Source organism: Bos taurus, chromosome 11 (genome assembly GCF_002263795.3).
Source record: "Bos taurus isolate L1 Dominette 01449 registration number 42190680 breed Hereford chromosome 11, ARS-UCD2.0, whole genome shotgun sequence".
Lineage (NCBI taxonomy): Eukaryota > Metazoa > Chordata > Mammalia > Artiodactyla > Bovidae > Bos > Bos taurus.
Window position 1 is genome coordinate 23,641,254 of NC_037338.1, and position 144,179 is coordinate 23,785,432.

The window sequence follows — 144,179 nt, forward strand, 5'->3', positions numbered from 1 at the left end:
CACAAACAGCTACATAACTTTACTATAAAAACCACTATATTCCTTTTGTGTATGCTTTGCAACTTCTGCCTCAGGCATTAGACTAAAGCCCATTGTACAGTTCTCTCCTTTTATTTCACAAGGACTACAGCTGTTTAAAAAATGAAATTAAGGTTACTATTTCTCACTCTTTAAAGACATTTTAAGATGTTTTTTCTTCCATTTCAGTTCCTGCTTTTTCTTTCTCTCCTCTTCACCTTCCTTCCATCTCTTTTTAAAACAGTATCATGCATTAAGAATTGTGCTAGGTAGTAAGGATGAAAATAAACAAAACAAAAATTTGAATCCCAAAGAATTTTAAGTCTGGCAAAGGGAGTAGGGAAGCAAAATCAATAGTTTAATGTAGGATATGTTACAAGGGGTAGACACACAGAGTTCTGGAAACAACAAAGAGAACAACCTTGTACGAGTTATCAGGTAATGGTGAGCTGAGAGGATGGCAGCAGACTCATAATCTAAAGGATAAGTAGGAAATAACAAGGGAGACAATAAAAATGTATACCCAAGGGAAAGGAAGGGGTACATTTTTTATTGGGGAAATGCAGTTGTTTGATACGGCTGTAGTTCCATTCATCCATGCATTTATACTTCACAGTTTTCACTCACACTGGCCACCAGGGAGTTTTCTAATTTCTTTGCATTGATTTGCATCTATTCATTATGATAATCTGAAAGAAACTATTTGAAATATTTTGGTCTACCAAATTGGTAGTTTATCACTTTTTTTCTAATTGAACTAAAATTGACTTAACAATGTTGTGTGAGTTTCAAGTGTACAGCATAGTGATTCAGATTTTTTTTTTCAGATTATAATCCATTACAGGTTATTACAACATATTGAATGTTATTCCCTGTACTATACAGTATATCCTGTTTTATCTGTTTTATGTATTGCAGCTTGTATCGCTTAATTCCATGGCATCTGGTTCCATCACTTCATGGGAAATAGATGGGGAAACAGTGGAAACAGTGTCAGACTTTATTTTTCTGGGCTCCAAAATCACTGCAGATGGTGACTGCAGCCATGAAATTAAAAGACACTTACTCCTTGGAAGGAAAGTTATGACCAACCTAGATAGCATATTAAAAAGAAGAGACATTACTTTGCCAGCAGAGGTCCGCCTAGTCAAGGCTATGGTTTTTCCAGTGGTCATGTATGGATGTGAGATTTGGACTGTGAAGAAAGCTGAGCGCCAAAGAATTGACGCTTTTGAACTGTGGTGTTAGAGAAGACTTTTGAGAGTCCCTTGGACTGTAAGGAGATCCAACCCATCCATTCTAAAGGAGATCAGCCCTGGGTGTTCTTTGGAAGGAATGATGATAAAGCTGAAACTCCAGTCCTTTGGCCACCTCATGCGAAGAGTTGACTCATTGGAAAAGACTGATGCTGGGAGGGATTGGGGGCAGGAGGAAAAGGGGGCGACAGGGGATGAGATGGATGGATGGCATCACCAACTCGATGAATGTGGGTTTGAGTGAACTCTGGGAGTTGGTGATGGACAGGGAGGCCTGGCATGCTTTGATTCATGGGGTCGCAAAGAGTCGTTCACAACTGAGGGATTGAATTGAACTGAACTGAATTTGTCCCTCCATCCCTCCTCCTTCAGTTTGATAACCATAAGTTTATTCTCTTGTACTGTGAATCTGTCTGTTTTGTATATACATTCATTTGTATTATTTATTACATTCCATATATATATGATACCAAATACTATTTGTCCTCTTGTCTGACTTTATGAAGTATAATATTCTCTAGATCCATCCATGTTAGTGCAGGTGGCAATATTTCATGTTATATGGCTGATTTATATTCTACTGTTCCTGTGTGTGTGTGTATGTATATCTTCAGATCTTGAGTCAGTTGTCTGTGGACAGACACTTGGACTGTTTCCATGTCTCTGATGTTGTAAATAGTGCTACTGTGAACATTGTGGTGCATATATCTTTTCAAATTAGAGTTTTCACTCTTTCCACATATATATATACACACACACAGGAGTGGGATTGTTAGATCATACATTAGCTCTGGTTTTACGTTTTTTAAGGCACGTTCATAGAGTTGTCCATAGTGGCTATGCTGATGTACATTTCCACAAATCATATAGGAGGGATCCCTTTTTTTTCACACCCTCTCCAGCATTTATTATTTGTAGAATTTTGATAATAGCCATTCTGACCAGCATGATATAATACCTCGTTGTGATTTTGATTTGCATTTTTCTAATAATTAATGAGGCTGCCATCTTTTCATGTGCTGTTTGGTCTTTGGAGAAGTGTCTGTTTGGGTCATTTTTTTGATTGAGTTGTTTGTTTTCTGAATATTGAGATATATGAGCTATTTGTATATGTTGGAGATTAAATCCCTTGTTGGTTGCTTCATCTGCAAATATTAACTCCCATTCTGTGGGTGTCTTTACATTTTGTTAATGATCTCCTTTGGGCAAAATGTTTTAAGTTGATTAGGTCCCATTTGTATATTTTTGCTTGTATTTCTTTTGCCTTGGGAAGTATTACTGATTTATGTGTGAGGACGTTATGCCTATATTCTCTTCTAGGAGTTTTACAGTGTCATGTCTTATATTGAGGTTTTTAAAACACATTGAGCTCACTTTTGTATATAGTGTGAGGGAATGTTCTGATTTCATTGATTTACATGTGGCTGTCCAGCATTCCCAACATGACCTGTGGTTTTCCATTGTAAATTCTTGCCACTTTGTAGAAGATTCATTGACCACAGATGTGTGGGTTTTCCCTGGGCCCTCCATTCTGTTCCCTTGCTCTATATGTCTGTTTTGGGGCCAGTACTATGCTGTTGTGATTACTGTAGCTTGCAGTAGAGTCTGAAGTCTGAACGGAGGACTCCTCCTGCTTTGTTTCTTTTCCTCAGGATTGCTTTGGCAATTCTGAGCCCTTTGTGGTATCATAAATTTTAGGATTATTCTTTCTAGTGCCGTGGAAAATGTCACAGATGTTCTGATAGGAATTGCATTAAATATGTAAGTTGCCTTGAGTACTATGACCATTTTAACAATAATTCTTCCAATCCAAGAGCATATGGTATCCCTCCATTTCTTGAATCATTTGCAATTTCCTTTGTCTGTATTTTAAGTTTTCACTGTGTAGGTCTTTCACCTTCTGGTTAAGTTTATTCCTAGGTATTTTATTTCTGTTGATGTGATTTTAAATAGGGTTTTTATAACATTCCCTTTCTGATATTTCATTAGTAGTATAAAGAAATGCAACAGGTTTCTGTATATTAATTTTATGTCCTGCAGGAATTGAAGTGGCTATACTGCTGCCTATGATATGGGCTGTCTCTGGCAGTCTTCTCTCGGGACTTGTCTCAGATCCAGTATTAAGCTGAGGTATGCAGTCGAGAGAGTGAAAGGAGCCAAACACTCACTGGGAGGTGAACTGCTGTTTATTCCTAAGGGGGCTGACAATGGCTATCATCACCCCACCCAGACCACACCCCAGCCCCCTCCAGGCTGTCTCTGTAAAGCTAGATGTGTCGTCTCCTAGGATCTGTTTGCCAGCTTCAGCACTTAGCTACTACGTCCTCTTTTGGTGCTGCCCCATGTGTGTGGAGCCTCCATGGCTCCACCTGGCTCATACCTCAGGCATTCTGGTCTTTCTCTGAATAGCCCAAACAAGTCTTGACTCAGATGGGAAGCCAGACTGTGGTGTGAAGTGAACGAGGCTGGGATGTTCACCTGTTTCTACTGGGAGGTGTGGCGAGGTGGCAATCACCAGTGAAAAGCTCTCTGCACCCTAAGTTAGCAAGCCAGCATGCTTGCACTCCTCTTGAGTAGAATTTAGGCTTCTTCTGCCCTCCTGTTGTCTCAGTGGATTTCCTAACAGGCAAGGAAGTCTGTCTCTTCTGTGTGGTATCCCACAACTGGGATGCCCAGATAATAGCTCAGCCTGCTTGCTACCCAAGGCAAGTGTCCACTCATGTGAACCTTCTCTTCTCTTTCTTATGGATCCCTCCCACGGGTGCAAGTCCTGACTCAATGCCTTTTATTTCTGTCCTACCTACCAGGTTATGTGGAGTTCTTTCTTGCAGCTTTGATTGTGTAGCATCTCTTCTGCCAGTTTCCAGTTAGTTTAACATGAGAATTGTTCCAAATATAGATGTATTTTATGTGTGTTTTGGGGGGTTAAGCTCCATGTCCTCCTACCCTGCCTTCTTGATCTCTTCCTATATATGTTTTATCATTTTTAACACTAAAAATATTTAAATATACAAAGACTTTGTGATTATTTTCATGAGTCATATATCCCCTCATTTTTCTCAAAGCACTTCTATTTTCCCACAGAAGAGAAACTAAGGTCAAATGATTTTCCATCTTTCCATGATGATTTAAGAGAGAAACTAGGATAAAATATATGATGGTTCCTTAGTTTGAAGGCTATTATATATCTTATTGAGTTTAATTTCCTGTTAGCTATCTACTTTTTACCATTTATTATTTATGTCTTGGTACACTTCATTAGTGATAAATTAACCTGCTCTGAAAACATTTATACCTTCAACCAAATCTTATACAGAAAACTACAGTTTTCTTAAATATTTTTACACTTAAAATTTAACTATTTGTATTTTAATCCTTACATCGGATTACATCAATCATAAATCATTCCTAAATTCAAGATGAGACGGTGTACTAAACTATTCCCTGGTATGTCTAAAAACAAGAAGAAGGTCAGAAGAAACTCTGTTGGGCCCTCAAAATGTCCTCATGTGCTTCAACATAAGAAAGTGCTCCATGAATCTGAGGTCATACAGAAATAGAGCTAATTCTGTAGTCAGATTAATTTCTATTCCAGTGTATTACTCTGACAACTGCACAGACTTGCACAGATATATTTCTCTAGGATAGACGTTGACCTATTTAGTTATTTTTTTCATTAGTTACCTAAATAAATAAAATAAAAAATAAAACTTTTTAGTTATTTCTAATAGAGATATTGAATAGGAAAAAAGTTAATTGTATTGCTTATGATCCACTTTTTTTTTTTTTTTTTATCTGCTCCCAGGATTGCAGACATTCTCAAGGAAAGAGGTTCAGAGTGACAGTCACCAGATTGAAACAGACTGCATTATGCTCTAAATGTGAGAAAAAACATGAAGTAATATATGTACACAAAGACATTTCCATTGCTGTAGAGAGTTAACAAGGTTCAATTTACATTTGCTCGACAGTTGAAAGACTAGGGTTTATTTCAATACATTCAGGAAGACCTTGTAAAGTTAGTAAATTCTGCCATAAGTTCTCCTTTATTTCTACAGAGGTGGACATATTCTTGGAGAAGGCAATGGCACCCCACTCCAGTACTCTTGCCTGGAAAATCCCATGGATGGAGGAGCCTGGTAGGCTGCAGTCCATGGGGTCGCTAGGAGTCGGACACGACTGAACGACTTCCCTTTCACTTTTCACTTTCATGCATTGGAGAAGGAAACGACAACCCACTACAGTGTTCTTCCCTGGAGAATCCCAGGGACGAGGGAGCCTGGTGGGCTGCCGTCTCTGGGGTCGCACAGAGTCGGACACGACTGAAGCGACTTAGCAGCAGCAGCAGCAGGACATATTCTGAGGACAGAATTTCATATTGAATGTAGCTGCTAACAAATTTTAATTTTATTTTATTGGAGTATAGTTGATTTACAATGTTGTGTTAGTTTCAGGAATACAGTAAAATGATTCAGTTATACATATACTCATTATTTTAGATTCTTTTCTCATATAGATTATTAAAGAATATTCAGTAGACTTCCCTGTGCTAACCAGTAGGTCTTTGTTGGTTATCTATCTTACATAGAGTAGTGTGTGTATATTCATCCCAATCTTCTGATTTATTTCCCCTGCCCTTGTCCATGTTTTTCCATTGGTCACCATAAGTTTGTTTTCAATATCTGTACGTCTATTTCTGTTTTGTAAATAAGGTCATTTGTGTTTTTAAAATTAGATCCTACATATGAGTGATATTATATATTTTTCCTTCTCTGTGTAACTTACTTCACTTAGTGTGATAATTTCTAGGTCCATCCATGTTGCTGCAAATGGCATTGCCTCATTCTGTTCATGGCTGAGCAATATTCCACTGTACACTTGTACCATATCTTCATCATCTATTTATCTGTTGATGGACATTTAACTGGCTTCCATGTCTTGGCTATTGTGACTAGTACTGCAAAGAACATTGAGGTGCATGTATCCTTTGGAACCATAATTTTCTCCAGATAAGTGCCTAGGAGTGAGATTGCTGGATCATACACTAGTTCAATTTTTAGTTTTTTGAGGAACCTCCATACTATTCTCCATAATAGCTGTATCAATTTACATTCCTACCAACTGTGTAGGAGGATTCCCTTTCCCCCACACCCTCTCCAGCATTTACTGTTTGTAGACTCTTTGATGATTACTGTTCTAACTGGTATGAAGTGATAACTCATTGTAGTTTTGGCCTGCATTTCTCTGATAATTAGTAATGTTGAGCATCTTATGTGCTTTTTGAACATCTGTTTGTCTTTTTTGGAGAAATGTTTATTTAGGTCTTCTGCCCATTGGTGGGGGGGGGGGCTTTTTTTTTTTTTTTTTGACAGAGCTGCATGAGCTATTTGTATAGTCTACAGGTCTTTGAATGAATAAATCTTGCTTCATTTGCAAGGGATTTTCATTTTCTTTCATTCTTTGGGCTATCTTTTCAATTAGCTTATGGTTTCCTTTCCTGTGCAGAGGCTTTTAAGTTTAATTAGGCCCTATTTGTTTGTTTTTATTTTCATTACTGTAGGAGGTGGTTCAAAAAAGATATTGCTATGATTTCTGTCAAAGAGAGTTCTGCCCATGTTTTCTTCTAAGAGTCTGGTCTTACATTTAGGTCTTTGATATATTTTGAGTTTGTGTGTATCATGTTAGAAAATGTTCTAGTTTCATTCTTTTATATGTAGCGGTCCAGTTTCCCCAGCACCACTTACTGAAAAGACTATCTTTGCTCCATTGTATAGTCTAGCCTCCTTTATTGTACATTGATTGACCACAGATATGTGGGCTTATTTCTGGGTTATCCATCCTGTTACATTGATCTATATTTCTGTTTTGATCTATATTTGTGTGATTTCTATTACTGTTTTGTTTACTGTAGCTTTGTAGTATAGTCTGAAGTCAGGGAGTCTGATTCTTCCAGTTCTGTTTCTCAGGATTGTTTTGGCTATTTGGGGCCTTTTGTGTTTCCATATAAAGTTTTAAAAGTTTTTGTTGTTGTTGTTTTGTTCTAGTTCTGTGAAACATGCCATTGGTGACTTGATAGGGATTGCATTGAATCTGTACATTGGTTTGGGAAGTATATTCATTTGGATAATATTGATTCTTCCAATCTAAGAACAGGTATATATTTCCATCTGTTTGTGTCAGCTTCAATTTCTTTGATCACCATCTTACAGTTTTTAGAGTACATGTCCTTTGTCTCCTTAGGTAGGTTTATTCCTATGTATTTTATTCTTTTTGTGGAAATGGTAAATGGGATTATTTCCTTGATTTCTCCTTCGGTCTTTCATAGTATATAGAAATGCAAGAGAGTTTCATGTATTAATTTTATATTCTGCAACTTCTGATGAGCTCTAGCAGTTTTTGGTAGCATCTTTAGGATTTTCTATGTATAGTAACGTGTCATCTGCAAACAGTGAGTTTTACTACTTCTTTTACAATTTGAATTTCTTTTATTTCTTTTTCTTCTCTATTTGTCACGACTAGGAGAAGGCAATGGCAACCCACTCCAGTACTCTTGCCTGGAAAATTCCATGGACAGAGGAGCCTGGTAGGCTGCAGTCCATGGGGTCACTAGGAGTCGGACACGACTGAGCAACTTCACTTTCACTTTTACTTTCATGCATTGGAGAAGGAAATGGCAACCCACTCCAGTGTTCTTGCCTGGAGAATCCCAGGGACGGGGGAGCCTGGTGGGCTGCTGTCTCTGGGGTTGCACAGAGTCGGACATGACTGAAGCAACTTAGCAGCAGCAGCAGCAGCAGTATTTCCAAAACTATGTTGAATAAAAGTGGCAACTGTGGACATTCCTTGCCTTGTTCCTGATCTTAGAGGGAATGCTTTCAGCTTTTTCACCAGTGAAGATAGTGTAAGCTGTGAGTTTGTCATATAAGATCTTTATTATGTTGAGGTAGGTTCCCTCTCTGTACACTTTCTGGACACTTTTTTTATCATAACTGGGTGTGAAATTTGTCAGAAGATTTTTCTGCATCTATTGAAATGACTATATGGTTTTTATTTTTTTAGTTTGTTAATGTGGTGCATCACACTGATTGATTTGCATATACTGAAGAATTCTTGCATCCATGGGATCAATTCCACTTGCTCAGAGTGCATGATCCTCTGAATGTATTGTTGGATATAGTTTGCTACTATTTTGTTGAGGATTTTTATGTCTATGTTTATCAGTGATAGAGGCTTATTACTTTCTTTCTTTGTGGTGTCTTTGGTTTTGGTATCATGGTAGGTAGGTAGCTTCATAGAATGAATTGGAAGTGTTCCTTCCTCTGTGATGTTTTGGGCAAGTTTCAAAAAGATAGGTATTAACTCTTCTCTAAATGATATAGTTGGCCTACGAATTCATCTGGTTCTGGACATTTGTTGGAGAGTTTAAATCACAGTTTCAATTGCAGTACTTGTGACAGGTCTGTTCATGTTTTCTATTTCTTCCTGGTTCATTCTGAGAAAGAAACAGCCTTCTAAAAATTTGTCCATTTATTCTAGATTGTCCACTTTATTTGCATATAGTTGTTAGTAGCAGAAATTTTAGAACTGGTCTTATGGGTAGCATTTCTGGCCATCCATCACACAATGCTCAATCTACAAATGATTTGGGTTGTAATTCTATCACATTGCCAGAAGTGCAACTGACTACTAGATTTTTGGAGAGTACAGTATTGTCTGTGCAGGGAAATTTAGAATTTCCTAAAATTGGGGAAAAAAATAAAATGAAATTTACTAGTTCAGTTCAGTTCAGTCACTCAGTCATGTCCAACTCTTTGCGATCCCATGAACCGCAGCACACCAGGCCTCCCTGTCCATCACCAACTCCCAGAGTTCACTCAGACTCACGTCCATCGAGTGAGTGATGCCATCCAGCCATCTCATCCTCTGTCGTCCCCTTCTCCTCCTGCCCCCAATCCCTCTCAGCATCAGGGTCTTTTCCAATGAGTCAACTCTTCGCATGAGGTGGCCAAAGTACTGGAGTTTCAGCTTTAGCATCATTCCTTCCAAAGAAATCCCAGGGCTGATCTCCTCCAGAATGGACTGGTTGGATCTCCTTGCAGTCCAAGGGACTCTCAAGAGTCTTTTCCAACACCACAGTTCAAAAGCATCAATTCTTTGGTGCTCAGCCTTCTTCACATTCCAACTCTCATATCCATACATGACCACAGGAAAAACCATAGCCTTGACTAGACGGATCTTTGTTGGCAAAGTAATGTCTCTGCTTTTGAATATGCTATCTAGGTTGGTCATAACTTTCCTTCCAAGGAGTAAGTGTCTTTTAATTTCATGGCTGCAGTCACCATCTGCAGTGATTTTGGTGCCCCAAAAAATAAAGTCTGACACTGTTTCCACTGTTTCCCCATCTATTTCCCATGAAGTGATGGGACCGGATGCCATGATCTTCATTTTCTGAATGTTGAGCTTTAAGCCAACTTTTCACTCTCCACTTTCACCTTCATCAAGAGGCTTTTGAGTTCCTCTTCACTTTCTGCCATAAGGGTGGCGTCATCTGCATATCTGAGGTTATTGATATTTCTCCTGGCAATCTTGATCCAACTTGTGTTTCTTCCAGCCCAGCATTTCTCATGATGTACTCTGCATAGAAGTTAAATAAGCAGGGTGACAATGTACAGCCTTGACGTACTCCTTTTCCTCTTTGGAACCAGTCTGTTGTTCCATGTCCAGTTCTAACTGTTGCTTCCTGACCTGCATACAGATTTCTCAAGAGGCAGGTCAGGTGGTCTGGTATTCCCATCTCTTTCATAATTTCCCACAGTTTATTGTGATCCACACAGTCAAAGGCTTTGGCATAGTCAATAAAGCAGAAATAGATGTTTTTCTGGAATTCTCTTGCTTTTTCCATGATCCAGCGGATGTTGGCAATTTGATCTCTTGTTCCTCTGCCTTTTCTAAAATCAGCTTGAACATCAGGAAGTTCACAGTTCACATATTGCTGAAGCCTGGCTTGGAGAATTTTGAGCATTACTTTACTAGCGTGTGAGATGAGTGCAATTGTGCAGTAGTTTGAGCATTCTTTGGCATTGCCTTTCTTTGGGATTGGAATGAAAACTGACCTTTTCCAGTCCTGTGGCCACTGCTGAGTTTTCCAAATTTGCTGGCATATTGAGTGTAGCACTTTCACAGCATCATCTTTCAGGATTTGGAATAGCTCAACTGGAATGCCATCACCTCCACTAGCTTTGTCTGTAGTGATGGTTTCTAAGGCCCACTTGATTTCACATTCCAGGATGTCTGGCTCTAGTTCAGTGATCACACCATCGTGATTATCTGGGATGTGAAGCTCTTTTTTGTACAGTTCTTCTGTGTATTCTTGCCACCTCTTCTTGATATCTTCTGCTTCTGTTAGGTCCATACCATTTCTGTCCTTTATCGAGCCCATTTTGCATGAAATATTCCCTTGGTATCTCTAATTTTCTTGAAGCGATCTCTAGTTTTTCCCATTCTGTTGTTTTCCTCTATTTCTTTGCACTGATTGCTGAGGAAGGCTTTCTTATCTCTCCTTGCTATTCTTTGGAACTCTGCATTCAGATGTTTATATCTTTCCTTTTCTCCTTTGCTTTTCACTTCTCTTCTTTTCACAGCTATTTGTAAGGCCTCCCCAGACAGCCATTTTGCTTTTTTGCATTTCTTTTCCATGGGTTTGGTCTTGATCCCTGTCTCCTGTACAGTGTCAGGAACCTCATTCCGTAGTTCATCAGGCACTCTATCTATCAGATCTAGGCCCTTAAATCTATTTCTCACTTCCACTGTATAATAATAAGGGATTTGATTTAGAGTTCTACACTATTGCCTTGATAGTAAATATTAGACTATTAGCTTATAATAAAAATGAAAGGGAGTTTGTCTCAACAACTACGTGGCCAGAGCAACTAGTTTCTAGCAGAAGACACATGAAAAATTAGGCATATCTCTTTCACCAGGAGTACCAGGGACTAGGCTTATGAAAAAACAAAAAGGAAACAGAGTCGTTGTAAGTAACCAGATCTGTGAATGAAACTCTTCAACTTGACTATAACTGTATAAAAGGCAAAAATTTTAAATTAAGTGGGTTTAGCAATATAGGACCTCATTTCTTTCTCACACAAAGTGAGTTTAAAGTATTCAAACCAGGACAGATATGTGGTTCTAGTGCTGGATATTTGGGAGCAATATAGATTCCATTATTAGGTAAGTAAAGTCAAATGTGAGATATACACACACACACACATATATACATACACTAAAGAATACAGTCTGGAAGTTAGAAGGAAATAACTAGATGTGTAAGACACACTGTAAGTAAACCCCAGAAACATACACACACAAATAGTCATGGATGAAAATAGGTGGAACAAGATCTATAGCATGTAAAAATAAACACACAAAAGTTAACACTACATATTTTCAAGTATACTTATGTATTTAAAGATTTGTTAAAATGGCAACCTATAAAGCAAGAGGAAATGGTGGTGAGTAAGGATAAAAGGAAAACGATTGTGGATGGATAGGTGATAAACACTTCTTAAGGAACCATATTAGTAATTTCTCTTGAGCAGAAATATATAAGTAACACTGTACCTGAGTTCCATGAGGAACTACAACAAAAATGTTCAAATAGAAAAAGAAATAAATCTAACTAAGATGCAACAACAGGGATAATAAAAAATATTTTTCCCCCTCTGATGTCATAAATGAGGGCTATGAGATAAATCTTCAATAGAAGTAGAATACTATCTTCAGGAGTTGTGGAGTAAACAGCTTGCCTTTCATGAATGATCTGTTGTGAGAATTGACACATCACATGAGATAGTGACAAATTCTTTAATACTCTGTTTATATTGGACAAGAAGGAAGTATATAAATAATAGATAGAGCCCCCATTATTAAATAAATTTATATAAGCCTGAGGGCTTCCCAGGTGGTGCTCATGGTAAAGAACCCACCTGCCAATTTAGGGGACATAAGAGACGCAGGTTCAATCCCTATCTTGGGAAGATCCCCTGGAGAAGGAAATGGCAACCCACTCCAGTATTCTTACTTGGAAGGTTCCATGGACAGAGGAGCCTATAGGGCTACAGTCCATAGGGTAGCAAAGAATCAGACATGACTGAAGTGATTACATGCAGATGAGCCTGAAAGACATTTACAGTAATCCAAATCTCTGCAAGGAAAACAATATATATGAGATTTAGGTTCTTGTAAATTATTACCTGAGAAAAAAGGGGACTTGAACTGGCCAGAACTATGATTCAATTTATGCTCTTCAAAAATAAAACAGATTTAGAAAATAGTGTGCCTTAGTTCAAACAACCAAAAAATATTTTCTGATTGCCTTGAGGACAGTGATCAACTTGGTTAAAATTTAACCTAGAAAATATAAATTTTAAATGTAATTCTGCCATTACAGAAAGGAAAACAATTTCCCAGAAGTGTTGTAAAGGAGCAGAGAATATTTACAACTGTATTAGGGAAATTGCCAATTCTCTCCCTAGATCCAACTGTTTTTGAGTGTAGCATCTTATTAGAAAGTATTTCAAAAGTAGAAGAAAAGGCCCTGGAAGTGTCTACTACAAAATGGAAAGTATTCCATGTTAATAGAAGAACAAGATATGTGGAAATGTCCTAATGATAAACCATAAGAAGGGGAAAGCACAGATTCTGATGTTAGAGCTGGAAAGTCAAGCAGGAATTTAGAATATGGGTAGCTATTGATGGTAATGGTCAAGATGATGTAATAGAGTAGAGTCCATTCAGCAGTACCATTTAATATTTGTCATTGTCTTGGGCACTTTCCTACTTACCTTAGAGAAAAAAATTATTATATGTAGTAGGGAGAATTCTAAAAGTGGACCCCCAAGATTTCCTCCCATAATATCCAGAACTATTAACATGTTGAGATATCATACCAGGAATATGTTATTTAACACAGCCAAAGAGACATTTCAGGTGTAATTAAGGTTAATAATCAGCTGCCCTTTATATACAGAGATTAGATTGGGGGGGTCCAATCTAATTATACGAGCCCTTTAAAATCAGAGACTTCTTTCTGGCTGATCAGAAAAGGAAGTCAGAGGGATTCAAAGTACAAGAAAGATTAATTTGCCTTGCTGGCTAGAAGGGGAGGACAGGTGGGCACGTGATGAGAAACAGCCTCAAGGAACTAAGAGTACAGTCTAGCTGTCAGCCAACAAGAAAATGAGAACATCTGTCTTATGACACCAAAGAAATTAATTCTGCAAACAAGGAGTATAAACTTAGAACAGGATTCTTTTCCAGAGCCTTGAGAAAAGAGTTTAGGCTGGTGTGTAGCTATTTCCACCTTGTGACTCCCTGAGCATATACCTGGTCAAGCCCATATGTACTTCTGAACACAAAAATATGAGCTCATAAATGAATGTTAGTCTAAGTCACTAAGTTTGTGGTGCTTTGTCATACAACAATAGAAAACTAATACACCATAATTACATCACTGCAGTTTTACTTTGAATTTCTTTTTTAGACAATGTTATAATATGCATCTGTGCCCTGAGTCAAAATTATATATCAAATAATTTTAACGATCATTGAGTACAAAGGCTATGGTGGCTCAAGTCTTTTCACTGAAAGATTCATTAACTAATGTCTTAATACAACATTCTTATGGAAAATAATGAACCAGTTATTTATGACTATGAATGTAAAAGTTCTCCAAATTGTCTAAATTAAGTACTTACTCCATTGGACTTTGCTAAAAATAGTTATTTTGAATTACAATTGATTTTTAAAATGAATTTCAAAGCAATTCAGACATTAATATAAATTATTAAAAATTCACATTCAGCACAGTGAATTATTCAAAGATAACAAGATATCAGCTATAGTGCTGATTATATGTGTACTGACATGATCTTGAAGAAGGCATCTAACACTCTGACCTCAATTTTCTGCTCTCTATATAGTTTAAATCTTCTTTGAAAGTTAATGGAGGTCGCTCAGTCCTGTCAGACTATTTGTGACCCCATGGATAGTCAATGGAATTCTCCAGGCCAGAATACTGGAGTGGGTAGTCTTTCCCTTCTCCAGGGGATCTTCCCAACCCAGGAATCGAACCCAGGTCTTCTGCATTGCAGGTGGATTCTTTACCAACTGAGCTATAAGGGAAGCCCCAAATCTTCTCTAGGTCCCTGTAATATAATAACATTTATAACAGAACTGGCTAAAGGTAAAATGCACTTTTGAAAGCAAACAACCAAATAAAAAGAAAAAGAGTAAATATTTTAATATAACAGATTTTAAATGTTTATTTGAGAAACTTTTTCAAACAAATGCTCTGTAATAATGGGAACAAATAAGATCATTATATTACTATGATAACTTTGTGAAAAATCTGTATATATACATATATGACTTCATGGGATTATTGAAATCCTTTGTGTATTTTCAATTTCAGATTGAAATATTTGAAGAATGGTATAAAATGTACGAACAAGAGATAAAGAGGAAAGAAGGAAAAAAATCAAAGGAGAAATGTGTGACCCTGCTTTGAGAATACCTAAAATCTCTAATTAGGAAAAACGAATTCAGCCAAGCACGTGAGAGGAAAAACCCAAGAAAGGAAGAAATCAGGAAGAAATGAGGATAAAACACTCACACTCCATGAACAGAAGGAGGTATTGGAGCATTTTTTAAGAAAGGATGAGAGACATCTGAGAAATAGGAAAGGCTTGTATATGTCCGTGCTCAGTAATGTCCAACTCTTTGAGACCCCATGGAATTTTCCAGGCAAGAATACCGTAGTGGGTTACATTCCTTCTCTAGGGGATCTCCCCCACCCAGGGATCAAACCCATGTTTCCTGTGTCTCTTGCATGGGCAGATAGACTCTTTACCCCTGTGCCACTTGGGAAGGCTTATTGAAATATTAATAATAGTCTGGATTATCATCTTCAGTAAAAAGATGTCCCAACTTCAATGTGTACCTTACCTGTTATAACTTTATCTATTTTAGCTCAATCTTCTGAAAAATTTTGACACCAACAGATTTCCTTGAGCAAATAATAACTACCAGAGATCTGTCAACTTGGTGAAAGCATCCACTCAGAAATAGTCAATATAAAAATGAAGTGCTTCTAGGCAGCTGCTTAGACAGAGTGAACTTTGCAGAAGCATAAACCTCAGTTACCCACTTATCAGCAGGGCCTGCTTATTTTGGAGCACACTCAAGCATCTGTCAAGAACTCTGACATTTACCACTATTATTTCAATGGGAGGAAACAATACCTGTTAACCTGCCACTCCTGAAAATTCTGCCTCAATGGCAGCAATACTGAGAATAGACAGTGAGGGATGGGTGGGGGGTTGTCCCTTCATGCAAATAGCATTTACCAACAAACCAAAAGACCAAAGAGGGGAAATGGTTGACAGAAGACATCCCCTGAACCTGCCTCATCCTTTTTAGGGGGAGAACAGAACAAAACATTTCTAGTAGATAGGATTTGCTATTTTCCACTTGCCCCATAACCTTCCAAGCATAACTGGTGAGCATGATAGAAGTAACAGCCTCCAGAAATGTAATATGCTGTGTGCATAAATGCTACATGGATTAGTCAACACAGAAGCCTGTAGAAAAGGCAAGAAAAAACATACATTGTTATTTCTACATTGGTAAAATAATTGTGAAAGCCTAGATAGATATTAAAGATAAAAGTTTTCTTTCAGAAAACCCAGCAATTTCTATCTCCTTTGGCTACAGTTATAAGGAATGCTGAGAAATGGCATTTTTCTTTTTTGCAAGAAAGATGGCAGGAGTCACCTGAACTAATCAAGGTGGTGAATTAAGGCAGGATTGGGAGTGATAGACAATTTGATGTAAAATGAGAAATACTTTCTTCAGGCTATCTCTTACTATCCAGCAGTCATACTTCCTCTCACCTCCCATGAACAGGCTCCCCTCTCCCCAGTGTAGTCTGTTATACTTACTCTCACTTACCAAGTCTAAGATTTCAGAAGTTTTCTCCATCAGGTTTGGAAGTAGCTCCTATGTGAAGGTCTGGAAGCTTAAAATTTTTAATCTTATCTGACACCAACATACCAATATGTAATAGTTTAGAAGAAACAGGAAACTAAATAATTTCCAATTAGGCATGGGAGGAATGGGAAATAACATTAGTAAGTTTCTAGACTTCCATTGGGGCTCATATGGTTAAAGAATCCACCTGCAATGCAGGAGACATGGGCTCGATCCTTGGGTCAGGAAGAAGGGAATGGCTACTGGCTCGAAATTTCTAGAACATACCAAATCCTGGGGGAAAAGACGAGGGAGAACGTCCTGGGATGGGAGTGAAGGAAGCTCCTTAGGAGCCGATCTAAGTCCTTGCTCTGCTGCGGGGAAAAATATATGGATACACTGGCATCATGGAAGGTGTCTACTTTCACAACCCACTTCCTCCTTGCATTTGTTTGGGTGTTTCAGAAATATTTTAAAAATTGAAGTCATTGGCTTTTGCAGGTCAAGTTAGGAGTTTCTTTTGGAAAATGGTAAGGTTCTCATCAGGCAGTGGTTCCGAAAATAGGCTCTTGATAACAAAACCACTGTGTATCAAATTGTGGTTCTGCCTTTTCCTAACTCTGTGACCTCAGCTTACTTCTATATAAAATGTGTGGCAATCGCAACCATCACAAGGGAGTATGGATAATATATGACAAGCAGTTAGAACAATGCCTACACTATAATGAGTGCTACATAAACTTTATATTCTATTTATTTTACAACCACCACCATCATCATCATTGTTAATAACATGGGTAAATAACCATAAACAATAATTATTTAGACATATTCTTTAGAGAGGTGCCTCTCACATGTTGATTTTTTTTTCTGCTCCTTCCATAATCTTTTCACACAATAGCTATAGCCTTACATAACCTTGAAATAGGCTTACTTAAAAACATCTGATGTTGGGTTCACAGCAACTGAATGACGAAGAATGCTTGGTCTAGATTATCCACACTGGAGATACAGCAGGACAAACCAAAAGAAATGCTTCTTTCATGCTACTTACATTATGAGAGGGGGAGACCCGATAATATTAAGCAATAATAAGTACACTGAATAAAGCAGGACAATGTCAAAATTGACAAAGGGAGGCATTATTTTAGGGAAGAGTCCTCAGGGAAGACATTTCTATTGGAAAGACATTTGAGAAGAGACCTGAAAGAAATGAGAGAAGAGCCCATCTTCTGGGGAAACAGCATTCCAAGCAGAAGGAGCAGCATGGGTAAGGGGCCAGAGATGGGACCACATTTCAGTGTTTCCATGAATGACCAGTGTGATTGGATCATGATATAAAATCAGAGAAAGAGGTAAGGTCTAATTCACCTTGTGAAGACGTTCAATTTCATTGCAAGAGCAATGGGAAGCCAAAAGTTTTAAACTATGAGACCGACAGGATGTTATTTAGGTTTTTCAGAGTTCATTCTGGATTTTCTGTGAATAATAACATTATTAGAAGGAAGAATTTGAAATACATAGCAGTCAACATTAAAAATGGAAAGCTGACCAATTTTGCATTTAATATTGACCAAAAGATAAAAACAGAACGAAAATTTAAGAGAAAAATGTTTCCTGAGGTTGCAAAAGGACAGACATATTCCAGGGGTCTTTACTATGTAAGGAACTACCTCTTTAAAACAGAGCCATACCACTGCTATCTAAATATCACTGCAGGCCCATTTTACCTAGGCCTTAAACTGTTAGAAGACACAATATTAAGTCATTTTATCCCCGCCTCCACTTTTTCCCTTTACCAATGGATTAAAGAGAGATGTGATTTTTAATTGATTTTTTTAGGAAAAACAGAAGATTTCAGATCACACACAACGTAACACTAAATATCATGAATTCACATTAACTAGTCGCTTTCCAAATCTTCACCAAGGTACCACCACTAAGAGAGCTCTCCTTCTATGCAGTTCAGTCGCTCAGTCATGTCCAACTCTTTGAACTCCAGGGACTGCAGCATGCCATGCTTCCCTGTCCCTCACTATCTCCCTGAATTTGCTCAAACTCATGTCCTTTGAGTCACTGGTGCCATCCAACCATCTCATCCTCTGTCACCCCCTTCTTCTCTTGCCCTCAATCTTTCTCAGAATCAAGGTCTTTTCCAATGAGTAGCTCTTTGCCTAGGGTGACCAAAGTATTGGAGCTTCAGCCTCCGTCCTTCCAGTGAATATTCAGGGTTGATTTCCTTTAAGATTGAGTGGTTTGATTTTGCTGTCCAAGGGTCTTCTCCAGCACCACAATTTGAAAGCATCAATTCTTAGGCACTCATATTCTTTATGGTCCAACTCTCCCATCCATACATGACTATTAGAAAAACCATAGCTTTTACTACATGGACCTTTGTCCGCAAAGTGATGTCTCTGCTTTTTAATACGCTCCTGCTATATTCTCTGAGAAAACTGAACATCATTGTCTCCTTATTACCCCATCTTCCGTATCAGTTACTTTACACCTTACATTTCTAACAGACTTTCTTAGGCATAACAATGGAACTTGTTCTAGTGTATTCAAATTGAACAGCCACTTATAGGAATATCACCAACAAAAGATCTTTCTGATATTGAGATGCACTCTTTAGAGCGTAGTCTAATGATTTAAAGCATGTATTCCTGATTCAGAGTTCATGGGTTCAAATGAAAAGTTTACTGTTTTTGTGTTATGTGTATTTAGACAAGTTATTTTCCCTCTCTATGTCTGAATGTATTCACCTTTAAAGTGAATATTGTGATCGATATAATCTTAGAAATGTTATGAGATAGAATTATGATGATACCTATAAAATTCTTGGCATAGCACCTGGCATATAATAATGTGATGAATAAATATTAGGCATATTCATTACTATTTTTAAAGATGATTTCTTTCAAGTAACTTTTGTTTCTTTATATGAATAGTGAAGTTTCTCTTGAAAGGATGTCAAAACAAAAACACTTAATATCCTAAAAAAGTTTTCTTTTGGATACTTTGTTAAGATTAGGTTGCATATTTACCCTAAGAACCAAAAGAAAACCCAAAGTTACTCTATTAATTTAATTTGCTCATAAGGCTCTCTTCTATGTAAGAAGGCTATTTGAACTAAAAACATGATACAGAATGCAGGGCTAAAGATAGTACGCTGTTTCATTCTGTAAAGTTTCTTTGGCAAAGGATTTCTAAGTAGACTTAGAGTCATAAAATTAAGTTCAAATCCCTGGTCTGTTATCTACTATGCAATTTTAGTCATGTTGCTTAATCTTTAAGGGCCCTCAGTTTCATCAATAAGACATGGTTAACAAGAGTATCAGTTCAGTTCAGTCTCTCAGTCGTGTCCGACTCTTTGCAACCCTGTGAACCACAGCACGCCAGGCCTCCCTGTCCATCACCAACTCCCAGAGTCCACCCAAACCCATGTCCATCAAGTTGATGATGCCATTCAACCATCTTATCCTGTCATCCCCTTCTCTTTCTGCCCTCAATCTTTCCCAGCATCATGGTCTTTTCCAATGTGTCAGGTCTTCGCATGAGGTGGCCAAAGTATTGGAGTTTGAGCCTCAACATCAGTCCTTCCAATGAACACACAGGACTGATCTCCTTTAGCATGGACTGGTTGGATCTCCTTGCAGTCCAAGGGACTCTCAAGAGTCTTCTCCAACACTACAGTTCAAAAGCATCAATTCTTCGGTGCTCAGCTTTCTTTATAGTCCAACTCTCACATTCATACAAGACCACTGGAAGAACCATATCTTTGACTAGATGGACTTTTGTTGGCAAAGTAATGTCTCTGCTTTTTAATATGCTGTCTAGGTTGGTCATAACTTTCCTTCCAAGGAGTAAGCGTCTTTTAATTTCATGGCTGCAATCACCATCTGCAGTGATTTTGGAGCCCAGAAAAATAAAGTCTGACACTGTTTCCACTGTTTCCCCATCTATTTCCCATAAAGTGATGGGACCGGATGCCATGATCTTAGTTTTCTGTATGTTGAGCTTTAAGCCAACTTTTTCACTCTCCACTTTCACTTTCATCAAGAGGCTGTTTAGGTCTTCACTTTCTGCCATAAGGGTGGTATAATCTGCATAGCTGAGGTTATTGATATTTCTCCCGGCAATTTTGATTCCAGCTTGTGCTTCTTCCAGCCCAGTGTTTCTCATGATATACTCTGCATATAAGTTAAATAATCAGGGTGACAATATACAGCCTTGACGTACTCCTTTTCCTATTTGGCACCAGTCTGTTGTTCCATGTCCAGTTCTAACTGTTGCTTCCTAACCTGCATACAGGTTTCTCAAGAGGCAGGTCAGGTCATCAGGTATTCCCATCTCTTTCAGAATTTCCTACAGTTTATTGTGATCCACACAGTCAAAGGCTTTGGCATAGTCAATAAAGCAGAAATAGATGTTTTTCTGGAACTCTCTTGCTTTTTCCATGATCCAACAGATGTTGGCAATTCGATCTCTGGTTCCTCTGCCTTTTCTAAAACCAGGTTGAACATATGAAAGTTCACGGTTCACGTATTGCTGAAGCCTGACTTGGAGAATTTTGAGCATCACTTTACTAGCATGTGAGACGAGTGCAATTGTGCAGTAGTTTGAGCATTCTTTATCATTACCTTTCTTTGGGATTGTAATGAAAACTGATCTTTTCCAGTCCTGTGGCCACTGCTGAGTTTTCCAAATTTGCTGGCATATTGAGTGCAGCACTTTCAGAGCATCATCTTTCAGGATTTGAAATAGCTCAATTGGAATTCCATCATCTCCACTAGCTTTGTCTGTAGTGATGGTTTCTAAGGCCCACTTGACTTCACATTCCGGGATGTCTGGCTCTAGGTCAGTGATCACACCATTGTGATTATCTGGGTCATATAGATCTTTTTTGTACAGTTCTTCTGTGTATTCTTGCCACCTCTTCTTAATATCTTCTGCTTCTGTTAGGTCCATACCATTTCTGTCCTTTATTGAGCCCATGTATACACCTTCCAAAAATATTCAAGAAATATTTTCTAAATTAAATTGATGTCATCTGTCAGCTTTTAACTATTGCAATGTAGAGTTTTACAGATTCTTGAAAAACAATTTAAGTTGTTACTTAAAATTATTTTCCTTTACATGTTGAAAATAGTTTCTGAAAGAAGGGCTTTAGTCAATTTGATTTGAAATCCTTGATGGCAAGAAGACATAAACTGAAACACTGTGGACTGGATTCACCTACAGAAGGAACTTCCACAGAGCCACAGTTACTCAGAGTTTTCAGAATCTCTTTCCTGAGAGATGTTTTAACCCTGAGATGACTTTGGTATTATCATCTTTGAAGTAGAATTATTTTTTTCAAGGTAAGCTTTCTTATTTTCTGTTCTCTCATTCTGTATCTTAGTGAAATTACTTTGAATGTACTCTATCATTAAATTTGTGTGTTATCTATTGCCGCAAAAGCACAGCATAACAAACACATAATGTCAACAAGCATCTATTTAGCTTGTTTATCTGCAGATAAGCTGAACTAGACTTAGCTGTGCTAGAAAGGCTCTATCCCCCAAAGTTTCTCATCCTCCATGAACCAACAGAGAAATATGTTCTCGTGGTCAGGGCAGAAGTGCAAGAGAGAGCACAAACCAGCAAGCTCTCTTAAGGTCTGGGCTAGAAACTCATAGCTTATTATTGCCACTTTATCCTCCTGTTCAAAGTAAGTCACTTGGCTCAACCTAAAGTCAAGGGTCATGAAAACATGTTCTGCATAATTTAGTAGGAGAATCATTACAAAGCCATGTAGTCAAGAGAGAACATAAAGGAAGGGTAGAGTTGCAATCACTCTTCCAAAGTAAGTATTCAACTATGATTCTAAGTGTAAGAGGAATTTTTCTGTCTTCTATTCATCACTTTCACCTTCCTCCCCAGGACTCTTCTCTGGCATAGTGGGAATGGAGAGGGCTGTTTTGTGAAAAGGTACAACTCTAAAGAAAATATAACTTTCACTATTATAATTTAATTATTTAATGAAGCTCTTGCCCATCTGTCACTATTAAATTTTTCAATATAAAAATAACAGTAGTTCCATCTAGAAAGACAAAAAGAAAGAAAAATCAAATAAGGACACAGATAGAGAAATTTTAAGCCAATTCTATTCTTCATTTCTTCCTTTAGACCTAAATAGGCCATTTCCAGATTTTGCAAACAGACCATATGCTCCCAATTCCTTAATATTAAAAGCTGTCTCATTTTGCTTTATTTAAGATGATATTTATAGTTCCCTCTATTCTATATATGAGTAGTTAAGCATTTATGCATGATCATTAGCATCTATTAAAATATTTCTACTAGATTTCATGTGGCAAATTCTCTTTGTGAGTTATTGCTCCAAGCTGCTGTGTGTCAAAGCTGTGAATTTGTGTGGAGGGTGGAAAGGACTAGAAGGGGGACTCTTCAGTAATATTGTTTCCTATTTAATGTAGTTATTCATTAAGTAACAATAAGATTATTGAGACTTTGGGAATGAGATCATGAACATGAGAGGAGGAGAGTATACAATAGGAATATTTTACTAGAGATCTAGGATATTAGAAGAGCCATGCACTTTGGATATAAATTTTCTGTTCCTGCCAACATTATCATCTTTGAGCTTATGGAATTCCTTATTCTTTGCGTATTCCACATAATGTTTCTCATTACTGAGGACCTCATTTTACTGCAAAAGAGGTGCAGCAATGTTCATATTCATAGAATCATTGGTCTTATCATAGAACCCATTGTCCTGAAGGAGCTAGACTAGCAGAACAGTTAAAAATAGCTTATTAGAGACTCAGTTATAAATAAATGAAATAAATGGCATGAATTATTGGAGTACTAGCTTACAGCATAAAGATTATAATTAAATTAGCAACCTATACATGTGCTATATTTCTTCCATTCTATAGTACATACGTACAGGGGTTCCCTGGTGGCTCAAACAGTAAAGAATCTACCTTCAATGCAGGAGACCTGGGTTCTATCCCTGGTTTGGGAAGATCCTTTTGAGAAGGGAATGGCTACCCACTCCAGTATTTTTTCCTGGGAAATCTCAAAGGCAGAGGAGCCTGGTGGGCTACAGTCTATGGGGTCACAAGGGGGTGGACATGACTGAGTGACTAACACTTTCACAGAAATCAAGAAGTGAGAGATTCTCATTGTTATTATACCTAATAACCCATTCAAAGATTTTTTTTCCTGACTGAGAAATCTTGAGTTTTTCTAGTTTGGGGTCTTAAATATCAGGAGAGAAAGGGTTTTATTGGTAGACATAATAGCTCTGTTGATTTCAAAGTTGAAACTGTCACCTGGACATTTGGGGCTCTATATCACTGGACCAATAGATGAAGAATGAGATAATAGGGATAATATTTCCTGATTACTGAGAGTAAAAATGGATTTTTGCTATACAACAGCTTTGTCTGAAATACTAGGAATTCTTTGAGATGCTTATTGCTTCCATATCAAATGATAAAAGCTAACAGAAAATCAATGGGAAGAAGGTCACTGAAGATTGCAAATCTTCCGTTAATCACTAGGTAAATGATTACAACAATGTATGGTTATGACTTGACAGAAAATGGAATGGCCAGTGGGTTAAGAAAGGTAGAAATGTCAACTACAACTTCATGGCCATTTACAGTAAAAAGGATTGTAGCAGCTACACAGGTCATCTTTGCTTGTTACATACAAAACTAATTTGTATGTATTATCTAATTTACTTTTGTATATATTAACTAATTCCCTTTTTACCTCCTCCTTTCTTATATTATCATGCATAAGGGTCATTGGGAGCTATTAATGTTACAATTTGTTATTTATCTTCTCATATATATATATATATACACACACACACACACGGACACACACACACACACACACACACACATATATGTATAGAACTGTGACTGAATAAGAAGTGCACTATCATTGCCCAGAGACAGAGAGAAAGAGACTATTAGAGTTTGTCTATTGGGGGGCTGAGAATGAGTGCATCTTTGTTTGTACTAAGGATAGTTGGTTCTTATTAGAGCATTAACATTGTTCAAAGGAATCACTAAGCTGAATAAGAGGTGAGCTGTAACACATACCAGAACACAAGAGCCAACTGTTAAATTTTTAGGAATTTTGACAGCCGGTTGTTAAACAGGCATTATTTAAAATTAAATTACATACACAAAATTAAATTACACTAAATAAAATGAATACTAAAAACGTATCACTTCTTAATTACTTTACTACATTTTACCATTATCTACTTTGAGATCATGTAGATCAATCATTATCAGTATTATAGCTGAATACCATTGTCATACTGTTTCATCATGTTCAATATTTGGAAGCAACTATGATGATAGAAATATTTTTACCATAATATAGACATACTCTACAAATTTGAACTTTCTCTTCTTTCCCAGAATCTAATTAAACATCTATCAAGTTGCCATTGGTTAGGACTTTATAAATTATACTTTTCTTTAGTCAATTAACCATCTTAATAGGCTCTGCCAATAGATGGCATAGCACTTGGAGATTAAAAGTCAGGAGGACAGAAAGAATTCTTTCCTGTTCAGTCAGTATTTTGTTGTCAGGACAGGGCCAATAAAAGCACCTCACCCTGGTTGCACTAGTTGACTCTAGTCTTCCAGTTCTTTCAACACCCCCATACCATACTGAATTCCAGAGAGTACAGTTTGAACTATTAGAGGTGGGATGAGAAAAATATGCCCAATTCTCATTCAGTTTTCATCCTTGATTCAACCTTTCAAGAAGAAACCTGGCCTAAGTTTGATAGCTCTTACCTTAATTGAATTCTATTTAATCATAAATTATGTATTCATTATCCATTATCACGGAGAAGGCAATGGCACCCCACTCCAGTACTCTTGCCTGGAAAATCCCATGGACGGAGGAGCCTGGTGGGCTGCAGTCCATGGGGTCGCTAAGAGTCGGACACGACTGAGCGACTTCACTTTCACTTTTCATTTTCATGCATTGGAGAAGGAAATGGCAACCCACTCCAGTGTTCTTGCCTGGAGAATCCCAAGGAAGGGGGAGCCTGGTGGGCTGCCATCTGTGGGGTCACACAGAGTCGGACACGACTGAAGTGACTTAGCAGCAGCGCATGCTAAATATACTCAGCCATAAATTTCTCAATTGTTGATCCTCTCCTCCTCCTCCTTCTTCTTCCTGAGACTCAAAATACATAGAATTATCCTATCTGGTGCTCATCACAAACAATGTTCTCTCTTGACCTGTTTATTATTGTCCTCATATTTCAAATAAAGCTTATGGATACCTCTCCTTTATTTACTTGAAATAGTATTTGAAAAAATAATTATAGCGGTTTATCAACATCAAGGGACTTATGTAAATGTTTATAACCATTTTTCCATTACTGGATATTTTAATTTACTGATAATTGGATCACACACCCACACAGTGACACAATCACATAACTTTTATTGTGAAGTACAATACTGAAAGTTGGACCAGATGGTCTTATTTTTTTTTTCAATTTTATTTTTAAATAAAATTTGCACCTAGTTAGGAAATACTTTTAAGAGTTTATACACTACGACCTCAGCTAATTGTTGAACAAGTATACAAAGCTAACAAAGAACTTTCATTTTTTGCCAGTCATATAACACTGATTTTGAATTTTTCCTACTATAATATTATACAGTAACAGCATGTTTGTGTGTTCACAGTCAATAAGTGTAAGTATTTTTCTTTTTCTTCATATTGTTAACATTTATTACATATATTGATTAGCTATTCAGTTAGAAGCACCAGTATTAGTTGCTAAGCTTCCATATTTTGAAAATGACTAATGTTAAATGTAATGTAGTTTCATGTTTTTAAATGCCACTGTTATATATAATATATATATTATATTATATATATATAATGCCACTGTTATATATAATATCAACATATTCTTTATAAATATAAAGGAATGCCAGCTTTCAACAATACCTTGGACTTGTAAACACACAATGTAATTCACCTTTGTTTTCCTCATACTCCATTTTGAAGTACTTTTTTTCACCTTCTCAAGTATAGAGCTTTATTAATATAATGGAAAGCTCATTAGCTCTGAAATTGCAGGAAACGTGTTTTTGTGAATCTTGGAATTGGGGACTGATGGCAAAAGACATATTTTCCCCCAGTGAAAGCTGGATAGTTACTGCCTTAAACTTGCCAGAAAAACACACTGGTTCATTTTTCTTTTCATTACAGCATCAGATTTGGGCATGATTTTGAGTTTTCTGAAATAAAAAGGGAGCTCCAACTTCCTGATGGGAAGTCATCTGACAGTACAGTTTTACCTAATCAGAGTAACAGAGTATCCTCATTAGCATTAGGATAATTTAGCATCCATTCCTCGAAGAAGGCAATGGCACCCCACTCCAGTACTCTTGCCTGGAAAATCCCATGGATGGAGGAGCCTGGTAGGCTGCAGTCCATGGGGTCGCTAAGAATTGGACACAACTGAACGACTTCACTTTCACTTTTCACTTTCGTGCATTGAAGAAGGAAATGGCAACCCACTCCAGTGTTCTTGCCTTGAGAATCCCAGGGACAGGGGAGCCTGGTGGGCTGCTGTCTATGGGGTCGCACAGAGTCGGACACAACTGAAGCGACTTAGCAGCAGCAGCAGCATACATTCCTATGCCTTCAAAATAACCTGAAATAGTCATTCCATATACAAAACATTAATGTAACAAGGCACTGAGATTCTAACTTTTAAAAAATTTTTTTCTAATTTTTTTTCCAGAGGAAAAAAACCAGCTTTTTACCTATAGTTCATGTAAATCAGGACAGAGCTGGTTAAGTGCCTAAAACTGATTTAAAAGGAGACTATTAAATCAAGAAGTTTTAATAATGTATTCTTAAATATTATTTTAAGAGTCATGTGGTGTGGCTGGAAAATAGAATGTAACTGAGTTAATTACATAATCTGATGATCAGTTCTATTATTTAGTCAAGATATCAAGAAACTCCCCAGGCATATCAAGTTAACTTGGTCATATTAAAATTCATCAGTCAAATTATTTATTCCTAGTAGTTCTTTCTTAAAGATAGAAAAAAAAATAGGTTATTGTAAAGTTATAGATCTTTGTTTTTTCCCTTGATGTTTTTAGTTGGAAAAACTATCCTAGAATTCATAAAATAGCTCACTTTATAATCACTGATACTTTTTGCTTATTACATGAATTTTTAAAGGGAAATTATATTGGATATTCTAAGGTAAGTTATATATTTTAAGATAAATTATATCTTCTATACTATGTAAATTACTATTTAGCAAAATCCCTTTTGTTTTCTGGATGGTTCTGTAAATTTCAACAAACGTGTGGCTGGGTTTTCAACCTTCAAGATGTCATGTCTCACCAACTGCTCAAAATTTCTCTCATATAGACAATCTGTACATACACATAACCCCCTACTTACCACCTATCTTCAGTCAATGTTTAATCATCAATCTGTCCCCACAGTTTTTATTACTGCAGAATGTCACATAAATGGGATGTTATACAAGCATTTGAGTCTGGCTTCTTTACTTAATGTATTTAAAATTAATTAATAGCATGTATCAATAGTTCATATCCTTAAATTGATGAACAATAGCTCAACACGTGGACATACCATAGTTTATTTACTCATTCAGCACTTGAAGGAAATTTGGATCCTTCCCAGTTTTTGGTGAGGATGCACCAAGTATCTCTAAATGTTTGTGTATAAAATGTTTTGTGTCAATTGAAGTATTCATTTCAGCTGGGATAGCATTTAGAAGCAAAATTGCTGGTTGTATGGTAATTGTAATGTTAACTTTATAAGAAATTATAAAGGTAGCTGTGGAATAGACAGTCACTGAAATATTGACTTATAGCTATTGACATGTCACTGAAATATTGACTTATAGCTATTGACATGAAGAGATGATCACTGAATGTTTTTTAATGCACATTTTTTGAGATAACTGTAGATCTGTATGTAGTTGTAGATATTATAGAGACAGTCCATATACCCTGTACCTAATTTTTCCCAGTGGTAATATCCTAGTAAACTAGGAATATAATCCTGTGTATTATAAATAGTAAACAGAATAGAATCCTGTATACTATCCAGAATATTGACATTATCAAAACACAGAACAGTTCCATCACCACAAGAATCCCTGCTGTTGATCTTCTATAGCCACGCTTACCTCCTCCTCCCACACCAATTCCTGGCAACTCTGATTTTGTTATTTCAAGAGTACTATATAAATGGAATCCCATAGCATGTAATATCGGAAATTTTATTATTTTTACTCAGGATAATTCTCTTGGATGCATCCAAGATGGTATGTATATTAAGTTTTTGAGTAAAATATCTAGTTATAAAATGCTATGCACAAGTTAGTTAATCCAGTTTTCTATAAACTATAGATTTTCTACCCAAAAATAGGTATTAGAGAGCAAAATGATAATAGTACATAGGAGTAATGACAGAAAAGTAGGAATTTTTGTGTCCCTTTTCATTGTACTTCTCATATTTATGATTACATGAATGACTTACTCCATGAGAAAATATATAAATATAAAAAGGCAGGCCATGGGAGTTTCAAGGGAGAGGTAGCTCCATGTGGGTACTGGAGGGTTAACACAGTAGGCTTTATGGTTTTTATTTTCAGATAAAAATAAAATATATTAGTTCTTTTGAAATAGAAAAATTTCCATGTGCTAAATTCTAAAAGGAATATGTCATATAAATTTTTACCTATGGGAAACTAAGCTACCAGTGCACAATGTATTTTGCAGAGATTTAGCAAACCCACTCCAGTGTTCTTGCCTGGAGAATCCCAGGGATGGGGGGCCTAGCAGGCTGCCGTCTATGGAGTCTCACAGAGTCAGACACGACTGAAGTGACTTAGCAGCAGCAGCAGCAGCAAAGGATACAAAATGTTCCTGACACTTTCTTTTTTCAATCCTCTAGGAGATTCAGGATTTGTCAGTGGCTCAGAGGGTAAAGAATCTTTCTGCAATGCAGGAGACCCAGGTTCATTCCCTGGATAGGGAAGACCCCTGGAGAATTCTACAGACAGAGGAGCCTGGTAGGCTATAGTCCATGGGGTCGCAAAGAGTTGGACATGACTAAGCAACTAACACTGACTGACACTAACTGATGAGATGCAAGAAACTCATGTTAAAGCATAAATTAATACAATTTTAGCTACATTCTGACATTTATTTTTTCCCAACTACTACTTGTCTTTTGGAAATTTTCCTACTCTTACCCTTATTAATAGGAAAAGTGAGTGGAATAATCCAAATTTGAAAAATAGACCAACAGACCTGATCAAAGGGTTTCTGTAACACTAACAGCATCAAATTTAAATGAGACTTATGATTTGTCCTCCTTCTAATTTGACCTGATAATTGAATGAATTAAAATGTGTTTAACATTATCTTTGGATTTCTTAAAATACTGGAAAATATTATTGAGATTGTATCCTCTTCTGGTTAGATTTTTTTCTTCCTTTTAGAAAAATTAAAATATTGGAATTTCTTCCTGGTAGTGATCACATTTTTCTGAAAAATTATAAAAATAATTTTATGACCACATATTCTTTTTTTTTTAGTAATAATTCACTACTAACACTAATGGTAGACATCATGACTGTGCCAGCGGCATTGTCAACAAGCAAGAAGGCTACCACATGCCCCTCATGGCATCTGAGTGTTGAAATTCTTAGCTCTTGGTAACTGTCTAAGGAATGAAGCAGTGTTTGGGCTGGATTTATAAAGACTAAACATCTAAAGTAACTGCCATTGTAATAACAGAGAGCTGTCTAATTATTAAGTTTCCAGATTAGTATTTCTAATAAGGGATTATAGGACAGTGTTAGGAAAATTAAGTTATATTTGAAAATGTCATGAAAGAGAATTAAAAACATTTTCAGCAAATAATTGCTAAGTACATTGCGAGCTATGCAGGCTCTGCAGCACTGTATAATTAGTTAACTTTATTAGCCACCAAACACCTAACTGCAAAAAGAATATATTAGCCACCAAAACAACAGGGTGGAATGTTGGTAAATGCCTCACATACACAATTATAAAATTGATTTTTATAAATGCCACACATAGAGGTAAAGTTATTGATCCCCAGCACATGCGTATACTGGATAACATTGTTTAGGAAGAAATCTAAGAACTAAAATCTAAGTGCAATATAAAAGAATATTTTCTCAAATTTAAAACCATGTCTTTCCCAGATACAGCATAAAACTACTACTCATCAAAAATTATAAAGCAAATCTTGTGTTTCAAAAGAGAACTTGTAGTTACAATAACTTCCATGCACAATATAAACAGATAGTTCAAGCATAACTCAGTATTACTGAGTTTGTACCCAGCCCTCTACAGCATGACATTTCCACATACTTTCTCCTCTCATTTGCAGAGGAAGCTGGATCTGTCTTATTCCAATTCTAAGGTTTATTCACAGAGCACCTTTGAGTTGCTCACGGTGGATGGTTCAACCTTCATCTTGACTTCCCCTCCCCATTCCAGATAAAAAAGAAAAACAGAGAGAAGGTGTAGTGGATTGAACAGTGTCCTCCCAAAATTCATGTCAATTGGTGCTTTGGAATATGATTCTATTTAGAAATAGAGTTTTTGCAAATATAATTAGTTACATTAAGATGAGGCCATGGTGATTAGAGTGACTCCTAAATCTAATGACTGGTGTCCTTAAAAGAAGTGGAGAATGGCAATGAAACATGTAAAATATGTAGGAAACGAGTTGCCAGTCCAGGTTCGATGCACGATGCTGGATGCTTGGGGCTGGTGCACTGGGACGACCCAGAGGGATGGTATGGGGAGGGAGGAGGGAGGAGGGTTCGGGATGGGGAACACATGTATACCTGTGGCGGATTCATTTTGATATTTGGCAAAACTAATACAATTATGTAAAGTTTAAAAATAAAATAAAATTAGAAAAAAAAAAAAAGAAGTGGACTCACAAAAAGATAAAAAGGGAAGAAGGCCAGGTGACCATGGAGGCAGAGATGAGAGGGGTGCATACAAGCTGGGAACACCAAGAATTGCTGGCAGCCACAAAAAGCCAGAAGAGAAAGCTGGAACAGATTATCCTTCAGTGCCTCCAGAAGGAACCAACCTTGCCCATACCTTGACTTGGGACTTTAGGTCTTCTGAAGTGTGAGTGAAAAAAATGTCAGTTGTCTCAAGCTACACAGGCAGTGGTAGTTTTTTAATGCCAGTCCTAGGAAATAATAGAGAAGGTAAAAGAATTGATTTGAGAATAAAATTAGTCAAATAGAGTCACAACTTCTTCTGTTCACCTAACTCCCGTCTTCTGACATCATCTGGCTTTATTTCTTAAGGGCGTTATACTGTCATTCCATCTTTTAATTATCCAAAGTCTCCCTCTGTATCTCAACAGTGGGTACTTCGAGTTCTTAAATTCATACTTTCTCTTTACCTCACTGATAATTTCTATTCCTTCAGTGCAGAACACACATACTTTTTTAAAATTATATCTATATTCTACCAATGACAAAACAAAAGAAAAAATAGTATGACCTCTAGGGGATACACATACCACTTTCTTTTTCTCTATAAAAAATGGAATAATACTACATATACAGTTTTATAATCAAGTTTTAAATTAAACCATATAAAATGACCACTTTCATTTGATAAATATTGTAAATATGATTTATAATGGCCACATGATATTTCATTTCACAGATGCACCACAGTTTAACTATTCAGTTTTCTGGGAATATTAGGTTAGGTATCATTTTGCCCATTGTAAATGAGGAAGTAATGATAAACTTCACACATTAATCTCTGACTGCATATCTCATGTTCTCCATGGTATGCAGTCCTAAAAGCTGCATTTCTGACTCAAAAGGCAAGAACAACTTTAAGGCACTTGATCTGTGCTGCCAAACTTTGAGAAACATTGCCTCAAGTAGACTCCCCACTGACAGCTATCTATGCCTACTCAGTGAATGTGATTCAATGATGATTTACATTAATATATGAATGATCAGAGAAGGCAATGGCAACCCACTCCAGTACTCTTGCCTGGAAAATCCCCTGGATGGAGGAGCCTGGTGGGCTGCAGTCCATGGGGTCACTAAGAGTCGGACACGACTGAGCGACTTCACTTTCATTATTCACTTTCATGCATTGGAGAAGGAAATGGCAACCCACTCCAGTGTTCTTGCCTGGAGAATCCCAGGGACGGGGGAGCCTGGTGGGCTGCCGTCTATGGGGTCACACAGAGTCGGACACGACTGAAGCGACTTAGCAGCAGCAGCATGAATGATATTTTCTTGGTGTTCATTTAGGCTATTTTTCTTTTACTGATCAATTTGTCTAGAAGCTTGTCCATTTTTTAAATCTGTTTAAAAATCTACTTTGACTTTGCTGATTTTCTTTTTCCATATTCTCTGTCATTGACTTCTACTCTAATTTGTATTATTCCCTTTATTTAGTTACTTGGTTTTAATATGCTCTTTATGTCTGAAGTATAAAAATCATCCCTAATATTACATTTAAAGTTTTATATATATATATATATATTTTTTTTTTTTTTTAAGCGTTGCTTTAACTGCATCCCACAAAATTTGGTATGTCTTATTTTCATTGTAATTTCAGATTAAAATATTTTCTATATCCCCTTTTAATTTCTTTCTGACCCAGGGATTATTTAGAAGTATATTGTCTAATTTACAAATATTTAAAGATTTTCTAGGCCTCTCATTTTTAGTCTAAATTTAAATCTGCTGTGGTTGGAGAATATACTCTTCATGACGCTGATCCTTTGAAAGTTCTTGAGACTTACTCTGCTGTTCAACAGATATTCTATCTTGATAAATGTCTTATCTGCAATAATCTCTATTCTTCACAGGTATGAAAAGGAAACCATTTATCTGTTGTAACTAGCATAGAACCTTCTAGTTGCCATCCATAGTTTTGCTTAATTTACAATTTACAGTGGAACTCAGAAAATCTATCCAGTGATCAGCTATAAATTAAACAGATTCAGAATATTTTGTTTTCTAAATTAATGTTTTACATAGTATGTAAAAAGGCTGAACATAATATGATGGATATTTATAGTAGGAGTCATTAAAAAAAAAAAAACTATAGTTTGGCTAATACACCTCATGGTAAGAACCTGTATCTTTTGAGTCTTTTTCAAGATACACTTGAATCTTTCTTATGACTGAGTAGTATTCCATGCTACTTGTGACTACATCGATAGATTCTGAGGATGTTATTCTAAGTAAAATAAATCCAGCAAAGAAAGAAAAATGCCATCTGGTTTTACTCACTTGTGAAACATAAATACAAACAAAATAGTACAAAACCAAACCCAAAAGACAAACACTGCTGCTACTGCTGCTAAGTCACTTCAGTCGTGTCCGACTCTGTGCGACCCCACAGACGGCAGCCCACCAGGCTCCCCCGTCCCTGGGATTCTCCAGGCAAGAACACTGGAGTGGGTTGCCATTTCCTTCTCCAATGCATGAAAGTGAAAAGTGAAAGTGAAGTCGCTCAGTCGTGTCCAACTCTTAGTGACCCCATGGACTGCAGCCTTCCAGGCTCCTCCATCCATGGGATTTTCCAGGCAAGAGTACTGGAGTGGGGTGCCACTGCCTTCTCCTAGATACTGGAAATAGAATAACACTGCTTACCAGAAGGGAAGGGGCAGTGGCAAAATGGGTAATGTGTATCAACTGTATGGTGTCAGATGGAAACTAAATATTTAGTACTAAGCACAGCTGTTGTGCATACAGAAATAGTAATATAATGTTGCACATACTAAACATGTTATATAAGCCACTGTTATCTCAATAAAAATTAAAAATACACATATATTTTTTATTGCAAGCTTCTATTAATAATTGGCTTAGTTGTCCAAAATAAAGTAGCTCGGAGTGATTAGGAATGGTAAATATGGTATAGTTCTTTGTTTACATCATCTTGTTTATATCAGGAAAAATTACATGAAAATTCTTTCCACACTACTCAATTTTTATTAATGCTACTATTTGATATTTGAACCTGATATGTTTTTAGTGAAATTGATGGATGTCAAATTAGCCTTTCTTTCCTTTTACACATTCTGCCAATATGTAAAAGACTTCTTGGTAGCCTGAGTCTTTTCATAGCCAGTCTTTTATAAGAACTAATATATATATTCCATATATTCTCTTTATATATGTGTGTGTATATATATATATATATATATATATATATATAATATATAGAGAGAGAGAACTGAGCTTATATTTTTCTCTGTGCCCTGAGCAAAGTTTAGACTCTGAAATTTTGAGAATTATATGGGGCTTCCCAGGTGGTTCTAATGGTAAGAATCCTCCTGCCAAATCAGGAGATGCCTGAGTCAAGAAGATCCCCTGGTGAAAGAAATGGCAACCCACTCCAGTATTCTTGCCTGGGAAATGCCATGGACAGAGGAACGTGGTAGGCTTCAGTCCATGTGGTTGCAAAGAGTCAGACTCAACTTAGTGACTAAACAACAACAATAAAATGTGTTATATATATTATATATAACTATTCTTAGATTATCAAATCATATAGATGTGGTTGGTGGGTAAGGCAACTAATTGCATATTGAATGGCAGACAGACTAGAAGTCTTTACAGCATGTTTGCCAGATGATTATATACCAGAATCTAAAAGATTATTTGTCAGTTTTATAGGCTCCATTCTGTCCAATTAAAAGGATTAAGAACTATAATTCTATCTAGGGATTCTGGTTATGTGAATACTACATCTGCAAGCCACTGAACAAAACTCTGAGGTAGCAACAAGTGTAAATTATTCACACAATATAGACGCTTTTCCTACATAAAATTTAAGGGAATGGCTCTATTCTATTTTCCAAAAAAAATCATTCTTGTAGGGAGTACGTGTGTGCATGCTAAGTCGCTTCAGTCATGTCCAACTCTTTGTGACCCTATGGACTATAGCTCTCTAGGCTCCCCTGATGATGGGATTCTCCAAGCAAGAATACTGGAGTGGGTTGCCATGTCCTCCTACAAGGAATCTTCAAGACCCAGGAATCAAACCCGAGTCTCTTATGTCTCCTGCATTGGCAGGCAGGTTCTTTACCACTAGTACTACCTATACACTTTGTTCTTAATTTCAAATTCTTTTCTCCTAATTAGTCTCAAAGGAAATCAATGTTACTGTTTTATTTTCATAGATAGTGGGAAAAGAATTGACCAGATAATCTTAAGAGTCCAGCAATAGTTCCAGTGAGAATGCTGAATGGGAGAAAAGAGGAGCAGTCATCCAAGTGCCAGCCTTTGAAAAGTGCTAAATGGGAAGCACAAGGGAGGAACAGAGTGAGAACTATGTGAAGGTTTTCAGTTCAGTCCCTGCATGAGTTGATTTCCTTTTCTCCCTTCTATGCCTATAGACGGTAACTTAACTTTGGATAGTGATTCCCAAATCCACACGGGAAGTCAGAGATGAGTGAGCAAAAAAATCTAGAAAAGTGACTCAATATATGTTCAGTACTTTGCCAGTAGCATGTCTTCATGTAGAAGAGAGAGAAAAATAATTAAGAAGTTACTTAAACCTTGCGATCAACTACTCTCCCAGCAGCTCAGATCTTACTTCTTCTATTTATAGGTGGATACTATAAACTGTATATATTTCTAAAATAATATATACCTACTTCAAAGGCTTTGAATGAAAAATTAATAATTTAAGGAATTTTTTAATGTAGTCCAGAAACAGAATTTAAAAAAATCTTTTCTATCATTTTGACTATTAAAGCTGCCAGTCATTGCCACATCCATATAAGAAGCCTCTTATCTGAAGCACCTCCTCCTGTCATTATCAGTACCAAACAGGGAAGACACAAACTTTTGCATACCACTCTATTTTTCAATCCTGCAGCATCTCCCAGGACTTAAGTGACAACAGGAGTAATACTCAAGGAAACCAAGCTGGCTCATCCAGCACTGCCACCAACCATTCGGAAACCTATCTGAGCCTCCTGTGTGCTCTGGACCACCTTTGACTTATAGAAAAGAGTAGATACAATGGACCAATTTGCAGAGAGTAATTCTGATAATCCATTTACTAGGTGATGTCACAAGTGTTCATTGCATTTCCATGACTGTTGTGTCCAAACTCCACAGTGTTTCTAGTTCCTGGGGAATGGCAGCTCTAAGTCAATCCAATGTATTCTCAATTGTACCCATATGATTCAGTTTGTCAATGATGCTGTCAAAAATAGTATAATTGCCACAGCACAATGTTAGGATTTTTTATTTGGGGAATATCATTGACAGTTTGGACAGCATCACCGACTCAATGGACATAAGTGTGAGTAAACTCCAGGAGTTGGTGATGGACAGGGAGGCCTGGCGTGCTGCAGTCCATACGGTCGCAAAGAGTCGGACACAACTGAGTGAATGAACTGAACTGAACTGAATGACAGTTTGGGCTTTTTATCCATTCCTACCTGCTCTCTGATTTCACCATGAATATTTGTGGTTAATGACAAGAATGAGAAAGTATTAGTTGCTCAGTCATGTCCAACTCTTTGTGACACCATGGGCTGTAGCCCACCAGGCTCCTCCATCCATGGGATTCCCCAGGCAAGGAAACTGGAGTCGGTTGCCATTTCCTTCACCACAAGAATGAGAAAGTGCCCATTTAATGTCCTCATAACTGCCTTTCATACACAGAATTGCACTACTAGAGAGTAAGTGGCATTCTTGACATACCAGTGTTTGTTTTTATTCCATACACAGAATGAGAAACAGATGACATACGATTTTTTAAAATCTGAGGCACGGGAACTGATGTCAGCAAATGGCTTCAGTACTGTGACTCCTAAACCAGTTTCTCATTCAAATTTTACCTTCTTTATAGATTTCACCATTTAGGAAAAGGACCTGCAAATGCCCAAGTCAGCACATTTCTCTCTGGGGAACCTCATTTACATCCTCTCAATTGCTCTTGGGTACATTTTACTACATGTGACAGTTTATTTCCTTGTTTTAATTATTTTTTACTAAAGCATTGTGATGTAATGTGCTTTGGGCTGTTTAGATGTTATAAGATGTTCATTTGCAATATAACTGAGCTCATAATTTTCTCTGTCCCCTGAGCCAAGGTTAGACTTGGAAATTTTGAAAATTATAGCACTTCTACTGATTGCCTCACAAATTGAATATACATATACAATTGTATATAATTCACAGGATGGCAATACAAATTGTATAAATATTTCACAGGGCACCATGTGAAGTGAAAGCTATAATTTCCTCCTAAACACACTCATATTGCATGTCTACTGTAGTGAATCTCTCCTATTCATAATGAAAGAGAAAAAATCACAAAGGAATTAATGGGAAAGATGGGCCCTGGAAAGCTAAGAATAAGTTCTGACTGTACAGTTCAGTATATTGTGCTTTGGAGCAAGTTCTTAGTCTCTTAAGCCTAAAATATATTATATGTATAATATGAATGATAACAAAGGATCATTGTGAGATGCAAAAGAATATATGAAATTCTTTTATATTTTAAAACATCATTCATGTATAATCATTTATTGGACATCTTCAAAGATGTACCCAAATGTGGATATGCAAAAGTCAACTTGAAAATGTCCTCAATAGAAGTACTTTTCAAAATTTTATGTACATTTGAATCACCTTCAGATTCTGGTTCAGTGATTTGAGGAGAGGTCTTATGATCCAAGACAACTCAAAGTATAAACCAGGATCTATGCCTATCATTGAAACCATTGTCCCCAGTCCATAGCAGTGAGATAAGAAGCTTGTATCAGAACATGAATCAACACAATGATTCCTTAATAAAGAAAGTCTAGTTATGGAAAAATGTCAGCTATACAAAACAGAGTAGTAGATGATGCAGATAATTTCCATCTGGCTGAAACTCTTTATCCCAGTGTGAATTGGAAAACAATCAGTTCCAGAAGGCATACTGAGTAGCACTGTTTAGACTGACATGGGGAAAGCATTTAAAATGTCACTTGATTTTCCACTTGTAAAACCAGTGTCAATCTGAAGTCTCTAAAGCAATGGTGTTTTGGGGGGAAAGTACTATTATCTAATTATTAATCAGTAAAATGTTGGACTCTGAGAGATCTGAGTCAAAAATCCTGTTCTGCCACTTATTAGCAGGATGATTTTTAGGCAAATTTTAAAAATTCTCTAAGCCTCATTTTTCTCAATTTTACAAAATGAAAATGATGATACCTATCTCATCGATATCTTTCTCATTAATTTATCCATTCAACAAATATGCATTGCATTCTGAATAATGGGGTACTAGAATTGAATAAGACAAAGTTCCTAGTATAAGCAGGACTATGGTCAAAATCAAAAGAGAAAATAAATATGAAAGAACTTGGCAGTACCCTTTGCTTTCCTTTCTCTATTTTTCTCTCTCCAAACATGCATCCAAAATCCTAATTAAACATTGATATGGTAAATTCTTATTGATCTTTAATACTATTATGAAAACAAAATCTGAGATAATGAAACAACATTCAATAGGCAGTATTATATGAAAGGCATATTCTTTGCGAGCAAGCTGAACAGAGTCCAAAGCTTAGGTTTAACAGACTCTAAAGTCCCTTGGACAATAAGGAGCTCAAACCAGTCAACCCTAAAGGAAACCAACCCTGAATATTCAGTGGAAGGGCTGATGCTGAAGCTGAAGCTCCAACACTTTGGTCACCTGATGTGAAGAGCCAACTCTTTGGAAAAGACCCTGATGCTGGGAAAGACTGAGGGCAGGAAAAGAAGGGGGTGACAGAGGATAAGATGGTTGGATGGCATCACCGACTCAATGGACGTGAGTTTGAGAAAACTCTTCGAGATAGTGAACAACAGGGAAGCATTGTGTACTGCAGTCCATGGGGTCTCAAAGAGTAGCAACTGAACAACAACAACAAACATGAAATACTGGGCAAGTTACTTAACCTCCCTAGCTTCACTTATCTCCTCTCAACACAAGGGTGGTAATTTCTATCTCATGCTGCTGCTGCTGCTAAGTCGCTTCAGTCGTGCCCAACTCTGTGTGACCCCATAGATGGCAGCCCATCAGGCTCCCCTATCCCTGGGATTCTCCAGGCAAGAACATTGCCTTCTCTGTTCTATCTCATCAGTTCAGTTCAGTCGCTCAGTCGTGTCTGACTCTTTGTGACCCCATGAATCACAGCACACCAGGCCTCCCTGTCCATCACCAACTCCTGGAGTTCACTCAGACTCACGTCCATCGAGTCAGTGATGCCATCCAGCCATCTCATCCTCTGTTGTCCCCTTCTCCTCCTGCCCCCAATCCCTCCCAGCATCAGAGTCTCTTCCAATGAGTCAACTCTGCATGAGGTGGCCAAAGTACTGGAGTTCTATCTCATAGTACTGTTCAAAAAGTTAACTGATATGTAAACACACTGGTGCATGGAAAGCACTCAAAAAATTGTAGCTCTTTAATTACTAAGGACCCAATTCTAGTTAGAGAAAGTTGGCATGGATGGTTATAATCCTGACATTTTGTTTCCTAAAGAAAAGGATTATATATGATTTCTAATGAACATTTTAGGTAATGACAATAATATTTATTTAACATCTGTTTAAAGAAAAGGGAGAGATCAGAGGAAGATGGAAGGAAGGGAAAGAAAGACAATGCAGAATGACAGAGGCACAGAGGCCTCAATTCATGCATCTGATCACATAATGCTATCAGTGTGGAAGAAACAGAACATTGGTACACTGTTGGTGGGAATATAAACTGGTACAGGCATTATGGAAAATAGGACAGAGGTTCCTCAAAAAACTAAAAACAGAACTACCACATGATACAACAATGTTATTACACAGTATACATCTGGAAAAAATGAAAACACTATTTTAAAAAGATACACGCACCTCAATGTTCATAGCATCACTATTTACAATAGCCAAGATATGAAAGCTATCCAAATGTCCATCAATAGCTGAATGGATAAAGATGACATTGTATATCTCTGTCTCTCTGTCTCTCTGTCTCTCTCTCTCTCTCTATATATATATATATATACACACACACACGTGTGTGTGTATACACACAGGAATATTACTCAGCCATCAGAATGAATTCTGCCATTTGCATCAAGGTGGATGGACCTAGAGAATATTATACCGTACTTAATGTTAGTAATAATAAGTCAGATAAAGACAAGGACTGTATCATATCATTGATATGTGAAGTCTAAAAAATAATAGAAATGAATAGCAAAACAGAAATGGACCCACACATAAAGAAAACAAGTTAATGGTTACCAGATTGGATATAAAATGGGGGAGGGGCAAATTAGGGATATGAAATTAAGAGGTATAAAATGGATAAGCAACAGGGATATTTTGTATAGCACAGGGAATTATAGCCATTATCAGATAACTTTTAGTGGAATATAATCTGTAAAAATGCTGAATCACTATGCTGTATACTTGTATAATATTAAATTATAAATCAACTATACTTCAGTAAAAGAGAGGTCATTGTTATATCCCTTTTTATCAGTATAATGCAGTGTTGTATTTAAAGGTAATGCAGTGTTGCATTTAAAGTTTATGCAATTTTATTTATGAATTCATATAAATATATTTTTCCACCAAATAACTCCTCGAAGTAAGAAGTGCAATGTATTTTTAAAATTCATTATGAAAATAATTGAAACAAGATCTAAACTTTTCAAGAAATTCAAGTTATTGTATAAAATGTCTCAGATACGGAGGAGGAAAAGGCAGTGAGGAGGAAGTAAAAATTACTCAAAGCACTGAACACCAATGAAAAATTTGAGAAAGTGTAGTTTAGCACATTTCTTATTTATAAGATCAGATATATTTAGAAGAAGATGGGGGAAATACAGTGGATGCTATTGCTGTGAGCATTGATTATATCTGTCTCCTACCCACTGTAGGCAAAATTATAGCTCTTAGAAAACTGATTGTCCTCTGCTAAACACTATAATTTCTAATATAATTGGCCAATAAATAACAACATAAATTAATTGCTGTATTTAAATACTAATGAGATTCATTTCTATTGAGCTTTGGCATATTTCACATAGGCACTAATGTGCATCAAATCAAGGAAATAAACCAAACCACAGCAACCTTATGGACATTTTTAGCTTGTAAAGAGCACATCTTTGTGGTGGTATTTAAGCCTTCAATATATAGAAATTTGGGTGTGTTCAAGCTACTGAGTATATTTTTATTCCATAAATTTTTTTAGAATTTAGTTGCTTATTAGGCTGTGATTAATGTCATGCTTATTTTCATGTAGTTAGAAAACTAACACTTACATATAATAAAAAAGAGCAGCTTTAAAAAAATATTTTAAAAAGATGACAATGAAGTCATTAATCAGAATTACTTTAAGCTCCTCTTATCAGGGAGGAGAACAAAAATTTTTTTGACAATCATATAAATATGACTGGGAAAATAAAAATAGTCCTGCTAATGTCAAATATTGTGATTCTGGTAAATCTTGGAGCCTGCATACCCAATATGAGTATAATCTGGCTACTTTACAATTTTGCAGGCTTTCTTAAAAAATTCAGAAAATGAAAAACTCATCATATGAAATTTGACTTATAGCTCCATTTTAAAAATAACTGTCAAAAGACTATAGACTAAAAAAAAGAGAAAAGACTATAGACTACACAATTTTAGTCCTTTTCCAAAAATAAGCTAGGGAGAGAGCACTTGGGATATGGTGGGATGGATTCAATTATACTATAAAAGAAACTTTGGTCTAATAATAGATTTCCATGACTTCTATTTCATAGTCAGCTGCAATTGTGTTATAACCCAGTTTGCATTATTATTGTTAAGTATTTGCATGCTTATTTTATTTACAAAATGTTTACTGATATTTTCATTGGCTGCAAATAAAATGTAAGTGCAATCAGAGGCCAAAATTGTAAGTTTTCAAGGTCAAACACTAAGGAGCTACTGAGGCAAGATAAAATTTATTTTCATCTAAAATAACCTAGTAAAGTTTATTTAATGAGCTATTAGAAAGGCATTTATGATAGTAGCCATGAAAGACTCAGATCTTATATTTGTAGACAATGTTGGTGTTCTCTAGTAGTTAAAACCCTTCCATTTTAAGATTCTGTTCTTTTGAATAGCTGATGAATTATGAGTCCGATTTGACTTGAACAATCCCAATGAAAGGGAGCTCGGGAAACTCATAAATCACCAAGAGCAAATTTCTACCTTTTAATCCTGACTTTTTTGGCGAGGGGAAGGGAGTGGAAATCAAGCAGAAAGGAAGAGGTTCTTACTTCTAGGTAATGTGTGCATACTCAGTTGTGTCCAACTCTTTTAGACCCCATGGACTACAGCCTGCCAGGCTCCTCTGTCCAGGCAAAATACTGTAGTGGGTTGTCATTTTTCCCTCCAGGGGATTTTCTCGCCCCAAGGATTGAACCTGCATCTCCTGCAATGGCAGGTGGAGTCGTTACCACTGAGCCACCTGGGAATCCCTATCAAGTATGTAAAGACCCTTGATAAGATCTTGGAGAAAGGTATTTATGGATTCAACCTGACATTTGTTGAGATTATATATACAGGTCCTGAGGTTTTTATTAAGATTGGCAATGAAAAAGAATGTGGTTAATGAAGTTCATTTCAGGCCTGCACACAATCAATCTAATTAATAAACCCTGTAAATATAACAGGTATTGCATAAGACATTAACAAAGTAAATGAAATGTGCACTCATGAAACTTTTGGCAGGAAAGTCAGATCTTTAACCAATACTTACTTACACATTAGACATATACACTCAAAACATGGTATTGTCACTAGTTTTCTCAATGACTAAAACCCAAATTCCTTCCCATGACCATATCTTCACATATCAAGCTCTACATTCCAGCAGCGGTAACGTTATTTTATTACTTAAGCTTGTAAAATAATTTCTATTTTCCTCTTGAGGAATTTTACACAAGTTGCTTCACCTTCTTAAAATACTCTGTTCCATGGTATTATTGTCTTTTCCACGATTCAGGTGTCAGCTTAAAAGAGGATCTCTCCAACCATCTCTAAGTGAAGGCACTTTCTCAGTTACTTCCTCCTGAGGATCCTTCTTATTTCCTTCATCTACTTGCCTGAAACATATAACTGTTATGTTTTTTGAAAAAAATTGACCCTTATTTATTTCCCCCAAATCAGGACTTATTACTTCATTCAAATATAAAGAATCTACTGGGTAGCAAGCACTGTTCTGTTCAGGCCTTGGGATATAGCACTGGACAAAACAGACTTAAGCTTCCAGCACCCTTGGTGTCTATATTTTGAAGGGGAAAACAATAAACAAATGGAAAAAAATCAATGCATGATATATCAAGAAAGTAGAGAAAGTCGTGCACAGAAATAGAATTCTGTTTTAGACAGGGTGGCCAGAGAAGACCTCTTTGGTGACATGCCATCTGTATCCATGAAGTAAATTAGGATAGAAACTCTGCAGTACAACCCCAGTGCTTGGCACAATGGCTAGTCTACAGGAGGTACCTAACATATATTTGATACTTGAATGAATGAGTGAAGCAATTTTTTAAAAAGTTATGTTCCACACCACTTACTGGATTATATCTTTGCCTGACTCTCCAACCAGAGGTAACTGGAGGAGACAGGACTGGAGACAAGGAAGCCCACTAAGCAGCTGTTGCAGAAATACAGATGAAATGATTATGGCCAGCATTAGTGGGATGATGATAGGGGTGGAAGGTAAAATGATGGCATACAATCAAAGAATGAATACTGAGAGAGTAAAACAAGGAGGAAATTATAACACCAGACTTCTCAGTTAAAAAACTGCATGGATGATAGTACTGTCCACTTATTTGGGAAAAATGGAAGAAATATATGTAGGGGAAAGATGATGACTTTGTTTTTAGACATTAATTTTACAATATCTTGCAATATCTAAGTAAATATATTTGATTAGAGGGTCCAAAGTTCAGATAATAAATTTATACTTTAAAAAGCATCATATAGTTTATAATGAAGTTATAAGAGTGGATGAGATAACCAACCCAGTGAAAGAAGAAGGATCAATTAAAAAAAAATCTTAAACTGTATCAACATTTAAGAGTTGTCAAAAAGAGGGACTAGCTGTTGTGGCCCTTTAAAAAAAGAACTGTCTGACGTAATAATAGAATTGGAAAATTATTCTTTCAAGAAATGCAAACAAAGTTATTTCAAGGGGGGAGTAAATTGACAGTGTTCAGTGTTGCTGAGAAGTTAATTAAAATAAAGATTGAATAGTGACATGCTAATGTTTAATGGAAGTTTGAGGGCAGTAGTTGGATCAGAAATGAGACTGGAATACAAAAGAATCAAGGTGAATGAGTGGAGGCAACCACTACAATTGTATTTTAAGAAGTTTCACTGTGAAGAGGGAAAAGAGGGTATATATGTGTTAAGTCGCTTCAGTCGTGTTTCACTCTTTGTGACCCTATGGACTGTACCCTGCCAGGCTCCTCTGTTTCATGGGATTCTCCAGGCAAGAATATTGGAGTGGGTTGCCATGTCCTCCTCCAGGGGATCTTCCAGACCCAGGGATCGAACCCACATCTCGTACACCTCCTGAACTGGCAGGTGAGTTCTTTACCACTAGCGCTACTTGGGAAGCCAAAAGAGAGGGAGGTAGTTTTAAAAACAGAGTAAGGGGATGGAGATGGTAAGAGGGATGGACAATTAAATTTTAAATATTCAAAAAAAATTTTAAATATTCAACATTTTGGTAAATGTGACTTCTAAGACTGTCTAAACTGTAATTAATATATAAAATAAGTAGAGCCTTCTTTCACTCTTTTAGGAATTTCCCTTCTTTCAATCCTATGATAATTATAAAAATGTCTTTCTAAATTTCCAACTTAAACTCTAGGATATAGTGAGCTAGAAGAGGAGTCCCTACCGCTTGAAAAAGAGCTAAAATATCTTCAAATTAGTGACTTGTTTTCAAATTTTACTTTGAGTTCGTTGTAGATTCACATGTAGATGTAAGACATAATACAGAGAGATCCCTAATACCACATACATAGTTTTGCCCAGTGATCCAGATACGGCCTACTATACCTACTCATCATGTGCCAAGATTTTTTTTTTTTTATCATTTCTGTTCTGTTTGGAAAACTTGTTTTGGTCAGTTTTTAGGTTGTCTTCTAGAAACAAATGTTCTTAATTTTTCCCCATCTAATAATGCCTTGATATCCCCTTTATGCCTGAGGATTATTTTGATGGGTATAGGATTCAGGGATGCCAATTCCTTTATTTCAGCACTCGAAAATGTTATGTCAGCTCCTTCTCATAGCCAGTTTCTGATCATTAATCCTCTATAACTTGAGTTATTTCCCCCTGTATGTAAGGTATCCTTTTTAGCTGGCTGCTTTTAAGATTTTTATTGTCTGTTTTAATCAGAAGCTAATTATGTTGTATTTTCAGTTTATCCTATTTTAGATTCATATAGCTTCTTGAATATATAGACATATCTCTTACCAAATATGGGGAGTTTTCAGCCCTTATTAATTCCAGTATTTCTTATATCTGTCCATTTCCCCCCCTCTTTCAGGGATATATATATATATATATATATATATATATGAATCACTTTGCTGTACACCTGAAACTAACACAACATTGTAAATAAATAATACTTCAATAAATTTAATTGAAAAGAATCCTGAAGATGTTACCAGATAACTATTGAGTTCATCAATGAATTTGGTAAAATTGTAGGGTACAAAAGTAATATACAAAAAGCTGTTGTATTTCTACAATGAAACAATGAAATAACTGAAAGTGGGATTTAAAAAATATAATCTCATTTACCATTACATCAAAAAGAATAAAATACCTAGGAATAAACCTACCTAAGGAGATAAAAGACCTATACTTGGAAAACTGTAAGACACTGAACAAAGGAATTGAAGACTATGAAAACAGATGGAAAGATATACCATATTAATGAATTGGTATAATCAACATTTTAAAAATGACCATGCTACCCAAGGCAATCTTCAGATGCAGTGCCATTCCTATCAAAATACCAAGGACATTTTTCATAGAACCAGAACAAATAATTTTAAAATATTTATGAAAACACAAAAGACCCTGAAGCCAAAACAATCTTGATAAAGAAGATGAGAACTGGAGATATCACACTCTCTTACTTCAGATTATAATAAAAGCTACAGTAATCAAAACAGTATGGTACTGGCACATACACATATTCATGGACCAATGGAACAGGATAGAAAGCCCAGAAATAAAGCCACACACTTATGATCAATTAATCTACAATGAAGGAGACAAGAATATATAATGGAGAAAAGGCAGTATCCTCAATAAATGGTGCTGGGAAAACTGGACAGCTATATGTGAAAGAATTAGAGCATCTCTAATTGAACTCCGGGAGTTGGTGATGGACAGGGAGGCCTGGCATGCTGCAATTCACCGGGTTGCAAAGAGTCGGACACAACTGAGCGACTGAACTGAACTGAACTGAATACCATATAGGGCTACCTGAGTGGCTCAATGGATAAAGAATCTGCCTGCAATCCAGGAGACACAGGTTTGATCCCTGGGTCAGGAAGATCCCCTGGAGGAGGGTATGGCACCCCACTCCAGTATTCTTGCCTGGAGAAGCCCAGAGAGAGAGGAGCTTAGCAGGCTACAGTCCACAGGGTCACAAAGAGTCAGACACGACTGAAGCGACTGAGCATGCACAACACCTTATACAAAAATAAACCCGAATAGGTTAAAGACTTAAAATAAGACAGGAAACCATAGGACTGCCAGAAGAAAACATAGGTAGAACCTGATGCTGCTGCTAAGTCGCTTCAGTCGTGTCTGATTCTGTGCGACCCCATAGATGGAAGCCCACCAGGCTCCCCCGTCCCTGGGATTCTCTAGGCAAGAACACTGGAGTGGGCCGCCATTTCCTTCTCCAATGCGTGAAAGGGAAAAGTGAAAGTGAAGTCACTCAGTCGTGTCCGACTCAGCGACCCCATGGACTGCAGCCTACCAGGCTCCGCCTTCCATGGGATTTTCCAGGCAAGAGTACTGGAGTGGGGTGCCATTGCCTTCTCCAGAACATTCTTTGACATAAATCTTATTTTTTTGAATCTGTCTCCTAATGTAAAGGAAATAAAGACAAAAATAAAAATATGAGACCTAATTAATCTCAAGAGCTTTTGCACAACAAAAGAAAACACTAACAAAATGATAACATACTATATAAAATATTTGTAAATGATATGATCAATAAGGGGTTAATATCCAACCTATATAAACAGCTCCAACAACTCAACATCAAAAAAAAAAAATTTTTTTTTAAATGAACAGAAGTTCTAAACACACATTTTCCCAAAGACTACACAGATGGCCAACAGGCACATGAAAAGATGCTCAACATCATTAATCATCAGAGAAATACAAATCAAAACCACAATGAGGTATCACCTCACATCTATCAGAATGGCTGTCATCAAAAGAACACAAATAACAAATGTTGGGCAGAATGTGAATAAAAGGAAACCCTTGTGTATTGTTGGTGGGAATGTAAGTTGGTGCAGCCACTATGGAAAACAGAATAAGGATAGCTCAAAAAAGTAAAAAACAGAACTACTAGGGCGGTCCCAAGATGGCACAGGAATAGGATGGGGAGACCACTTTCTCCCCAACAAATTCATCAAAAGATCATTTGAATGCTGAGAAATTTCCACAAAACAATTTTTGAGTGGCTGGCAGAGGACACCAGGCACCCAGAAGTGCAGCCCACTCTCTTCGAAAAGAGGTAGGACAAGACATCAAAGACTAAAAGAGAGACAAAAGAGTTAGGGACGGAGACCCGTCCTGGGGAAGGAGTCGTAAAGTTTCTAAACAGTAGAAAACCCTATCCTATCACAGGCAGGTCTGTGGGGAGTTTTGGAATCTCAGAGGGCAACATAACCAGGAGGGGGGAAAAAAAACCCACAGAATAGGCGCCTAACCACAACTGCCAGTGAAGTAGCCCAGATGCTTGCATCCACTACCAGTGAGCAGAGGATGGACAGGGAGGCGCGGGCTGCATCATTGGCACTTAGGGTAAGTACTGGGCCTGAATGCCTGGAGGACAATCTGAGGGAGCTAACATGAGATAGCAACCCAAACTGTGGGATCGCCAGAGAGGGGGGAAAAAAAGAGAGCTTTCCCACGAAAGGCTGTATAAAGTGAAATACCAAAGGGGAGCTAGCTGACGTGTACAGCCCACCCCCCTCCCACCACCACCACCACCACCACCAGAGGCAGAGAGGCAGGCATGGGACAGCCAGAGCCAGAAGGCAATCTTCTGGCCTTCTGGGGCTGCTACAGTCTTGGCCCCAGAGACCAACATCTTCCACCAAACTGTGAGCAGGCTCCCAGTTGCTAACCACGTCTTCCTGGGATCCTGACAGTTGACATCTGCCAGGAGGGTCACAGCCTGAGATTAGCTCCCCAGAGGAGACACACAGCACACCTGAGATAGTGCTCTCAGGGCGCACTGGGAAACCGAGTTTCCAGGTCCGGGGAGATGATTAAGACTGCACAGCCCACCTGGGACAGTGCGCTGGCCAAGCACCTGGTTGCCTGAGCTGTTCCAACCTGGGTAGGGCACAAAACGCATGCCCAACCAAGTCTGTGCCCTTGAAGAGTACCCAAGAACCTGAACCTGAGCAGCTTAGACTTGGGAAGTGCATGTTGGACAGTGCCCTGTAGAGTACCCTGGAGCCTGAGCAGTGTACAGCTAGAAAGCACATGCTGCTGTGAGCTGGGGCAAAGCCACTGTGGCCCATACACTGCCAGCACTCCCCACACATGCCAGCAATATTTGCTTGTAGTGTTCCTCCCTCCCTACCACACAACTGAACAAGTGAACTTAAATAAGTGACCACCTTCTCTCCCTTGTAACAGAGTGGAAATTAGACACCAAAGAGACCTGGAAACAGAGTAAGCCAAAATAAACAAAGAGGAGAGAACTGCTCTGGAAGTGACAAGTGCAATAGATTAAAACCCTGTAGTTAAGATTGACTAAGCATTGGAGGGGGCCTATAGACCTTGAGAACAGGTACAAGCTGGAACTAGGAACTATCTGAAACTGAACTGACCTCACACTGCCCACAACAGCTCCAGAGAAATGCCTAGATACATTTTTACTATCATCACATTTTAATTTTTTTAAGTTCTTTATTACTCCTTTAATTTTCATTTTTATAACCTACTATTACCTTGAAAAAAGAAACCCTATTTTTAAAGCAAATTTCATATCTATATTTTTAAAATTTTTGTGATTTATTTTGTTTTGTATTTTTAGTATCATATTTTTGGGACTCTAACCTCTATTTTAGATTTTTAATCTTTGGTATTTTGGGTATTTGTTATCAATTTTGTATTTTTAAGAATCTGATCTTCAGTATCCATTTTCACTTAGGGGTGTGATTGCTGGCTTGATGCTCTCTCCTCTTTTGACTCTCCCTTCTCTCCCCCAGGTCACCTCCATCTCCTCCCTCCCCTTTCTCTTCTCTACTTAACACTGTGAATCTCTCTTGGTGTTCCATGCTGTGGAGAACACTTAGGGAATTGATTACTGGCTAGATAGCCATCTCCCCTTTTGACCCACCCCTCTTCTCCTCCTGGTCATCTCTATCTCCCTTCTCCCTCTTCTCTTCTCCATGTAACTCTGTGAACCTCTCTGGGTGTCCATCGCTGTGGAAAATTGTTTCACCATTAACCTAGATGTTTTATCATCTGTGCTATATGGATGGAGAAGTCTTGAAGCTACTGTAAGAATAAGACTGAAAGCCAGAGGCAGGAGACTTAACTCCAAAACTTGAGAACATCAGAGAACTCCTGATTCCAGGGAACATTAATAGACAAGACCTCATCAAAAAGCCTCCATACCTATACTGAAACCAAGCTCCACCCAAGAGACAAGTTCCAAAGCAAGACATACTATGCTAATTCTCCAGCAAAGCAGGTATAGCCCTGAGCATTAAAAGAGAGGCTGCCCAAAGCCATATCAAACCCACAGACACTGCAAAATTCACTACTGGACACTTCATTGCACTCCAGACAGAAGAGATCCAGCTCCACCCACGAGAACACAGACACAAGCTCCCCTAACCAGGAAACCTTGACAAGCCACTTGTCCAACACCACCCACAGGGAGGAACCTTCACAATAAAGAGGAACCACAAACTTCCAGCCTACAGAAAAGGCACTGCAAACACAGCAATCTAAACAAAATTAAAAGGCAGAGAAATATTCAGCAGGTAAAGGAACATGATAAGTGCCCACCAAACCAAATGAAAGAGGAGGAGATAGGTAATCTACCTGAAAAAGAATTCAGAATACTGATAGTAAAGATGATCCAAATCTTGAAAACAAAATGGAGTTACAGATGAATAGATAAGAGACAAGGATTGAGAAGATCCAAGAAATGTTTAACAAGGACCTAGAAGAAATAGAGAGTCAACCAATATTAATAATGCAATAACTGAGATCAAAAGCACTCTGGAGGGAACCAACAGTACAATAACTGAGGAAGAAGATAGGATAAGTGAGGTGGAATATAGAATGGTGGAAATAAATGAAGCAGAGAGGAAAACAGAGTTAAAAGAAATGAGGACAACCTCAGAGACCTCTGGGGCAATGTTAAACACCCAACATTCGAATCATAGGAGTACCAGAAGAAGAAGACAAAAAGAAAGGCCATGATAAAATGCTTGAGGAGATAATAGTTGAAAACTTCCCTAAAATGGGGAAGGAAATAGCCACCCAAGCCCAAGAAACCCAGAGAGTCCCAAACAGGATAGACCCAAGGTAAAACACCCCAAGACACATATAAATCAAACCAATGAAGATCAGCCACAAAGAGAAAATATTAAAAGCAGAAAGGGAAAAGCAACAAATAACACACAAGGGGGATCCCCATAAGGATAAAAGATGATCTTTCAACAGAAACTCTTCAGGCAGGCCAAGAAATGAATGGCAGGACATACTTAAAGTGATGAGAGAGAAAAATCTACAACCCAGATTACTATACCCAGCAAGGATTTCATTCAAATATGAAGGAGAAATCAAAAGCTTTACAAACAAGCAAAAGCTGAGAGAATTCAGCACCACCAAACCAGCTCTTCAACAATACTAAAGGATCTTCTCCAGACAGGAAACACAAAAAAAGTTGATATATGCTGTCTACAAGAGACCCACCTTAAAACAAGGGACACATACAGACAAAGTGAAGAGCTGGAAAAAGATATTTCACACAAAGGGAGACCAAAAGAAAGCAGGAGTAGCAATACTCATATCAGATAAAGTAGACTTTGAAATACAGGCTGTGAAAAGAGACAAAGAAGGACACTATATGATGATCAAAGCATCAACCCAAGAATAAGATATGACAATTAGAAATATAATGGATGCAATATAGGAGCATCTCCATACATAAGGCAAATGCTAACAAGTATGAAAGGGGAAATTAACAGTAACACAATAATAGTGGGAGATTTTAATACCCTTCTCACACCTGTGGATAGATCAACCAAACAGAACATTAGCAAGGAAACACAAACTTTAAATGATACAATGGACCAGTTAGACCTAATTGATATCTGTAGGACATTTCACCCCAAAACAATGAACTTCACTTTTTTCTCAAGTGCACACAGAACATTCTCCAGGATGGATCACATCCTGGGCCATAAATTTAGCCTTGGTAAATTCAAAAAAACTGAAATAATTTCAAGCATATTTTCTGATCACAATGTAGTAAGATTAGATGTCAACTACAGGGAAAAAAAACTATTAAGAATGCAAACATATGGAGACTAAACAACACACTTCTTAATAACCAACAAATCATGGAGGAAATCAAAATATGCATAGAAACGAATGAAAATGAAAACACAACAACCCAAAACCTATGGTCTTCAGTAAAAGCACTGCTAAGGGGAAGGTTCATAGCAATATAAGCTTACTGCAAGAAACAAGAGAAAAATCAAGTAAATAACCTAACTTTACACCTAAAACAACTAGAAAAAGAAGAAATGAAGCCCCCAGGGTTAGTAGAAGGAAAGAAATCATAAAAATCAGGGCAGAAATAAATGAAAAAGAAACAAAGGAGACTATAGCAAAAATCAACAAAACCAGAAGCTGGTTCTTTGAGAAGATAAATAGCCAGACTCATCTAGGAAAAAAGGGAAAAGAATTAATTAAATCAACAAAATTAGAAATGAAAATGGAGAAATCACAACAGACAACACAGAAGTCTAAACTCCCAAACTCATATTATGAGGCCACCATCACCCTAATACCAAAACTAGACAAAGATGCCACAAAAAGAAAAAAAAAAAAAAAAAACTACAGGTCAATATCACTGACAAACATAGAAGCAAAAATCCTCAACAAAATTCTAGCAAACAGAATCCAACAACATATTAATAAGATCATACATCATGACCAAGTGGGCTTTATCCCAGGGATGCAAGGATTCTTCAGTATTCACAAATCAATCAATGTGATACACCACATTAACAAATTGAAAGATAAAAATCATATGATCATCTCAATAGATGCAGAGAAAGCCTTTGACAAAATTCAACACTCATTTATGATAAAAACACTCCAGAAAGCAGGCATAGAAGGAACATACCTCAACATAATAAAAAGCTATATATGACAAACCCACAGCAAAAATTACCCCCAATGGCAAATAATTGAAAGCATTTCCCCTAAAGTTAGGAACAAGACAAGGGTGCCCACTCTCATCACTACAATTCAATATAGTTTTGGAAGTTTTAGCCACAGCAATCAGAGAAGAAAAAGAAATAAAAGGAATCCAGATTGGAAAAGAAGAAGTAAAATCTCAGTGTTTCCAGATGACATAACCCTCTACACTGAAAACCCTAAAAACACCACCAGAAAATTACTAGAGCTAATCAACGAATATAGTAAAGTTGTAGGACATAAAATTAATACACAGAAATCCCTTGCATTTCTATACACTAACAATGAGAAAACAAAAAGAGAAATTAAGGAAATAATCCCATTCACCATTGTGATGAAAAGAATAAAATACTTAGGAATAAATCTACATAAAGAAACAAAAGACCTATATATAGAAAACTATAAAACATTAAAGAAATCAAAGATGACACAAATACATGGAGAAATATAGCATGTTCATGGATTGGAAGAATCAATATAGTGAAAATGAGCATACTACCTAAAGCAATCTACAGATTCAATGCAATCCCTATCAAGCTACCAACGGTATTTTTCTGAGAACTAAACAAATAATTTCACAATTTGTATGGAAATACAAAAAACTTTGAATAGCCAAAGCAATCTTGAGAAAGAAGAATGGAACTGGAGGAACAAACCTCCTGACTTCAGACTATACTACAAAGCTACAGTCATCAAGACAGTTATGGTACTGGCACAAAGACAGAAATATAGATCAATGGAACAAAAGAGAAAGTTCAGAGATAAATCCACGCACCTATGGACACCTTATCTTTGACAAAGGAGGCAAGAATATACAATGGAGAAAAGACAATCTCTTTAACAAGTGGTGCTGGGAAAACTGGCCAACCACTTGCAAAAGAATGAAACTAGAACACTTTCAAACACGATACACAAAAATAAACTCAAAATGGATTAAAGATCTAAATGTAAGACCAGAAACTAAAAAACTCCTAGAGGAAAACATAGGCAAAACACTCTCTGACATAAATCACAGCAACATCCTCTATGACCCACCTCCCAGAGTAATGGAAATAAAAGCAAAGTAAATAAATGGGACCTAATTAAACTTAAAAGCTTTTGCACAATGAAGGAAACTATAAGCAAGGTGAAAAGACAGCCTTCAGAGTGGGAGATCAGATCAGATCAGATCAGTCACTCAGTCGTGTCCGACTCTTTGGAACCCATGAATCGCAGCAGGCCAGGCCTCCCTGTCCATCACCAACTCCCAGAGTTCACCCAGACTCATGTGCATCGAGTCAGTGATGCCATCCAGCCATCTCATCCTCTGTCGTCCCCTTCTCCTCTTGCCCCCAATCCCTCCCAGCATCAGAGTCTTCTCCAATGAGTCAACTCTTCGCATGAGGTGGGCAAAGTACTGGAGTTTCAGCTTTAGCATCATTCCTTCCAAAGAAATCCCAGGACTGATCTCCTTTAGAATGGACTGGTTGGATCTCCTTGTAGTCCAAGGGACTGTCAAGAGTCTTCTCCAACACCACAGTTCAAAAGCATCAATTCTTCAGCACTCAGCCTTCTTCACAGTCCAACTCTCACATCCATACATGACCACAGGAAAAACCATAGCCTTGACTAGACGAACCTTTGTTGGCAAAGTAATGTCTCTGCTTTTGAATATGCTATCTAGGTTGGTCATAACTTTTCTTCCAAGGAGTAAGCGTCTTTTAATTTCATGGCTGCAGTCACCATCTGCAGTGATTTTGGAGCCCCAAAAAATAAAGTCTGACACTGTTTCCACTGTTTCCCCATCTATTTCCCATGAAGTGATGGGACCAGATGCCATGATCTTCGTTTTCTGAATGTTGAGCTTTAAGCCAACTTTTTCACTCTCCACTTTCACCTTCTTCAAGAGGCTTTTAGTTCCTCTTCACTTTCTACCATAAGGGTGGTGTCATCTGCATATCTGAGGCCATTGATATTTCTCCCGGCAATCTTGATCCAACTTGTGTTTCTTCCAGCCCAGCGTTTCTCATGATGTACTCTGCATATAAGTTAAATAAACAGGGTGAAAATATACAGCCTTGATGTACTCCTTTTCCTATTTGGAACCAGTCTGTTGTTCCATGTCCAGTTCTAACTGTTGCTTCCTGACCTGCATACAAATTCCTCAAGAGGCAGATCAGGTGGTCTGGTATTCCCATCTCTTTCAGAATTTTCCACAGTTTATTGTGATCCACACAGTCAAAGGCTTTGGCATAGAGTGGGAGAAAATAATAACAAATGAAGTAACTGACAAGGAATTAATCTGGAAAATATACAAACAGCTCCTGCAGCTCAATTCCAGAAAAATAAATGACCCAATCAAAAACTGGGCCAAAGAACTAAACAGACATTTCTCCAAAAAAGACATACAGATGGCTACATCTGTATGTGTTTCATACAAACACATGAAAAGATGCTCAACATTACTCATCAGAGAAATGCAAATCAAAAACACAGTGAAGTACCATCTCACCATGGTCAGAATGGTTGCTATCAAAAAGTCTACAAACAATAAATGCTGGAGAGGATGCAGAGAAAACAGAACCCTCTTTCGCTGTTGGTGGGAATGCAAACTAGTACAGCTACTATGGAGAACAATGTGGAGATTCCTTAAAAAACTGGAAATAGAACTGCCACATGACCCAGCAATCCCCCTGCTGGGCATACACACCTAGAAAACAAGAATTGAAAGAGACACGTGTATCCCAATGTTCATCACAGCACTGTTTTCAATAGCCAGGACATGGAAGCAACCTAGGTATCCATCGGCAGATGAATGGATAAGAAAGCTGTGGTACATATATACATCAGATTATTACTCATCTATTAAAAGTAACACATTTGAATCAGTTCTAATGAGGTAGATGAAACTGGAGCCTATTATACAGTGTGAAGTAAGTCAGAAAGAAAAACACCAATACAGTATATTAACACATATATATGGAGAAGGAAATAGCAATCCACTCCAGTATTCTTGCCTGGAGAATCCCATGAACAGAGAAGCCTGGTGAGCTACAGTCCATGGGGTCACACAGTGTCAGACATGACTGAAGCAACTTAGCACAGCATAGCACATGGAGTTTAGAAAGATGGTAACAATGACCCTATATGCAAGACAGCAAAAGAGACACAGATATAAAGAACAGACTTCTGGACTCTGGGAGAAGGCGAGGGTGGGATGATTTGAGAGAATAGTATGTGTAATAGATGACCAGTCCAAGTTCAATGCATGAAATAGGGCACTCAAAGCTGGTACACTGGGACAACCCAGAGGGATGGGATGGGGTAGGAGGGGGGTTCGGGATGGGGAACACATGTACACCCATGGCTGATTCATGTTTATGTATGGCAAAAACCACCACGATATTGTAAAGTAATTAGCCTCCAATTAAAATAAATAAATAATTTTTTTAAAAAAAAAGAACTACTATATGACCCAGAAATTCCACTCCTGGGAATATATCAGAAGAAAATGAAAACGCTAGTTAGAAAAGATACACACACCCCAATATTAATAGTAACATTATTTACAACTGCCAAGATATTAAAGCAATCAAAGTGTCCATCAGCAGATGAATAGGTAAATAAAATGTTGCATATACACACAATGGACTACTACTCAACCATAAAAAATGTCATTTTGAGAACCGTGCCAACATGTGTGGATTTAGCAGGTATTATGCTAAGTTAAGTCAGAGAAAGACAGATACTATTGACACCACATACATGTGAAACCTAAAATATAAAAAATTGGTGAATATAACAAAAAAGAAACAGACTCACAGATATAGAGACCAAATTAGTAGTTACTAATAGGGAGAGAGGAGGAGGTGCAAAATAGGGGGAAGAGATTAAGAAATACAAACTAATCCATATAAGATATATAAGCTACGAGAATATATAGTACAGCACATGCAATATAGCTAACATTTTACAATAATTATAATTGGAGTATAACCTTTAATAATCATGAATCACTATGTTGTATAACTGAATCATATAATACTGTACATCAACTATCCCTTAATTCTTTTAGAAAAATTTAAAAAGAATACAAAAGGCTTGAACATTATCGATTAGACCTAATTATCAATCAATTTTCAATTATCAATCAATTAGACCTAATTGATATCTATAGAGCACTTTACCCAACAGCAATAGAATATATCTCTATAGTCCCCACAGCCATTAAAGAAATAAGAAAATAGTACAAACAATGTTATGCCCAAATACTGCACAATTTAGAACAAATGGAACAATTCCTTGACAGAAATATCTACCTGATATCTACCAATAACTTAGAAATAGACAATTTGAACATCCCTGTATCTATTAAATAAATTAAATTCAAAGTTAAAAACTTTCCAAATAAAATACACACAATTCCAGGTCAACATGGTTTTACTGAAAAATTCTATCAAAGATTTAAGGAAGAATTATCATTTCTACATAGCCTATTCCATAAAACACAAAGGTAGAATATACTATCTAATTCAACTTATAAAGACACACTTACCCTAAAATTAAAGCTCAGAAAAGCATAAGACAATTACAGACCAATGTTTCATGAATATAGACTCAAAAAATCCTCAACAATATATTGATACATTGGATCCAGCAATATATACAAAGGCAATACATCACTATAAAGTGGGCTTTACTCCAGGAATGCAAGGCTGGGTTAACATTTAAAACCAATTGATAGGAGGAGGAGCTAAGATGGTGGAGGAGTAGGACGAGGAGAACACTTTCTCCCCCACAAATTCATCAAAAGAACATTTAAATGCCGAGTAAATTCCACAAAACAACTTCTGAATGCCGGCAGAGGACATCAGGCACCCAGAAAAGCAACCCATTGTCTTTGAAAGGAGGTAGGAAAAAAATATAAAAGACAAAAAAAGAGACAAAAGAGGGAGGGACGGAGTTCCGTCCTGGGAAGGGAGTCTTAAAAAGAGAGAAGTTTCCAAACACCAGGAAACCTTCTCACTGCCGAATCTGTGCCGAGCCTTAGAAGCACAGAGGGCAACATAACAGGGAGGAAAAATAAATAAACAAATAAAACCTGCAGATTGCGAGCCCTACAGTAACTCCCCCAGCGGAGAAGCAGTGCAGATGCCTGCACACGCCACTAGCAAGCGGGGGCTGGGCAGGGAGGCGCGGCGCGGGCTGCATTGCTTAGAGTAAGGATCTGGCCTGAACACCCTGAGGGCTATCTAAGCGAAATAATTTGGGCTAGCAAACCAGACTGTGGGATACCTACCACGCGAAAAGCCAGCCCTAACCTAAGACACCGCCAGGCCTGGGCACAGAACAAAGGACTGAACAGAGATAGCCGGCTGCAGACCGTACCCCTCTGGTGACAGGCAGCCAGAGCCAGAATGGGAAAATCACAGCCCCAGAGAGACATTATCTATAAAACTGTAAGCAGGCTTTTTTGCTAACTAAAACTTCTTGGGGGTCTAGACGATCAACATCCACCTGAGAAGGTGTGCCGGTTGTACACCTAGATAACCGAGCGTCAGGGAGGCAATAAGTCGAAGCAATTGTGCTCACCAAACACCTCATTACCTGAGCTGCTCTGACCTGGGAAGGGCACAAAACGCAGGCCGAACCGAGTCTGCACCTCTGAGGACTACCCGAGTGCCTGAACTTGAGTGGCTTGGACCCAGGAGGTGCAAGCAGCCCAGGGCCGGCCACAGATGGTTCCTGGCAGAGCAACCTAGAGCCTGAGCAGTGTGGGCAGGGAGGCTACATGTGCCGTGAGCGGGGGCAGACCCAGTGTGGCTGAGGCACTGCGAACACACGCCAGTGTTATTTGTTTGCAGCGTCCCTCCCTCCCCACACCGTGACTGAACAAGTGAGAAAAAAAAAAAAAAAAGTGTCCACCACCATCCCCTTTGTGTCAGGGCGGAAACCAGACACTGAAGAGACCAGCAAACAGAAGAAGCTATAACAGAGGGAACCACCCTGGAAGCACCAGGCAATAGATTAAAACCCTGTGGTTACTACGGACTACATAGGAAGGGGCCTATAGATCTTGAGAAATATAAGTCGGACCGAGGAACTAGCTGAAAATGAACTGACCCCACAATACTCACAACAAAACCAGAGAAAGTCCTAGATATATTTTTACTATTTTTACGATCCTTCTTTCTTTTTTTTTAATTTAAAAAAAAATTTTAAGTCCTCTATTATTCCTTTAATTTTCACTTTTATAACCTACTATTACTTCTCAAAAAAAAAGACCTTTTTTTTTTTAAAGCAAACTTCATATATGTATTTTTTATAATTTTTGTGACCTTGTTTTTTTTTTTAATCTTCTTTTCTTTAACATTGTATTTTTGACATTCCAACCTCTACTCTAGATTTTTAATTTTAGCTTTTTGGTATTTGTTATCAATTTTGTACCTATATTTTATTTTTTTTTTATAATTTTTGTGACTTTTTTTTCTCTCTCTTTCTTTATCTTCTTCTTTTATATAACATTGTATATTTGAAATTCCAAACTACTCTAGATTTTTAATTTATGCTTTTTGGTATTTGTTATCAACTTTGTACCTATATTTTCTTTATAATTTTTGCGACTTTGTTTTTTTTGTTTTTTTTTTTTCCTCTTTCTTTTTCTTCTTTTTTTTAACATTGTGTTTTTGAAATTCCAAACTCTACTCTAGATTTTTAATTTTTGCTTTTATGTATTTGTTACCAATTTTGTACCTTTAAGAACCCAATCTTCAGTACCCATTTTTCACTAGAGAGCGAGATTACTGGCTTGACTGCTCTCTCTCCCTTTGGACTCTCCTTTTTCTCCACCGGGTCGCCTGTGTCTCCTCCCTAACCCCTCTCTACTTTACCCAACTCTGTGAATTTCTGTGTGTTCCAGACGGTGGAGAACACTTAGGGAACTGATAACTGGCTGGATCTGTCTCCCTCCTTTTCATTTCCCCCTTTTATCCTCCTGGCCATCTCTGTCTCCTTCCTCCTTCTTCTCTTCTCTGTATAACTCCGTGAACATCTCTGAGTGGTCCAGTTGTGAGTGCACATAAGGAAGTGATTACTGGCTAGCCCACTCTCTCCTCTAATGATTCCACCTCATCTCATTCAGGTCACCTCTAACTCCCTCCTCCCTCTTCTCTTCTCCATGTAACACTGTGAACCGCTCTGGGTGACGCTCACGGTGGAGAAACTTTTCGTCTTTAACGTAGATGTTTTATCAATGGTGCTGTATAGAAGGAGAAGTTTTGAAACTACTGTAAAAATAAGACCGATAACTGGAAGCAGGAGGCTTAAGTCCAAACCCTGACTCCAGAGAACTCCTGACTCCAGGGATCATTAATTGACAGGAGCTCATCAAACGCCTCCATACATACACTGAAACCAAGCACCACACAAGAGCCAACAAGTTCCAGGACAAGACAAACCAAGCAAATTCTCCAGCAACACAGGAACACAGCCCTGAGCTCCAAGATACAGGCTGCCCAAAGTCACTCCAAAACCATAGACATCTCATAACTCATTACTGGACACTTCATTGCACTCCAGAGAGAAGAAATACAGCTCCACCCACCAGAACACCGACACAAGCTTCCCTAACCAAGAAACTTTGACAAGCCACCTGTACAAACCCACACACAGCGAGGAAACGCCACAATAAAGAGAACTCCACAAACTTTCAGAATACAGAACGGACACCCCAAACTCAGCAATTTAAACCAGATGAAGAGACAGAGGAATACCCAGCAGATAAAGGAACAGGATAAATGCCCAACAAACCAAACCAAAGAGGAAGAGATAGGGAATCTACCTGATAAAGAATTCGGAATAATGATAGTGAAATTGATCCAAAATTTTGAAATCAAAATGGAATCACAGATAAATAGCCTGGAGACAAGGATTGAGAAGATGCAAGAAAGGTTTAACAAGGACCTAGAAGAAATAAAAAAGAGTCAATATATAATGAATAATGCAATAAATGAGATCAAAAACACTCTGGAGGCAACAAATAGTAGAAAAACAGAGGCAGAAGATAGGATTAGTGAATTAGAAGATAGAATGGTAGAAATAAATGAATCAGAGAGGAAAAAAGAAAAACGAATTAAAAGAAATGAGGACAATCTCAGAGACCTTCAGGACAATATTAAACACTACAACATTCGAATCATAGGGGTCCCAGAAGAAGAAGACAAAAAGAAAGACCATGAGAGAATACTTGAGGAGATAATAGTTGAAAACTTACCTAAAATGGGGAAGGAAATAATCACTCAAGTCCAAGAAACCCAGAGAGTCCCAAACAGGGTAAACCCAAGGTGAAACACCCCAAGACACATATTAATCAAATTAACAAAGATCAAACACAAAGAACAAATATTAAAAGCAGCAAGGGAAAAACAACAAATAACATACAAGGGAATTCCCATAAGGATAACAGCTGATCTTTCAATAGAAACTCTCCAAGCCAGGAGGGAATGGCAAGACATACTTAAAGTGATGAAAGAAAATAACCTACAGCCCAGATTATTGTACCCAGCAAGGATCTCATTCAAATATGAAGGAGAAATCAAAAGCTTTACAGACAAGCAAAAGCTGAGAGAATTCAGCACCACCAAACCAGCTCTCCAACAAATACTAAAAGATATTCTCTAGACAGGAAACACAAAAACGGTGTATAAATTCGAACCCAAAACAATAAAGTAAATAGCAACGGGATCATACTTATCAGTAATTACCTTAAACGTAAATGGGTTGAATGCCCCAACCAAAAGACAAAGACTGGCTGAATGGATACAAAAACAAGACCCCTACATATGCTGTCTACACGAGACCCACTTCAAAACAGGGAACACATACAGACTGAAAGTGAAGGACTGGAAAAAGATTTTCCATGCAAATAGGGACCAAAAGAAAGCAGGAGTAGCAATACTCATATCAGATAAAGTAGACTTTAAAACAAAGGCTGTGAAAAGAGACAAAGACGGTCACTACATAATGATCAAAGATCAATCCAAGAAGAAGATATAACAATTATAAATATATATATATACCCAACACGGGAGCACCGCAATATGTAAGACAAATGCTAACAAGTATGAAAGGAGAAATCAACAATAACACAATAATAGTGGGAGACTTTAATACCCCACTCACACCTATGGATAGATCAACTAAACAGAAAATTAACAAGGAAACACAAACTTTAAACAATACAATAGGCCAGTTAGACCTAATTGATATCTATAGGACATTTCATCCCAAAACAATGAATTTCACCTTTTTCTCAAGTGCACACGGAACCTTCTCCAGGATAGATCACATCCTGGGCCATAAATCTAGCCTTGGTAAATTCAAAAAAATAGAAATCATTCCTAGCATCTTTTCTGACCACAATGCAGTAAGATTAGATCTCAATTACAGGAGAAACACTATTAAAAACTCCAACATATGGAGGCTGAACAACACGCTGCTGAATAACCAACAAATCACAGAAGAAATCAAAAAAGAAATCAAAATTTGCATAGAAACGAATGAAAATGAAAACACAACAACCCAAAACCTGTGGGACACTGTAAAAGCAGTCCTAAGGGGAAAGTTCATAGCAATACAGGCATACCTCAAGAAACAAGAAAAAAGTCAAATAAATAATCTAACTCTACACCTAAAGCAACTAGAAAAGGAAGAAATGAAGAACCCCAGGGTTAGTAGAAGGAAAGAAATGTTAAAAAATTAGGGCAGAAATAAATGCAAAAGAAACAAAAGAGACCATAGCAAAAATCAACAAAGCCAAAAGCCGGTTCTTTGAAACGATAAATAAAATTGACAAACCATTAGCCAGACTCATCAAGAAACAAAGGGAGAAAAATAAAATAATAAAATTAGAAATGAAAATGGAAAGATCACAACAGACAACAGAAATACAAAGGATCATAAGAGACTACTATCAACAATTATATGCCAATAAAATGGACAACGTGGAAGAAATGGACAAATTCTTAGAAAAGTACAACTTTCCCAAACTGGACCAGAAAGAAATAGAAAATCTTAACAGACCCATCACAAGCACAGAAATTGAAACTGTAATCAAAAATCTTCCAGCAAACAAAAGCCCAGGTCCACACGGCTTCACCGCTGAATTCTACCAAAAACTTAGAGAAGAGCTAACACCTATCCTACTCAAACTCTTCCAGAAAATTGCAGAGGAAAGTAAACTTCCAAACTCATTCTATGAGGCCACCATCACCCTAATACCAAAACCTGACAAAGATCCCACAAAAAAAGAAAACTACAGGCCAATATCACTGATGAACATAGATGCAAAAATCCTTAACAAAATTTTAGCAATCAGAATCCAACAACACATTAAAAAGATCATACACCATGACCAAGTGGGCTTTATCCCAGGGATGCAAGGATTCTTCAATATCCGCAAATCAATCAGTGTAATACACCACATTAACAAATTGAAAAATAAAAACCATATGATTATCTCAATAGATGCAGAGAAAGCCTTTGACAAAATTCAACATCCATTTATGATAAGAGCTCTCCAGAAAGCACGGATAGAAGGGACATACCTCAACATAATAAAAGCTATATATGACAAACCCACAGCAAACATTATCCTCAATGGTGAAAAATTGAAAGCATTTCCTCTAAAGTCAGGAACAAGACAAGGCTGCCCACTTTCACCATTACTATTCAACATAGTTTTGGAAGATTTGGCCACAGCAATCAGAGCAGAAAAAGAAATAAAAGGAATCCAAATTGGAAAAGAAGTAAAACTCTCACTGTTTGCAGATGACATGATCCTCTACATAGAAAACCCTAAAGACTCCACCAGAAAATTACTAGAACTAATCAATGATTATAGTAAAGTTGCAGGATATAAAATTAACGCACAGAAATCCCTTGCATTCCTATACACTAATAATGAGAAAACAGAAAGAGAAATTAAGGAAACAATTCCATTCACCATTGCAACAGAAAGAATAAAATACTTAGGAATATATCTACCTAAAGAAACTAAAGACCTATATATAGAAAACTATAAAACACTGGTGAAAGAAATCAAAGAGGACACTAATAGATGGAGAAATATACCATGTTCATGGATTGGAAGAATCAATATAGTGAAAATGAGTATACTACCCAAAGCAATTTATAGATTCAATGCAATCCCTATCAAGCTACCAATGGTATTCTTCACAGAGCTAGAAAAATTAATTTCACAATTTATATGGAAATACAAAAAACCTCGAATAGCCAAAGCTATCTTGAGAAAGAAGAATGGAACTGGAGGAATCAACCTACCTGACTTCAGGCTCTACTACAAAGCCACAGTCATCAAGACAGTATGGTACTGGCACAAAGACAGAAATATAGATCAATGGAACAAAATAGAAAGCCCAGAGATAAATCCACGCACATATGGGCACCTTATCTTTGACAAAGGAGGCAAGAATATACAATGGATTAAAGATAATCTCTTTAACAAATGGTGCTGGGAAAACTGGTCAACCACTTGCAAAAGAATGAAACTAGAGCACTTTCTAACACCATACACAATAATAAACTCAAAATGGATTAAAGATCTAAACATAAGACCAGAAACTATAAAACTTCTAGAGGAGAACATAGGCAAAACACTCTCTGACATACATCACAGCAGGATCCTCTATGACCTACCTCCTAGAATATTGGATATAAAAGCAAAAATAGACGAATGGGACCTAATTAAACTTAAAAGCTTCTGCACAACAAAGGAAACTATAAGCAAGGTGAAAAGACAGCCTTCAGATTGGGAGAAAATAATAGCAAATGAAGCAACTGACAAACAACTAATCTCAAAAATATACAAGCAACTCCTACAGCTCAATTCTAGAAAAATAAATGACCGAATCAAAAAATGGGCCAAAGAACTAAATAGACATTTCTCCAAAGAAACATACAGAAGGCTAACAAACACATGAAAAGATGCTCAACATCACTCATTATCAGAGAAATGCAAATCAAAACCACTATGAGGTACCATTTCACGCCAGTCAGAATGGCTGCGATCCAAAAGTCTACAAGCAATAAATGCTGGAGAAGGTGTGGAGAAAAGGGAACTCTCTTACACTGCTGGTGGGAATGCAAACTAGTACAGCCACTATGGAGAACAGTGTGGAGATTCCTTAAAAAACTGGAAATAGAACTGCCTTATGATCCAGCAATCCCACTGCTGGGCATACACACTGAGGAAACCAGAATTGAAAGAGACACATGTACCCCAATGTTCATCGCAGCACTGTTTATAATAGCCAGGACATGGAAGCAACCTAGATGTCCATCAACAGATGAATGGATAAGAAAGCTGTGGTACATATATACAATGGAGTATTACTCAGCCATTAAAAAGAATACATTTGAATCAGTTCTAATGAGGTGGATGAAACTGGAGCCTATTATACAGAGTGAAGTAAGCCAGAAAGAAAAACACCAATACAGTATACTAATGCATATATATGGAATTTAGAAAGATGGTAACAATAATTGTGTATACGAGACAGCAAAAGAGACACTGTTGTATAGAACAGTCTTTTGGACTCTGTGGGAGAGGGAGAGGGTGGGATGATTTGGGAGAATGGCATTGAAATACGTATAATATCATATATGGAATGAGTCTCCAGTCGAGGTTTGATGCACGATACTGGATGCTTGGGGCTGGTGCACTGGGATGACCCAGAGGGATGGTATGGGGAGGGAGGAGGGAGGAGGGTTCAGGATGGGGAACACATGTATACCTGTGGCAGATTCATTTCGATATTTGGCAAAACCAATACAATATTGTAAAGTTTAAAAATAAAATAAGATAAACTTTAAAAAAAAACAATTGATAGAATTTATTACACTGACAGAGTAAAGAGAAAATACACAAGACCACTTTGAAAAAAAATGGATGAAATTTAACATTCATTAATTATAAAAGGTCTCAAAACTAAAATCAGACTGGGATTTTTTTAATCTTTAAGTGGTATCTGCAAAAATCCAGAGCTGGAACTATGTACAATGGTGAAAGACTAAATACTTTCCTATTAATTTTAGAAACAAGGCAAAGATGCATCTTTCATGATTTCTAAACATTATCCTATTATAATTTCATAAATAGTACAATAAAGCAACAAAAGGTATAAAGCATACAGATCAAAATGAAGATTTAAACTGCTTGCAGACAATATGATTGTCTATATAGATAATCCCAAACAACATAGCTCCTAGCACTGATAATTCAGGTCAACTATATAAACAAATAACTGAATAAGTAAATTAATATGGGAAGAAGGATCGTTTTTTCTTACAGAAAAAAAGTCTAAATAAGTATTTTCCTGAAGTTTTCTTCCTCCTTAGTAGAAAGCAGCTAACCTATCCTCTTCCATTCCTAAGGATAGGAATGTGTTATCAAGCTTCAGTTTATAAGATTGAAAGATGAAAATATGTTATCACAACATATTCCTAAGTATAGGAATGGAAGATTCTCTTGGTTGTGATAACATATTTTTATAATCTTATAAACTGAAGCTTGATAACACATTCTAAATACTTTCAGAAGGGAAGCTAAAATTGCCTCCCTCACTTAATAAAATTTTTATTTCTAACATTGTTTACACAGTTGCTACTCTGCAAAATCCCTTGAGAAAAAAAAAATTCTTCATTTTGGCTCTAGAAATATTACAGTGGAGCCAAAGCAATTGGCCTTCAAGATAGCATCATCATTTCTCAAATTCTGTTTCCTTTTCTGCTCTCGTGACTCTCCATACAACTTCAGAATGTACCCTAGAATAGAATGATGGAAGGATCTTTCAACAGATATCTAGCTCCAAGTGTATATACACCCTCTCAAAGCACTTGAAGTTGGTCACTGGTTTCTGAAAACACAACATTTTATCTATAAGGAACTATTTCTTATAAATCCTGCCCGTAAATATTGCTGTCTGCAAAGTACATTATTAAGGCTTTATTTGGTTCAAGTAAGACTTGTCATAGAAGTAGTATATAAACATCATGTATAAACACATGACAAACTGGTTCCAGGTTGTTTTTTGTTTGTTTTACGTCATATAGTTTGTTCCTGGCTGAATAATGATTAAAACGGGCCCATGATCTTTTTGCATGTGGCTTGCAATTCCATTCCATTGCATAGTCCTATCACTACTTCCTGAACAAACAACTTTAGGATGGGGCTAAAACATCATATGCTTGTAATCATTCACAATATTCATCAATTTTGTTCAGTTGTCAATGAAATTGCATGAAACTTTAAAAAAAATTTCCCTTCAGGTAAATTCACAATGTTTCTAGTTGTTTGGACCAAGAACTCTCTCAGCAAGCTAGTCTAGTAGAAGCAAGCTTTAATTCATCATTACCCACAGAGCTGTCAGATTTAAACATGATTTCTTATCATTTTGAAATGCTCAACTGTGCAATGTACACGAAACTGTTAAATTACTAATATCACCAATCTTCAGGTGCACAGTAGCATATAATTCATGAATAAGTTTTTCAGTAATAATATTCTAGAAGGAACATTGTATCTAGAATTGATTATTAAAAATGGCCATAGAAATTATTTCAAGATTTCATTTAAATTTTAGTCACTATACATGCAAAGCTATAAGGAATTAACTTCGGAAAGCATTCTTGTAAAGTCTATTGTCTTGAAGTTTGATTGATGAGAACAAAAACTGCTTTGAATAATTTATTTTCCTGTAACAACTATTTTTCTTTACTCTTTAAATTCTTTATCAGTCTTAGATCAAAGATGCCTAAATAGAACATTTTTTATTAAATGTTATCTTGAAGAGTTTTTTTTTCCCCTTACGAAATTTTGAGCTTATTATACTGCTTTTCATTCATGTTTAAATGATAGGAAAATCTAAAAGAATATTTTTTCTGCTAGGAACACTAATGGCATCATTGGAAAAAAATAATAAAAATTAAGTACAATTTATACAGATTATTTTTAATATTATTTTTTATAAAACTGAAACCAAGTCCCCCAAACTGAGTTCTGTTGCCAAGTTATGATTAACCTCTCTATCCAAAATTGCATTCCCTTCTTATTCCATACCTGTCCTCTTCAAGACTGAGTAGGATCAAAGGAAAGGAAGCATCATAACCAAGCAGGACCCTGTGGAGTCTTCCAGGAACACATCCTCCACCATGTCCTCCATCTGCCTGCTGTTTGTTGAGAAGCTTTAGTTTCCCAAGCTTTTCAAGTACCAAAGAGCTGACTGAAGAGTCAATGAATCAAGAAATATAAAGATGTAGGTAAAGAATGGAGGTTGGCCTGGAAACCAGTAATAATTTAGACTATAAACCAGTCACATGCGGCTAAGTCACTTCAGTCGTGTCCGACTCTGTGCGACCCCATAGACGGCAGCCCACCAGGCTCCCCCATCCCTGGGATTCTCTAGGCAAGAACACTGGAGTGGGTTGCCATTATCAGTCACATAGCAGTTATCAAATTCCCAATTCCCTGAAAGATACAGATAAAGGTCTGAAGTGAAGTGAAGTCACTCAGTCGTGTCCAACTCTTTGCGACCCCATGGACTGTAGCCAACCAGGTTCCTCTGTCCATGGGACTGTAGCCTACCAGGCTTCTCTGTCCATGGGATTTTCTAGTCAAGAATACTGGGATGGGTTGCCATTTCCTTCTCCAGGGGATCTTCCCAACCCAGGGATGGAACCCGGGTCTCCCACATTGTAGGCAGACGCTTTATCGTCTGAGCTACCCTGAAACACAGCCTTAAATTGTTTTTACAGGAAGCAGACCCTCATCAGATGAAAACTGCTGATTGCGAACACATAGATACCAGGGCAGTTGAAACCAGAAAGTTGATGAGGTCCAAAATTTCACCTTGATGCCAACCAATCTGAGAATTCTACACAAGCCGATCACGCACACCACAGCCCCCTCCCTCACACTGTCTTTAAAACCTTTATCTCCTAACTGGCATCTTGGAGGTGGTGTTAGGACATTTGTCCACCATATTCCTGGGTTTCTGCCCTCCTGAGTAAAGCGACTTTTTCTTTTCCACCCACATGTGTTGTTTATTGGCCATCAAGCAGTTAAACTTGGGTTCAGGACCAGTCTTGTCCGCTTACAAAGCACAATTATGTAAGATTAGAATTAGGATATAAATCTCTAGCAATCTGCTTTAGATTTCATAATATTATCAATATTTCTGGTTGGAAAGCTATGTATGCTTTGAAATGTTATCCAGCTAATCTTTTACTGATTGACCATGTAAAACCCCTAATTGATTTGTACACATAATTAATCACTTTTATCATTAATCATTTTATTTTTGCAATAATAAATATACTCTTACACTTCAACTGTATTAAATTTCAGTGTAAAAAACTTATAATTTTCAGCTTAAGTTTCTTACACTTAAAAGTAGTTTCGGACATAGAACTTATATCTTAATTTCATTCACTTGCTCATTTTACTAATACATACTGAATAAGTAACACACGGCCCTGTATTATTGTTCATATGCTAATAATGATATGTATAACAGGGGTCAGCAAATAATGGCTTATGGGTCAAATCTGGCCCACCTTTGGTTTTGGATGATCCATCAGCTAAGAATTGCTTTTAAAGTTTTAATTATTTACATTTCAAATGATTATAGTAATGTAACATATATAAAACTTACATAACATATATATAAGTATAACTTCAATGTATGAACATAGCATATCTCTGCATTAATTTAGCTCTTTGCAATTCCTGTCAGGAATATAATATAAATTTTATTGTGTATATATGTCCGTGTGTGTGTGTGTGTGTGTATATATATGTATACAGAGAGAGAAAGAGCATTTTCCATATAATTTAAGTATTATTGATGCTTTTTAAAATATTTTTAAAATATTTTGAATTTCAATTTCCAATTGCTTGATGCAAATATAAAAATACAGCTGAATTTTTGTATATTGAACTAGTATTGAAATACATTGAAAAACTCAATTATTGGTTCTACTAGTCTTTTATTGTATGTAAGTTAGAATTGTCTACAAGCATCTCATTCTTGAATAATAGCAATTTCCTTTGTCCCTGGACATGAGCCAATCCTAAAGAAATCAGTCAATCCTAAAGAAAATAAACCCTGAATATTCATTGAAAGGACTGATGCTGAAGCTGAAGATCCAATATTCTGGCCACATAATGCAAGGAACAGACTCACTGGAAAAGACCCTGATGCTGGGAAAGATTGAAGGCAGGAGGAGAAGGGGACAACAGAGGATGAGATGGTTGGATGGCATCACTGACTCAATGGACATGGGTTTGAGCAGCTTCCGGGAGTTGGTAACGGACCAGGAAGGCTGGTGTGCTGCAGTACATGGGGTCGCAAAGAGTTGGCCACAACTGAGCAACTGAACTGAATTAGACATGAGACTCTGGAAACTATATCAAAAAAGAAAAGAAAATTTTACCAATGATTCAGGGATCAGGAGAAATATCTCACTTTTCCAATTTTCCTTTATTTCATCTGGCTAGTCCCATTCCCCCAAGAATCAGACCTCACTTAGCTCAGTGGTATAGGATAAATTTAATTTTGTTGAAAGAATTAACAGAGATCAATTAATATAACTCATGTGAAAGCATTTTTAATGCAGAATACAAGTTACCTATAAATATTGTTTAGGACTGAGATTTTTCCATGATTATTGTGTTCAGTCAGTGCTTGATTTTTTTCACATCTCTTGGCTTGCACATTTAGTGTATTTTATCCAGAATATTTATGAATGTTTCACATTATGACCTTTGAAAAACTACTTATAAAAATGTGCCATACCATTTCATGATTTTTATTTCCTTGAGAGAGATAAAAATTAAAACATTTTAAATGAATTAAAGTTTAAAACCATCTTCCACTTTCTTCTGAAGTATGTATTTCCAACAAGAAAAATGGAGCCATTGAGTTGAAAGCAAATATTCAAAATTTTTAGTTCTTAAAAACCATCTAATCTGGCTTCCTAAGTGATGACAACCTAAGGAAATTCTCAGGAGATAGTATTGGGGCCAAAAAGTTTATTTAGGTTTTCCCAAAAGATGTTACCCAAACAAACTTTTTGGCCAACCCAATAAATCACACCAATCTTTTCCTTTGTCAGGTAAGCTTGGTACCTCTCAACAGCCTTCAGGTAAACATAATGTCTCTCACCAACCAAGGCTGCATCTTTCATTTAACTTGGCCAGCTCCCAAACAGGCAACAGTCATTAAAGAAATAAATAATGGAAGGAAAAAAGGACGAAGAGAGAGTAAGACCAGAGAAACTGAGTTTATAATGTGCATGTGGTTGCATCTATACATTTATGAGTTTTGCCTGTTTTAGAACTTCATTTTTGTAAAGTCAGGCAGCATGTCTGCCTATAGTAAGCATGGCTTTATTACTCATTGCAAATAATAATTGGTGTGAGAGAGAGGTTTATTACAACTTTTCAGCAAAATACTTTTTTCTGTAAACAACACTGATTTCAATGTGATAGTACAATATGAGGTGCCTTCAAGAAAACTTAAAAGATATCAAAACCCTCTCTTCACATGGCTTTAATAACTTATCCCAATCTTTGGTAACTTAAGTGGATGTTCTGGTTTTCAGCCGTGATGAAGCAGTTATATTGACAGTTGAATGAATGGACACTGATGTATCCCTATAGAGTCACTAGGCTAGGTTCCTCTCCCCTCTTGCTGATAGAATTAATTTACTGTTCAAGGCCTCCCATACTCACTCACCACCACCCCCCTCCAAGCACTTTCTAAAGTAATTATGCTTCCATGTAAAGCCACTACTGAAACAAACTTTGAGGATAAAAATAATAATTTCCTCCAGTTCAGTATCCTGAGTTGTTTTACTGTTTAGCAAACAGCTCTCCAGACCCACTTTCGCTCTCTAATTTGTTCTGTTTCACTCTTATTGGAAAGCACAGGATAGAGGCATTTTGAGAGTTTGTTCTGAAGCTTCTAAGTAAGATCTCCTTTCGATGGGATTGATTTGGAAACCACTCCAACTCACTAGGGAGGCCTTTACTGCATTCACTTGGAACTGTTTCTAATATGACCTTAAAAATAATTCTCTAAATTTTCCACAGGAGGCAAACAAATATAAATCCTCCAAATATTATTTTTTCCATTTTTGGTAAAGGAAAAACTGGCTCTCTATCCAGCTCCTCCTTCTTGTTAGAGTTTTTATATTGTCAACAAAGCCATAATTGCTATGTAAGTATATAATTTTAAAAGAGAATTTAAAAATCCATTTTGTATAGAAAGCTTCCAAAGCAGGGAAAAATGCCTCAAGTTTGGAAAATAGCCAGCAGAATGTAGTTAAAATTTGAGAAGACACTTTAGGAAGATTTTTTTTTTCTTTTCAGAAAGTGTTATATTCGAAAAGCTGGAATACATAGCCTAATTAATGTTTAATGCTGGCAGACAAATGCAAAGGGGAAGGCAGCCATGTTTCAATGACTACTTCCTTAAAAAGAAATAGAAACTTCATAATCAATCAACATGAAGCATTTATTGTGCAACCTATTACATGTCCATCATTAGTCTGTGTGTTGTAGGGAATACAAAGGAATGAAAAAACAGACACTTTGCCTCATTGTAAGCCATTAAATGATGTAAGAGAGCTAGCTTATTCTCTCCACTGTCTGTCAACCTCAACTTGCTTTGAACCTAAGATTTTATTAAGATGTACTTCAATGAAGGATAGAATTTAAACTGACCCTTGAAGAATCACTGCTGCTGCTGCTAAGTCGCTTCAGTCGTGTCCGACTCTGTGTGACCCCAGAGACGGCAGACTGCCAGACTCCCCCATCCCTGGGATTCTCCAGGCAAGAACACTGGAGTGGATTGCCATTTCCTTCTCCAATGCATGAAAGTGAAAAGTGAAAATGAAGTCACTCAGTCGTGTCCGACTCTTAGTGACCTCACGGACTGCAGCCTACCAGGCTCCTCCGTCCATGGGATTTTCCAGGCAAGAGTACTGGAGTGGGGTGCCATTGCCTTCTCCAGAAGAATCACTAGAGTCTGAATAAATGAGTGGGTACATTAGGAGAGCATTTAAGGAGAGGAGAACCACAGACTTTTAGGGCCATTATTTCAGTCTGATTAGATTTCCACATGCTTATCATACAGGAGTGGGATGTTAGGTTGTGTTTCCTACGTCAAATCCAGAAGACATGTAGAAATGTGCTAAGATTCAGAATTACTAAGTATCTTGAACAGGGAAATGCAACAATAAAAAATTAGTATTTATGACCATTCAGATAGCAAGGTAGAATTATTGTAAACAGAGAACAACTGGAAAAACTGTAATGGTGTAGGTATGAAGGATCTGAGGAACTAGGGCTTAGGTTTCACAACCAAAGAGAAAGGGGTAGAAATGGATGACATTTTTGAAGGAAATTGATGACTTCAAAGTGAAATCAGAGAATTACTTCCAAGTAATCCATAGAATTTCATAGAATCCAGCCTCAATAATAGAGGAAAGGGTAGTTTTTTTGGCAGAGTCAGAAACGTTTTGATGAAAAGTTATTTTAACAAAGGTGTGTGTGTGTGTGTGTGTGAGAAAGAGAGAGAGACAGAAAAAGCAAGATCAAGACAGCAAGAGATGTAGCTGGGGTGGGCAGAGGGGGAGGACAGAAAATATGTTGGGTCTTCATTTGTAGCATGGATTTTGGGGTGATGGCAAGACATTCAAAGGATAAATTCTAAGTGACAGTTGGAAAATATACAATATAAGAGGGAAAATAATGAAATATTCTAAGAAGTCTAAAGCCAACCAGCTGTCATTCAATGGATTTTCCTAGAAGGAACAATATCCTTTTTCTGCACCTACTTAATGCTTTATCAATTATTCTTACTTCTATGATTTCTTCTACAAGAAGTTGGTGACAGACCAGAGTAAGTAAAATTGCTTCATAAGTTGTAAAGTGCTATATAAATCTTTATGCCACCATTATATGTTACTTTTATATTATTTTCTAAAGCCATTATATTCACCCTCAAGTAGGAGTGATACAAAAGTGGCTTCTTTCAAAGAATGCAGTTTTGAAAAGGAAGAGAGAGATATAACGCTTTAGTGGAGAAAGTTGACTAAAACTACCTAGGCCAGGTGATCAAGGTTAACATCAATAGTGATGTCATGTTGACATTATGTAACCTTGATGTAATGTAATGAAAATAGCACTTAACCTCTGTTGTCTTCCTCTAAAAACCCATAATCTCGGTCTAATCAAAAGAAAAAAATATCAGATAATTTCCAATTGAGGGGTTTTCTACAAAATACTTGAGCAGTACTCTTCGACAGTGGCAAGGTCATCAAAAATGAGGAAATGAGATATTTCGACAGTAAAAGAGAGCCTACAGAGCCATGAATGCTGAATGCACTGTGGTATCTTAGATAGGACCCAAGAACAGAAAAAAAAAAAAAAAAGAGGGGAGTGGGGACATGAATTAAAAAAAAAAAGTACTAAAGTATGATGTTTAGTTAAAAACATGTTTCAACACTAATTCAGTAATTGTGACAAACAAAGCATACTAATGTAAGATGTTAATAATGGGAGTAGGGTATAAAAAACTTCAATACAAATTTCTTATCTCAAAAAATCTATTCAAAGATAAACCTCTCATGCAGAATGTAAATGAGGATTTAAAGTCAAACAAGTTAGATAATTTGGAAATATGGTTTGGAAAAATGAAACACTGTCTTAAATTCTCTAAAGTAGTTATAATACAATACCTATTCTATTAATGGAACTTGGTTGTTTGACTTTTTAGATATTTATTAACGTAAGATTTACATTTGAAATGCCATTATGAAATTATTGTCCTATAATGTTTATGAAATCAGAAAATACATTTTTCAAATCTAATAAATAAAGGTTTACTATTTTCTACCTTCCCATTGTGGTTCAGCTTGCTATATGGGCTTCCCTTGTGACTCAGCTGGTAAAGAATCCACATGCAATGCAGGAGACCTGGGTTCGATCCCTGGGTTGGGAAGATCCCTGGAGAAGGGAAAGGCTACCCATTCCAGTATTCTGGCCTGGAGAATTCCATGGGCTGTACAGTCCATAGGGTCACAAAGAGTTGGATATGACTGAGCGACTTTCACTCATTCAATCATTCACTATTGGATTCCAAATAGTTCCCTTTGCTTAATTTATTTATTACTCAGAATAGCTATGAATTTTAATTAACAAAAATTAATCCAAGAATAATCTCTAGGAATTACTCCCAAATAATTAAATATTCTCTCTAGAAATTACTCTTCCTCCTTCAATTACTATTTTGATACTTTTGTTTCAACTTAGAATATATAAGACTTACAAGTGATCACTAATCTTTTAGGTGAAAGTTCCAGTCTGAATTTTAGATACTGAAGTCTCAAGGTTCTGGCTAAGAAAATGGAAATGACTGCAAAACTTGGGTGGGTATATTTTTAGCCTGTTGAAGCCTGCAACTATGCTTGGTGCCTGCAAATTAGGTGTCTGTGGCTCCAACCCCAAACCACTATAAGTAGGAGGTTTCATTAAGTTTGAAATGAAATTAAATGCAAAAATTTTATAACAAACAGAACAGAGTTATGACTGTTTGTTGAATAAGAAGGTTGAGGATGAGGAGCCATGGAAAATGAGACCATACGAAGAGTGAACGCTCTGCCCCAGCTCCTCAGCAACACTTGGTTTCCAAATCCCTTTTGGAAACTTCTCAAACTCTTTGAATTTTAGAGGAATAAAACCGTAAGGATTTTAGTGATTATTTAGTCTGTTTCCTAACTCTTCAGATTATTGAAACATCAAGGGCACACAGATCTAGAATGAGAACTGTAGTCTTCCAACCCCTCACTCAGTGTATGCTTTTCAATAGTTTTGACAATTGTATTTTGAAAGTGGTATCCCATGACAGATTGAACCATAAATTCAGAATTCCTGTTAGCTTCAAAATATTGCTATGCTATGCTAAGTCACTTCAGTCGTGTCTGACTCTGTGCGACCCCATAGACGGCAGCCCAGCAGGCTCCCCTGTCCCTGGGATTCTCCAGGCAAGAACACTGGAGTGGGTTGCCATTTCCTTCTCCAATGTGTGAAAGTGAAGTCGCTCAGTCGTGTCTGACCCTCAGCAACCCCATGGACTGCAGCCCTCCAGGCTCCTCCATCCATGTGATTTTCCAGGCAAGAGTGCTGGAGTGGGGTGCCATTACCTTCTCCTCAAAATATTGGGAGAAGTCTTTTAGTTTAAAAAGCAACTATACACGATACTGGATGCTTGGGGCTAGTGCACTGGGACGACCCAGAGGGATGGTATGGGGAGGGAGGAGGGAGGAGGGTTCAGGATGGGGAATACATGTATACCTGTGGCGGATTCATTTTGATATTTGGCAAAACTAATACAATTATGTAAGGTTTAAAAATAAAATTAAATTTAAAAAATTTTTAAAAAAAGCAACTTTGTTTAAAATTGAATTTTCCAAGATTATTTGATAGCATGTGACCTCTTTTTTTGAAGTGGTATCTTTTACATTTTTGAAGAACACCATTGGGGAAAACTTGAGAGTCTCTTGGACTGCAAGGAGATCCAACCAGTCCATCCTAAAGGAAATTAGTCCTGAATATTCATTGGAAGGACTGATGCTGAAGCTGAAACTCCAATACATTGGCCACCTGATGTGAAGAACCAATTCACTGGAAAAGACCCTGATACTGGGAGAGATTGAAGGCAAGAGGAGAAGGGGATAACAGAGGACAAGATGGTTGGATGGCATCACCGACTCAATGAACATGAGTTTCAGCAAGCTACAGGAGATGGTGAAGGACAGGGAAGCCTGGCATGCTGTAGTCCATGGGGTCGCAAATAGTCAGACATAACTGAGTGACTGAACAACAACAAGCATGATTGAATACCTGAAAGGGATTGAGTATTATACTCCACGAGATTGGAAGAGTACCAAACACTGAGTCAGAGGGAAATAATAAACTACAACATACCAAATTATTTAACAATAAAAACCTATGATATCCCAAATTATTTGGCACTCATTTTGGGCTTTTATTTGGTTTACTTCCCTAAATGGAGATCACTGTGACTGAAAGTTAATAAAGTCAGCAACTTCTCTTGAAAGAAATTTCAGGAATGCCAAATTATTGTGAAATCCAGGAATCTAACACGGTTAATACAACATGGAAGCCATGACCAAGTAGTGGGTAGTAACAAGCATTATTTAAAAATAAATAGAATGTGATAAAAACAGAACAGGCTAGAAAATATAAAACGATACCATCGCATTAAGTAATGGTTTAAGTATATGCCTTACGATGCATACATGTATTATCATGTCTTAGTGTTCAAGTTCTTATTGTATGTTTAGAAAAATATTTCTAAAATACTGATGTAGAATATGATTCTGACATTAAATACAAGTATTCTAAAACTTTTGTGCAGCTGAAAATAATGTCCAAAAAAACCGGGCTCTTTTTGCAGAGAATACTACCCTGTGGACTAAGCAAGAGAATGTGAAGACCAATGTATATTGAACACTATTGCCATCTGGCTGGGTTGTCCATTCTTTATGTCACATACTACAAAAACAGGAATTGCAGGGACAGTAAGTAGAGCAAGTTGAATAGCATGTAAGAGAAAGCAATAGAACAGAGACTGAGGTGGCAGTAGGGAGTATCTTGAACACCAAAATCTGTACTACCTGAAGCCAAGTGAAGCAGATGGAATGTCTTAGTGAGAAGAGAAGTTTGACTGAAGCAGGAATTCACCAAGTGTCAGGAGAGGATCTTATTTTCATCGTTTGGACAAGCTGAAACACAAAATTCACTACTAACGACTAAGATCTGGTACGTAAGGAGAAATTCTATGGAAACAGGGCACTGAAGTAACAAAAACAAAGGGAATCATGCATCCTGTCGATGTGATTCCAGATATGAATCGATTTTAGGGAGGCAAAAACTGCAAGCAGAATAGGGGGGGACTTTTAAATAGAACTCAAACCAAAATATGAAAACCAAGTGAATTAAACCAAGTACAAGGTTAGTGTCATTCAGCAACTAGGACGAATAGATTCAGAGGAAGTCAGGAAACAAGTTATATCTGAAAGTACATAGTGCCAACAGTAAGCATGTACTCATTCCTTTATTCATATGTTCATGCATTCATTTGTTAATAAACTGATTAACTGATCAATTAAAAATTGTTTAATGAAATCTCTAGTGTGTGACAGGCACAAGTTCAAGATTTGCAGCATCAAAATTTCCATCCCTTAGTCATTATAAAAGCAGTGTAGGTTTTAGGCCCAAACCTCGAATTAAAGTGAAGTGAAGTCGCCCAGTTGTGTCCGACTCTGCAACCCCATGGACTGTAGCCTACCAGGCTCCTCCCTCCATGGGATTCTCCAGGCAAGAGTACTGGAGTGGGTTGCCATTTCCTTCTCCAGGTTATCTTCCCGACCCAGGGATCAAACCCAGGTCTCCCGCATTCCAGGCAGACGCTTTAATTTCTGAGGCACCAGGGAAGCCCCTAGCATTAATACATATAAAATTAAAAGCAAAGAAGAATGAGATGCTCTTTGATATAGGTATGCTATGCTATGCTAAGTCACTTCAGTCGTGTCCGACTCTATGAGACCCCATAGACGGCAGCCCACCAGGCTCCCCCGTCCCTGGGATTCTCCAGGCAAGAACACTGGAGTGGGTTGCCATTTCCTTCTCCAATGCATGGAAGTGAAAAGTGAAAGTGAAGTCACTCAGTCGTGTCCAACTCTTAGCAACCCCATGGATTGCAGCCTAACAGCCTCCTCCATCCATGGGATTTTCCAAGCAAGAGTACTGGAGTGGGGTGCCATTGCCTTCTCCATGATATAGGTATACTGACATCAAAAGAAGGATATAGCCAATAGCTTGAAGTTGAGATAGAAAACAAAAGATATAAAGAACAGATAAATAACCAAAATAAGGACAACACTTGGAGCTAATTTACACTAGAACCAAATAGTCCTGCCTCAGCATGCCTCAGTTCAAAGAATAACATCCATGAAGATAACTCTGACTCATTAAATACAGTATTATAAGAATAACTACCATTTAACTATGCATCATGCATATTATATCCATTATCTTATTTAGTCCTTACTTTCAACTTACTATTCCCAGTTTATACTTGTATCATCTCTTGATTACCAAAAAATAATAATAAAGAAAATGTTTAGAGATGTTAAGTAACTTATCCATGATTACCCTACTGAATAGGAGGACCTGGTATTTGAACCTAAGTTTGTTTGACCAAAGTTTGGTTGCTTAACTTATTTTAAACATAATCAATATTTAAGGCAGAAAACTTAAATACTTTATAAATATTACACATGGTACTTACTCTCAATGGGCTTATAGTCCATAAAGAGGTTTGAATATACAAAACAAAGTAATTTTAGAGAGTAACTAAAATTGAAAATTAGTGGTACCACAGTAACCAAAAGGACAAAGTCACTGTATGTTGCAAAAACTGGAAGGAAAATATGGAAATGTTTGGACTTGACTCAGGTTTTGAAGATAAATGGAGAGGAAGGAGAGCATATTCAGGCTGAGGGAAACGTGGAGGTGATTTGGAAGTCAAGTAGCAAAAATAAAGGCTCATGGGTAAAGACAAGCATGCCTAGAGGGAAGACCAGGAAAAGGTAGCCTATCTGGTGTGAATAGATGCTACCAAGGAAAAGTGAACCAGACACTGGAAGAAGTGAAGAGGGAACAGATCACATGAAACTAGAACAAGCTAAGACATCAGTTTATAAATAATGGAAAACAAATGAAATATTACAGAGAATGTTTTCATGCTCAACTATTTCTGAACCTCCACAAGTCTCTTCACATTCAAACAGATGTATTATTATTTTTCCTTACTATTATTAAGGGACACTAAATTTCACTTCTCAGTGATTAAAAAATAATTGCCTATATATAATGATAGGCAAATAAAATATACCCTCAGTTGTTCATAGAATCTGTTGACAAGAAGTCTGATGGACAAAATAGAAAACATCCAGATCAATGTCTTGCTCCCTCTTCTTTTTTTTTTAAGTTAATTTATTTGTTTTAATTGGAGGCTAATTACTTTACAATATTGTAGTGGTTTTTTGCTATTCATTGACATGAATCTGCCATGGGTGTACATGTGTTCCCCATCCAGAACCCCCCTCCCTCTTCCCTCCCCATCCCTCAGGGTCATGCCAGTGCACCAGCCCTGAGCACCCTGTCTCATGCATCGAACCTGGACTGGCAATCTGTTTCATATATGATAATATACATGTTTCAATGCCATTCTCCCAAATCACCCCACCCTCGCCCTCTACCACAGAGTCCAAGAGACTGTTCTATACATCTGTGTCTCTTTTGCTGTCTCACATATAAAGTCATCATTACCATCTTTCTAAATTCCATATATATTCATTAGTATACTGTATTGGTGTTTTTCTTTCTGACTTACTTCATTCAGTATAATAGGCTCCAGTTTCATCTACCTCATTAGAACTGATTCAAATGCATTCTTTTTAATTGCTGAGTAATATTCCACTGTGTATATGTACCACAGCTTTCTTATCCATTTGTCTGCCAATGGACATCTAAGTTGCTTCCATGTCCTGGCTATTGTAAACAGTGCTGCGATGAACACTGGGGTACACGTGTCTCTTTTAATTCTCGTTTCCTTGGTGTGTATGCCCAGTAGTGGGATTGCTAGGTCCTATGGCAGTTCTATTTCCAGTTTTTTAAGGAATCTCAACACTGTTCTCCATAGTGGCCAATGTATTCAAAAATTAAGATGAAATGGAAAAATTATTGAAAAATATAACTAACCAAGATACCACATAACTAAATACAAAATATGAATAACCTTATATCAATTAAAAAAGTTTTATTTGTGGAGGAATTGTCCTACAAATAATATTCTAGTCCCATATGATTTTGCTGGTGAATGTTATCACATTTTAAGAAAGAAATAACATTATACTTACCAAAAGTCTTTCAAAAAATAGAGGAAAAGGAACACTGTGAACTTTCTTTTTTGAGGTTAGCATGACCTTTATATCAAAGCTTACAAAATTAAGATTATAGACCTATATATTTTCTGAACATAGACACAAAAAATATTTTAAGTATTATAAATTTGACTCCAACAACTTATAAAAAGGTCATAGATCATAAACCAGTGGTTTTCTTCCCTCAAAAATTCATGATTTTTTAAATAACCAAAAAGAGCTATACTTCACTATATTAACAGATAAAAGAAGAAAACCATATAATCATCTCAGTAGATTAAGAAAAAGCAGTTGATGATATTTAACACCTATTTATAAGTAATACTCTGTAAATTGGGAAAATCAGTTTGATAAAGGGCATCTATGAAAACTATATCTAGTATCACATTTAATGTGAAATATTAAAACACTCCCCCATAGTGGAAACAAGGAAAAGATGTTTACCCTTACTCTATTCATAATTGGATTGGAGGTCCTAGTTATTGAAATAAGATAATAAAAAGAAATTAAAAACATAAATTTTTTAATGAAAAAAATCTCTACTTGCAAATAACATGAGTGCTTATCTAGATAATACTAATGAATCTACCAAAATACTACTAAAATTATGATAAACTGTGTTTCAAAAAATAGTCCCTGCAAAATCTCTGGTACCATATCCTCTTGCTGAATCTAGTTACTTGTCCCCATAGGTCTTTTCCCTTTTCCTTGAATATGGCAATTTTGGAACTGACTTGAAAAATAAAATGTGGAGGAAGGGATACTGTGTGACTTCCAAGACTGAGTCACAGTAAGTAGTACATCTTCCGCCTGGTGCATACTCTCTCCCTCCTGCCCTCCCACCTTACCCTCTCTCCCTTATGCTCTTCAGAGTTTCCCCCTGAGGATCTCACCATGATGTGAAAAAGTCAGTGAGCAATGTAAAAAAACCATATCTAAATCAAAATACTATCAGACATATTTTTAGGAATTGATCATTGGATTCTAAATTTTATATGGAAATACAAATGGAACAATGGATTGGCTCAAAATTGGGTAAGGAGTATCATGGCCATATATTACCACCCTGCTTATTAACTTACATGCAGAGTACATCATACAAAATGCTGGGCTGGATGAATCACAAACTGGAATCAAGATTGCTGGGAGAAATGTCAATAACCTCAGATATGCAGATGACACCACCCTAATAGCAGAAAGTGAAGAGGAACTAAAGAGCCTGTAGATGACAGTGAAAGAGGAGAGTGAAGAAGCTGGCTTGAAACTCAACATTTGAAAAACTAAGATCCTGGCACCTGGTCCCATCACTTCAGGCAAACAGAAGGGAAAAAATGGAAACAGTGACAGACTTTATTTTCCTGGTCTCCAAAATCACTGCAGATAATGACTGCGGCCACAAAATTAAACCACATCTACTTCTTGGAAGAAAAATAAAAAGACGCCTGCTCCTATGACAAACCTGGACAGCATATTAAAAGGCAGAGATATCACTTTGCTGACAAACGTTTGTATAGTCAAAACTATGGTTTTTCCAGCAGTCACTCCAGTACTCTTGCCTGGAGAATCCCATGGAAGGAGGAGCCTGGTAGGCTGCAGTCCATGGAATCGCTAAGAGTTGGACATGACTGAGTGAGCTCCCTTTCACTTTTCACTTTCATGCATTGGAGAAGGAAATGGCAACCCACTCCAGTGTTCTTGCCTGGAGAATCCCAGGGACGGGGGAGCCTGGTGGGCTGCTGTCTACGGGGTCGCACAGAGTTGGACACGACTGAAATGACTTAGCAGCAGCAGCTGCAGCAGCATATACAGATGTGAGAGTTGGACCATAAAGAAGGCTGAATGCTGAAGATACTTTTGAACTGTCGTTGATGGAGAAGACTCTTGAGAGTCCCTTGGACAGCTAAGAGATCAAACCCATCTATCCTAAAGGAAATCAGTCCTGAATATTCATTGAAAGGACTGATGCTGAAGCTAAAGCTCCAATACTTTGGCCACCTGATGTGAAGAACCAGTTCACTAGAAAATACCTTAGTTCTGGGAAAGACTGAGAGCAGAAGAAGGTGATGACACAGGATGAGATGGTGGGATGCCATCACTGACTCAATGGACATTAGTTTGCGCAAATTTCAGGAGATAGTGAAGGACAAAGAAACCCAGTGTCCTGTAGTCCATGGGGTCGCAAAAAGTCAGACACAACTTAGAGACTGAACAACAATAACACAAATGACAGAGAATAACAAAATCTTCTTAGAATAAAAGGAACCAAGTTGGAGGACTCACATTAACTTGTAACAAAACTTACTATTATAAAACCATAAAAATTAAGACTGAAAATAGATGTATATGATCATTTAATTTCTGACAAAGGTGCCAAAGCAACCCAATGGGAGAAGGGAAGGATTTCTCAATAAGTGATATTGAATAAATATTCACATGAAAAAAAAAAGTAGCCTCAGCCCTATCTCATAACATACAAGACATTGGTTTGAAGTGGTATAGGGACCTAAACGTAAAAGCTAAAACTAAAGAACTTGTAGAATACTTGTAAAGGAATATATTCAGTACTTAGACATAGGCTGGTATTTCTTAGGCATATCACAAAAAACAATAATCATAAGGAAAAGTGATTAAACTTCATCAAAATTAAAACTTCTCCTTAAAAGCCAGGGATAAAAGCATATGTCCACAACATGTACACATTGCTATATTTAAAATGGATAACAAACAAAGGTCTACTGTATAACGCATAGAACTCTGCTCAAAGTTTTGTGGCAGCCTGGACAGGAAGGCAGTTTGGGGGAGAGTGGATACCTGTATATGTATGGCTGTCCCTGAGATGTTCACCTGAAACTATTACAACATTGTTAATTGGCTGTACCCCAATATAGAATAAAAAGTTAAAAAAGCATACGTCCACAAGAAAGCACTGTGTAAGATAGTTCAGAGCTGTTTTATTCATGAGGTTCCCAAATTGGAAACAACCCAAGAGTCTCTCATCAGAAAATGGCTAAAGAGACTGCTGTAATATACTCATATGATGATCATTAGCTGGCAATTAAAAGGAACTACTAATATATATATAATATGAATAAAACTCAATATCAGTTTGCTAAATGAAAAAAAGACTTACACAATAGAGTTTATACTCTACGATTCAATTTATAGAACGTTTTAAAATATGTGAATGAGTCTATACTGAAAATAAATGAGAGCAGTGTTTGTCTTGGGAGTGGTGGGAAAAGGAACAGCCTAGGAAAGGGCAGGGGGTACTTTTAGGGGTGATGATAATATATATTAGATAGGAGTTTGAGTTTCATAAGTATATGTACTTTTCAAGACATTAAATAATATATCTCTGTTTTTTATGTTTAATCGTGTATATGCTATACATAAAATATACAAATATATTTGTTTTTATATATATATACACACTCAGGCATATGCCAATATAAAACCCTAGTTAATGATGTACATGCTGAAATTAGGGATACTGATGTCTCCAACTAATTTAGAATTGCTTTAAAAAATTCATGGACTGATGAATAAGTAGAGGAATGCGTAGGTGGATTAATATGTGAAAAAGTCAATAGGGCAAAATGTAAATTGTAGAATCTCGGTTTGACCATATGTGTGTCCACTGTGGGCCTTCCAGGTGGCACTAGTAAAGAACCCGCCTGCCAGTGCAAGAGATGTAAGAGGCATGAGTTCGATCCCTGGGTCGGGAAGATGCCCTGGAGGAGGGCATGGCAACCCACTCCAGTATTCTTACCTGGAGAATCCCATGGACAAGGGAGCCTGGCAGGCTATGTTCCATGCCATTACAAAGAGTTGGACATGACTGAAGCAACTTAGCACATGTTCACTGTATAATTCTTTCAACTTTTATATTTAAAATTTTTCATAATAAAATCTGGGGAGAGAATACAATTATAGAAGAAAAGAAATAATGGTCTATGAAGACTTTTATAATGAGACTTGATAGAGTCAGGTAGTAACGTTTTTACCTTTTGAGTAAGGCTATCTAATGAACATTTTCTAGAAGAGGTTCTACTTAAACTACATTCAAATCTGCTTACATCCTAAGGTCTTTCCACTGTTCATGAAGCAATATCACTATGAACTTGGAGTCAGTTCTACTCATTTCCTAGGCATGAGCTTAGATGCTGTACTCTCAGAGTAGCTCTCTACCAGGTGAGGAAACTTGGAGTCCTGTTCCTCTCTCAGCACTCACTACCAATTGCTTTGTATCCTTATTCATTGTCTACTTTCCTCATAGCTTTTCAGAGGTATAAGGGCACTGAGCATGTCTTATTCATTATTGTATTCCCAGTTCTTTCAACAGTGCTTGTTACATAGCAGGCATTAAACACATATATATTAAATGGATGAATTCTGTTGTATTAAACATTAAAATAAAATAGTGGATCATGCAGAAAAGTGGACACTATTTACACCAAAGTTTTAGTTTCATCTCAGAAACTTCCTGGGCTGTTTAGGATAAGATCATCCAAACTAACTGGTCTCCTAGTTCTATAAAATAATCAAAAGATTTCCATGAGAGCTTTTTACTCAACAGTGAAAAGTTCCATATTCAAATGGGTAATATCTAACTTAAAAAAAAACCAAAACTGGTCATTGTTTCCAACTTACTCATTCTTTTATTCTTTTCCTTTTTTTTATTTCTCTGTATTATATCAAGGCATAATCACAACTTTTGGATGCAAAGTTCGACATGATGTGAATATAATTCTTCCTGGGGAAAAAATGGCCCCAAAGAGAATGAACAAGTAAATAACAATCACATTGTAATAGTAGCTTTTCATGTTTTACCATCAGTGAGGTAAAGAAAAAAAAGCAAAAACAAAAAATCAATAACTCAGCACATAAGCACATTGGATAGAAAAAAGAAACTGTTATTACTTTGCACCCTTCCTTGCACCCTTCATACCACACAGTCACAGCATGGGGTTGAAAAAGACAACTGCAGGGTGTCTACCTTGGGAAACTCAGGGACAGAACTGCCTTGCAAAGAGGCGAGACAGCTGTTACAAAACCAAATAAGTTCTTTGCTGCAATAATCACACAGAAAGATTGATGTTGGAAGCAAACATATGGCTCACAGGGGAGGAGTAATGAGATAAAGGCACATGCTGCTGAAGCAGGTGATCTGCTAATTAGATTTCAGTGATGTGGTTCATATAATGTTTAGATGGAAATTACCTTAAAATATACACAAGAAACAAAACAGAGAAGCATGGGAAAGTGATTTAGAGCCATGGTCATAATGAAATCAGAATGAAGGAGCTAAAGTAAGGTTTTTTATAAGACTTTTGTTGGCAAATAAAAACAATTTATCATGTACTATCAAAATCTTAATTGGGTTAAGTGAGTAGAGCAGTTCAAGAACTAGAAATACAGACACTATGATTATTAGTTCATCATATGTTGTTTCCATGTACTCTCATTAAGGTAGAAATAATTATTCATATTTATAATCTATTTTATTTTCTGTCACAATCATCTGAGATCATTGTTTCCTAGAAAATTGGGTCAGACAGGCTAAATGACTTGTTCAAGAATACAAATCTGTAACCAGGAGAACTAAGGTTCAAAGTTGGGATGTCTAAGTACAAAGAACTGTCCCTGATCCCCTGCAATGTTCTTCATCTAATTCCATAATGCTGAGAATTCACATGCAACTTAGAACGTGTTTTATAAGGAAATTAAATCAATGCATTTAGGTGTTTATAACATATGCTAATGTCTCCACACTACGCAGAGCTTTGAGTGATGGTCTTGACCATCGAAAGCACACTGTTTCTGGTCTAGTTACTTGGTGAGACCTCAAACTTAAAATATATTACTATTAAGGAGTCTTGCCTCCATTTTTTGAAAGCTATATAACCCTACAGTTATCATTTTAAACTGGACCATTGATACTGGCTCTTACAACATTGAACAAAATGGGAGTGCTTGATGTTTGAAGAAGGAAGTGGTAAAACTACCAAATTATTCCCTGGATAACCCTTCAGATTTTTAAAAGTCAAGGCATTTAGAAAGCATATGGACAAACATTATTTCCACAGTATTGTTTTAGAATAATGTGGGTGGCTGAAATACATTTGTAACAGATTGAAATAATTCAGTTTCTGTCTGTTGTGACATAAATGAAACACTACAATCAAGTATTCCAAATTACTGATTATTCCATGTGTTTTAGATAATAAACGGATTTGAAATTTTACTTCTACCTAGAGTAAACATTTATTATGCAAAGTAAAATTAATACATTTTTAGCAAGAAGTTTTTAAAGTACTTCCTTGGTTGAAGAGTTAATTTATATAACATCAAGGATTAGTGAAAGAATCATTTTGTGGGCAGTTTGCTTACATATATATGTACATTAATCAAAGAGATTTGATATAATAAAACATTTTAAGTGTCATAACAGCATGTTTAACTCAAAAACGTGGCAAAATGAAGGCTAGCTTTACCTGATAGCTCCTAAAATTTTTAATAGTAATAATAATAATAGTAGTAGTAGTAGTATTAGCAGTGTGTGTCTGCTAAATCGCTTCAGTCGTGTCTGGCTCTTTACGACTCTATGGACTGTAGTCCGTCAGGCTTCTCTGTCTAAGGAATTCTCCAGGCAAGAGTACTAGAGTGGATTGCCATGCCGTCCTCCACGGGATCTTCCCCACTCAGGGACTGAACTCACGTCTCTTACGTCTCCTGCAGGTTCTTTACCACTAGCACCACTTGGGAAGCCCAGTAGTTGATTACTAGCTAAGAATAGTGACAACAATGTTCATTTGAAAAATAAGAGACACATTTTAGTTGGATCCAGGATGAGTTAAACGGGAAAACGGAAGGCAGGAGGATGCATAACAGAGTTCAATCTTTAAGCCATCTGTCTGAGCAGCTAGAGAAAGCCTGGGGGTGGAGAAAATGGAGAAAACTCCCTGAAAGTGGTCTCAAGTACAGATGAGAAAAAAGCTCTGGTCCCTGCTGGGCAGGAAAATCACAAAGTAAAGCACTTCTTGTTACAAGGTGAACTTGAGACCCAGAGAATAAGGAACACATTTAAAAAGCAATCTGGAGACTAACTTGGTTGATTTGAAAGATGCTCTGTAAGCAAACTTGAATTTTATAAGACTTGATGAACTGATGATACATCACGGTGGAGCAATAGTTAGTGAATGGAAACAATTCAGAGAAAGTTACTTAGGCTTTATATGTGTGATTGGGTTGATTTTTCCTAGGAATAAGGACAGTTATTTGTATCCTTATTCTGATTTCAAAAGGAATTTGCCATGTCCACAAATTCTATGATCCCAACACTTCAAAACCACTATCCTTTTGACTGAATTAAAGTAAATACTTCTAGGCTTAGCAGATAAAGAATCTGCCTGCAATGCAGGAGACACAGGAGACCTGGGTTTGATCCCTGGGTCAGGATCCCTTCTCCCCTGGAGAAGGAAATGGCAACCCACTCCAATATTCTTGCCTGAAAAACCCCTTGAACAGAGAGCCTGACAGGCTTCTTGTCTGGATCCTATGTATTAGAACTATTTGCCTAATTTACCACATTCATCTAATTTCTTAAAGAACAGCAGGCATTGTACTAGATGCTAGGAAAACAAATTCACTGGTCAAATCAGCTTCTAGATAAGTTCCCATCTCTTTTCCTATTTTCTGTGATGTTAGATATTGGTCCCTATTGGTAACAGCTATCCTCAATGGAAAAGATAAATAGAACAGATCTTGTGGCAGTAAATCCTTTCACAAAGTCCAAAATACACAGACATTTAGCAAGTTAAATGTCTTTTTTTATGAGACTGCTTCAAATTAAGGTCAAACCAGTTGTCCTTGAGCTAAGGAAATAGTTGCTCAAACTGACTGACTTTGAGAAAATAGGTTTCCACTCATGTATTAATTCCTTGGCAACATTTATAGAGAAGCCACTATGTTCAAGGCATCAAAGAGAGTGCTGAGATCAGAGGTGAAAATATAGGTAGGATACGAACCCCTCTCTCAAAAAGATACAACATATACCTTTAAATGATTATGATACAAAGTAGAAAGTGGTAAGTATTTTAAGAGATGAAAATACGCAGGATGAACCTGAGTGTATATACACAAAATTTTGACGTGCGTATTTCTATGTATTCTTTCTCTTTTGTTTGTAACTATGTTAAATCAGCATTCCTCTGTAAATTTCCATTCTCATTTCTGTAATAGGCTATAATTCAATCTGACATCTAGAGGTGATGTAGAGATAGTAGAATGCAAATATATGTGCTGAGTAGACACAGATGGAATATGAGGGGATTTGGCATGGCTGAAATACAAGCATCTGCTGACAGGAGACAGGGAAAGAAAGAATTTTGTTCAGTAAACAGAGCAGCTCTTAGGAGAACTGAAGTCTGAATGGTCTTATGCACTATAGGAACGTCTGGCATTCAGAATCTTCCAGTCTTAAGAGCTCTTCTCTGTAAATTAGGGCACAATGGTTTTAACTACAAGATAAGTAGGTTCCTACTCAGCTCTAGGCTCTCAAATCCCACTAGACAAGTGGACTCTGCACCATGAGGCTTAGTCACAACTGTGCACCACTGGCACAGGCTTGGGCTCAGCAGATGCTCAGAAAACATTGATTCAGTGCATGAATAAGTAATTACTTGTGGGTGGACTTCTAATCATGTCCACCACCTTCTCTCCTTTCTTCTCACCTCCTCCTCTAGGGCGACCAACCATCCTGATTTGCCCACGACTTTCCCAGTTTTAGCCCTCAAGCCCCACTTCCTGCAAAACCTTCAGTCTCAGGCAAACCAGGATGGTTGGTCAAGCTTCCTTCCTTCCACCTTACCAATTTATGCTTCAAATATGTGCATGGCATCTGTGGACCTTACTTAAATCTATAGAGATATTTAGGATTAAAGATAGTGCTTTGAAGGGTACCTAAAACTTCGCAAATATGTTCCTTTGGCTTATTTATTTCTCCTCGGAATAGAAGAGACATTAAAACAGATACAGATTTTTAATGTCTTTCTCTATTCATATAGTAAGTAAGTGGATGATCTGCACATAAAATAGTTCTATTTGCCAAAAGCCATCATCCACCTGAGTACATTAGTGAAGTGAAGTCACTCAGTCGTGTCTGACTCTTCGCAATCCCATGGACTGTAGCTTACCAGGCTCCTCCGTCCGTGGGATTCTCCAGGCAAGAATACTGGAGTGGGTTGCCATTTCCTTCTCCAGGAGATCTTCCCAATCCAGGGATCAAACCCAGGTCACCACATCGCAGGCAGACGCCTTACCGTCTGAGCCCCCAGGGTGATAAAAACAGACCATAAGGCTTCAAGTCATTCTTGGAATATCTCTCTTGGATACCAAGCCAAACAGGTATGATACACAGAGTCCAAACTGACAGTGAACTGAGAAGATCTGGCCACTGCCAGAGCAATGATACCAGAGCAGCAGAGAAAACTGACATGGCAATGGAAGACCAGATCCACAGGAGAAATCCTGGAGTGTACAGAAAACCAAGGGACCGTTTTTTAATATAATCCCCCTATGTATCCTGACCTTTAGCTGAACTGGGAATTATTAGAGCTGTGCCAGTCCCCAGTGAGCACTGAGTAAATGTCATGCCAGGACCACCCAGCTCTGAAAGATGCAAGATGGCACTGCTGTCCACTCCCAGACTTTACTCAGAGCTATGGGTGTTCCAGTGGAACATGAAATGGTATTGTAGGTGGAAAGTTGGATTTTAAATTAGTCAAGATTTCATGCCTGCATGGCAAGGATCTTCACTCAATCTCACTCTACTGGAGGCAGAGGAGTTTTACCACTTGGTATCGATGTCTTGTTGGATTAGGAAGGTGCATTTCTCCTTATGATCTTAGTGGCACATTTCATTTACCTGTATTGAACTAGAGAAATTCTGGGATTATTGTGATTACAGTTTTCAATGATAAGCATTTTCAGTATAATATGGTAACTATACTTTTAGCAAAGCAAGTCTAGTGAAAGAAATCTGCAACTATTTCAGTCCTGAAGGGAAAAATGCTTGTGGCATTTAACAAGAGCAGAGAAGGCAATGGCAACCCACTCTAGTACTCTTGCCTGGAAAATTCTATGGACGGAGGAGCCTGGTAGGCTGCAGTCCATGGGGTCACTAAGAGTCGGACACGACTGAGCGACTTCACTTTTACTTTTCACTTTCATGCACTGGAGAAGGAAATGGCAACCCACTCCAGTGTTCTTGCCTGGAGAATCCCAGAGACGGGGGAGCCTGGTGGGCTGCTGTCTCTGGGGTTGCACAGAGTCGGACACGACTGAAGTGACTTAGCAGTATGTCTCTTTGCCTATGTACTGTATTTTTAAGGATTTTCTACCTTAATTTCCCATTAGATGCATCCCCACAATATTTTACTTTTTTTGTCTTATTGAGGGATTTACTCACTTATTCATTCAAAAATATACATTGAGTGCCAGGCACTTAGACACTGGGGATAGAGCAAAAAACCAAACAGATAAAATTCCTATTAACATGGCATTTACATACTGGAATCATGAGACAACAAACAAACAAATAAATGGCCCATCAGAAAGTCGTAAATGCTTTGGAAAAAAATAAGCCAGACAAGTATGGATAGGAAAGAAATCAAGAGTTCCCTAGGGCTGATTTTGAGCCACACTTGAGAAGAGGCCTTTCATCTTTCAGAAGCTCCCAAAGTTTTGTGACATACCATAAAATTTAGTAACACAGAGACTATGTAGCCATCACCACCATCAAATTTTAGAACTTTTCCATCACCCCTCCAAAACAAACTCTGTATCCATTATCACAGTGATAGATTGAAAGTTCCGAAACATCTGAACTCTGATAGTCATACAGAAATATAAACAGTAAAAATGTATCAAGGAACATAGTGAACAGTTTAACTGTTTATCATCAACTGTTGGCTTCAGAAAAAGACACTAAGTCCAGACCTTAACTTAGGAGTTTGTTACCTTGAGTGCAAGATGGTACCATCAACCACTATTGGCAGAAATTTCAATTGCTTATTAGAGGCAGTGGGGGTAAATTTTCACTGAGCCATTTTATGCAAGATCCTGATTGTGACTCATAACACACATGAGAAAGGTATTTGATATGTGTTGGTTGGAAAAGTTAAGGCATTTGGACTGTGCATGCAGTGAGTATGTGATCTTATCCACATTAAATGGAACCAGGTTCTAAAGAAATGAGATACGCACAAACTAAACTCGCAAGGAACAATAGGTATGCCTTGGTTTGGTAGTGGAGTTTTCACTCAGGGATTCACAAACTCCTCAGTGATTTTGGACTGCTGACAGGCTTCAGATCTGTGAACATTCTAAAGTAGTATATAAAAACTTGTACTTTTCTTTTGAGAAAGGAGCCACAGCTTCTTATCAGGTTCTCAAAATAGCACATTACACAAAATAGATTAAAAAATGATTACTCTTGGAGAGTGTAATTAATATAGTTGATTCCATTGGGTTGTCCAAATTGTTCGTTCAGGTTTTTCTGAAATGATGCTATGGAAAAAAATGAAGAGACTTTTTGGCCAACTCAATATTTTCTACTAAATGATCTATCTCCACAAACAAGGCTTTATATTTTGATTGCTCAAAATTATGTTCCAAGTCTGATTCAATGACAAGTAAATTTCTATATTTATATTTTTACATATAAATGTCTACTTCCCTCTTATTTTACATATACTGTATCAGCCAGAATTTGGTCAGAGAAGCAGAGAAATCTGGAATAAGGGATTTATTAGGGGATTAGGTTTTTACACAACTGTGGAAACAGGAGAAGAAGTCTAAGTAAAGCTATTGCTTTTGTGTCTGTTGTTGAGTCTGAAGTTGGCAAAGCTGGCAGATGTGAAGAAAGACTTTACAGAGCAATAATCAACTGGAATCCACATCTATTTCAAGTTGCCTTCATCCTTGATAATACAAGTTATTTTCAGGTAAAACTGGGATCCCACATCACAGAACTGTTCACAAATTGCATAGAGGTCGAAGAAGGAAATTAATCAGGAGATCCGGCACTTTGGAGGACATGCAGGAGAAGATACTGTGGAAAGTGAAGGACCTGGAGGCACCAATGTGGCTCCAAACCAACGAAGTGAGCAAACAGATCAACAACAATCATACAATCTATGGCAGTTCCTGGTACCCTACACTGATGCTTAGAATATAGAGATAACTGCAATTTCACATTTACCCTCTATACCTCATGAATTTTTTCCTATGGATAATCATAACCCAAAGAGGGAAATTTTGGAAAAGTTAATTCCAACTTGGTTTAGTTGACCCAATTCAAAGTCATAAGATACAGAGTACTTGACTGAATACAAGCATGGGGGAAAATGTTTTCTATTTGTTAATGCCGTGAAATGAAGGTGATAGTCTATTCATAAGCTATTCTGTTCAGCTATTATAACTCATGAGTTGCTCATATTGCTGGATGTATTTATTTGACCCTTAAAAAATGTAACCAATGTCCCATGAAGCAAAGGTCACCGTGGAACCCCCAAGTATAGCATATAAATATATGTGGTAGCATTAACATTGCTATGCTAAGTCACTTCAGTCGTGTCCGACTCTGTGCGACCCCATAGACGGCAGCCCACCAGGCTCCCCCATCCCTGGGATTCTCCAGGCAAGAACACTGGAGTGGGCTGCCATTTCCTTCTCCAATGCATGAAAGTGAAAAGTGAAAGTGAAGTCGCTCAGTCGTGTCCAACTCTTAGCGACCCCATGGATTACAGCCTACCAGGCTCCTCCGTCCATGGGAATTTCCAAGCAAGAGTACTGGAGTGGGGTGCCATTGCCTTCTCTGGCATTAATATTAAGTGATTAATATCTATGGTAAAGACAGCTAGCCAGTATGTCAACAAAAGAGAATATTAAGCATACTAGACAAACAGGAAGAGAATGTTACATGGCAATTTACAAAAAGAAAAAGCATAATGGTTTAATATCTGAGTTTGAAGGAATATTCAAATACATTGGTAATCAGAGGAATTCAAATTAAAACAATAAGATACTACTTTTATCTTAGGGATTAGCAATGTTGGAATGCCACATGTTGTTGAGGACATCAAGCAGGAGCACTCATGCATTACTGGTAGGGGGTAGACAAGTGCAGACATACCAAAAAAAATCCCTAGTGTTTACTTAAATCAAGATTAATGGCCCAGCAATGTTACTTAGGGTTTATACTAAAAAATAAATTCTCAGAAAAATCCATGGTCACTAGATTATCAAGGGTATTCTCTGTTGTGTTTTACTCAAGTAGATAGTTGAAGGCAATGATTGAGCCCATGCTTATAAATAAGAAATAAGAAAAATAACGTAAATAAATTAGAAAAATATAATGGACATATACTATAGAACACTATTCAGCAGATAGAAGCAAACAACTAGATGCATTCTCTGCGACATGGATAGCTATTAAAAAGCCAGTGTTTTAAAAAATAAATAAATAAAAAAAAAATAAAAAGCCAGTGTTTAATGAAAAAACATAAAAATACAATATTCACATGTAAATTATAATCTTACAGGTAAAAATCTAGTAAATGTAATGATAACTAAGAAGTTTACCATTTAACATAAAAATTCAAAAGTACAAATCAAATCATTAGCATAACAGGCTAACAGGCTGCAGAGGAAGGAAAATGGAAGTGAGGAATGAAATTAATAGTCAATCAATCAATCAATAAAGGATGGACTGCTTCCCTGGTGGCTCAGACGATAAAGAATCTGCCTCCAATACAAAAGACCAGAGTTTGATCCCTGGGTCAGGAAGATCTGCTTGAGAAGGAAGTGGCTACTCACTCCATTATTCTTGTCTAGAGAATTCCAGGGACAGAGAAGCCTGGCAGGCTACAGTCCATGGAGTGGCAAAGAATCAGACAGGACTGAGAAACTTACACTTTCACAGAGAAAGGGAAGAAAAGTGTACTGTGGAATAACTTAACCCTCTGTCCTTAATTGTGGGGGGCGGGGGGGGGGGGCGGAAACATGCATTCCTCTCCTAACAAACGGAATTTGGGATAAATGTGGTTTTCACAGTGTCTTGGCATATAGGGATCTGCTATAACTATGTCTCTAAGCTCCAGTAAGTCCTTTATCATACCACCCACAACCTGAAATATTCGGGTTTTGTACTTTCCCACCCTCAAAGACAAACTGAGTTTTCAGGTAACAGAAATTCTGGTTGGAATAGAAAAAAAGGTATGTTGGAAAACGGAGTATATGTTTTCAATTTTAAAGAGAAAAAAGTTAGTTAGAATTGGTGTAGAAAATACTAATGCTTTATAATTTTAATTTTAGTATCTTGTGGTATAGAATTTTGAAATTGTGACATAAACTATAGGTAAGAAACTCATAGGAGAGAGAAAATAGAGCAGAGAGCAAAGGTGAGAAGAATGGGAACATCCTTGGCATCATTCCTTGGAAAACTGAAAGAGCTCTTCTGTCGAGTGGATGCAATACAATGACATTGTTTTCATTTCCTACAGGACAACTCCATTCTGAGGTATCTGAGTTCCTTCACAAAGTAGAGTTACCACGGATTTTGTATCTTATGACATAGCTGCCCCACTACAGCTCTTGATTGTATTGAAGATATTTTAATGAGAAAGACAGATGGGCAAATTTTCAGATATTTTTCTTACATTTATTGTTTGAATGACATTGTGTTATGACATCTTAATTTATATATTAACATATCAAATGATAATTGAACATCTATAAAATGTCACACATCCAACTAGATCCCAGATTTTATTTTTTTAAAAATTGACATGGTGCCTGTGTTCATTAGACAAATAGCCTCCTCTCTTTACCCCCTCATCCCTGCCTATTTCCCTGCCTAAGATGTCCTACAACCTGAACTCTGTAAATGTTACTTTACTTAGCAAAGGGACTTTGCACATGTGATTAAGAATTCTTAAATGTGGAGATTGTCCTGGCTTATCTAGTTTATTCCAATGTAATTGTGGGGTACTTACAAAGGGACAGGGGGGTAGGATAGTTGGAATTAGAGAAAGAGATGTGACAACAAAGGCAGAGGTCAGCATGAAAGAGAAATGTGAAGATGCCGACTTTGAAGATTGAAGAAGGAACCATGAGAAAGGAATTCAGGCAGTCTGTAAGAATCTGGAAAATGCAAAGGAACTCATTGCCCCCAGCCAAAGTCTCCAAAAGGAATGCCACAGAGCCAATTGATTTTTAGCTCCATGGAACCCATTTTTGATTTCTCAGCTCCAGAACTCTAAGATGATAAATGTCGTTTTATTTTAAGTCACTAAATCTGTATCTGTGGCTTTTGTTTTAAGCCACTCGATTTGTAATTTGTTACAGCAACAGAAGGAAATTAATACATTTCCTTAATTTGAGAAATTTTGATGTACTGAGAGAGATTAGCAAGTAAACATTCAGAACACTCAGTATTAAGTCCACTGATAGTCATGCACCAGATACTATAAAACTATTAACTCTGTGTGGACATTTTTAGAAAGCTCCTCTAAGAAAGCACATAACCTGAAACTTGGAGAATTAGGACTAGCTGGTTGGAAAAAAACAGAAAGAAGGGATGGAGGGAGGGGGCAGGAGTAGAGCATTCAAGTCATCAACCCAACAGTAATATGACCCTTTCACAACAGCAGAAATCTTAGGAAGTTTGGAACCTTAACCATTCTATCTTCCATTATAACTCTCCCCACACCCTCTGAAGAATGCAGTATTTTTCCAGTGGATGTTAATACTGCTGATAAATCTGTCCATTCTGGAAAAGGCACAGTGGCAAATGGATAAGCACTATCAAATTATTAAGGAAGAGGCACTCCCTCACTGATGCTGACAAAGTATCATATAAGGTGACTTGGTCCTCTTGAGCTTCTCAGGTGGAGCAGTGATAAAGAATCTGCCTGTCAATTCAGAAGATACAGGGCGCGCAGCTTCAATCCCTGGGTCAGGAAGATACCCTGGAGAAGGAAATGGCAACCCATTCCAGTATTCTTGTCTGGAATATCCCATGGACAGAGGAGCCTGGTGGGCTGCAGTCCATGGGGTTGCAAAGAGTCAGACAGGACTTAGCGACTTAACAACAACAATGAAGTCTTATATGATGAATACCTTAAATATGTTAAAGATTTTGCCGAATTGTAATTTTAAATATCTTTGGAAATATATTGTTAATTTTTAGTATGGTTAATCTAAAATCTGTGTAATCCACCTTTTGCCATAACACTATCACTTTTGAGTGATACTGCGCAGAAACATGAGTGAAAAATTTCTTGCTGCCCTCTTGCCATATTGGAAACCAAGGCAGACACATAGTATTGATTCCTAAAGGGGAAAGCTCTGCAAATAAACACTATATTGTATGGGCTTTCTTTCCAAAGAACAGTGAAATTGTTAAAGAGTCTATTTTGATAGGATTTAAAAGTAAAATCATATTGTATTTTGTAACAATCAAATACATAATTTAAAAAGCTCATTTAAAGGGTTTCTTACTATTCAACACAGTACCAATAGTGTCTTGAGGATGATTAAGAGGTTTATCACTAGATCTTTGGAACCATCATAATCAGTTCAGTTCAGTTCAGTCGCTCAGTTGTGTCCGACTCTTTGCGACCCATGAATCGCAGCACGCCAGGCCTCCCTGTCCATCACCAACTCCCGGAGTTCACCCAAACTCCTGTCCATCAAGTCGGTGATGCCATCCAGCCATCTCATCCTCTGTTGTCCCCTTCTCCTCCTGCCCTCAATCCCCCCAGCATCAGAGTCTTTTCCAATGAGTCAACTCTTCGCATGAGTTGGCCAAAGTACTGGAATTTCAGCTTTAGTATCAGTCTTGCCAAAGAAATCCCAGGGCTGATCTCCTTCAGAATGGACTGGTTGGATCTCCTTGCAGTCCAAGGGACTCTCAAGAGTCTTCTCCAACACCACAGTTCGAAAGCATCGATTCTTCGGTGCTCAGATTTCTTTATAGTCCAACTCTCACATCCATCCATGACCACAGGAAAAACCATAGCCTTGACTAGACGGACCTTTGTTGGCAAAGTCATGTCTCTGCTTTTCAATATGCTATCTAGGTTAATGTTTCCCACTATTACAGAATTCAGTGGAGAAGTTTTCTCTGGTGAAATTCTAAACATATTTTCTGTATTTTTATAGAGTTTAACATCCCCCTCCTCCCCAATACTCTACCAGGATTTTGAATCACAGTTAATTGTACCATACATTAAATGGACATATTATTTGAAGATCACTAGCAAATGTTATTGAAATCAAGAGAGCCTGTTTCCAGCATATTCTATAATACTCTAAGTGGTCCTAGACCCCAGTGATCCTTAATGATTAATAGACTTGTAATTATATTAGCTATCTCAAAGTTTGAAAGAATTAAAATAAAATACTGAATAATATCTTTGCCTGGTAACTAAACTCATCCAACAATAAGCTTACTCATGAAAACTTCACTTCTTTATATTATTTGTGTATTTATTCTAATCTTCCAGTTTAAATTAAGCAAAACCATTTTTTTAAAATACATTCTAAGTGTAATATACCAGTACTTCTGGTATGTTTCCCAACTATTTATAAAAAAACACAACTCCAGTCAGCTTGTAAGAATATCAGTTAGTTTGTATTACATAGACTGTTTGGTAATTAAATATTCATTGAATGAAATAAGGTCCTTTAAAGTTTCTCAAAGGTATAACATGAAGCAAACTTTTTTTTAAGTTGGATTAAAAGAGTAACTTCCCCATTATTTTAGAGTGCTCCAGGAAAGCTTTTTCAGTTGAAAACTGAATTATGTAATAACACAATATCAGAAAGAAAATTGCCACAGTGGGCTATTGATTTCTATTAAAAGACTTAAATTGTCTTCCCAGGGGCCCTTGCCTTCTACATCTGTATAATTTCAGTCCCCAATATATCCTTTCAGTAGGGACAATGATGGCCATTGTGGTTTTATTGATACTCTGGTAATTATTTTTCCGTTGAAGATTCCTTATTTACCTGAGTATTAAGAGGCCTAATGGTTTGGACATCGGTTTGAAGGACCAGGAGTTTTGTTGCTATTGCTACTATTTAGGGTTTTTATAAAGAGTTTTGAATTAATTAGAATTAGTTGCATTCATTAGAATTGTGACCTTTATGCAGAGGAATATCTTTATGCTGCTCTACTTTGATTTGTCTGTAGTTTTCAAAGTCACCATATAAAGTGTCTCTCTCCTGGCCTGAAAATTGAGTACCAACAACATCAGACACAGAGATGCCCTTTGTGTGTGGCTAGCTGGCATCACTTACTAACAATAAAGAGTATAACATTACGGTATAGAATGAAGCTACTAGGGGCATTTTACCTCATAGGTTAATATATTCATAAGGAGAAGTATTTTATGTAAATCGTGAAAGTAAACAATTAAATCATTTGACAGCAACTTAATCATTCAGAACAACTAAACCATTTGATCTTACCCTCTGCTCCATAATGATGACTCTCAAAGACATCTGATGCTTTCTAAATAATAAATACGGAAGTTGTCATAAAGCACCCAGGAGTTTCTGAAATTTAATAGATTTCCTACTTATCACAGAGGGTCAGTGAAATTCCTTTAGCTCTGTTTTTGTGCATTCATTACATTCTACTGTACTAATAATTATTTTTTATTAAATTTTATAGCTATACTATATTTGCCTTAAAAGTGTCCAGAATTTTACAGAAATAAGAAATATTTCAAAATTTAAAGATCAGCTTCTGTAAATCTAAAAGAAGTTAAATCTTGACATACCAGATCTACTTCTAATGTCAAAATGTCACTTAAAACATTCCAGACTGACACAGGCTATTCCTTGCCCAGTTGAGTCACTCAGTCATGTCCGACTCTTTGTGACACCATGGACTGTGGCACACCAGGCTTCCCTGTCCATCACCAACTCCCAGAGCTTTCTCAAACTCATGTCCATTGAGTCGGTGATGCCATCCAACCATTTCATTGTCTGTCATCCCCTTCTCCTCCCCTCTTCAATCTTTTCCAGCATGAGGGTCTTTTCCAATGAGTCAGTTCTTCACATCAGGTGGCCAAAGTATTGGAGTTTCAGCTTCAGCATCAGTCCTTTCAATGAATATTCAGGACTTATTTCCTTTAGGATAGACTGGTTGGACCTCCATGCAGTCCAAGGGACTCTCAAGAGTCTTCTCCAACACCACAGTTCAAAAGCATCAATTCTTCAGTGCTCAGGTTTCTTTATAGTCCAACTCTCACATCCATACATGACTACTGGAAAAACCATAGCTTTGTCTAGATGGACCTTTGTTTGCAAAGTAATGTCTCTACTTTTTAACATGCTGTCTGGGTTGGTCATAACTTTTCTTCCAAGGAGAAAGCATCTTCTAATTTCATGGCTGCAGTTACCATCTGCAGTGATTTTTGACACCCCCTCCCAAAATAAAGTCTCTCATTGTTTCCCCATCTATTTGCCATAAAGTGATGGGACCAGATGCCATGATCTTAGTTTTCTGAATGTTGAGTTTTAAACCAGTTTTTCACTCTCCTCACTCACTTTCATCAAGGAGCTCTTTAGGTCTTCTTTCTGTCATAAGGGTGGTGTCATCTGCATATCTGAGATACGTCATATGCATATCTGCATATTCCTTCCTAGAATTCCCTTAACGAATTGCTTATAATGTCATTGTCACTTAAATAAACACCATTCTTCAGGTAATTTTCTTATTATTGATTTTCCCTCAATATCAATGTTAATGTTAATGTCCTCCTTTTAGAATTTCTCAAAGCTTGAAGCTTAAAAAGTAGGCATGAATTAAATGCAGAGAAAGAAGTGACAGCCTATCTGTACCATGACACTAGTTCTCACATATAGTGTTGCAACATTACAGCTCTGGCATATACTATAAGGAATTTTATTAGAATGAAGTGTGGAAAGATGAAATTAAAAGATGCTTGCTCCTTGGAAGAAAAGCTACAACAAATCTAGACAGCGTATTATAAAAGCAGAGACATTACTTTGCTAACAAAGGTTCAAATAGTCAAGGCTATGGTATTTCCAGTAGTCAAGTATGGATGTGAGAGTTGGACCATAAAGAAGGCTGAGTGCCAAAGAGCTGATGCTTTTGAACTGTGGTGTTAAAGAAGACTTTCGAGAGTCCCTTGGATAGCTGGAAGATCAATCCAGTCAATCCTAAAGGAAATCAGTCCTGAATATTCATCAGAAGGACTGATGCTGAAGTTGAAGCTCTAGTACTTTGGCTGCCTGATGCAAAGAGCTGACTCGTTGGAAAAGACCCTGATGCTGGGAAAGATCAAAGGCAGGAGGAAAGGGGGACTAAAGAGGATGAGATGGTTGGATGGCATCACCGACTCAATGGACATGAGTTTGAGCAAACTCCAGGAGATGGTGAAGGACACGGAAGCCTTGTGTGCTGCAATCCATGGGATCGCAAGGAGTCGGACAGGACTAAGCAACTGAACAAAAACAACGGAAAGACAGTGATTCTTCTGATTGACATGGTTTCTCTTTTTAAGTGACTTTCTACTCTATGACCTTTAAAGAAACCTTGAGAATTGCTTAGGACCTGTACCATCATGTGTAATATCAGTATATAGACTCACCCTGGAACAGGTTCTGAAATCAGCTTGAAAGGTGAAAATCACAGAAAAAAGTAGCCTTGACAATCATTTAACCAAGCATCTTATGGGAGATACATATTTCTAATTAGCCCTGACACGGCCATGTTTTGGAAGAGAGAGGTTTTGTTGTTTGTTTGTTTGTTTTATCTTTCTTTCTTTCTTCAAATGAACAGTAGATGAAATGGTTGACTTGGCTTGCATTTAGAATCTGTCTGATATTTAAAAAAATACTCTGCTATATTTTAAATGGATAACCAACAAGGATCTACCGTATAGCACATGGAACTCTGATTAGTGTTATGTGGCAACCTGGATGGGAAGGGGCTTTTGGGGGAAAATGGATACATGTATATGCATGGCTGAGTCTCTTCACTGTTCACCTGAAACTATCACAATATTGTTAATCAGCTATACCACCATAGAAAATAAAAAGCTTAAAATTTTAAAAAAATATGTATTTTGAAAAACTAGAGCCACTCTCAGCCAGAGAGAGAACTAAGACCAATAGCAGGAAAGCTGGATTTCCTATGCCACAGTCATCCCCAAGGCACACTTTGTTTAAACATAATTGCTGGCTAAATCTACTAGGGTATTTAACTTATTTCTTCCTTTGCGTTTTATTTCTTAAGTTGATTTCACTTAAGTAAATGCCTTGTGATGCAACAGCATTTTTGATTAGCAATATATATCATTTTATGACCCATATTCAAGGCACAAGAGGCAACTCTTCTTTAGCTTATACCAAGATCTCCTTTGAAAACAATATGTGTAAGTATTTGCCTGAGGACTGAGTGTGTTCTTTAGATATCTTCAGAAGGTGAACACTGTCCAGGCAGGCCACCTTGAGCTATGGTGGCACCAAGTATTTTATGTCACTGCGGATGATGTAAGTTCAATTTGCATTTACAAATAACACATTTCACTTTTCATTGCACAAAGTAATCTTTTTGTGAAAATTATGTCTGTATCACTGTCTTTTCTACCTCTGTCTCTAATCATCTCTTCAGTTAGAAGAGAAAGGAAAAGTATATAATTAGGTTTAGGAGGCGTTCCCCAGATGCAGCTGTCACAGAAATGGTACAGCTACTTTGAAATATTTGTAATACTCATTGCTCAGAATTGCAACAAACTTCTTTTTCCTACTTTAATTTTCAACTCTTTCACTTTCCAAAGTTCTCAAGGCCAAAGCTATTGGCCCTGCCTCTATAGTATAATGCGAGTGCACAATCCATTGCCTTTGCCAGTCAAGGGGTACCTTTCCTTCCGAGCAACATCCTGCACTTGATTGTCTGTATTTACTTCCAAAGATAAAGAATATTGTCCAAATTAGATGTCCATAATGACTAAATAGTTAAGTGAAGGAAAAACTCTACAAATAACAAACACTGGAGGAGATGTGGATAAAAGGGAACCCTCCAACACTGTTGGTGGGAATATAAGCTGGCACAGCCACTATGGAAAACAGTATGGAGCCTCCTCAGAAAACTAAAAGTAGAATTACCATATGATCCAGCAATCCCACTCCTGGACATATATCTGGACAAAACTCCAATTCAAAGAGATACATGCACTTCTGTGTTCATAGAAGTACTATTCGTAGTATCCAAGACATGGAAACAACCTCAATGTCCATTGACAGATGAATAGATAGAGAGGAAATGATACATGTATGCAGTGGAATGCTAGTCAAAAGAGAATGAAATAATGCTATTTGAAGCAACATGGATGTATTATACTAAGTGAAGTAAGTCAGAAAGAGAAAGACAAATGCCAAATGACATCACTTACATGTGGAATTTAAGATGTGATACAAATAAATCTACCAATGAAACAGAAATAGACTCAAGGACATAGAGATCAGACTTGTGGTTGCCAAGGGGGAGGAGGTTAACAGATATACACTTTTACATATAGAATGGATGAACAAGGTCCTACTGTATAGCACAGACAACTATATTCAATATCCTATGATAAACCATAAAAATAATATATATATATGTATAACTGAATCACTTTGCTGTACAGCAGAAATTAACACAACATTGTAAATCAGCTATACTTCAGTTTTTTTAAAAAGTGAGCTGAAGAATGAATATATTTTTTTCCTTATGATATATAGTAAGAGCATCAGCAAGAGTTTGGGTGCCTGGCAGCCCAAAGCAGCTATGGAAGACAGAACAGATATTAAGAGCATAGGACACAAATTAAGGTAGAGACAATATAGCCAAGTACTTCTTTCATAAAGTGAAATGATAAATTCTACATGGAAATCATCCCTCCCACTACAAACATTGTACTTCTGGAATGCTTCATTCAAAAATTGTTTTTACCAGAAACTGGCACATTAGGAACTGATATATGATTATTATAGCAGGACATATTTGTCACTGGTAAAAGTAATGCCCTTACAAAAGTAATGGGCTAATTTGAATTGATAGGGAAGCATTTTTCTTTTCAAGTAAAATTAACCTTTTTTTTTAAATACAGGGGTTGAAGCTTATATTTTCCTTTATGGATCTCCTTTATTTTGAAACATATAAGCTGAAACTGCAAAGCTATTGGTGATTAAGTGTAAAGAACAAGTAAATGTAAAGTAAATGTAATTAAAGGCTATCTAAGGCAATAGCACCCCACTCCAATACTCTTGTCTGGAAAATCCCATGGACGGAGGAGCCTGGTAGGCTGCAGTCAATGGGGTCGCTAAGAGTCGGACAGGACTGAGCGACTTCACTTTCACTTTTCACTTTCATGCATTGGAGAAGGAAATGGCAACCCACTCCAGTGTTCTTGCCTGGAGAATCCCAGGGACCGGGGAGCCTGGTGGGCTGCTGTCTATGGGGTTGCACAGAGTCGAACACGACTGAAGTGACTTAGCAGCAAGGCTGTTTTGGAGAAGGAAATGACAATCCACTCCAGTATTCTTGCCTGGAGAATTCCCTGGACCAAGGAGCCTGGCTGGCTACAGTCCATGGGATCGCAAAGAATCAAACACAACTGAAGCAACTTTCACTCAAGGCTGTTTAATAAATTAGAACTAATATTTTTACAGAAAAAAATAATACCATGCTTTTGAAAATGTGCACATCGTGTATCATATCATGTTGGAGAAGGATTGACTGTGAGAATTACAGTACATGTACAGGCACAAAGAGTAAATTCTGTCCTCTACAAGCTTTAGTTCTGATGTCTATGATCTCTATATGTATTTCTACATATAACAAAATGATTATGTATTAATGAAAACCAAGAAATTCAAGCGCTGAGTTTAAGTTTATGAAATATATACTTGCTATTACTTGGAAATACTAAAACATAAACCTCTATTTTCATTATTGTGAAAACCACAATTCACATTACTAAAGATTAAAATCTCAAATCTGTTACTGTTTAAGATACACACACACACACACACACACACACACACACTTCAAAAGACTACTTTGGAGCTTAAACTTTTATCCCTCTACAGTCTCCAGAATTGAAATAATATAGGAGTGAAAGCGTATTTCTGAATCAGGTTACCAAACACCATTTCTTTATAGCAGTAATGCTAGAAATATATAAAATGCTGAGAAATTCTAAGAAAGTCTCCAAATCAGATTAAATTGGGACATGCTATCAGTGAAAAGTACACAAAATTCTTAAGCCCTAAAATTAGAGAATCTTTTCTTTGAAGTTATAATAATTTAGAAATATTTATATCTAGAGTTTTGCAGACAATGGAATTGTTTCCTCCCTCTCTTTAAAAATGTTCAAAAAATTTTGACTTTCAGTGCCATTTCTGACAACACATGTTGTGCTTGGGTTTGGGTTTTGTTTTCATTTGTTTTTCCTGTGACCAGTTTCCAAACCCCAGCTATTGACTATGGTCACATATTTCTTTACAACAGAAGAGGTAAAAATGCCCAATAGTTACTAGAATCATTTTATTCTTGAAGTCAGTGAATATATCCTTTATCTCAATTGTGTCAGTCTGTAAGCTGTTGTAGTCAACTCCTCTAAGGGCCTCCCTCAGGTACATGGATTCCTGAGTAAGTTTGACAATTTCAAGATTATTAAAAGGTATTATTGCAATGCATTCTATGAAGATCTCTAGTCACAGACACTGCCAAGATTGAGTAATGCACAAAAATTATGTTATACTTGTCAGTATTGTACAAGACACAAATTAGTCAAACATATTGCTTTGAGTCATTTCTTATAAAACTTTTAACTTTATAGGTTAACTACTATTTCCCTTTTCAAATTTGTTAGAAGTGTCCCATCTATGATCAAGGGGTTTTGACCAGTATTAAGGTTAACGTAGTCATGTCTCAGTCTTCATTGTGTTGACAATTCTAGGCAAAGTTTTATTACTTTTCTTTGTGTCTGCGCCTCTGAAAAAAAAAAAAAAACTAGAATGTTATTTGGTGGTAAACAAAAATCCCTTTAGTGTTGGGTAATTCATAGCCCAAGGACACTGACACTAAATATAATGAATAGAACTGTATGTGCTTTTAAGAATTACTCACATTATAATTATTTTGTTTTCTTCTATTCATTGTTTCTCTTCTTATTTCACAATTATAAGAACAAGATCCTGGATAGGTTTGCTTTTGTTTAGAATAATTTCAAGATAACATATTAGTATTTGATGAAAAGAAACGTTTCCTGTATATTATTTTTTAAAAAGGAATCCTTAAGATGAGCTTTAGTAGTATCACTGCAATATTTCCAAAGGAAAAGAAAAGCCTATGACCTAAATGCCTAAAATATGATTTTAATATGAAATCAGATGGATAAGTAATGCAAATGATAAAGCATGCCACTTTTCTTGGGAAAAAGACCTTCCTTTCAGAGAGTGGGGTATTTCTTTTACACTGTTTATATTCAAACACTAAATAAGGACAACATTTTTATAACAGGTGTGTATGAATTTGCATAAACTGTGGAATGAAATACCAAAATTATTTTTTGATAAAGTGAAAAGTAGGACATACTGGAATTAATGTTGAGTATATAATTATCATGTTTACCATATTTTTTATGACATGAAGCAAACAGCTATGTTTAGACATACATCTGTTTCAAATAGCACAAAGCAATGCTGTTGTTAAAAATATTTTTAGGCACACACAAAATTCTGACAAACTAATGTGTATTAGATTTCTCAATGCAGCCATCTATCTCAGGTGTTATGGTCTGCTATTCTGACTTAAAAAAAGCAAACTTTAAAATCCAACATATCTTTGTCTTTCTGAAAACTACTCCTACTAGAGAAAAACTTTGTCTTCATGCTTTTTCAAGCATGACAACTGATAACAAGAATAGTTATTGTAGTAATTACTATTACTTCATCTTCTAGGAAAAGAAAAATGCATTACATTCCCAGTTGCTTTATTTTCATCATATGGATAATTCCAAACCTTGTTTTATGATTCTCTGCTTTAAATGTCAGTTAGAAACTTGACTACGGTTGCTATATGAATGAGTATTCCATATTCTAATTTATCACATTCATGACCAGTGTCACTATGGGGTTATTTGCCATCTTTATTATCCTAGGAAAGTTTTTTACTAATTAAACATATATAGACTTGGCCTCCTTTTCATTCTCTAGAGGCTACTTGGAATCATGCACCTTTGCAATTTTCCTTCTTTTTCAAACTGGAGGTTGTGTCAACTTTATTCAAGAAAATACATGAAATTTAATGGAATTGTAAAGTTGGTTTACACATAAAATGTAACCCATCACTATAACAAGAAACTTATTTTGAACTATTTTTTTGAAAAGGTTTTTCAAAATCTTCATATCAAGTTTTCCTAATTTGTATACTTTCAGGAGCCAGAGAAGCCACAAGCCAGCCCTTGGATAAAAAGTTCACCTTTACATAAAAATAAAAATGATCAGCCATACTTCTCTATTCCATGGATGACTTTTTCATATTTGCATATTCTCTTTTCAAATCACATTCTTCCTAATTTCCTAAATATTTTGATGAATTGCAACCCTTAGATACATAGATGCTTTTATTAATTCTAGTAGGTCACACTATGTACTATATATGTAGCATAAGGGTTTGGGGTAGTTTAGGGGTATGGAGCAATATCTCTTCCTTATATGCTCTCATGAAAAATATTAATTTAACATTTATAAATGTGATATAACTGTATAAGGAGCATACAAAATGAGAACCATACTGTTATTGCTAACTGCTGGTTAAATTCAAATCAATAGTTATAAAATATGTGTAAGGGGAAAAGATTAACAATACAATGGACAGTTATGTACCTATAACACTACTTTAAATATAGGGTATTGTCTTATATACCCTTTATTGAATGCTAAATGTGGTTGGATGCAATTTGCCAATATTTTATTTAGAATTTTTCTCATCTATATCCAGTGTGTTTAATAAGTAATTTTCATTCGTCTTATATCTTTGATAGATTTTTGTGCCTAAATTTTGCTAGTATTATAAAATGTGTTGGTCTGTGTTTTTCTCTATTCTTTGGAATATTTTGTGAATGACTGAAGTTACTGTTCCCTGAATGGTTGGAGAACTTGCATATAAAACCATCTATATGTAAAGTTATGTTTGCAGGGTGGCATTTAACTACTGATAAAATTCTTTCATTTGGGAATTATTTGGATCTTTTTCTTTTATCCTACCTCAGTTTTCATAAACTACATTTTTCTAGGGATTTGTCATTTCATCTAAAGCTTTCAAATATGTTGTCATAAAATCCTTAATATTATACTTGTTAGTCTTTATCTAATTTTTATATCACCTCTAGTTATGTCTATATTTTTACTAACATTTTATTGAACACTTTTTTAAATTTAATTTAATTTTATTTTTAAACTTTACAATGTTGTATTAGTTTTGCCAAATATCGAAATGAATCCACCACAGGTATACCTGTGTTCCCCATCCTGAACCCTCCTCCTTCCTCCCTCCCCATACCCTTCCTCTGGGTCGTCCCAGTGCACCAGCCCCAAGCATCCAGTATCATGCATCGAACCTGAACTGGCGACTCGTTTCATACATGATATTATACATGTTTCAATGCCATTCTCCCAAATCTCCCCACCCTCTCCCTCTCCCACAGAGTCCATAAGACTGATCTATACATCAGTGTCTCTTTTGCTATCTTGTACACAGGGTTATTGTTACCATCTTTCTACATTCCATATATGTGCGTTAGTATACTGTATTGGTGTTTTTCTTTCTGGCTTACTTCACTCTGTATAATAGGCTCCAGTTTCATCCACCTCATTAGAACTGATTCAAATGTATTCTTTTTAATGGCTGAGTAATACTCCATTGTGTATATGTACCACTGCTTTCTTATCCATTCATCTGCTGATGGGCATCTAGGTTGCTTCCATGTCCTGGCTATTATAAACAGTGCTGCGATGAACATTGGGGTACACGTGTCTCTTTCCCTTCTGGTTTCCTCAGTGTGTATGCCCAGCAGTGGGATTGCTGGATCATAAGGCAGTTCTATTTCCAGTTTTTTACGGAATCTCCACACCGTTCTCCATAGTGGCTGTACTAGTTTGCATTCCCACCAGCAGTGTAAGAGGGTTCCCTTTTCTCCACACCCTCTCCAGCATTTATTGCTTGTAGACTTTTGGACACTCTTTTTTATAATCCATGTTGCTAAGATAAATTAGTAGGTAGGAAGGTAGATGACATAGATCTAGATATATATCTAGCCTGGATTATCCAGCAGAGTTTCGGGTCTAATCACAAGAGCTCTTTAAGTTGAAAGAGAAAGAGATAAGAGGTGGCAGAGTGATACAACTTGAGAAGATTCACTGACACCCTAACTATAGGTCAGTGAGAACCATACCAGACTTCTGACCTACAGAGCTGTAAAATAAAAAATTTTGTTGTTCTAAGCTAAATTTAGGCAATTCATAATGGCAGCAATACAAAACCAATATAGCCTATAGCTTCCCTTCTAAGTGTCACTTTACCTGCATCATATTTTTTTTTAATATTTTGTCTTTTTGTTGTTTATAGAATTAAAATTTTTTATTTTTGGTTTCTTATTTATGTAGGCATTACTTAGAAGTTTTTCCTAATTCAAAAACATACCAATTTTACTCTCATCATCTTTTTGACTGAATTCTTACATTGTAGTTAGAGATTTTTGGTGTGAATTATATCAATGGCACCCCACTCCAGTACTCTTGCCTGGAAAATCCCATGGACAGAGGAGCCTGGTAGGCTGCAGTCCATGGGGTCGCTAGGAGTCGGACATGACTGAACGACTTCACTTTCACTTTTCACTGTCATGCATTGGAGAAGGAAATGGCAACCCACTCCAGTGTTCTTGCCTGGAGAATCCCAGAGACGGGGGAGCCTGGTGGGCTGCCGTCGATGGGGTCGCACAGAGTCAGACATGACTGAAGCGACTTAGCAGCAGCATATCATTTTTCATGTATGTATATGATCATCTTTAAAAAATAACCTCTCTGTGTTTCAAAATAACATATAGTTTTAACTTGCTGAGTACAATATTGTATAGCTGCTATTAGATGAAATTATTAGCCCGGTTAAATTTTCTCTATCCTAATTATGCTTGGCACTTTGATCTATAAATACAAGGTTTATTAAGGCTATAATAAAAGGTTTCTCAAGATCCCACTATATGGTGCTCGTGCTTAGTCGTTCAGTTGTGCCCTACTCTCTGCAACCCCATAGACTGCAGCCCGCCAGGCTCCTCTGTCCATGGGGATTCTCCAGGCACAAATACTGGAGTGGGCTGCCATACTCTCCTCCAGGGGATCTTCCCAACCCAGGGATAGAACGGAGGTCTCACACATTGTAGGCAGATTCTTTACTATCTGAGCTACCAGGGGAAGCCTCGCTATATGGTAGATATGTTTATTTCTCCCTGTAGTTCAATCATAATTTTTTTAGGTTCATATATTTTGAGGTTGTTATATTTCTTGGATTCAGATTTAAGTCTTTATACTTTCTTGGTAAACTGAAATTAAGTAGTAACACATTTCAGGAAGAGACTTTCACTTACAATTTACCTTGTTTTAAAAACTAAACTTCTACAAAACTTTTCTTTGTATTGTATCTATTTCATCTGATATATACTTTCTATTCTTTTTCAATCGATCTTTTTTTGCCCTAATGTTTTAGGTTTGCTTCTCATGAATATTGATTGTTTGGAATTTGTAATTTACCATTTTGACATTTTTGTCTTTACAACATTTAGTCCTTTTACATTTATTCTAATTTCTGATATATTTTCACTCTTCTATAATATTATTTTGTTTTCTCAAGGTTCCCTCTAGCTTCATGAACCAGAATTTCCTGCTAGACTCCCCACTCCTGACTCCACATTCCTTAATTAATATGAATTGAATCGCAGGCTCACAGGGTTTCACAAATGCCTCTCAGATGAAAGCAGGTTCTAGTGCTAAAATCATCTCCCTGTTCCCCTTTTTATTCAATTATTTCACCTCTGATTATTTGTACATGCTAGCCTGCTCATAATTCAACATTTTGTTGTTTTTCACTGGGAGGATCAGTCTGGGTATTTATGTTGCTTAACTGTTAAGCAAGAGACATCACTATGAATTTTCTAGCTGTGTAAACTTAGAAACTGTCAACTTGGAAAATAAATACTACCATCATTATAGCCAAGTAATCTTTATAGCTTAAAAAAATAGACGATTTTGTCAAACAGACCACCATTATGAATTATCACTACTTTGGTGTAAACAAGGCTGTTTGTTGTCCCTTGGGGAGAATTTCTTCCAGCCACAGAAGGTCAAAATTTGAACTTCTCAAAACTGCAAACTTTTTTATTTAACACACACACAAAAAAACATTTCCTGTAATAATGCATGGCATATTTTAGGAGATCAACAAATGTTTATTGAATAAATCTGCATCTGATTGTTTGTGACCTCACAGACTGCAACCTCCCAGACTCTTCTGTCCATGGATTCTCCAGGCAAGAATTCTGGAATAGGTTGACATTTCTTCCTCCAGGGTATCTTCCTGACCCTGGGGTCGAATCTGTGTTTCCTGCATTGGCAGGTGGATTCTTTACCACTGTGCCACCTGGGAAGCCAATTGAATAAACTAATGAATGAAAAATTGCGTTATGCCCTTGCTGACATAAGATGACTACTTTCCATCAAGCAATTTTCCTCATGTACTTTTCTAACTCTTTAAAAAATCTAGCCTTAGTCTTTATTTTCTGAACAATAGTCAATGAGAATTTTTTTTTTCTGCTCTAAGAAATGTTTTATTAATAATACCAAGGTATATAAAAAATTAAAAGTTCCCATGATGCACATATTCTGTTTCAGTTACCTATCAGCTTTAGCCTTTTATTTCACCCATAAAATTCAAATTATGTATCAAGTAAAATAAAGATCCATTCCAATGAATTTTTTTTCCCTGAAAAGCTTACTTTTGCCTAAAAATTTAATGTAGCTATATATTTAAGTAAGATTTCATTGAATAGAAAAATAAAGAGTGTGTTTGAGGTCAGTGGACTAAGACTGTGGTATTTCAAAAATGATAGATAAGCATTGTAATTGGTGCAGGATATCTGTTTATGCAGTGTCTTAGAGCAGAGTAAAATATTTCACTGAGCAACAGATTACTTCTCAAATACCAACATTTCCTGATATTACAACAGCATTTGTTTGTTTTGTCTCTGATAGTTCTTTCTGTCAAATCATTTTCACATTTGTCATTCATCATTACTCCCAAATGTAAAACACTTTTCCTCTATAGTGATTAGCTTAGTAAATTAAAGAATTTAAAGACTACAGAAAGAAATAAGGTGACTTCAATTACTTTAAATAGTATGGTCACAAATTAAATCTTGTGATGTCACCACCATATGTTGTACTGTTTTACAAGTTCTAAAATCAGCTATTTAGGTTAATGTTGACAGTATTACTCTCTATACTTAGTATGATCTGCCCTCAAACATTCTCTAGCTAGGAGATTTCTGGAGCAATATATTCTTGCTAAAAAAAGGAATGTCCTTGTATAAGGTTAGTAGAGACATTCTGATTTTATATCAGGCCAAATCCTTTTCTGGTACACAATTCCAGTAGTCTCATTTTGCTTCGTGCAAAATGTAATAAGGAAAGATATTCTTTAAGTAGAATACTTGGTGACACTGAGGTTTTCAAAAATTTCCTTCATTACTTGAATTGCATAAAATCTAAGACTTATGACTTGCTATATCTGTTCATTGACATATTTCATGTTATATATATTGATTTTCCTACTCTAAGATTAATAAATTCTTAAGAACACTTCATTTTTCAAATTATTGACATTCTATATCCTATCAAATGTAGAATTGCCCTAGTTTAAGCCTTGTACTCTTGCCTGGAAAATCCCATGGATGGAGGAGCCTGGTGGGCTGCAGTCCATGGTGTCGCTAAGAGTCGGGCACGACTGAGCAACTTCACTTTCACTTTTCACTTTCATGCATTGGAGAAGGAAATGGCAACCCACTCCAGTGTTCTTGCCTGGAGAATCCCAGGGACGGGGGAGCCTGGTGGGCTGCCGTCTATGGGGTCGCCCAGAGTCGGACACGACTGAACCGAAGTGCAGACTTTCCTTGTGACCAAAGTGCAGACTTTCCTTGTGACCACTGAATCATTTACCTTTGTCAACATCCCCATACCTGTTATGGTTATTAATAGCAATGTCGTGGTATGTGTATGTTCATTGAGTTCTGGATTTTCAGGAGTTATCTATGGATTACTCCCAAGTACTATTACTATCCTTTCTTTCTACATAGCTAAATAAAAGAACCAGAATTCAAAACTGGTTTCCTTAGACTCCAAAGTCAGAGTTATCAGTAAAATAGAACCACTTGTTATATAGCATTACATTAGGGTTTTAATAAAGGTTTCAGCCAAATGATCAAATCGTCAATAGAACCTATCATCTAAACCTTTTGTAAGGCCTACAAAGGAGAGACTTATTATCTAGGTTACCCAAATTAATATATTTGCAATAAAAGAAGGTCAAAATTAGAAAGGTGGGAGACCTGAAGGTCCAGCCCCTAATCTCCTTAGACTTCAGTTCTTTGTCTATGAACCGATGGTAAACCGAAATCTCTAAACACTGTCCTAACAATGCAGTTTATGAATCCAGGTTTAGATCACTTCAATAAAAATTAAAACATGGTAAAAAAAAAATAAAATTGGAGAAGGAAATGGCAACACACTCTAGTGTTCTTGCCTGGGAAATCCCATGGACAGAGGAGACTATCAGGCTACAGTCCATGGAGTCACAAAGAGTCAGACACAACTTGGCAACTAAACAACAACAAAATTTAAAATATGCCATCAATAAGAGATTATGTGTTTATTTTTAATTGCCATTGCATTATAGGAAAGCTTGTGTTACTAATTCCTTCATTTCAGTTACAATGATTTCTTTTAGATCACATCCATTGCTAAATTTAAAATTTTGAAGCATATTGAAATTAAGCAATTTTATCTGAATTACAAAAGAACAGACATAAATTACTGCAAAAGAAGACACTGAACTATTATAAATATTGTATATGCCCTTTAAAATGAATGCAATATTCAGTTCTGCTTCTATTGCAGCTTTTAGCTTGAATTTGTGATTATAAAATTATATAAATCACGTTCTTTAATTCTTTAAAAGTTGAATTGAGGCTTCACTGGCTTCCTAATTGAGACCAAAGAATTTGGGATTAATACTTACAAAAACCTATACCATGCTTCCCAATATTACATGTTAGGCATAACCAGATAAAAATTTCTCAACTTTAAGCCATCAAATTTATGACAACTTATTACAGAATCCTCTAGAAATTGAGATAGTTTGATAAGGCATATTCCCTTTTCCCCACGTTTGTAGTTCTATGTATTTCCCCCACAATACAAACATGAAATAAGCAAAACAGAAATAATAAATCTGCCTTAAGTTAAACACAGCATACTTGTGTGGATCCTGGAACTAACACGGGCATTACTGGAGAAACCAAAAAAATCCAAATAAAATATGTAGTTAACAGTAGCGCACCAGTGTTAATTTTCAGTTTTGACAACTGCAGCATAGTTATGTACGATGCTTAACATTAGGGGAAGCCGGGTGAAGAATATACAAAATGTACGATGTTTGCAACTTCTCTATAAATTTGAAATTACTCTAAAATTTTTTTAAAAACTACCACACTTAGAATTAAAACAGAAGCTATCTATTTTACTGTTAATCAGACAAAAATTATGTTTAGTTTTCCTATGAATCAATCATTCTAAGTTTGAAGAAAAAAATCCTAAGATTGTGTAGAATTTAGGAAACACAAGTATATCTAAAATATACAATCAAGAATCATAAGAACAGGATACTGACAGCTTTGAAATATCACCAGCTTCTCCACAGTGGCCCAGAAACGCATTAGGTATGAACTTTACACCTAGCTAGACTATCTTTATTAGGAAATCAATTAACTTATTTTGATATAGCAATTATTTAAAATAAAGCCTCAGGATTGAAGTTAGGAAAATCATAACATTATTAATAATATCACATTTTTAAAAATAATATCAACATGTATTGAGAATTTCTCATATATCTTTAACCCTCCCAATACCATTTGTCTCAAGAAACTGACCCCAGTAGACTGCATCCCCAATAGACTGATTGGTTTCAGCTAACGGAACATACAAGCAAAGGCTGGAAAACAAAGATCGGATCATATTTACCCTCTGTTCCCTCTCTATCAGGCTACTGTTCTGGTCTGACTAGTCTGAATGGTATCTCTGGTCACTGCCGCTAAAGGGTAGCCCTTCTTCCATAAGCAGAGCTTTTACAAAGTTTTGGGAACAGCATCTTCCTCTGCAAATAGTTACTTCATTACATTATTTTCAGTGTCTTTGTTCATTGTGCTCTCTATTCCATTAGGAGACCCTGACTAATATCCAACATAAAGTTAATGGATAATAATCCTTTGTTTTTTCCCTTGTTAAACTCTCAGCATTTTAAAATTGTATCCGTTTTAATCAAGGGACCTCTTTATATTGCCTAGGCAATTAAGCCCCAAATTAAAATAAGTTCCTCTTCCTTTATTTGTTTTTCTCTTTTAAGCACAATTTCAATAAGTTTAATTTCATCCTTGTGGGATATCAAGGTGCTTTTGTAATAATAGTATTTTGTAAATATTATTTATCTACAATACTTTTATTTAACACTGCAATAATTATAATCGTGTTTGACAACTGATGTACACTTTACCTTGACACTGATTGCTGCCATTTCTGTGCAATATTATGGGAAATATTATGAAAATTTTTCATACTACACAAATGTACACTGGATGTTTCATGGTAGCATATTAAAAGATGTTATTAAACCTAAAGACATTTAATATTTGATTTTTATGAAAGACAAATACGGATTTGCTAATTTCTCCATGATCTTAAGTGCCAATCTTATGCTATCTAGCAGATCAATTTGATACAATACATATGTGTTTAATCCATTCTTGCAACATAAAAGAAACATTTTAATAATAGGTTCAGGTGAAAAAAAAAAAAAAAAAACTATTGATATCCACCTCCGGTAAGAATAGAGTAAAATCCTACCAGAATAATTTTCCCTCATAAAGAAACTATAAAATGTTGACATAAAACCAAAATCAGCAAAGTGAAGAAATTGTACTGGCGAGGAACATTCAATAAACTAGATTCTCATTTTCATGGTTTTTAACCTGAGGCCAATTACAGCAGATGCAACATGCAAGTTGGCAGGTGCCACGTCTGACTCTGCAACTACATGGACTATAGCCCTCCAGGCTCCTCTGTCCATGGAATTCTCCAGGCAGGAATACTGGAGTGGGTTGCCAGTTCCTTCTCCAAATAAGAAAACTACCCTTGGAGAAATCATAGTCACAGAAGAGAATGGAGGAATTGAAGAAAAATAAGAGAGACAGAAGGGAATTCCCAAATTCTAAATAGCCAATCTCTGACTGGTACTGGAACCACTCATGTGAGAACCAGATTCAAAGCAACTTAGATCAGATCACATCAGTCACTCAGTCGTGTCCGACTCTTTGTGACCCCATGAATCGAAGCACGCCAGGCCTCCCTGTCCCTCACCAACTCCCGGAGTTCACTCAGACTCACGCCCATCGAGTCAGTGATGCCATCCGGCCATCTCATCCTCTGTTGTCCCCTTCTCCTCTTGCTCCCAATCCCTCCCAGCATCAGAGTCTTTTCCAATGAGTCAACTCTTCACATGAGGTGGCCAAAGTACTGGAGTTTCAGCTTTAGCATCATTCCTTCCAAAGAAATCCCAGGGCTGATCTTCAGAATGGACTGGTTGGATCTCCTTGCAGTCCAAGGGACTCTCAAGAGTCTTCTCCAACACCACAGTTCAAAAGCATCAACTCTTCGGTGCTCAGCCCTTCTTCACAGTCCAACTCTCACATCCATACATGACCACAGGAAAAACCATAGCCTTGACTAGACGGACCTTTGTTGGCAAAGTAATGTCTCTGCTTTTGAATATGCTATCTAGGTTGGACATAACTTTCCTTCCAAGGAGTAAGCATCTTTTAATTTTATGGCTGCAGTCACCATCTTCAGTGATTTTGGAGCCCAGAAAAATAAAGTCTGACACTGTTTCCACTGTTTCTCCATCTATTTCCCATGAAGTGATGGGACCGGATGCCATGATCTTTGTTTCCTGAATGTTGAGCTTTAAGCCAACTTTTTCACTCTCCTCTTTCACCTTCATCAAGAGGCTTTTTAGTTCCTCTTCACTTTCTGCCATAAGGGTGGTGTCATCTGCATATCTGAGGTTATGATATTTCTCCCAGCAATCTTGATTCCACCTTGTGTTTCTTCCAGTCCAGCGTTTCTCATGATGTACTCTGCATATAAGTTAAATAAACAGGGTGACAATATACAGCCTTGACGAACTCCTTTTCCTATTTGGAACCAGTCTGTTGTTCCATGTCCAGTTCTAACTGTTGCTTCCTGACCTGCATACAGATTTCTCAAGAGGCAGATCAGGTGGTCTGGTATTCCCATCTCTTTCAGAATTTTCCACAGTTTATTGTGATCCACACAGTCAAAGGCTTTGGCATAGTCAATAAAGCAGAAATAGATGTTTTTCTGGAACTCTCTTGCTTTTTCCATGATCCAGCAGATGTTGGCAATTTGATCTCTGGTTCCTCTGCCTTTTCTAAAACCAGCTTGAACATCAGTAAGTTCACAGTTCACATATTGCTGAAGCCTGGCTTGGAGAATTTTGAGCATTACTTTACTAGCGTGTGAGATGAGTGCAATCGTGTGGTAGTTTGAGCATTTTTAGCATTGCCTTTCTCTTGGATTGTAATGAAAACTGACCTTTTCTAGTCCTGTGGCCACTGCTGAGTTTTCCAAATGTGCTGGCATATTGAGTGTAGCACTTTCACAGCATCATCTTTCAGGATTTGGAATAGCTCCACTGGAATTCCATCACCTCCACTAGCTTTGTTCATAGTGATGCTTTCTAAGGCCCACTTGACTTTACATTCCAGGATGTCTGGCTCTAGGTCAGTGATCACACCATCGTGACCAAAGAGCTAAACTTAGACTGGAGTGAATGCCCCCAAAACAGTTCATGTCCAAACAAGTAAACTGCATGCTAAACAGAAAAAACACTATCCACTTGAGATAAATAATGGAATCCCTATTATCTATAAATTAATTTTCTCAAATATGATATAAAATTACCAAACATATACAAGATGAGGAAAATAAAACACATTCTAAAGAGTAATTATCTGAGAAAATGGTATGAGACCAATCTGAAGATGAATCAGATGTTAGAACTAGGAGACAGGGATTTTAAACTATCTTTGATAACTATCCTTCAAAAAAAAATAAAAAGTAAATATATACAAATAAAAAAACAAAAACTCAATTGAAAAGATGAGAAAAAGAATTAATGGAACTCTAGAATGAAAAATGTAACACCTGCAATTAAAAATTTCCTAGATTGACTGATATTTTAATGTAATGACATAGGAAAGTTTAAGGTAGCTTGAATACAGAACAATAGAAATCACTCAATAAGAAAAACACAGATAAAATGATAGAAAACTGACTAGAACCTTAGGACTTAGTAGATAACATCAAATACTCCTACATATATATAATTGGTGTCCTAAGTGGTGAAGGAAAAAAATAGGGCAAAAAATATGTATTTCACAAAATAATGTCAAAAATTTCCTAAGTTTTATAAAAGATAAAATTTTAGATACGGATTCTCAACAAACAACAAGACAATAAATAAATTAAAAAACTGTACTGAGCCACATTGTGGTCAAGCTTTTGAACATAAAAGACAGAATAAAGCTTAAAAGCAGCAACACACACACATGCACCCCGACATGACGTACTGGCAAAAAGAGTTTTGACAAAAGGTGAAATACTCGCCAGAAACACGGAGGCCAGCAGAGAGTGAGAAACGTTTTCAAAATTCTAAAGCATGTCTTAAAATTCAGGTTTGGATGTTTCTGTTTGGCTTTGTAGCATCTTTAAAGTCCTAAAAGAATTTTTAGAAAAAAAATTAATGCTGGTTGTTGCTGTTTGACTTTTAGAATAGAAATATATTGTCTGCATATCAGTGCTCTCTCTCTCTCTCTCTCTCTATATATATATATATGTATGTATATATATATATATAAGCATGTATCCAGTACACTGGGACATTTTAGAAGACAATTACTAATGCATTAAGAAACGTAGTATTCTTCATGCATACTTGTCGTATGACAGAAGTATAACAGTTGTAGGCAAAGTTAAATAGTCTTAGAGTTTTTCCATTATTTTCTGTTCATCTGGCTTTCTCCCAACCTCAGGAAAGGCATTTTCATCTGAATGAATAGAATAAGTTATATAGCTGTTCCTAGAGTTATTGTCTTTAAAATCTGTATCCCTGCATATGGAATATCTTATTTTATCTCTAGGATAAAAATTTCAGGGATGGGGTGGGGAGGGAGGTGGGAAGGTGATACAGGATGGAGGGACACATATGCACCCGTGGGTGATTCGTGTCGATATATGGCAAAAACCACCACAATATTGTAAAGTAAGTATCCCCCAATTAAAAGAAATAATTTTTTTAAAGAAAAAAATTTCAGGTATCAGTACCAGAGGGAGGAAGTTTGAGAACAGAAAATGCTCTTTCCTTGAGCCACTGAAATCACTGCACATAGGCCATTGCATTTTCCAAATACATAAAAATACTATGTTCAAAAAAGCAAAAGAATGATACAATATTGAAATATTAGAATGTGTTTTAAAGACTGCATTTAACTAGTGTTGTCTATCATTAACTAGTCCAGTTAACTAGTAGTGTCTCACACACACTTACACACACATGTACACATACCACTATACACCTGTGTCCTAGAAACGTTAGCAGTCGAGTGTCATGCCAATCAAACAGATACTACATATTCCTGAAGAAAAATTATGTTTGCCTCTCAGGTAATTCACTCAGGTGAGTGCTGCCAGTATTTATAAAATAGTTGCATAATGGCCTTTAACTTATGGCAGACATTATGCTAAATAGTCATTTGAATACTTAAGCTGTTTTTGATTTATCCATTTCCAAATACCAACAAGGCTAGAACTGGGAGAAGCAGCCAAAGAGAGCAGAATGCCTGTGTCAAAAGGAGACAGAGTGTTTTCCATGGAGATAAACTTGGAGACAGAATAGACTAGTATGAGACATTCCCTGCTGCTAGTCCTTTTTATTTTCTTTCTGCTGATTTGTGAAGGCTCTGTACTTTATGGTTAGAATGATTTCTTAGGTTTCTTCAGCTACCAAAAGAAACAGAAAAGAAAGGAAACTTCTTTTTGTTCCTTAAAGATGTTTTGTTGTTAAGCATAATGCAGGATACATGTAACCATCAGTTCAGATTTTCTTAAGAAATCCATGGGTTATTGTTAGATTTTCTTATTTTCCCTATTTTTTGTACACATTTAACACTTTTCACTTTATCCATGTAAAAATGACCATTTTGTTTTGGTCATCACCTTTTACACTACAAATTGTTTACCAATGTATCTCCCCACCTCTTCTTTTCAGACAGACCTGGTGATAAATGAACTTTGACACATATCTCATTAGGAACCACAATTTACATCATTTTCTTAATGTTTCAGGAATGTTATTTTGACATCATTTAGAATGGCTAAGGAATCTCCTCCTCCTTTGACAAAAGGGTTCTAGAAAGTTGTTTCCCAAAAGAGTCAATTACACTAAATATTAAGAACTAAAGAGAAGTATACACTTATATTGGCCAAAGGCTCAGGCAAACATTTTCTGCCCTGGACAGTACTGTTTGACTTCTGGGACAGAACCACATTGACTGGATTTCATCTCCCTCAACCTCAAATTCATCCTTAGATGTAGTTGTACATATCTCATGTCAGTCCTCACCTAACAATAAATAGTACAAAAAGAAACACAGAATTTCCCCCAAGAATTTAATATTTAAGAATATTGGCCTGGAGGGTAGAATCTGGAAAATTAGTAATCACCTTTCAAAAAAACATCTAAAAACCAACTCTAGAAACACATTTTTTTCTTACAGTTTATAGCCTATATACAACATAACCACATTTTATATCATTTCCTGTCTTGTCTTTTGTGGGGTGGGCTCTTAGAACTTTAAACTTATCAAAAGTGTAGCTTACCAAAAATGTGGCATTATTGTTTTCACATAGTATTTATGATGACAACATATATTGGTATAGTTTAAAAATAAAGGATTATTCACAAAAGGGCTTTATAGTTTATGAATAAAAGATCCTTACCTATATATTCAATCTATTCTATCTTAGATAGCAACTTTTAAGTATATAATACAATATGATTAAATATAATCACCAGGCTGTACGTTAGACCCCCAGAACTTACTCATCTTGTAAATCAAAGTTTATACCCTTAGACTAACATCTCCCATTACCCCACCTCAGCTCCCAATTGATATACACTCTATTTCAATTAGTTCTGCTTTTTTTAGATTCCATATTTGTTCAGACCCTACCCCAGAACTACTCAATAAGAATCTTTAGGAGTGGGGCCCAGCGCTCTCTTTTCATACATCCTCCACATGATTCCAGAACACTGATAGTTTGACTAAAACAAAGTTGGGTTCTCTGGACACTAATATTGAAAGGGAGAAAGAAGTTAAGGACACAGGAAATTGGACAGTTAGGATGATAAAGCCTGAGTGTCTTGGCTAGAAAGTGAAGAACAAAAGAATTATAATAGTGGGAGAAACTAAAGAAGAATAGAAGTCAACATGAGATAAACACAAATCTGCTGTGAGTAAAGGAATGAAACACCATTCACCAGTCTCCACTTTTCAAAGTCCAATCCTACTTTTCTCCTGGCGTCCAAGTCTCAGTAGACATATTTTAGTAGCATTAAATGTAACTTTTGTTCTACTCAACTGTTTTTCACATTCAAGGACTATTGTAGCATAAGCCCTAAGTCAGAAATTGGGCCATCTACTGTTTTTGAGAAACGCTGGACTGGAAGAAACACAAGCTGGAATCAAGATTGCCGGGAGAAATATCAATAACCTCAGATATGCAGATGACACCACCTTTATGACAGAAAGTGAAGAGGAACTAAAAAGCCTCTTGATGAAGGTGAAAGAGGAGAGTGAAAAAGTTGGCTTAAAGCTCAACATTCAGAAAACGAAGATCATGGCATCTGGTCCCACCACTTCATGGTAAATAGATGAGGAAACAGTGGAAACAGTGTCAGACTTTATTTTGGGGGGCTCCAAAATCACTGCAGATGATGACTGCAGCCATGGAATTAAAAGACGCTTACTCCTTGGAAGGAAAGTTATGTCCAACCTAGATAGCATATTCAAAAGCAGAGACATTACTTTGCCAACAAAGGTCCGTCTAGTCAAGGCTATGGTTTTTCCTGTGGTCATGTATGGATGTGAGAGTTGGACTGTGAAGAAGGCTGAGAGCTGAAGAATTGATGCTTTTGAACTGTGGTGTTGGAGAAGAGTCTTGAGAGTCCCTTGGACTGCAAGGAGATCCAACCAGTCCATTCTGAAGGAGATCAGCCCTGGGATTTCATTGGAAAGAATGATGCTAAAGCTGAAACTCCAGTACTTTGGCCACCTCATGTGAAGAGTTGACTCATTGGAAAAGACTCTGATGCTGGGAGGGATTGGGGGCGGGAGGAGAAGGGGACAACAGAGGATGAGATGGCTGGATGGCATCACTGACTCGATGGACGTGAGTGTGAGTGAACTCCAGGAGTTGGTAATGGACAGGGAGGCCTGGCGTGCTGCGATTCATGGGGTTGCAAAGAATCAGACATGACTGAGCGACTGAACTGAACTGTTTATGAAAAGTGGTAGGAAAAATAAAAGAAGTGTTAACTGGAGACAATTTGGAAAAATAAGCATTTACCTAAACTCTGGTTGGTAAAATAGAATACAAAATGTATCCACCAGGCAAGACATTTTTAACTGAGCTAATAGCCAAATACTGAGGGTTTGCACTTTACGTACATGAAGTACTCCTGGAAGGACTGTATCTTATCAGAGAATGGGTAGTAATGATTATGAAAGATCTCAGTTTAGGTTACAGACTAGACTCAGTCTGGTATGACCTGTCACAAAGCCAACCTTAGGAGTCAGCAGTGCAGAAATACAATCCCATATTTCATAGACATTTATTTTGGAGAAGAGCACATTTGTTACATTTCAGGAAATGCAGCCCTAAACTATGCTGTATTTTGTCATCACTTCATAATATTAAATTTTGCTGTATTTTTGCTGATCACACCTGAACTCAGTGAGGTTAAAAACTGCTGCTTCTCCCTTTCATTCCTTTCAAATAAGCTCTAACTCTTCCTTTTCTATCCTTAAAAACATTGCCAGAAACATTATCCAAAACTTAAAAATAAGGCAAGAAGTTAGACAGAATATATCTTTGATGTTGTACAGAGGCAAAAGCCACCAGGTATTAGGCAGGAGTATGATCTTTGTTCATTTCACTGCTTATGATGAATTAAAGTTCCAAAACATAGTGTGTGTGTGTGCACACACACACACACACATATACATAGTTTTACAGAAGAGCAATGTAAATAATTCCTCTCTATTAAATACATATAATCTGAATATTGAAATAAAATACTAAAATATTGAAATAAGTACGTCATCCCACTTACTAATATTTTCTATTGCTGAGAGATGCAGGGCAGACTAGATTGGTTAAATAAAACTGTTACCTGGGTAGAGATGCCAGTCTCTCTTTTCACAGACTCCTCAGTTTTGAAAAATGATTCTTTGAGAGACCTCTTATTTTGGTTTGTGTAGCTGGTAGACTCTTGCCTCCTCCAAAAAAGTCCCCACCCTAATCCCAAGAGCCTGTGAATATGTTACATTAAAAGGCAAAGGGGAATTAGAATTATTATTAGCTGATCTTAAAATAAGTAGATTATCCTGGACTACCTGGATTAACATAATGTAATCACAAGGGTCCATGGACTTAGAAGAGAGAGGTGCAAGAGACAGAGTGCTGTGATGTAAGAAGGTCTCAACCCACGTCAACTGGGTTTGAGAATGAGGAGCAGTGGAATGCAGGCAACCTCTAGCAACTGGAAAAGACAAAGGAATGACTTCTCCCCTAGAGTCTCCCAAAAAGAATTCAGCGCTGCTGACACCTTAATCCTAGCCAGTGAAACCCTTTTTGAACTCCTGAACCACACAACCATAAAACAATAAATTTGTATTGCTTTAGGCCACTAAGTTTGTGATGATCTGTTATGGCAGTGATAGGAGACTGATAGAACTTAAATATGTTTGAAGAACTCGCTCTTCATTCTCCCTTCCTATCCCCAGTCTGACTATCCAAAAATTCTCACATTTCTAGTCTTTTGCTTATACAGTCCATGAGAGAGAGGGAACTGATGCTTGTAGGATACCCTCCCCACCTGCCAACCACCCCCTGCCCCAAGAAAGTGAGGCAGAGATCTGTCAAGATTCTTCATCATCTGTCTTATGCATATGGTCCCTGCTGTTTCATTTTTGGGAATTTAATTGCAATCTCAAGATGAAAGAGAACGATTGATGGAGCTAGACTAAGTATGAGAGAAAGCAGAATCTGATCTGAAAAACTGTTACTAACATGTCATTTAAGTATCAACTGCTCATCTTGAGTACTTGGTTAAAATATGAATTAATGAACTTCATTCTAAATCTACCAAGCCAATACTTCTGGGGATAGAGGTCCACAGTTACTAGAACTTGATAAAGTCTGTCATAAAATAATGCCCTTTTTTTTAAACTTCACTTATCTCAACTACAGAAGCCTTAGACCAACAAAAAAAGCAAAGTTTTTGTTTTGAGAGGTAGAAAGCATCTGTTGCCTCACTTGGTAGCAGATGTCAAGAAAAGGAAGTTTAAATCTGAAGTGAAAAGCAAAGACCTGAGACCCAGAAGGGATAAGTGATTTGATTAAAGACACAACATCTTGACGGACAAAGTAAGAGCTAGATAATAGAATGTGTACCTTCTACTTTCCAGACCCTTCACATTTCTCTGAGTCCTCTCTCTTGAAAACAAGAGGAAATAGTGCCTTTTGGAAGCAAACACATTTATTGTAGGCCTGTTTCATCTCCACAGTAGTTCCTTTTTATTATTAATTATTGGTGTTTCAATAAATGACTACAAACCGTTCTGTGCCATTAAATCCCACCCCAACCGTGAGATTTGTAAAGTGCTTGCTCCTCTACATTCCCTCATCAATCACATGCTCTCTCTTCTCTCCTTGGGTCTGGAGGCTTTGTTCCTGGTTAATGGGGAGCATGCTGAATTGTCCTCCATTTAGGATACTTGGTAATATTCAACTGATCTCAGATTTCTGTTTCTGCCTGGAGAGTGTTTTACATGTCAATAGTCACCAGTGAATTTACTGTTAAAAGAAGTTAAAAGGTTTGCTTTGATCCTAGAAGCCTGTCATTAAAAGTCCTGCCAATTGGCAAAAACTTGAAAAGTTTGCTTTTCAGCATTGAGCACTAGGAAAGTTTAGTCAATTAGACTTGGCTTGATTTTTTTCCTCAGGATGAGTTTTCTTCTTGAAAGAATCCCCAGAAGAATAAATCAATAAGATGTCAAGAAAAGGAAAATTCAAGTCTGAAGTGAAAATGGGAAAGGGTATCATTATGCATGAAGGGGGCATAAGGTCCCTGCCTTAGCTTTGCAGCTTAGCAATCACACAACAAGCTGGACTTTACCAAGAGAAATGTCTTTGGCACTTAAACAGACCTAACTGCTAAAGCCATCTCAACCCGCTTCCTTCCTCTTTGCCTTTTCTCCTTGCATGTGGCACGCAAACCAAATGCAAGTTTTATTTCCATTAATATTAATATTCATTGAGAATACCATCCCAATATGCCTTCCCATGGTACCTTCCCTCAAAAATCAAACACTCATTTCATTTGCCATTGCTTCTTGTGACTCTAGTTAATCCTGATCATGACTGAGATTAGAAGAAAACATCTATCATTTTTAGGGCTCTTTATGTTTTAGGGCACTTTGGATAAATCTCTTTTTATGATTTTCTGTTCTGGAAACTGGAAGCCTTTCTCATTTATATAAAATAAACAAAACCAGTGAATTAGAAAATTTAATCATTAACTGCATAAGTTTTATATAAGTTTATATATATATATATGTTATAATCATAAATTGTATGTTATGATAACATCATGACTAGATCTGAACACCGTTCTTATTTTTTCCCAGTTTACTCTGATACAGTGAGTTTTGAATTCTCAAAATGAAGCTAAAGAATATTTAAAATAAAATACCTTCTCCTCAAAATGCTTCCTGTATTCATTAAATCATTCTTCTTCTTCTAACCTTGTTACTAAATTCTCTTGTTCCAACCTTTTAATACATTTCAAACTTGTTCCCTTTCTCTTAGGTTTTGTTATGTAACCACACACTAACAAACAAGCCTGAATTGTAGCAGCCATCTGGTTTATCTCCTTTAGTCTAAATCTGTCTTCACCTCTCCACATCACTGCCAGATGAATATAGGTAAGATTTTGGATAAAAACAAATGTCCCTCCTTTGTCAATGCCTTACCAGAGTGCTTCAAGAACTCACATCACCTGACCCCACTGTAAGTAAACTTTTCTTCTGTCTCATCCTACTGATACTCAGATCTTTCATGCATGCTTCCCTTTGTGTCTTGGGTCAAGCTCTTCACTGAAAATCATAATGGTTCCTATCTATTAAACAAGTCACTATTAGTCAAAAAGTTCAAGAGACTCTATGAAACTTTTAAAAAAGTTTCTCTTCTGTTATGAAATCTAATTTTATTTATAGTAAATAAGTCCACTAATATTGTATTTTCTTATATTCATTGTCTCATTTATATTTGTTGGACTTCAGTCACTAAGATTTTTGAGGTCTTACATACAAGAACCTCTTTAGGAACTTCACGCTTTCAGTCACAGGATTTATCCTTCCATTGTAAACAACTTAAAACATTGGGAAACAATATTGGAAACAACAATTCTTAGGGACTGGACAAAAAAATAGCACAAAATCGTGATCCCTGAGAAAAAGGAAAGAAATGAGGTATGCCCGAAAGTGGCCACAACTTACAGCCTAGAGAAAGTTTGTGGGCTACTTAATAGGGAGGGAGAAGCCACACAGAACTGAGCAGTTTCCCTGAGTTGAGGGAACAGAGAAGAGGTGGCCAAGGCAATTTGGCAAGGCCAAGGCAGGTAGAATCAGTAAAACAAAGTATCAGACAGAAGTAAGCTGCAAGGAAAATCTCTGGAGATCTTCAGAAATTTCTTTTCAAGTCTTCAGCTCAGTACTGACCAGTCCATGTTTATGAAGAACCTCTTCAAAACCAAAGAAACAACAAAAAGAGGCAAAACACGACCCAGAAAAGTAATTCAAAATGTATTATGGACCTGCATGTAAGAACTAAAACTGTAAAACTTTTATGAGAAAAGTTCAGTAGAAGATCTTGGTGATCTTGGGTTATGCAAAGATTTCTCAAATAAAACATAGAAACTACAAACTAGAGGGGGAAAAGATCAGCAGATTGGACTTCAGATTTATAGACCTTTATACTTCAAAAGACACTGCTACACAATGAAAAGGAAAGTCACATGCTAGAAGAATATAGTTGGAAGACATATTTTTGATGAAAAGTTTGTATCCAAAATGTAAAGAATTCTTTTTTTTTTTATTTTTTAACTTTATAATATTGTATTGGTTTTGCCATATATCAACATGAATCTGCCACAGGTATACACGTGTTCCCCATCCTGAAGCCTCCTCCCTCCTCCCTCCCCGTACCATCCCTCTGGGTCGTCCCAGTGCACCAGCCCCAAGCATCCAGTATCATGCATCAAACCTGGACTGGAGACTCGTTTCATATATGATATTATACACGTTTCAATGCCATCCTCCCAAATCATCCCACCCTCTCCCTCTCCCACAGAGTCCAAAAGACTGTTCTATGCATCACTGTCTCTTTTGCTGACAAAATGTAAAGAATTCTTTAACTCAATAAAAACCAAAGTTTAAAAACAAAAGGCAGAAAGATTTGAAAAGACATTTCACTATAGAAGATAGATGATGAAATTATGACACAGAATGATTCTCACATAGTGATTCAGTTCAGTCCAGTCACTCAGTTGTGTCCAACTCTATGTGACCCCATGAACTGCAGCACTCCAGGCCTCCCTGTCCATTACCAACTCCCGGATTTCACTCAAACTCACGTCCATCAGGTAGGTGATGCCATCCAGCCATCTCATCCTCTATCATCCCCTTCTCCTCCTGCCCCCAATCCCTCCTAGCATCAGAGCCTTTTCCAATGAGTAAACTCTTCACATCAGGTGGCCAAAGTATTGGAGTTTCAGCTTCAGCATCAGTCCTTCCAATGAACACCCAGGACTGATCTCCTTTAGGATGGACTGGTGGATCTCCTTGCAGTCCAAGGGACTCTCAAGAGTCTTCTCCAACACCACAGTTCAAAAGATTCAATTCTTTGGTCCTCAGCTTTCTTCACAGTCCAACTCTCACATCCATATATGACCACGGGAAAAACCATAGCCTTGACTAGATGAACCTTTGTTGGCAAAGTAATGTCTCTGCTTTTCAATATGCTATCTAGGTTGATCATAACTTTCCTTCCAAGGAGTAAGCATCTTTTAATTTCATGGCTGCAATCACCATCTGAAGTGATTTTGGAGCCCCCAAAAATCAAGTCTGACGCTGTTTCCACTGTTTCCCTATCTATTTCCCATGAAATGATGGGACCAGATGCCATGATCTTCGTTTTCTGAATGTTGAGCTTTAAGCCAACTTTTTCACTCTCCTCTTTCACTTTCATCAAGAGGCTTTTTAGTTTCTCTTCACTTTCTGCCATAAGGGTGGTGTCATCTGGATATCTGAGGTTGTTGATATTTCTCCTGGCAATCTTGATTCCAGCTTGTGCTTCTTCCAGCCCAGCATTTCTCATGATATACTCTGCATATAAGTTAAATAAACAGGGTGACAATATACAGCCTTGACGTACTCCTTGTCCTATTTGGAACTAGTCTGTTGTTCCATGTCCAGTTCTAACTGTTGCTTCCTGACCTGCATACAGATTTCTCAAGAGGCAGGTCAGGTGGTCTGGTATTCCCATCTCTTTCAGAATTTTCCGCAGTTTATTGTGATTCACACAGTCAAAGGATCTGGCATAGTCAATAAAGCACAAATAGATGTTTTTCTGGAACTCTCTTGCTTTTTCCATGATCCAGCAGATGTTGGCAATTTGATCTCTGGTTCCTCTGCCTTGTCTAAATCCAGCTTGAACATCAGGAAGTTCACAGTTCACATATTGCTGAAGCCTGGCTTGGAGAATTTTGAGCATTACTTTACTAGTGTGTGAGATGAGTGCAATTGTGCGGTACTTTGAGCATTCTTTGGCATTGCCTTTCTTTGGGATTGGAATGAAAACTGACCTTTTCTAGTCCTGTGGCCACTGCTGAGTTTTCCAAATTTGCTGGCATACTGAGTGTAGCACTTTCACAGCATCATCTTTCAGGATTTGAAATAGCTCAACTGGAATGCCATCACCTCCACTAGCTTTGTTCATAGTGATGCTTTCTAAGGCCCACTTGACTTCACATTCCAGGATGTCTGGCTCTAGGTGAGTGATCACACCATCATGATTATCTTGGTCATAAAGATCTTTTTTGTATAGTTCTTCTGTGTATTCTTGCCACCTCTTCTTAATATCTTCTGCTTCTGTTAGGTCCATACCATTTCTGTCCTTTACTGAGCCCATCGTTGCATGAAATGTTCCCTTGGTATCTCTAATTTTCTTGAAGAGATCTCTAGTCTTTCCCATTCTGTTGTTTTCCTCTATTTCTTTGCATTGATTGCTGAAGAAGGCTTTCTTATCTCTCCTTGCTATTCTTTGGGACTCTGCATTCAGATGATTATATCTTTCCTTTTGTCCTTTCTTTTCATTCTGTTCTTTACAGCTATTTGTAAGTCATCCCTAAACAGCCATTTTGCTTTTTTGCATTTGTTTTCCATGGGGATGGTCTTGATCCCTGTCTCCTGTACAATGTCACGGACCTTATTCCATAGTTCATCAGGCACTCTATCTATAAGATCTAGTCCCTTAAATCTATTTCTTACTTCCATTATATAATCATAAGGAATTTGATTTAGGTCATACCTGAATGGTCTAGTGGTTTTCCCTACTTTCTTCAATTTTAGTCTGAATTTGGTAATAAGGAGTTCATGATCTGAGCCACAATCAGCTCCTGGTCTTGTTTTAGGGATAAGGAATAAGCAAAAATCGTTGAGAAACTGGTACAAAGATAGATGAATAATGGAACAAGATAAAGAGCCCAAAAGCAGATACATGTGTATAGCAGTTATAATTTATTTACAATAGAATGGGCATAGCTTGCAGGTCAGTTGGAAAAACACAGGGTTTTCAATAAATGATTACTGGGACAATAGGTGTTTCCAAACAACACCTTCCATAATGTAATGAGATCTTATATCACAGTGTAAACAAACTCCAACTGGATCAGAAATTCAAATATTAAAGAAAAAACTAAAATCAGCTCTAAGTCATTATAAGTCAAGAAAATATACGGTTGGCAGTGATATAAGGATTGAGTACACTGGATTATACACAACCACAATAACACACCATAAATTAAACACACACACATATAAATACTCAGTTACATGTACGGAGAAGCCTGGTAGGCTGCAGTACATGGGGTCGCTAGGAGTCGGACACGACTGAGCGACTTCCCTTTCACACTAAAATTAAGGAGTTCTGTTCATTATTAAACTGTAAAAAAGAGAAAATTCAAGCAATTAACTGGATGAAACTTTAAAAATATATAAACTACCAAAGGATTAGTATACTTAATTCTTATGTAATTCTGACAAATCAATAAGAAAAGGACAAACAACTCAATAGAAAAGTTGTCAACAGAGATGAAGGAAACAGAAATGACCTATTATATTGATTTAATCTACTGATATATTTTGATTTAGAATCTGGAGAGAATACTGCTTTAGGCCAAATGACTAAGAGATTGGAAGAATTAGTGTCAACAGAAATATATTGTCTCTTTATACTGTGTATTATTCACTTACAATGCCAGAATATAGACAGGATTTCAAAAATAAGTTCATGTTTTTTCCTTTTAAGTTCCAAAAGTCACAAAATTGAATAGTATGTATCTTATAAAGCAAACAATAAAAAAATATATAATAAAATATTCAATCTTTTCTTTGTTCTTCCCCATGCCTTCACCACCTATTTGGAAGTAGCTTTATATATTTTAGTGTGGGTGTATTTCTTAAATCTTTATTTATGCATTTACAAACACATGTATACAGAAGGTTATAAAAATTGCTATATCATGATTAATATGATTCCTTTCTTTGTCACTTAATGGCCTCATAGATATCTTTCAACATTAGTAATTTACTCTTTGAGGTATTTTCAGACTCTTGGTTTTATATCTTACAAGAAAGTGTCAGTATAATATTTACCCAATTCCATCACTTTTCAAGAGTCTTGATCTGCAATACTTTAAATATCTTTAGGGAAATTTATCTAGCATCTTTCTAAGATGCTCATGGTCCATTCAATTCTGTAATGTCCTAGAAAGCAAGTTTTCTAAGGCTGAGAAATTCTCAAATGGTACATTCATACCAAAGAATTGCTTTTGAACCGTAGTGTTGGAGAAGACCCTCAAGGGTCCCTTAGACTGCAAGGAGATCAAACCAGTCAATCCTAAAGGAAATTAACCCTGAATATTCATTGGAAGGACCGATGCTGAAGCTGAAGCTCCAACACTTGGGCCACCTGATGAGAAGAGCTAACTCATTAGGTATGACCTTGATGCTGGGAAAGATTGAAGGCAGGAGAAGGGGATGACAGAGGATGAGATAGTAGGATGGCATCACTGACTCGATGGACATGAGTTTGAACAACCTCTGGGAGATGGTGAAGGACAGGGAAGCCCGGTGTGCTGCAGTCCATGCAGTCTCAAAGAGTCAGCCATGACTGAGTAACTGAACAACAACAACATTCAAAAAAAAAAAGAGAGAGCATTTTCTAGAGGTGCACTTAATTTTATTTTTAATAGTTACTCAAATTAAATTTCACAGATTTTTAATTCCTAATAGAAGTGATGAAAATATACTGCATAGAGTTAGAATATGTGAATTGGGAGCTAAAGCAATGTGTGAACACACATTACAGAGGCTGCCTGATGGATATCTGAATTTCTGACAACTCTGCTGAACTATTAGCCGGAATTACACACTTACTCAATTTTGCCTTTAGATGAATAAAGAACCATATTTTTACACATAAGTGTGAAAATAAACTAAAGTAAATTGTGCTTATTTCCATAACTTGCTTTCTCTTGAGAAGAAAAAAGAACAAACCTACCCTTCACCATGAGTATAGCTACTGTTGTCAGGCTTATTAAATGCATAGCCCACCTTTTCCTATAGATTTAAATATTTTGCTTTTTGCAACTTTCTGAAAAACAGCAATCTAACTAATCTGTGTTGACTGGAACTCTGCTTCTTGACACTTTCTGCAGTGTCAAAATTCAGCTGATATATAATAAAAGGAATTTAGACCTGGACAAGGGCGAAGGATTACAAATCTCTAGCATGAGAGCTGCAACTGCCTCTCCTCTTCCTGTCCCTGGCAGTTGAGTGCAAATATAGCTTCAATTTTATTCTCAAAGCAGCATTTCAGGAGGCCCTTCTCATCCATCAGAACTGACATGCCAGATAAATTCTAGTGGCTATCCTCGAAGCTCTGCTGTCAAGCGACACTGTAACTCTCGACAAGTATCTCTTTTATGTCTCCTTTTTTCAGAAAACAATGTAGCTAATTATCTCTCTCTCCTAGAATTATTGGGAAGATGACATAAAATAAATGGCAAGGGGCAGCCCAATTTGTTATGCAATAGTTGATCGATATTTGCTGAATGAATTCATAGACATATGGATAAATGGTATTCAAGTTAAAAAAAACTCTTCTGAAATTTCAACTTAAAACTTGAGAATATACTAACTTTAAGGTTTCTCCCTTACTTTTTGTTTTTAATTGTGGTAAAATACATGTAACATAAAATTTACCACCTTCACCATTGTGCAACCCATCTTTAGGACTTTTTCCTCTTGCAAAACTGAAGCTCTATACCCTTTAAACAATAAATCCCCATTAGCCTCTCCTCTTAGCTCCTGGCTACCACCATTCTACTTTCTGTTTCCTTGAACTTGACTATACTACAGAGCTCATATAAATGGAATCATGCAGCTTTTGTCCTTTTGTGGCTGGCTTATTTTATTAACACATCTTCTTTATCTTCATCTTTTTCACTCATTGAATAGAAAACCCAGAAATAAACTCACACATCTATAGTCAATTAATCTACGACAAAGGAGGCAAGAATATTCAATGGAGAAAAGACAGTCTCTTCAATAATCGATGCTGGGAAAATTTTACAGCTATATGTAAAGGAATGAAATTACAACATTCCCTAACATCATACACAAAAATAAACTCAAAATGGATTAAAGACCTAAATGTAAGTCCAGACACTATAAAACTCCTAGAGGGTGCTTCCCTGATGGCTCAGTGGTAAAGAATCTGCCTGCCAATGCAGGAAACATGGGTTTGATCCCTGATCCAGAAAGATTCCACATGCCCTGAGGACCTAAGCCTGGGGGCCACAACTATTGAGCCTGTGCTCTAGAGCCTGGGAACTGCAATTAGTGAGGCCATGTGCCACAACTACTGAAGCCCAAGGTGCCCTGGAGCCCGTGCTCTGCAACAGGAGAAGCCATGGCAATGAGAAATCCATGCACTGCAACCAGAGAGTAGCCCCCACTCACTGCGACTAGAGAAAAGCCTGACTAGAGCAACAAAGACCCAGCAGAGCCAAAAATAAATAAATAAATAAATAAATTAAATTAAAAAGAAAAGGAAAAAAACCCCTTAGAGGAAAAATACAGGCAGAACACTCGTTGACATAAATCGCAGCAAGATCTTTTTTGACCCACCTCCTAGAGGAACGAAATTAAAAACAAAAATAAATACACGGGATCTAACTAAACTTAAAAGTTTTACACAGCAAAGGAAACCATAAACAAAACAAAGACAACCCTCAGAACTGAGTAAATATTTGTAAATGAAGCAATTGACCTAGAACTCATATCCAAAATATACACAATAGCTAATTTCTTTTAGCACTGAATAATACCCAATTGTCTGGATGGTCCAGAGTTTATTTTTCCATTTACCTACCAAATGACATCTTGGTCACTTCCACATTTTGGCAATTATGAAGAAAGCTTCTATAAATATATACCTGTGGGTTTTTGTATGGATACAGTTTTAAACTCCTTGAGGTAAATACCAAAGAGTATGACTGCTAGATCATATGGTAAGATTATGTTTCGTTCTACAAGAAACTGCCCAATTGTCTTACACAGTACCTATACCATTTTGCATTCCCACAAGAAATTCCCTATTGTTCCACATCCTTGTCAATACTTTCTGTTGACAGTCTTCTAGATTTTGGCCCTTCTAATAGGAGTGTAGTGTTGTCTCATTGTCTTAATTTGTATTTCCCTAACGGCATATGATGGAGAAGGCAATGGCACCCCACTCCAGTACTCTTGCCTGGAAAATCCCATGAATGGAGGAGCCTGGTGGGCTGCAGTCCATGGGGTCGCGAAGAGTCAGACACGACTGAGCGACTTCACTTACACTTTTCACTTTCATGCACTGGAGAAGGAAATGGCAACCCACTCCAGTGTTCTTGCCTGGAGAATCCCAGGGACAGGGAAGCCTGGTGGGCTGCCGTCCATGGGGTCGCACAGAGTCAGACACGACTGAAGCAACTTAACAGCAGCAGCAGCAATGGCATATGATGTGGAACATCTTTTCGTGTGCTTATTTGCCATGTATATACCGACTTTAGTGAAAAGCCCATTAAGGTCTTTGGCCCATTTTTCAATCAGAATGACTTCTTAATGTTGAATTTAAGAGTTTCTTGTATATTTTAAATAGTAGTCCTTTATCACTAGTGTCTTTAATAAATGTTTTTCTCAATCTGTGGTTTGTTTTTCATTTACTTAATATTGTCTTTCATAGAACAAAATTTTTAAATTTTAATGAAGTCTGGCTTATCCATTATATCTTTCATGGATCATGTCTTTTGTGTTGTATCTAAAAACATATCCAAGGTCATCAAGATCTTCTCCTGTGTTATCTTCTAGGAGCTTTATGCGGTTGCATTTTATATTTAGGTTTGTGATTTAGGATCTTACTTTATATCATAAATTTAAAAAGCAAAAGCAAAGAATGCTTGTTTCTTAACTTAGCCAACAAACTATCAGAGTTTTGCAAATTCTAAAGGTAAGAAAATATGCATTTGAATTTTTGGATGACCTTTTTCAAAACTTCAGATATAAATAAAAGTTTAACATTTAGGAAGATTTTCTTCTTTTTTCAGGCTTCTGGTTTTTATTATTGCTATTATTATTCCTGTATCTAAGGGTTCTACAATGTGACACATGGATGCCACTAAAAGTTAACTGTAGCTTTTCATTAAAGGAGAGGAGAGAAATGTAGACATACTAGAGGTATCAATTCAGGAAAAAAAAATAGCCTTGGAAGAATGATGTGAAAATATTTAAATCTTAAAACAGAAGAAAAACAAGGTAACTTCTTCAATGATGAAAATCTAAAAGCCAAACTTTCCTAATGAGGAACAAAGTTAACATAAAATATTTATGTGTGTTATGATGAACTCTGACTCTGTTGCTGGATTTGAATTCCCTTTGTGTGTTTTCATTATATATTAGCATTATTTCCTCTGCATTATTTACGGCCAAGACATAGTTTGTATCACATGTGTGATTAATTAAAGTATCAAGGAGGAAGGACACAATAGATCATGGCAATTTAACATTATGCATAAGTATCATATTACCATGGCTGAAAGAATCATTCAAAGGGCCGTTTTCCCATATGTGTTCTTACTTGATTTGTAAAATAAGTTTTCCAGTTATAAGAAAGTTGGGAAGGGACAAAGAATAGGCCAATACTTAGCTTTTCATCTTTTACCTGACAGCCAAACATAATTATTTTATTCTTTTACAAAAATATAAATGAAAAGCCTCTGTTTAGTGCTACCACAGCCAACAGTGTCTGCCTCTTAACATATAAAACACGAGAACCACAAGAAGGACCAATTTTTAGAACTAGAACTTAAAAGAGTCAACACAGAGTTTTGGAAAGATGAAAGTCTTCACAACCTGAAATCATACCTATAATATGAATCCTTCGTACCTAACTTCATCCAAGCAATAAAAAGGAATATATAATGACACAAGCTATTTTTCTTCTTAGCCTGGAAACTTAAACAGAGAACAGATAAATGCTAAGATTTGGGGCAGTCTTCTAAATGTTCAGTCTCCCAGCTACTGTGGTTTGCATGCCCCTAAGACATTAGCACAAGAAGATACAACACATTGGAAATGGGGAAGAGGATAGAATAAACTCCTCAGAGAAACATTCCCTGGTTGACATTCCATGAGGCAAGAAGCCAATGGAATCAGTAAGGATAAGTGAATGTCCCAAATTCATCATCCAATTTAAGGGGGAGTCATAAATCAGTACCTTTAAATAAGGTACTCCTAGATAGCCATCTCATGGGTAGGAGAAGGGGCATTGATAACACTGCCATCTTTTTAAAAATGATATGTGTTGATTAAGTTCATCAATTATATCCCCTGAACCTCATGATAAAGGCTGATCCCATCTGATTTTCCCTCTTTATTCTAACTCCATACTGCTGCTGCTAAGTCACTTCAGTCGTGTCCAACTCTGTGTGACCCGGTAGACGGCAGCCCACCAGGCTCCCCCGTCCCTGGGATTCTCCAGGCAAGAACACTGGAGTGGGTTGCCATTTCCTTCTCCAATGCATGAAAGTGAAAAGTGAAAGTGAAGTCGCTCAGTCGTATCCAACTTTTAGCAACCCCATGGACTGCAGCCCACCAAGCTCCTCCATCCATGGGATTTTCCAGGCAAGAATACTGGAGTGGGGTGCCATTGCCTTCTCTGAACTCCATACTAAGGATAGGTAAAGATGCTCGCTTAACCAAGCATCAACTTCAGTAGAATGTGAAGGCTGGGAGAAAAGTGAAAGATTTGGGGGCAGGGAGGAGTGAAGAGGAGACAGGAGGAAGAGAATGAGAGAAATAATGGGAAGGGTTAGGGTGTTGGAAAAATCTTTAAAAGTCTGTTTTCAATAAGTCTTCTACCCATGGGACTTTCCTGGTGGAGTGGTTAAGAAATCTGCCTTCTGATGCAAGGCACATGGATTTGACCCCTGATCAAGGAACTAAGATCCCACATGGTATGGGGCAACTAAGCCCACCTACTGCAATGAAAGGAAGAAAGGGAGCAAGAAAAGAACAGAGGGAGGGGAAAAAAGAAAACAAATAAAGAAGGAAAGGAAGGAGGGAATGGAGGGATGAAGAAAGGAAGTAAGACCTCTGTATCCTGGTAAGGGACAGCTCCAGAACACTGAAAAAAAAAAAAGAAGAAGAAATCTTCTACCCTTACCTGACCTTTAGCTGGATGAAAGGGAATATAACATGTTTCCTTTTTCTTTCATATTTTGTTTATTGTTTTATATTTTTGAAAGCACTTTAACAGGTTGAGGATGGATAGAATCAGGGTACAAAAGATTAACAATATCATTATCCTAAGACTCAGCCCCTTCCAACTATAATGAGGGAAATTCAGCCCCCATTTGAGTTTCCCCTTCAGTTTTAAGTAGATATTTCAGAACCAGGTGCCATTCTTTCATGTTGCAGGGATACAAGTTCCTCATCCCACTCACGCCTAGTCTGCCTAGAAAATCTGCTGATGGCCCTCCTTGGCAAGGTGCTAGCTGGATACTGAACTTGAGCAGCCAGGGGAAGTCACATGCCTGTCCTTGCAGTCCAAATTTTAAAACGTGTCCTTTCTTTTACCTCACCTGTTCGAAGAACTATTTTCAAGCATGGCTGTCAACCATAGCATAGTTGATACCTCTTTTCAATTTCTGTCATCCCACTACACTCAAGATAGTGTTCAAACACACACTTCCCAGTATCTAACACAGGGAATCCTAGAGTCCCTAGGAGGCCACTCCTGGAAGCCTTGCTCTCGCCTGGAAAATGATCTTCTCCCTTTGCCTTCCAGTCCTTGAGTTCCATTAGCAATCTCAATTTCTCTGAAATTGTTGTTGCTATTATTATTTGAGATAAGGGTCATCCCTTGGGTAGGTCCATAGAATTTCCTTTGATCCTCTTAGGAAATTTGAGAAATAGTACTAACATTCTTTCATAGGTTTGAAAACTGAAGCATCAAAAGATCAAGTAACTAGAGACAAAGCACATTAAATAGTTTACAAACTAATACAGCAAATGAATGTATGAGTAAATAAATGAATGACTGGCTCAAGCAGCAGAGATAACTAGATCTCAAATTTCCTAGTACTTAGCTTAATCACCTCCAATTGATAAACAGAATTTGCTCTTGATCAAATGTGAGCTGTACATGACATCTCAAGGGACTATGCAAGAGAGGAAAAAAAAGAATTTGTATAGCACTATTAATGAAATGTTTTATCATTATATCCCCTATTTCCTTTTACTATTATATAGCACCTACTAGTCAGGCCTTAGCTCCATTTTAAGACAAGAAACTGAGGCCCAGAGAAGTGTTAGTCACTCAGTCATGTCCGATTTTTTGTGTCCCCATGGACTGTAGCCTGACAGGATCCTCTGTCCATAAAATTCTCCAGCAATAATACTGGAGTGGGTTGCCATGCCCTTCTCCAGGGGGTCTTCCTGACCCAGGGATCAAATCTGGGTCTACCACATTGCAGGCAGATTCTTTACCATCTGAGCCACCAGGGAAGCCTGAGGCCCAGAGAGGATAAGTATTAATAGCTTGCCTCAGTGAACACAGCTAATTCGTGGTTGAGGTGAGATTTGAACACAGATATGAGTCTAGGTCTGGTGCTTTTTCAGTAAACGAAATCAAAGCTCAGGCCTTTTTGACTTACTCACCTTTAAAACAGAGCACTTGTCTGTTGCTAATACAGACTTGAAATGCTTCAAATGGCTTTGAATCTCTCAGAAAATTAGATATACATATTTTTTACCACAATAGTCCTGTTGATCACCCTGTGGTCTTCTGTGCTTCCATCTTGCAGGTATTATGGCTGGATAAGCCAGTTCAAAGCAGTTATCATCAAAATATACAATCTAGTAGCTATCAAGACTCCAAATCTCCCTGGGATATAGATTCAGTCACATTATCGAAACCTGCTGGAAACGTGACACTAATGGCAAGTAAGAATTTTATAGCTCCCATTTCCCTTTGCTGACATTACAAATGTAAAATCTCTCATTTCCCCAAAAGTTCATCTACTTGATCTATGCTGCTGAGGCTATATATTTAGCATTTTTCTGGCAGCAGCAAAGATCCTGGAAGAGAAAGTGGGCCCATTAGTCTTACACAGGGAGACCTCATTCCAGGATAGCCAAGCCAACCCTAATCTCCCCACTCGTATTCCACCCCACCCCACAGCATACATTACATTCACCTGCAAAATACAAAGACATTGGTTGCAGATGAATCACTCATCTTACTATTAGGAATACAACAGGATGAGCAAGCCTCCCATGAAGCAAAGGGGAAATAAGACTAGAATATAGCATTGTGTATGCTAAAACTGAAAAAGTCCAAAGTATTGGAAATAAATGACACCATGGAAAGAAATTGCCACAGCTCACTAAAACAGCTAACTGAAAATTTGTCGATGAAAACTGTCAGTTCATATACCCAGCCATCATTATAAACACTATAAAGGAAATAGCTAGAGGAGGTGAGAGGTGGGACAAAAAAAAACTCTGTCCTTTGATTCTTTTTTGAAGCCCCCTGTGACTCACTGAGCTTCTATTTAAGCTTGAAGACTCAGTTCAACTTTCACCTTCTGCATGAAGACTTCTCACTCCTCCAGGAAAAACTATTTGCTATCATTCTCCCCCAAGAAGGAGGGGATTAAGTATATCTTCTTTGCTGCTTCATCATGCATACCTGGTAGCATGCCAGGCATATAGTCGAAGCTCAATAATTATAACTGAATTAATTAAATCATTATCCAGTCTCCTCTTTGTGTTCCCATTATACAAAATCATATCAGAGCAGCCCTTTTCTCATATTTTGACCCTGGATTTTGCTCTTTCCACCTGACTGGCAGACAGTCTTTTGAGAGGCAAGAGGAATCAGGATCTAGTGATTTAGGCAGCCAAACATTTATCACAGCACTTTTATGGAAAACCAATCTACAGATGCTTCTTGGATGGAGTAAAAATAAATATCCTCTAAAGTAATTCAATTCTAACATTCTACTATATTAATAAAACAAGTTTTTATAAAACATGGTGCTTGAGAAGTGTAAAATCTAGTTGCAAAGCAAGTAGAATACCGATAAAATGATCAGCAGTGATATGCAAGGCAGGCCATTGAATTGTAATTAGGCACTCACTATTTTGTACCCTTCTATATTTAAATAAAGTCAGTGGGAAATAAGACTCGGGCAGGTAACTATTTTAAACCAATGAACACAGTATGCATTCCTAAGAAGGAAATTCTGATACAGAGTCTATTTCCTTACACTGTATTCACTGCACTCCCTAATCTCCGGTCCCATTCACTGCACTCCCCAATCTTTGGTCTGATTATAAGGCCAAGTACACTTTTATTTGAAATTAGCTCTGAAGTCAGAAATTTTTTAATGCTACAAAGGTAACCTGGCAAGTAGTCTTCATATTAAGAAGCACAAACTAAGTAAGAGCTAATAGCAGGTAGCTGCACTGCCTATGAAAAGGGAGCCTGATGATCAGCAAAATTTAAAGAAGTGGAAGGTTTCAGACCATCAGCAATTCATGTTTCTCTATGCCCAACTTGCTGGGTTGGTATATTCCTACCTGTCACAAGAAATATATATTAAGCCAGGTCCCCAGAGTGATAAATCTTCCTAAAAACCTCAGGGTGTCAGAACACTGGAAGAAAAGTGATGCACTTAATTAAAAAGAGGTTTACTGTGGCCAGTAGTGCCAAGGATTTATGTGCTACCTGTTCTCAGAAGAACAGAAGAATCTCCTATAGGGCACTGATGTCACCACTCAAACCCAAATTCACAGGTGAGCCTTGCATTCAGAACCCATGTACAACTGAGACACAGAGGACATCAGTAGGATATGTAGTTTTCCAATGACAGGGATAGGAATGGCTTCATGAGTGTGTAGCCTGCATTTTGTACAGGGTCTCACACTTGGTTTAAGGTTCTACTATTGCTGTCTTGAAGATCTTAACACACTTTAAACAAGAAGCCCCACAAATTATGTTGCTGATCTGAGACAAGGAAAAAGAGTAACCTGTGAAGTCCCTTATTGTCTGGTCAGAGAGTTAAAGATCCTGATAGCAAAGAATTTAGATATCAGAACATTGTACTGAACCTAGAAAGGAAATTCATCACAGTTAAGATGTGGGTCGGCTGCAGGGGACTTTCACACACTCTCCTCCAAAGAACACTGCAGGATAGCTACCGTTGAAACCTTGAGATGGTTGTTTTTGGTCACAAAGGTTACTTCATCATCATCTTCAGAGTAGTTTAAGCAAAACTGAACAGTGGACAGTGTATATTTGGATCCCCACTCCTCTCCCTATGCCCTGCTATCCCACCACTGACACCAAATTCATAGTCTTCCTCCTTATCCACTTGTCCCAAGTATATGCTGTTCTCATCTTTCTCCATCTAACCACCCAAGTGAAAATGTTCTTTCAGTAAAGTGCCTGATGAATTATTTCACACATAATTGGTAAATAAGGGAAGCTTATACATTCTAAGAACCTAGAACAGTGTCTGACATAAAGTCAGCATTTAATAGTTGTTAATTTTATTTTCATTGATATTATTCTGGCTGTTGAACTGTTAATCCTCTGAGGGCCACACATATTTCTGAAAGTGGAGTATGAGGTAGCCAAAGATGTGATGTCAGGCAGGTCTTGATTTAGATCATGCATCAGCTAAATTGTATCTAAGCCTCAGTTTCTTCAATTATATAAGAGGATAATACTATTCTGTGAAATCTTCGTAAAAATTTTAGGTGAAGAATACAAAGAAAGTGAGTAGCACAATGTCTGACTCATGGGAGGTACTCAACTAAGGTGAGTTTCCATGAAGAATTGCTACTATTTCTAAGAGTATCAGCATTTTTACAGGGATCAGAATTATAAACTCTGGGAAGATTATAGCAGAATGTTATTATCCTGGTGGTAACGAAACCACCGAAACATTTTTCTGCCTCCATTCAAACTTAAACTTCTGATTTTACTCAGCTTTTAGATCTCAGCATGGCTGTCACTTCCTCCAGGAAACCTTTAGTACTAGGTTTCCATAGATCCTGTCCTCCTCTAGTCACACAATGACACAGTACCATGGAATTGTTCACTTGTCTAAAATCCCAACCTGAGGCTAGGAAATGTGTCTTCCTTTGTAGTCTATATGGATACAGCAATGTTTTCCACCTCATGTGCTTTTCCAGAAGCTTATCACTCCCTCAATAAGAAGTGGAGTCCTTAGCCCCTCCTATCCTTAAATTCAGGGCCTTCCCTCGTAGCTCAGTTGGTAAAGAATCCACCTGCAATGCAGGAGACCCTGGTTCAATTCCTGGGTCAGGAAGATCTCCTGGAGAAGGAATAGGCTACCCACTCCAGAATTCTTGAACTTCCCTGGTAGATCAGCTGGTAAAGAATCTGCCTGCAATGTGGGAGACCTAGGTTCGATCCTTGGAGGAGGGAACGGCTACCCACTCCAGTGTTCTTGCCTGGAGAATTCCATGGACAGAGGAGCCTGGCAGGCTACAGTCCATGGGGTCACAGAGTCAGACACAACTGATTGACTTTCACTTTCACTTTTCATCCTTAAATCTGGGTGGGCATTTGTAACTGCTTCAGCTTATGCAAGAGTAGAAAATAATTCTATATAACTTCTGAGGTTATATCATTAAAAGTGGTATAGCTTCCACCCAAATCCCTCTCTTAAAATCATTTCCCTAGAAGTTCACCTACATGGTGGAAAGAAGATCAAGCCCATGGAGAGGCTTGAGAAGAGGAATCTGAGCCTCTAGTCTACCAACAACCAGTATCAACTTTCTTTTCATGAGTGAGCCATCTTAAAAGCAAATACTCCAGCCCCAAATCAAGCTACCTCAGCTGATAGAACATGAAGATTCTTGCATGCCTAGTCACTGTCATATCTGACTCTTTGAAACCCCGTTGACTGTAGCTTGCCAGGATCCTTGGTCCATGGGATTCTCCAGGCAAGAATACTCAAGTGGGTATCCTTCCTTCTCCAGGGGATCTTCCAGACTCAAGGACTGAACCCAGGTCTCCTTCACTGAAGACAGATTCTTTACTGTCTGAGCCATCAGGGAAGCCCAGAACAAGAACAGGTGTGCCTTTTCTTC